The sequence below is a fragment of the Lithobates pipiens genome, unplaced genomic scaffold (genome assembly GCF_037356315.1).
Source record: "Lithobates pipiens isolate NorthernLeopardFrog02 unplaced genomic scaffold, aLitPip1_a1.2 Scaffold_8, whole genome shotgun sequence".
Lineage (NCBI taxonomy): Eukaryota > Metazoa > Chordata > Amphibia > Anura > Ranidae > Lithobates > Lithobates pipiens.
Window position 1 is genome coordinate 656,454,187 of NW_027507903.1, and position 144,179 is coordinate 656,598,365.

At 46.6% G+C, this 144,179-nt stretch overlaps 1 protein-coding gene across 1 annotated transcript; it reads left to right on the forward strand.

The window, feature by feature from the left end:
• The first annotated feature begins 47,197 nt into the window (after positions 1-47,197).
• On the forward strand, positions 47,198-100,493 carry LOC143961737 (asialoglycoprotein receptor 2-like). The gene is made up of 9 exons (XM_077471078.1): positions 47,198-47,269; positions 60,161-60,241; positions 70,074-70,145; positions 70,774-70,845; positions 72,510-72,548; positions 76,874-76,942; positions 85,228-85,379; positions 95,830-95,936; positions 99,589-100,493. The coding sequence occupies exons 2-9, from the start codon at positions 60,193-60,195 to the stop codon at positions 99,734-99,736; spliced, it is 708 nt and encodes a 235-aa protein (XP_077327204.1). The 5' UTR covers positions 47,198-47,269; positions 60,161-60,192; the 3' UTR covers positions 99,737-100,493.
• The last annotated feature ends 43,686 nt before the right edge of the window (positions 100,494-144,179 follow it).

Genomic DNA, 144,179 nt, shown 5'->3' on the forward strand with positions numbered 1-144,179 from the left:
TGCAATACATAAGCTTTACATACAATAGGTTTTTTCTATATTAAATAACAGAAAACATGTGCTTCTATAAATCTATGCAATTTTCAATAAATCAGGTTTAAATATACCTATTTAGAAAGGTTTAGTGTTTATCATAGACATTTGTTCTGACTAATGCAGTATTTTCATGTTCTTATGCACTTTTCACTTGTTTCTGACACATGCTGTTCTAAACTTCTAATTACAGCAAAACTATAGCATAAAATCTGCTGAGACTTTTTCTGCATCTGCTCAAGATGTTTAGGAATCTTTCTATCACAGGTTAATACAGATTAGGAACAATTTAGAGTACATACCTGCAAAGAATCACACAAACAGCATGAGATATGACCACTGACTTTATGGCTGGAAGTAGTTTAATTTCCAGTCACATGGTGTGTGGCCTTATATAGACTCTGTTTGTGTACCTTCTCTGCCATCTACTGGTTATTAATAGAATAGAAGGGATATGTTTAGAAATATAAAAAAAAATGAATATGTACTTTGCTTTGGGGTGTCTGTTTTGTGACCATATAAACCCCAGTCCGTCACATAAGCAGGAATATACAAAGATGTCAGTATGTATTAGCTGTGTGTGTGGATTAACTGCAGAGCGTGCACGGGGGTATGCCTAGCACGCCGGGATGCGGCGCGAGTGTGGCTATAGTGCGCCGTACGGCGGGGATTCCCTGTGCGACATGTGCGTCATTCCATTACGTAGGATAGAGGAGGGAGGGCAGTTATGGGAATGGGGCATGCGCAGTAGCGGCGGATCAATAGGAGCGAGAGTGACTATGGGAACAGAGACAGAGGAAACTCCATAAGAACGGGGCATGCGCGGTAGCGGCAAGGGGGACTTGGTAGACACAGGAGGGAAAGAGAAACATAAACGTAGTCATGACAACAATTAAAAGAGATTAGATAGCATAGATGTGATGGATCAGAACACAATAGTCCAAGTTGGTGAAGTAAAATTAGAAAAATATATACATAAAACTATTTTTCAGCAATATAAATTTGATAATTGGCATGTGTGTATGTATTCACCCCCTTTGTTATGAAGCCCATAAAAAGCTCTGGTGCCACCAATTACCTTCAGAAGTCCCATAATTAGTGAAATGATGTCCACCTGTGTGCAATCTAAAAAGGTTTGCTCTGGTATATGTTCCTTAGTGCAGTGCCCAGCCTCTCCGACCCCCGTGTCAGTTGTTTGACAATCCCTTGCCACCTAGAAAATGGGCAGAACCTTTTATTAGCATTCAGCTTCCATTGACTTCAGTGGGGTTTGGTTCAACACCTGAACTTTAGTCATGTCTGCTGCTGGAACCAAACCCAAGTTCATTTAGGTCATCACTATTCCTGACACCAAGAATGGGATTATAACCTTCACACCTCCCATCCTTGTTTTTGGACAACCAACATCTACCTTCCCATGGTGATTGGTTGGAGGTGTTGGCGCTCCCTGTGTGGAGAGAAATGTTGAGGGATGTTCTTGACACTCATTAGAAGTGACTTGGAGAAGCTATCAGAGGTCTTCCATATTACAGAAGGAGTTCATAGGAATGTGACCGACTACTACTATCTGTACTGATAATAATTCATGTCCCAACACTGCGGCACAACACTGCCTTAAAGTGTCTGTAATGCTCGGGGGCCACAGATCATATTCCATATCAGTGTTACTTCTATTTCTTGCAGTACGCTCTGAACTTCCACAACTGAAGGTGATAGAAATATCATGGCAAATGCCCAGAACTTTGACAACCATCGATGATGGTTGACTGCAGACCCGAGGAAGAGTATAAATAGAGAAAAATAATAAATATTTTGCAATATTATACATTGTGGGAGCCTTTATGAGGACCATCCCTGCACCGAGCCCCCGGGTCTGCACACATTATAAAGGGTTCCCTCCATCCCTGATCAGAGTTCCCATGTCTGCATACCTGCTGTGCACATTATGAAAGACTCAATGAGGATATTTGCCACACAACAGATCGACAGGTAGCGTCAAAACGATTTTTTATTGAAGCATGATTACATCACAGTACTTGTAGTGCAATGTTTCGCAGTCACGCAGGGCCCCTTCATTAGGCATGTGAGGCACATGCTCTCCTGGGTCTTACACCTGTTGTGTCCATTATGAGGGGTTCCCACCATCCCTGTGCTGAGTTCCTGGGTCTGTACACCTGCTGGGCCCATTATGAGGGGTTCCCACCATCCCTGTGCTGAGTTCCTGGGTCTGTACACCTGCTGGGCTCATTATGAGGGGTTCCCACAATCCTTTCATGATTTCTATTTATTTCATACAAAGGTGGGTGAGAACAGAGCTGGGATTATGACTGAGAGATCTCACTGCTGGAGAATTGACCATAAAAGACATAAAAGAAGCCAGCCAGGCTCCACCTGTAATAAAGTCCCATTTTTGGTAGGACTGACCCATTAACCAGTTCCCGTCCGGCGCATGCCGATGTACGTCGGCAGAATGGCATGGGCAGTCTGGTCGCGAGTCCCTCGGACTCGATCGCCGTGGGCATACCCGCGATCATCTCACGGGGCGGCTGAACGAGGAAATGCCGTTGTAAATAGCATCTTCCCGTTCTGCCTAGCAACAAGTGATGCTGATCTCTGCTCCATGTGATTGGAGCAGAGATCAGTGTTCACTAAAAGAAAGCCCAGCCCCCAACAGTTAGTAACACACCCCTATGAACACTTAACCCCTACACTGCCACCCACTGGTTAACCCCTTCACTGCCAGTGTCATTTACACAGGAATCACTGCATTTGTATAGCAGTGATTGCTGTAGAAATGACAATGGTCCCAAAAATGTGCCAAAAATGTCCGCTGTGTCCGCCACAATGTTGCAGTCACAATAAAAATTTCTGATCGCCGCCATTACTAGTAAAAAAAAAATATTAATAAAAATGCCATAAAACTGTCCCCTGTTTTGTAAACACTATAACTTTTGTGCAAACCAATCAATAATTGCTTATTGTGCTTTTTTTACCAAAAATATGTAGAAGAATACGTATCGGCCTAAACTGAGGGGAAAAAATGTTTTTTTATATATATTTTTGGGGGATATTTATTATAACAAAAAGTAAAAAATAATGTGTTTTTTTCAAAATTGTCGCTCTATTGTTGTTTATAGCGCAAAAAATAAAAACCACAGGGGTGATCAAATACCACCAAAAGAAAGCTCTACTTGTGGGAAAAAAAGGACATCAATTTTGTTTGGGAGCCACGTTGCACGACCGCGCAATTGTCAGTTAAAGGGACGGGGTGCCGAAACGCAAAAAGTGGTCTGGTCTTTGGCCAGCAAAATGGTCCGGGGCTGAAGTGGTTAATGAAACCCTTTAGTGCTGACAACATGTTGATTTTTGTTTCTTTGTCAAAATGTTTCTTTCCGCTCTGGTCTGTATTAGTGATGGCCGAACAGTTCGCCAGGCGGTCGTTTCGCGGCGAATTTCGACTGTTCGTAATTCGCCCGATCAGCGGACTATTGCCGCCGTTCGCCCGGCGGACTTCCGTGTTTTCTGTGTAAAAAAACTTTGACCTATGATGACACATCCATCATGGGGTACAGGACAGCCAATTGAGACATGACAGCACATGGACACTTGGACATTCCCCCTAACCTATAAATACACCCGATCCGGCGGCCATTTTACATTCTTTCTTCTGTCACTATAGGGAGAGGTTTCTGTGTGGAGCAGGGAGAGATAAATCGCTAGCTGTTTGGTACACAAAAGTTCTTTTCAGGACTGGTATAGGTGTTAGGTATATATTGGTTTGCTGTGCTACTGATTGTTGCAGCAGCCCGAGTGTCTTTTGTCAGTTTAGAGAAAGGGACAGGACGGTGTGTGCTGCAGGGAGAGTCAGTTTAGTCATCATAATTAGCTGTTACTATCAGGTCCACAAAAGTGCTATTCCAGTTATTGTTCCAGCAGCCTCTGTTTTGTCAGTTTATATAGGGACAGGCAGGAAGCAGTGTGTCAGGCAGTGAGGATCAGTTTAATCAGTAGCTGTTACTATATTAGGTCCACAAAGGTTCTTTTCAGGACTGGTATCAGTGGTATGGTAATAGGCTTGTACACGTATAATATTCTTTCTTCCAAATATAGAAAGAATATTATACTTGACTGCTGCCCTTCTGCTGCAGTTTGCTAATCATTTACAACCCACTTGTTCCACAAACCTCCTTATAAGGACTGTTAACTTGGTCTGTCTAGGGTGCTATAGTACATAGGGTTGAGTGAGGTACAGTCTGCTGCTCTATTAGGACTGGTATAGGTCCACAATACATAGGGTTGAAGTGCACTACTGCTGACCGCTGCCCTATACTGCAGCAGTCCTTCATCGGTATAGGGACTGACATACAGTCTGTTAATCACTCACACACAACCTGCTTGGTCCACAAAAGTCCTTATAAGGCAAGCGCATGCGCGGGGTCTCCTAAGATGGCCGCCGGCATCTAGAGCTCCGCTCCACCGCCGCCCTGATCTATCCACCGGAGCCTTCCGAGCGCCCCCACGCCATACCGGACAGCTAATCCTGGTGGGGGAACACTCAGGGAACCCGCGGATGGCGTCCCCGAGCGCCAGAAAGGACTTATCAGGCCGTATGAAGGCCGAAACCGGCCCTGTCAGTTACGCCAAGATGGCGGCGGCTACACGTTGCCTCCCAGTCACAGCTCCTCAGGAGGAATCCATAGCGGACCAGGACCAGGATCGGATGCCTTTTCAAGGTACAGACTGTGCCCCTCTACCTTCAGTTCACTCTCCCTCCTCCACTGAGTCATTGCTAGGGGGATTGAGTGCAGGATATCCCACTACACCTATGAGGGATCCCCATACAGGCATGCTGCTGGCAGTCAGTGAGGCACAGGAAGATTTCCCTCCCCCCACAGACTTTCCTTCCATGATGACAGCTTTTTCACATATGCTTTCCAAAAGCCTTGCTATTCAGGCTACTCAGATCACTACCTCCATACATGCAGATCTGCAGCAAATAGGTCTGAGACTGGACACTGTGGAACGGAAAACTGACCAGGCTGTATTACGGATCAATCAAAATTCTGCCAGATTGGAGGAGGTTCAGGACCAACTAGAGACTGCGTTTGCAAAAATCGATGACCTCGAAAACAGGTCAAGAAGATACAATTTTAGGGTACGGGGGATACCAGAATCTGAAAAAGAGGTTCACAAGGTGGTGAGATCTCTCATTAAGAATTTGATCCCTGACATCCCAGATCGCCATCTGGAACTGGATAGAGCACACAGGGCTCTCCAGGCCCCCCGCTCTGACGGTTTACCCAGGGACATTATAGTCAAGCCGCACTATTACTCGGTGAAGGAGGAGGTCATGCGAAAATCCAGATATGCAGAAAATCTATCGTTCCAGGGTCACAAGATCCAGCTATTCACTGACCTCTCCCCATACACTATACAGAGGAGAAGGTCGTTTAAACCTTTACTACAAGTTTTGATGGACAAGGAAATCGCATACAGATGGTCGTTCCCTTTGAGGCTGAACTTTTCTTACAAGAACAAAAGCTTTGGATTCTCCTCATTCCAGGAAGGCGAAAAACGTTTGACTCGACTAGGTCTGATACAACTGGAACCCGCAATGGAAACTTCCAGCAAGGGCACCCCAGCTTCAACCAAGAGGCCTCCCCCAGCGAGCCCGCTGCAACAGATCTGGCTGACGCAAAGCTCCAAACGATCCAAAGAAAATCTACCACCTTGAGACTATTTTAGTTTTCCCATATGGGGGCTGAACTCACACTTTTTTGGGGTTCCCATGGTTGAGGCCCGGGCCACGGGACTCGGGGGTCTTACGGGACTCTCTTGGCCCCCTCCTCGACCTAGAGGGTTATGGTTGGGAAGTCTTCCCATGTTCTGAAATGTTCTTTTTGGGGGACTTTTTCCCCTCCCTAAGTTGCCTGATGTTCTGCTCTTTTTTCGCCATGTATCTGTATGGAGGAGGGCTTTGGCACTTTTTGCATTTTTTTACATTTTTGGTATTTTTTATAACTTTTGTTATAAAATTTCTTTTTGCATAATAACTTTGGTCCGGGTTAACAATTTTTTTTTAGTTTCAGGTTGAGGTCTCAGGCCTTGCTATTACGGACTCGAATGACCGGTACAACGAACTCTTCTCATATCAGACGGGCCTGTACAGTATATGCATTATTGGGAAAGTTACTTAACTGTATAAGGTAGCAGGGAATGTTTTCGGGGATATGCTCATTTTCACAATCCTTGTTTTGAAAAGTCCTCTTCGGCCATTAGATACTGGTATGACAAGGGTATGGTCATTTCTCCACCATCTCTAGTTGGGGGGAGGGGGGGTGGGGGAAGATGGGTCTGAATAGGAGATTGGGCCATTATTTTTGCCATAGGTACAGGAGTGTTACTCCATGGTCATAATTTTTGAGGGGCGCTCGGTTTAAATTCTAGATAGGAGCTGGTGACAGCTCCACAGTTTATATATTTAAGGTGGCGGGGCGGTGGTGGATTTAGTGCGCTCCCCCTGGCTCAGAGGTAATGTTTACGCTTCTGGGCCATTTTCGGGGTAACCTTTTCTGGGGTTGTCCCGTTCATTTACGAAGGAGAGTTGATTGGAGGGGTTCCGATCGCTCAGGGGGGAGAAAGGGGACGGGGGTCCCCTGTATGTATTTTTCTGTCAACGCAAAGATGTTACAACATGGTTCTCCTCATGCTGATGTTCTCTCTCTCTATGATGGTTTATTCTTTTTCTTTTTCATCTCTTTCTTTCTCCTTTCTCCTCATGTTTATTGCAGACAAGACAACTTCACATACGACATCCGGCCTGCACTCCTGGACATTTATAGGATCTCTTGGTGGTTCTTACTTCGCACACAGCGTGGCTCTCCTCATGTGAGCGGTGAGTTATTTTTCAGTTGCGTGGGTTCCCCCCCTCTGGTCCATGGCTGACACACCTGCTAAAGTGCCCACCCTTAAACTAGTTTCGCATAACACTCAGGGCCTTAACTCTCCACTAAAACGCAGGAAGATTCTAGAACATTACCGATCCATACATGCAGACATTTTATTGCTACAGGAGACGCACTTCCCTTCCTCTTTCAAACCCACATTTTTACATCAGCACTATCCTCAGTTCTTTTTGGCCTCCGCGGAAAACAAGACTAGAGGTGTGGCAGTGTGTTTCTCCAAACATATAAACCTCTCTCAACCTGAGATTGTTCAGGACCCACAGGGGCGATATATTCTGGTTTCGGGATACATAGACGGAGAACACTACACATTTGTTTCCTACTATGCACCCAATAAGGGCCAAAGCTCCTTTTTTGCATCCATGCTGAGGAAGCTTCAGATCCATCTTCAGGGCACGGTATTTATTGGAGGTGACTCAAATGTTGCATTTGACTTTTCTCTGGATAAATCGGGATCTGGGGGGTCAAAACCCAAGCGTCCGTCAAAACAGAGCAATAGCATAGCTCGCATGCTCCACGCGGATGGTCTGATTGACTCTTGGCGGGAGATGAACCCTCGGGCGAAGGACTATACGCATTTTTCGGCGCTGCACCGCACCTACGCCAGAATAGATCACATATTTACGAAATCTCAGACGGTTCCTCTGCTAGTTAATGCCAGGATTTTGGACTCGTCCTTATCGGACCACTCCATGGTGGTGGTAGTGTCCAGGAGACCTGTGGGCTCCGGGAACCGCCCATGTTGGCGTCTCCGGGAATCCATTCTGAGTGACCCTGCACATAGCGCTGTGTTGGAGGCTGCTATTCGGGAATACTTTGAGCTGAATGATACCGGGGAGGTATCGCCAGTTACTTTGTGGGCTGCACATAAAACTGTAATGAGAGGCAAATTAATCCAGTTATCCTCTAATCTCAAAGCGCAACATCGGGCTGACACCCTTAAACTCACGGAGGAGTTCCGTTCCCTAGCTAAAACACACAAACAGCGTCCTACGGCAGATTCATTAGCCAAACTAGACGAGGTCAAGGCCCGACTGAATATGTCCTTAACTACAGCGGCTGCTCAACATCTTTCCTGGACGGGGGCTAAATTTTATGCACAGAAAGACAGGGTAGGCTCACGCCTAGCAGTAAAACTGACTCCCAAGCCACGATCTCAGTCCTTCCCTAAGATCAGGATTCACTCAGGGGACCTCTCTCAGAATCCTGTTAAAGTCATGGACGCCTTTTTGCAGTTCTACTCGGACTTATACAAGCAGGGGTCTAGTCCCTCCAAAGGTGTTCGGGAGAGGCTCCTGAGTGATCTCCCACTGCCCAAGCTCTCGGAGGATCACAGGGACCTTATGGAGGATCCGTTCACTCAGGCAGAAGTACTTGACACTATTAAAACGCTTTCAAGGGGTTCTGCCCCGGGTCCGGACGGATTCTCCAACGGTTATTATAAGAAGTTTGGCCCTTCTCTGGCTCCTTATCTGGTGAAAATGTTTAACTCTCTCAGGGATGGTACCGCCATGCCTCTGGACATGAACTCGGCATTTATATCGGTGATTCCAAAACCTGGTAAAGATGCCAGCGTGGTAGGCAATTTTAGGCCTATATCGCTTATCAATAATGATATTAAGATAATGACGAAAATACTGGCGAATAGGCTTTCAAGCTTTATCTCCCGGTATATCCACAAAGATCAGGTGGGGTTCATCCCTGGGAGACAAGGACCAGACCAGATTAGACGCGCAGTAGATGTTATTTCACTCCTACAGGCACAATGGGACGGAGGATCCCCGCAACAGGGGTTCCTGCTGTCCATTGACCTTCATAAAGCCTTTGACTCTATTGATTGGCGGTACCTTACGGATATTTTGGAGAGGTGGGGGTGCGGTAAATACTTTCTTAACCTCATATCGGCTCTGTATTCTAATCCGTCGGCTCAGGTGCGTCTGTTGGGCAGATATTCTAACAAGTTTGGTATCGGTAGGGGGACAAGACAGGGGTGCCCATTATCTCCACTTCTTTTTGCCATAGCCATAGAAACTTTAGCCATTGCCTTACGTTCTAACCCCGACATTAGGGGGGTCAGGTGTGGGTCTGGCGAACATAAATGCGCCCTATATGCGGATGACCTTCTTCTTTTTGTTACATCACCTCTGACCTCTATGCCCATCATTAATCGGATTTTATTAGATTTTAGTAAGATCTCGGGACTCCGGGTCAATATGGAGAAATCTTTAGCCCTGAATGTTACGCTCCCTACTGATGTGCTAGCTCAACTTTCGAATAATTTTACCTTCTCCTGGGCACAATCTCAGCTCCCATACTTGGGAATAAAACTCACTTCAGATATACACACTCTATTCAAAGCTAATTATCCCTACATGGCGCAAAAATGCAGAGAGGATTTAGTACGTTGGTCTGGTTGTGGCATCTCCTGGATGGGTAGGATTAATGCGGTGAAAATGACACTTCTACCACGTCTATTGTACTTGTTCCGTTCGCTCCCAATTCCAGTCCCCAAAACATTCCTTGACAAAATGCAATCGGATATAGTGAGGTTTGTCTGGGGGAAGAAAGGCTATAGGTGCTCCTCAGCCACACTCTACCGATTGAAATCTCAAGGAGGGTTGGGCCTTCCCAATTTATGGGGTTATTATCAAGCGGCACAACTGGCCCAGATATCAATGGCTTTCTCGGTTTCTGTAAAACCGGACTGGTTATTGATGGAAAGGCAATCTATTCCTCACCACACAATAGATTTCCTGATGGGATGTTGTCCTAAACGCAGACCAGCGATTCTAGCTCCCACTCTCTCGCATTCATTGGCGCTTTCTTCCAACCTATTCAAACGGGGCTCTTTGATCTCTCCACTGAAACCTCTGACTCACATTTTTCATAATGGGGATTTTCCTCCGGGGGAAAATATAGAAGCTTTTAAATGGTGGACGGATAAGGGGTTATACAGAATCGGTCACTTCTTTTCTCCTTCCGGCCCCCTTTCTTTATCACATTGCCAAAAGAAACTAAATATGCCTGATTCGGAAATGTTCAGATTTACACAAATTTCACACTTTTTGAATTCCATTTGGACTTCAAAACCTCTTCCTCCTTTTATAACGCAATATGAGCAATGGTGTGCGCAGGTCACGGACCAGAGGGGGGGCATTTCCCTGATTTACGCGGCTCTCATGGGGAAGGACAACAAACCTCCCTACGCTCTCGCGTGGGAAGCTGATTTGAACAGCTCCTGGGATCTGAAACAGTGGTTCAGGGCCTCGATGAGAGCTCACAAAGGTATACTTAATATCTCGCTAATAGAGGCAGGTATCAAAGTACTGTTTCGTTGGTACTATGTTCCTTCCAGGCTGGCAAGAATTTTTCCGGGTTCCTCACCAGGGTGTTTCAGAGGATGTGAGCTGGGAGGAGATATGTTTCATATCTGGTGGTCCTGTCCACGCATCCGTTCCTTCTGGAGGAAAGTGTTTCGTACAGTTAGTACAATTACGGGGACCGCTGTACTTCCGCACCCCAGTTTAGCCTTACTTAATCTTTCCATCCCGGCGTTGTCCAAACATTTACAGCAATTAGCGTTTTTTGTTTTCCTTGGGGCTAAAATTACGATAGCTAAGGCCTGGAAGAAACATACAGTTTCGTACAAGATGTTCAGATCCAAGGTAACATGGATTATGGTGCAAGAACAAATAGTGGCCAAGTGGCATGACAAAACGGAAAGATTCCGGTTGATCTGGGAACCTTGGGCGACATTGTGTAATATCTCTCTTATTCCAGGAGTGCAGCCGGGTGCTTTGTCTTCTAGGACAGGTAACATTTGATTAAGCTTTTTACATTGCCTTTCTTTCCCCCCCCCGTTTTTGTTTCCCTTTTTCTCACGTTTTCTCTCTTCTCTTCTTCTCCACCTCCCTTGGTGTTTTGGGATGGGCCCCAATTGGGGTTCTAAGGGAAATGGCAGTGAAGTTGTAGGCCGGTCTTGGCCCGATATATTTTTTTTGGGTATCCCAGGTTTCTGAACTTTGTTGAGATGAGTGGGGGGGTATCCTGGTCTTTGTGGGCGGGCCCAGCCCTTGGATTGCAGCTTGATCCCGTTTGGGGCACCAGGGGGTCTGTGGCTCGTGTGCTTTGATTAGACATAACACCCCACGGGGGCATAATTGCTTAGGATGGGTACAAGATAATACTAATGTTTTTACAATGCACTTCCTGTTGGCTTTATTGTTTAATTTGTCAATATTCTGATCTAGTGACATATATGTCTAGCTCTGCTTAGCCTATGTATGAGTGGATTTAGCTTGTATTGTATTGAGGAGTATTTTCTCTATTTTTTTTTGTTGTTCTGTTCAGATGCAAATCTTCAATAAACATTATTAAATTTAAAATGTGAAAAGTCCTTATAAGGACTGGTAAGGTATAGGGTGCTACAGTACATAGGGTTGAGTGAGGTACAGTCTGCTACTCTATAAGGACTGGTATAGGTCCACAATACATAGGGTTGAGGTGCACTACTGCTGACCTATACTGCAGCAGTCCTTCAGGATCATTTAAAAAATGACAGGCAGAGGAAGAGGCAGGCCCTTCCGCAGGGGTGGTAGGGGTAGGGCAGGAGCAACAGGCTTGAGCCAAAGTGGGAAGTTGCAGAAGGTGCGTTCAATTACTTTAAAGGACACACCAGACTTGGTTGAGTGGCTCGCTCAGCCTTACTCTTCTGCACCCTTCTCATCCTCTCGATCTGCACCCTCTTCTTCACTCTCTGCTATGTGCACCCCTAAAGACACTACCACCAACACCACCACATACCTTCCGCTTGAGTCACAGGAATTATTTTCCGATCCATATGAAGAGGACATTTCTGATGCGCAGCCACTCTTGGTATTGGATCAGGAAGAGGAGGTAGCAACAACCGCTACTCAGCAGTCTGACGACAGTACCCAGATCAGCCCAAGGAGGAGGTTGGTCCCCGGTGTTGCTGCCTACTCCGAGATCTCTACTTATAGTGGTGGGGAAAGTGACGTTGATGATGACGTGTCTAGTGATGTCACGTGGGTGCCCACAAGAGAGGAAGAGGAGGGGAGTTCAGAGGGAGATATGGACCAGCAGATAGGGAGGAGAAGCAGGAATAACTTACTTTGCACAGGAGGGACAAAGCAGACTGCAAATGTATCAGGAGCGAGTCATCGACCATGTACGGTCACATCTGTCGCTCCCAGGACACCGGCACATGGCTCCGCAGTGTGGGCTTTTTTTAACGTGTCCGCTGCTGACAATAGCATTGCCATCTGCAATCTTTGCAGTCAACGCATTAGTCGCGGTAAGTCCAATACTCACCTAGGGACGACCGCCTTAAGAAGGCACATGAGCAGCCATCACCGAGCCCAGTGGGAGCAACGGAACACACAAAGCCACACTCCAGGCTCTCACCGTCCAGCCTCGTCTTCTCCTTCTCCTCTCTCCTCACAATTGTCCTCCACTCCACCTTCCATCACGCCAAGCTCACGTTTTTCTGCAAAAAGGCAGGCTTCCGTGGGCCTAATGTTTGAGCGTAAAAAAATGATGACGCCGGATAACCCTCTTGCCCAACGGTTGACGGCTGGCTTGTCAGAACTCATAGCCCGCCAACTACTGCCATATAAACTGGTGGACTCTGAGGCCTTTCGCAAATTTGTGGCCATTGGAACACCACAATGGAAGGTCCCAGGAAGGAAGTATTTCTCAGAGAAGGGCATCCCAGAGCTATATGGCCATGTTCAGCGGCAAGTGAATGTATCTCTGGCACACAGTGTCAGTGCCAAGATACATCTGACCACAGACACGTGGTCTAGCAAACACGGGCAGGGAAGGTATATCACTTTTACTGCCCACTGGGTGAACCTTCTGACGGCCGTCAAGCATGTAACTCGTGGCACCCGTGTAGATTTGGTTTTACCGCCATGGATTGCATGCAGGGCTGACTCTTCTTCTCCTCCTCCTCCTACTCCATCCTCCTCCCTCTCCTCCTCAGCTGACTCCTCCTTTTCCGCTGCTAGCGTCTCTTCCGCTGTGCCGCCCAAGCTCCCCAGAACCTATTTGACATGCCAGGTGAGACGTTGCCATGCCGTGCTGCGTCTGTTGTGCCTGGAATCCAAGAGCCACACTGGCCCGGCACTCCTTTCAGCTTTGCGTTCACAGGCAGATCAGTGGCTAACACCGCTCAATTTGACAGTTGGTAAAGTAGTGTGTGACAACGGTGCCAATCTGCTTAGTGCATTGAAACAGGGCAAAATCACGCACGTGCCATGCATGGCACACGTCTTAAACTTGGTCGTGCAGCGATTCGTTGTCAAATACCCTGGGGTCCAGGACATCTTGCGGCAGGCAAGGAAAATCTCGGGCCATTTCAGAAGATCTTACACGGCCATGGCTCGCCTTGCTGACATTCAGCGGCGACACAATCTGCCGGTCAGACATCTTATTTGCGATTGCCCGACGCGATGGAACTCAACCTTCTATATGCTTGATAGGCTGCTCCAGCAGAAATGTGCAGTTAATGTCTACCTGTATGAACTCTGCGGCAGAACCGGTTCTGGGGAGCTGGGTTTTTTTTCACCGCGCCAGAGGCTGCTAATGCGCGACGCATGCAGACTTCTGCGCCCATTTGAGGAGATCACCAAACTTTTCAGTCGCAGCCATGGCGCCATCAGTGACATGGTACCTTATGCCTTCTTTATGGAGCGTGCATTGCGTTGTGTAATTGATCAAGCTGTGGAGGAGCAGGAGCGGGAAGATGAGGAAGTCGCAATGCTGGAGGAATTCCCAGGTGGGCTACTCTATCTGAGACAAGTCAACAACAGGAGTCTGAAGAGGAGTCAGAGGAGGGTGTTGCCGGGGCGGATGAGGAGGAGCAAGAAGAGCATGCTTTAAACCTTTCTGGGATCCCTGTTGTGCGTGGATGGGGAGAGGAGAATGAAGAGGACGACATTATCCTGGATGATGAGCAGGAGCCAGGCCACCACACCGCTTCCACTTTAGTGCAAATGGGGGCCTTCATGCTCCAGTGTTTTAATAGGGACCCCCGTATAAAAAGCATAAGGGTCAAGGACCAGTACTGGGTGGCAACGTACTTAGACCCCCCAGTACAAACACAAAATGGCAGAAATGTTACCACCGTCACAGAGGGCTGGCAGAATGGAGCACTTCCAGGCTTTGCTTCGAGAAATGCTGCATTCTGCCTTTGCGTGCGCTAGCAGAGGAGCAATTCCCACTCCCAGAGAAGGAATTGCGGGTACCAATCCAACAGCGCCTGCAAGAAGAGGCCGGTTTGAAGATGTGTTGTGACTTCGGATATGAGGTCATTCTTTCAGCCAACCCATCGACAGGTGTCATCCGGATCCAGCATCAGGGAACGCCTAGACCGACAGGTGTCCGACTACATCGGGTTAACGGCCGATGTGGAGGCTCTGAGGAGTGATGAACCCCTGGACTACTGGATGGGCAGGCTTGACCTCTGGCAAGAGCTTGCCCAATTTGCACTGGAACTGTTGGCTTGCCCCTCATCCAGTGTCCTGTCCGAAAGGACATTCAGCGCAGCAGGGGGGATCGTGACCGATAAGTGCACTCACCTAGCCCACGACAGTGTTGACTACCTCACATTTCAAAAAATGAATGATGCATGGATCTTGGAGGAATTCAACACAAGTGACCAGTAGGCCATGTATATCTCTATAAACGATTAATTTAATCGAGCACACAGACGTTTTTTCTACATTTGGCTAACTTCCTTGTACACAAAAAGCGCACCGTACTATATGCCCGTACCCTCCTGTTTGAAGAGGTTGAGCGGTGTCATATTTCTACTGGGGCTGCTTATTATGAGGGGCTCCCACCATCCCTGTGCTGTGCTGACTTCCTCCTGGGGCTGTACCTCTGCTGTGCATATTTTGAGGTGCTCCCACCATCCCTGTGCTATGCTCATTATGAGGGTCGCCCACCATCCCTGTGCTGTGCTGACTTCCTTCTGGGGCTGCTTATTATGAGGGGCTCCCACCATCCCTGTGCTGTGCTGACTTCCTCCTGGGGCTGCTTATTATGAGGGGCTCCCACCATCCCTGTGCTGTACTGACTTCCTCCTGGGACTGTACCTCTGCTGTGCATATTATGAGGGGCTCCCACCATCCCTGTGCTATGCTGACATCCTCCTGGGGCTGCTTATTATGAGGGGCTCCCACCATCCCTGTGCTATGCTGACATCCTCCTGGGGCTGCTTATTATGAGGGGCTCCCACCATCCCTGTGCTATGCTCATTAATGAGGTGCTCCCACTATCCCTGTGCTATGCTCATTATGAGGGGCTCCCACCATCCCTGTGCTGTGCTGACTTCCTCCTGGGGCTGCTTATTATGAGGGGCTCCCACCATCCCTGTGCTATGCTCATTATGAGGGGCTCCCACCATCCCTGTGCTGTGCTGACTTCCTCCTGGGGCTGCTTATTATGAGGGGCTCCCACCATCCCTGTGCTATGCTGACATCCTCCTGGGGCTGCTTATTATGAGGGGCTCCCACCATCCCTGTACTGTGCTGACTTCCTCCTGGGGCTGCTTATTATGAGGGGCTCCCACCATCCCTGTGCTATGCTGACATCCTCCTGGGGCTGCTTATTATGAGGGGCTCCCACCATCCCTGTGCTATGCTGACATCCTCCTGGGGCTGCTTATTATGAGGGGCTCCCACCATCCCTGTGCTATGCTTACATCCTCCTGGGGCTGCTTATTATGAGGGTCTCCCACCATCCCTGTGCTATGATGACATCCTCCTGGGGCTGCTTATTATAAGGGGCTCCCACCATCCCTGTGCTGACTTCCTCCTGGGGCTGTACCTCTGCTGTGCATATTATGAGGGGCCCCCACTATCCCTGTGCTATGCTGACATCCTCCTGGGGCTGCTTATTATGAGGGGCTACCACCATCCCTGTGCTATGCTCATTATGAGGGGCTCCCACCATCCCTGTGCTATGCTCATTATGAGGGGCTCCACCATCCCTGCGCTATGCTGACTTCCTCCTGGGGCTGCTTATTATGAGGGGCTCTCACCATCCCTGTGCTATGCTGACATCCTCCTGGGGCTGCTTATTATGAGGGACTCCCACCATCCCTGTGCTATGCTGACATCCTCCTGGGGCTGCTTATTATGAGGGTCTCCCACCATCCCTGTGCTATGATGACATCCTCCTGGGGCTGCTTATTATGAGGGGCTCCCACCATCCCTGTGCTGACTTCCTCCTGGGGCTGTACCTCTGCTGTGCATATTATGATGGGCTCCCACTATCCCTGTGCTATGCTGACATCCTCCTGGGGCTGCTTATTATGAGGGGCTCCCCCCATCCCTGTGCTATGCTCATTATGAAGGGTTCCCACCATCCCTGTGCTATGCTGACTTCCTCCTGGGGCTGCTTACGGTGCAGGTGTCAGTGCTGTATATCACGCTGCTGATGTCAGTGCTCTCTATTACGGTGCTGCTGTCAGTGCTGTATATCACGGTGCTGGTGTTAGTGCTTTATGTCACGCTGCTGATGTCAGTGCTCTCTATCACGGTGCTGTTGTCAGATCACTCTATCACAGTGCAGATGTCATTGCTGTATGTCACGCTGCTAGTGATCATCTCCTGCACCCTCTTCTTTGCCTACCCTGATCTTCCCTCTCCTCCATTGCCTTCATGCGCTCCACAGTCCTGAATTGTCACAACAATTTCCCATATAAAAAAAGAATGCTTGTAGTTGTCGATCCCAGATTCACCTCATACATGTATTATGTCATTGGCCATGTGGTGGGACTATGTTTGCACAGCTATTAATTATTTTGTGGCTGCAAATTTGAGCTGTAGGTTTGCGAAGTTTGCCTCCCATTGAAGTCAATGGGGCCCGCCGCGAACGTTATGGTTCGCGAACTATCGGCCACGTTCGCGAAACGTCCCATCGGAAGTTCGTCCATCACTAGTGGGCAATTCAATCTCACCTGCTTTGGCTTAATTCAAACCTCTCCTTCAAATAGAAATACATATACTCTATACTCATATAGCAATATTATACATTTTTAGTGCCTTTATGAGGATCATCTCTACTCTGGGCCCCCAGCTCTGTGCACCTACTGTGCCCATTATGAGGGATTATCACCATCCTTGTGCTTAATTCCGGTGTCTATATATCTGATGTGCCCATTAATAAAGGGATCCTGACACCCCTCTGTTGAGTTCATGGGTCTGTATACCTGTTGTGCTCATTATGAGGGGTTCCCACCATCCCTTTGCTTAGTTCTTGGGTCTGTAAACCTGCTATACCCATTATGGGGGGGTTCCCTCTCTCCCCGTACTTAATGCCTGGGTCTACATATCTGATGTGCCCATTATGAGGGGTTCCTGTCACCCCTGTGTTGAGTTCATGAGTCTATACACCTGCTGTGCCCATTATGAGAGGCTCTGACCATCCCTTTGCTTAGTTCCCAGGTCTGTACACCTGCTGTGCCCTTTATGTGAGGTTCCCATCATCTCTGTACTGAGTTCCCAGGTCTGAACATCTGCTGTGCCGTTTATGTGAGGTTCCCACCATCCCTGTGCTGAGTTCCCAGGTCTGTACACCTGTTGTCCCCTTTATGTGAGGTTCCCATCATCTCTGCCCTGAGTTTCCAGGTCTGTACACCTGCTGTGCCCATTATGAGGGGTTCCTACCATCTCTGTGCTGTGTTCCTGGGTCTGTACACCTGATGTGCCCATAATGAGGAGTTCTCACCATCCTGGTGGAGTTCCTGGGCCTGTACACCAAAATTGTTCTTAATTCCATACAATATGGAAAGTAACAGGTATAGCTGGAACACACAAAGGTGGTGGGGGATATTTAAAACTCCTAGGTGGGTGAAAACAGATCTGGGGATTATTATGAAGAGATATCGCTGCTGGAGGATTGAAGTCAGCCAGACTCCACTTAAAGTCTCACTTTTTAATGGACTGGCCCATTAATGAAATCTTGAAGCACCAATTTCTCCTGTCTATCATGTTTGAAAAGTTGACAGAGCACACGTTTCCACTTATCAGTAAAGAGCACTAAAGGGGAAGGAAGATCTTTAGTAGGGATGGCCGAACTGTTTGCCCAGTGGTCGTTTTTGCGGCTAATTTTGCGTGTTCGCTATTCGCGCGATCGGCGGACTATTGCCGCTGTTCGCCCGGCAGACATATGTGTTTAAAGTGTGAAAGAACTTTGACCCATGATGACACATCCATCACGAGGTACAGGACAGCCAATTGAGACATTTCAGCACATGGACAATTGGACATTCGCCCTACCTTATAAATAGACCTGATCTGGCGGCCATTTTACATTATGTCTTATTTCAGTGTAGGGACAGGACGCTGTGTGGAGCAGGGAGAGACTGTAGTGACACAAATCGCTAGCTATTAGGTCCACAAAAGTCCTTTTAAGGACTGGTATGGTATAGGTGTAGTACAGTATATACGGTTGAGTGGACCTCCGTTCTGGTGATTGCAGCAGCCTGTCGTTTGTCAGTGTAGGGAGGGACAGGATGCTGTGTGCAGCAGGGACAGTAATTTTAATCACTAGCTATTACTATTAGGTCCACAAAGGTCCTTTTAAGGACTGGTATAGGTGTACAGTATATAGGGTTCAGTGCACTGCTGTGTTGGTGATTGCAGCAGCCTGTCTTTTGTCAGTGCAGAGAGGGACAGGACGCTGTGTGCAGCAGGGACAGTCAGGTTAATCACTAGCTAGCTATTACTATTAGGTCCACAAAGGTCCTTTTAAGGACTGGTATAGGTGTACATTATTTAGAGTTGTACACGTATAATATACTTTCTTCCAAATATAGAAAGAATATTATGCTTGACTGCTGCCCTATTCTGCAGCAGTCCTTGATCAGTGTAGGGACTGAGGTACAGTCTGCAAATCACTAGCTACTTGGTCCACAAAGGTCCTTGTAAGTACTGGTATAGGTGTACTATTTGGAGGGTTGTGGTGCACTGCTGCAGATCCCTTCCCTATTCTGCAGCAGCCCTTTATCAGTGTAGGGACTGAGGTACAGTCTAAAAATCACTAGCTACTTGGTCCACAAAGGTCCTTGTAAGGACTGGTATAGGTGTACTATTTGGAGGCTTGTGGTGCACTGCTGAAGATTACTGCCCTATTCTGCAGCAGTCATTTATCAGTGTAGGGACTGAGGTACAGTCTGAAAATCACTAGCTACTTGGTCCACAAAGGTCCTTGTAAGGACTGGTATAGGTGTACTATTTGGTGTGCAGTATATAGGTGTGTAATACATGTATAAAATAGAAAGGAGTGCAGCGCCAGTGTGGAGAACAGCATGGCAACGTCTCACCTGGCATGTCGAATAGGTTCTGGGGAGCTTGGGCGGCGCAGCAGAAGAGACGCTAGCAGCAGAAAAGGAGGAGTCAGCCGAGGAGGAGAGGGAGGAGGATGGAGTAGGAGGAGGAGAAGAAGAGGCAGGCCTGCATGCAATGTGTGGCGGTAAAACCAAATCTACACTGGTGCCACGGGTTACATTCTTGATGGCCTCTGAACTCCCCTCCTCTTCCTCTCTTGTGGGCACCCACGTGACATCACTAGACACGTAATCGATGTCACCTTCCCCACCGCTATAATTAGAGATGTCTGAGTAGGCAGCAACACCGGGGACCAACCTCCTCCTTGGGCTGATCTGGGTACTGTGGTAAGACTGCTGAGTGGTGGTTGTTGCTACCTCCTCTTCCTGATCCAATGCCAAGAGTGGCTGCACATCGGAAATGTATTGATATGGATCGGAAAATAATTCCTGTGACTCAAGCGGAAGGTATGTGGTAGGAGTGGTGGTGGTGGTAGTGTCTTTGGGGGTGCACATAGCAGAGAGTGAAGAGGGTGCAGATCGAGAGGATGAGGAGGGTGCAGAAGAGTAAGGCTGAGTGAGCCACTCAAAAAAAGTCTGGTGCGTCCTTTGATGTAATCGAACGCACCTTCTGCAATTTGCCACTTTGGCTCAAGTCTGTTGCTCCTGCCCTACCCCTACCACCCCTGCGGAAGGGCCCACCTCTTCCTCTGCCTGTCATTTTTTAAATGATCCTGTGACAAATGTCTCTAGAGAAGTGCAGTATGTATGTGGAAGAAGCTATATAATACCCGGCTTCAATCTGTCGTTTTGGGGGCCACTGGTCTATCACACCAGTTAAAATACTTTTTTTTTTATTGCGTTTGTCACTCTTTGTAGTATCGCTGCAGAACCGCTCAGCAGTCACAATGCTGCACAGTGGAAATGCACTATACTATGCTTTCTATATGTGCAAGTAGTTTATACATGTATTACACCCCTATATACTTTACACCAAATATTAAACCTATACCAGGCCTTAAAAGGACCTTTGTGAACCTAGTAGCTAGTGATCTGCAGACTGTCCCTCAGTCCCTACACTGATAAAAGACTGCTGCAGAATCGGTCAGAATTCAAGTATAATAGGCTTTCTATATTTGAAAGAAAGTATATTATACGTGTACAACCCTATATACTGTACACCTATACCAGTCCTTAAAAGGACCTTTGTGGACCTAAAATAGTTATAGCTAGTGATTAAACTGACTGTCCCTGCTCCCCACCGCGTCCTGTCCCTACATTGACAAAAGACAGCTGCAGAATCGGTCAGCAGTGCATTCAGAAAACAGCAGCACAGCAGTCAGCAGGAGTGCACCAGAACCCTATATACTGTACACCTATACCAGTCCTTAAAAAAGGACTTTTGTGGACCTAATAGCTAGTCATTTGTGTCACTACAGTCTGTCCCTGCTCCACACAGCAACCTCTCCCTACACTGACAAAAGACAGAATGTAAAATGGCTGCCAGATCAGGTCTATTTATAAGATAGCGGGAATGTCCAATTGTCCATGTGCTGAAATTTCTCAATTGGCTGTCCTGTACCCCATGATGGATGTGTCATCATGGGTCAAAGTTTATTCACAATGTAAACGCATATGTCTGCTGCACGAACAATGCCAGAAGGTCGCCGGTTTGGCAAATCACGAACACGCAAAATTTGCAGCGAACTGACCGCCGGGCGAACCGCAAGGCCATCCCTACTTCTAAATAAACTCCACTGTCTTGACCTCCAAGATGTTGCTCTCTCCTGGTTCTCATCCTACCTATCAGTGTTAATTATAATTCTGTCTCCTCCTTTCCATTTCCTCTTTCTGTAGGGATCCCCCAAGGCTCTTTACTTGGACCGCTTCTCTTCTCTATTTACTACACCTCCTCCATTGGTCACTTGATAACCTCCCACGGCTTCCAAAACCATTTCTACATTGATAACACCCAAATCTACCTGTCTACTCCTCACCTCACTCCTTCAGTCTCCTCTTGCATTACTGACATATCAGCATGTATGTGACACCACTTCCTCCAACTAAATCTCTCTAAAACCGAGCTGGTAATGTCCCCTCCACCCACCCCAACGTACCCTCCTCCATGACTTTTCCCTAAAGATCAATAATACAGCTATTAGCCCCTCTTCTTACACCAGGGTACTAGATGTAATCCTAGACACTGGCCTGTCCTTTTATCCCCAAATCCAATGGTTGTCAAAAGCTTGAAAACTTCACCTCCTTCACATCTCTAAAATTCTCCCCTTTTTACTTGATGAAACCACCAAGCTACTCATCATTCCTTTGTTATCTCTCGCCTTGACTATTATAACTCCCTTCTCTATGGGCTACCTCTCCGTAGGCTATTCCCTCTTCAGTTCTTCATGAATGCTGCTGGCATACACATCTACCTTACCAACTGCTCAGTGTCCTCCAGCCCTCTCTTCCAATTCCTCCACTGGACTCCATTCAGTGTCCTCCACCCCTCTCTGCCAATTTCTCCACCTGTCTCCATTTATTGTCCTCTGCCCCTCTCTACCAATCCCTCCCCTGGCCTCCATTCAGTGTCCTCCACCCCTCTCTGCCAATCCCTCCACTGGCCTCCATTCAGTGTCCTCCACCCCTTCCTGCCAATCCCTCCACTGGCCTCCATTCAGTGTCCTCTGCCACTCTCTGCCAATCCCTCCACTGGCCTCCATTCAGTGTCCTCCGCCCCTCTCTGCCAATCCCTCCACTGGCCTCCATTCAGTGTCCTCTGCCACTCTCTGCCAATCCCTCCACTGGCCTCCATTCAGTGTCCTCCGCCCCTCTCTGCCAATCCCTCCACTGGCCTCCATTCAGTGTCCTCCGCCCCTCTCTGCCAATAACTTCACTGGCCTCCATTCAGTGTCCTCCGCCCCTCTATGCCAATCCCTCCACTGGCCTCCATTCAGTGTCATCCACCCCTCTCTGTCAATCCCTCCACTGCTCTCCATGCACCCCTCTCTGTCAATCCCTTCACTGGCCTCCATTATGTGTCATCCACCCCTCTCTGTCAATCCCTCCACTGCTCTCCATGCATCCCCCCTCTGCCAATCCCTCCACTGGGCAGAATTCAGTGTCATCCACCCCTCTCTGCCAATCCCTCCACTGGACTGCATTCAGTGTCCTCCACCCCTCTCTGACAATCCCTCCTCTGGCCTGCATCCAGTGTCCTCCACCCCTCTCTGCCAATCCTTCCACTGGCCTGAATTCAGTGTCCTCCACCCTTCTCTGCCAGTCCCTCCACCGATCTCCATCCACCTCTCTCTACCAATCCCTCCTCTGGCCTGCATTCACTGTCCTCCACCCCTCTCTGCCAATCCTTCCACTGGCCTCCATTCAGTGTCCTACGCCCCTCTCTGTCAATCCCTCCACTGGCATCCATTCAGTGTCCTCCGCCCCTCTATGCCAATCCCTCCACTGGTCTCCATTCAGTGTCATCCACCCCTCTCTGTCAATCCCTCCACTGCTCTCCATGCACCCCTCTCTGTAAATCCCTCCACTGGCCTGCATTCAGTGTCCTCCACCCATCTCTGCCAATCCCTCTACTGGCCTCCATCCACCCCTTTCTGCCAATCCCTCCACTGGTCTCCATTCAGTGTCCTCCACCCCCCTCTGCCAATCCCTCCACTGGGCAGAATTCAGTGTCATCCACCCCTCTCTGCCAATCCCTCCACTGGACTGCATTCAGTGTCCTCCACCCCTCTCTGACAATCCCTCCTCTGGCCTGCATCCAGTGTCCTCCACACCTCTCTGCCAATCCTTCCACTGGCCTGAATTCAGTGTCCTCCACCCTTCTCTGCCAGTCCCTCCACTGATCTCCATCCACCCCTCTCTGCCAATCCCTCCACTGGCCATCATTCATTGTCCTCCACCTCTCTCTACCAATCCCTCCTCTGGCCTACATTCACTGTCCTCCACCCCTCTCTGCCAATCCTTCCACTGGCGTGAATTCAGTGTCCTCCACTGGTCTCCATCCACCCCTCTCTGCCAATCCCTCCTCTGGCCTGCATTCATTGTCCTCCACCCCTTTCTGCCAATCCCTCCTCTGGTCTTGCCTTGACTATTATAACTCCCTTCTCAATGGCCTACCTCTCCATAGGCTATCCCCTCTTCAGTTCATCATGAATACTACTGGCAGACTCATCTACCTTACCCTCTCTGCCAATCTCTGCCAGTCTCCATTCAGTGTCCTCCGCCCCTCTCTGCCAATCCCTTCACTGGCCTCCATTCAGTCTTCTCCGCCCCTCTCTGCCAATCCCTCCACGGGCCTCCATTCAGTGTCCTCCACCTCTTTCTGCCAATCCCTCCACTGGCCTCCATTCAGTGTCCTCTACCCCTCTCTGCCAATCCTTCCACTGGCCTGAATTCAGTGTCCTCCACTGGTCTCCATCCACCCCTCTCTGCCAATCCCTCCACTGGCCTGCATTAATTGTCCTCCACCCCTTTCTGCCAATCCCTCCTCTGGTCTTGCCTTTACTGTTATAACTCCCTTCTCAATGGTGCACCTATCCATAGGCTATCCCCTCTTCAGTTCATCATGAATGCTGCTGGTAGACTCATCTACCTTACCAACCGCTCAGTGTTCTCCAATCCTCTCGGCCAATCCCTCCACTGGTCTCCATTCAGTGTCCTCCACCACTCTCTGCCATTCTCTCCACTGGCCTGCATTCAGTGTCCTCCACCCCTCTCAGAAATCCCTCCACTGGCCTGTATTCAGTGTCCTCCACCCCTCTCTGTCAATCCCTCCCTTGGCCTCCATCCACCCCTTTATGCCAGTCCCTCCACTGGTCTCCATCCACCCCTCTCTGCCAATCCCTTCACTGGCCTGCATTCAGTGTCCTCCACTCCTCTCTGCCAATCCCTCCACTGACCTGCATTCAGTGTCCTCCATCCCTCTCTGCCAATCCCTCCACTGGTCTCCATCCACCCCTTTCTGCCAATCCATCTACTGGCCTGCATTCATTGTCCTCCACCCCTCTCTGCCAATCCCTCCAGTGGCCTGCAGTCAGTGTCCACCACCCCCCTCGGACAATCCCTCCACTGGCCTTCATTCAGTGTCCTCCACCCCTCTCTGTCAATCCCTCTACCGGCCTCCATCCACCCCTTTCTGCCAATGCCTCCACTGGTCTCCATTCAGTGTTCTTCATCTCTCTCTGCCAATCACTCCACTGGCCTGCATTCAGTGTTATCCACCCCTCTCTGCCAATCCCTCCACTGGTCTCCATCCACCCCTCTCTGCCAATCCCTACACTGATCTGCATTCAGTGTCCTCCACCCATCTCTGCCAATCCCTGTATAGGCCTCCATCCACTCCCTTCTGCCAATCCCTCCACTGGTCTCCATTCAGTGTCCTCCATCCCTCTCTGCCAATCCCTCCACTGGCCTGCATTCAGTGTCCTCCACCCTTCTCTGTCAATCCCTCCCTTGGCCTCCATCCACCCCTTTATGCCAATCCCTCCACTGGCCTGCTTTCAGTGTTATCCACTCCTCTCTGCCAATCCCTCCACTGGTCTCCATCCACCCCTCTCTGCCAATCCCTACACTGATCTGCATTCAGTGTCCTCCACCCATCTCTGCCAATCCCTGTATAGGCCTCCATCCACTCCCTTCTGCCAATCCCTCCACTGGTCTCCATTCAGTGTCCTCCATCCCTCTCTGCCAATCCCTCCACTGGCCTGCATTCAGTGTCCTCCACCCTTCTCTGTCAATCCCTCCCTTGGCCTCCATCCACCCCTTTATGCCAATCCCTCCACTGGCCTCCATTCAGTCTTCTCCGCCCCTCTCTGCCAATCCCTCCACGGGCCTCCATTCAGTGTCCTCCACCTCTTTCTGCCAATCCCTCCACTGGCCTCCATTCAGTGTCCTCTACCCCTCTCTGCCAATCCTTCCACTGGCCTGAATTCAGTGTCCTCCACTGGTCTCCATCCACCCCTCTCTGCCAATCCCTCCACTGGCCTGCATTAATTGTCCTCCACCCCTTTCTGCCAATCCCTCCTCTGGTCTTGCCTTTACTGTTATAACTCCCTTCTCAATGGTGCACCTATCCATAGGCTATCCCCTCTTCAGTTCATCATGAATGCTGCTGGTAGACTCATCTACCTTACCAACCGCTCAGTGTTCTCCAATCCTCTCGGCCAATCCCTCCACTGGTCTCCATTCAGTGTCCTCCACCACTCTCTGCCATTCTCTCCACTGGCCTGCATTCAGTGTCCTCCACCCCTCTCAGAAATCCCTCCACTGGCCTGTATTCAGTGTCCTCCACCCCTCTCTGTCAATCCCTCCCTTGGCCTCCATCCACCCCTTTATGCCAGTCCCTCCACTGGTCTCCATCCACCCCTCTCTGCCAATCCCTTCACTGGCCTGCATTCAGTGTCCTCCACTCCTCTCTGCCAATCCCTCCACTGACCTGCATTCAGTGTCCTCCATCCCTCTCTGCCAATCCCTCCACTGGTCTCCATCCACCCCTTTCTGCCAATCCATCTACTGGCCTGCATTCATTGTCCTCCACCCCTCTCTGCCAATCCCTCCAGTGGCCTGCAGTCAGTGTCCACCACCCCCCTCGGACAATCCCTCCACTGGCCTTCATTCAGTGTCCTCCACCCCTCTCTGTCAATCCCTCTACCGGCCTCCATCCACCCCTTTCTGCCAATGCCTCCACTGGTCTCCATTCAGTGTTCTTCATCTCTCTCTGCCAATCACTCCACTGGCCTGCATTCAGTGTTATCCACCCCTCTCTGCCAATCCCTCCACTGGTCTCCATCCACCCCTCTCTGCCAATCCCTACACTGATCTGCATTCAGTGTCCTCCACCCATCTCTGCCAATCCCTGTATAGGCCTCCATCCACTCCCTTCTGCCAATCCCTCCACTGGTCTCCATTCAGTGTCCTCCATCCCTCTCTGCCAATCCCTCCACTGGCCTGCATTCAGTGTCCTCCACCCTTCTCTGTCAATCCCTCCCTTGGCCTCCATCCACCCCTTTATGCCAATCCCTCCACTGGCCTGCTTTCAGTGTTATCCACTCCTCTCTGCCAATCCCTCCACTGGTCTCCATCCACCCCTCTCTGCCAATCCCTTCACTGGCCTGCATTCAGTGTCCTCCACTCCTCTCTGCCAATCCCTCCACTGACCTGCATTCAGTGTCCTCCATCCCTCTCTGCCAATCCCTCCACTGGTCTCCATCCACCCCTTTCTGCCAATCCATCTACTGGCCTGCATTCATTGTCCTCCACCCCTCTCTGCCAATCCCTCCAGTGGCCTGCATTCAGTGTCCTCCACCCCCCTCGGACAATCCCTCCACTGGCCTGCATTCAGTGTCCTCCACCCCTCTCTGTCAATCCCTCTACTAGCCTCCATCCACCCCTTTCTGCCAATGCCTCCACTGGTCTCCATTCAGTGTTATTCATCCCTCTCTGCCAATCCCTCCACTGGCCTGCATTCAGTGTTATCCACCCCTCTCTGCCAATCCTTCCACTGGTCTCCATACACCCCTCTCTGCCAATCCCTCCACTGACCTGCATTCAGTGTCCTCCACCCCTCTCTGTCAATCCCTCTACTGGCCTCCATCCACCCCTTTCTGCTAATGCCTCCACTGGTCTCCATTCAGTGTTATTCATCCCTCTCTGCCAATCCCTCCACTGGCCTGCATTCAGTGTTATCCACCCCTCTCTGCCAATCCCTCCACTGGTCTCCATCCACCCCTCTCTGCCAATCCCTCCACTGACCTGCATTCAGTGTCCTCCACCCATCTCTGCCAATCCCTGTACAGGCCTCCATCCACCCCTTTCTGCCAATCCCTCCACTGGTCTCCATTCAGTGTCCTCCATCCCTCTCTGCCTATGCCTCCACTGGCCTGCATTCAGTGTCATCCACCCCTCTCTGCCAATCCCTCCACTGGCCTGCATTCAGTGTCCTCCACCCCTCTTTGCCAATCCCTCCACGGGCCTCCACCCACCCCTTTCTGCCAATCCCTCCACTGGCCTGCATTCATTGTCCTCCACCCCTCTCTGCCAATCCCTCCTCTGGCCTGCATTCACTGTCCTCCACCCCTCTGTGCCAATCCTTCCACTGGCTTTCATTCAGTGTCCTGCACCCTTCTCTGCCAGTCCCTCCACTGGTCTCCATCCTCCCCCCTCTCTGCCAATCCCTCCACTGGCCTGCCTTCATTGTCTTCCACCCCTTTCTGCCAATCCCTCCTCTGGTCTTGCCTTGACTATTATAACTCTCTTCTCAATGGCCTACCTCTCCATAGGTTATCCCCTCTTCAGTTCATCATAAATGCTGCTGGTAGACTCATCTACCTTACTAACTGCTCAGTGTTCTCCAATCCTCTCGGCCAATCCCTCCACTGGTCTCCATTCAGTATCCTCCACCACTCTCTGCCAATCCCTCCACTGGTCTCCATTCAGTGTCCTCCACCCCTCTCTGCCAAAAAGTTATTTCACAATGTAAACACATATGTCCGCTGCGCGAACAGCTCCAGAAGTTTGCCGGTTTGGCGAATTTGCCGCAAACCGACCTCCGGGCGAACCACAAGGCCATCTCCACGTGTAACATGTTCCCAAAGATTAATTTATCCTTTAATCTCAATTGGACAGTCTTTGAAAAATATTTCCCCTGTAACAGTACAGTGTTTGCAGAATCGAGTACATGGAGCTCCTATCCATGCATGTAATATTTTTTTTTTTCTGCTTTCCATCAAATGTTTAATTATTTCTTACATACTCAGCCAAACTTCTCGTATTTATACTGTAGCTTTCACTATTCATGCGTCTGTCTTAATTGAACTTTCAGTGATGTTCCTTTATGAGCAGTATTATTTTCATTAAGTTTCAATCTAAACATCATTTTTTGAAAAAAAAAACATAAAGAATGTTTAAAAAAAAAAATAGTATATTAGTTTAGTCAGCAGTAATAATATACAGAAGTACACACACTTCCTCTTTATTGCGGCATTTTTAAGTTCCTAAAACTGAAATACAGTAAGGGGGGCGAAACCTTCTAATAAGATTCTGAAGAAAACATCAACAGATATTGAGGATGCAGATTACACAACATGTAGAATCGTGTTTGTCCGGAGCAATGAGGGGAGCTAAACATCTGGAGATGGAATGAGATAGGTTGTAGATAATGAATACAGAGGGAGGCAAGAATCCTGACAAAAATCACATCAAAGGGTGCGTAACAGTGGCGGCCGCTCCATTAGGGGCGCGGGGGTGCTGCCCCCCAATCCATGTGCCCGGCCCCTAATCTACATGCAGGGTGAAAAACGCATGGATGTTAATGTTATTTTTTTTTGAAGCACATGATTAGAGCCTGAGGATCTAATTGGCTTCAAAAAAGGGGTCATTTGCTTATTCTCTTGGCCATTCAGGACTGGCCAGGGAGTCTTCGGACTTCCAGCCAATCAGGACTCAGGACCTACTTCCTATACGACCAGGAGGAGAAGCAAAGTGTCACAAAGCAAGGTCCATAAAGACATAGGTGAGCAAGTTTGGCGTGGAGGAACACGAATGGCCAGCACAGAGTCCTGGCCTCAACCCAATAGAACACCTTTGGGATGAATTAGAGAGGATACTGCGAGCCAGGCCTTCTTGTCCACATCAGTGCCTGACCTCAAAAATGCGCTTCTGGAAGAATGGTCAAACATTCCCATAGACACCCTCTTAAACCTTGTGGACGGCTTTCCCAGAAGAGTTGAATCTCTTATAGCTGCAAAGTGTGGGCCAACTAAATGTTGAACCCTACGAACTAAGGCTGGGATGCCATTAAAGTTCATGTGTGTGTAAAGGCAGGTGTCCCAATACTTTTGGTAACATTGTGTATATCAGAAAGTGCAATAACAGGCTTGGATATAACCAATATGCATAGTCCACATCCTCAATATTGTAAGGTAGAGTCTAGAAAATCCCAGACCTGGGCATCAACTATTGCATATATTTCCATGTGCTCTGTATATGTAAGGGTACAAAATGCTGGAAGACTCCACCAGAAGTAACTATTGGTGTCCTAAAGTTATATGAAGAAACATAACTCCTCCATGTGCCAAATTCTAGATGTGTACTTTCCAAAAGGCAGCTGTATAAGCTTTCATCAAAGGTTACTGTAGACATAAAAGTCCATGAGGCACGATGTATACATAGTGGCACCAGCTGAATACCCACACATCAAGTAAATAAAGGTAATATAGCCATCCATAGTAAGTTCAATAAGTTGCAGAGTCACATAGAGTACTTGTAAATGCCATGATATAGGCTCAATCCAATCCGGTTCATGGAAAGTTTGAGGAGGTTCCTTGGAGTGCTGGGGGTCCAACAGATTGGAATGGAATCCTGACTGATTTCGCCGGTCATGACCAGCTGCATCAGAGGATAAACTGGAAGAGACGATCCGTAGCTGAAACTAAATCCTTACAGTGGAAGCAAATCCTCCAATCGTTTTCAACCAAGGAAGCCGCCATCTTGGCCTCTGTTTAATCTACAACTACCCTGATTCTGCACATGTGATCAGTTATGACATCAGCCATTGGCTTGGTTGAGAGCACAATGAATAGAGAAAGAGACGGCGCCCTCTAAAGTGCAGCAATAAAATTACTCAAATTTATTAAAAATGGTTTAAAAACACTGACATTAGATTAGTGGTGTAAAGGCACATCTTAGATACAATGTTTCATCCGTATGTCCATAGGCACAACTCGCAGGGCTGTAGTGCAGGGTTCACAGCATCTGACTTTTTGGCCGATGGTTAGTGGCTTAGTCCATTCCATGGAATTCTTCGGGATGGTCAGAGTGGTCGAGGTAGTGCTGGTCACTGTAGTGCCCTTGATTTAACCTTCGGGGAGTCTGTGTCCTCAGGAGACGGGCTGGGATAAGTGTCACTTTGGAGCATGCATGCTCCTTCATCAGGCTTTGATAATAGTCATATGATGGAGGCAAATTTAAATGCTAAATGGGAGGGGTGTGGGGGGGGGGGGGGGTGGTTGTAACATAAAGTAAGAGGATATATGTCATGTAAGCAGGAATATACAGAGATGTCAGTATGTATGAGCTGTGTGTGTGGATTAAATGCAGAGTGTGCACGGAGGTATGCCTAGCACGCCGAGATGCGGCGAGAGTGTGGCTATAGCGCGCCGTATGGAGGGGGGTTGTCGTGGAAACGAAGCGTGCGCAGTGGCCCGGCGGGGATTCCCTGTGCGGCGCGTGCGTCATTCCATTACGTAGGATAGAGGAGGGAGGGTAGTTATGGGAACGGGGCATGTGCAGTAGCGGCGGATCAATAGGAGCGAGAGTGACTATGGGAACAGAGACAGAGGAAACTCCAAAGGAATGGGGCATGCGCGGGGACTTGGTAAACACAGGAGGGAAAGAGAAACATAAACGTAGTCATGACAACAATTGGGTATTAACCACTTAACAACCGCCCATAGCCGATTAACGGCTTCAGGGCGGTTGTTTAACTCTGAGAGGCCGTTTAATTAACGGCCTCCCAGAATTCTGCTCTTGCGCGCCCCCTGGGGCACGCACACGAGAGCATCCGTGACCACCGGGTCCAGTGGACCCGGCGCATCACGGATCCCTCGTCGCGGCCGTTTACCACGTGATCGCTCCGTCAAATGACGGAGTAATCACTTGTAAACAAACCGGCATCATGTTATGACGCTGGTTCCTCCCTCCCCCTCTCTGTACCGATCGGTACAGCGGAGGGGAAAGAGATCGATGTCAGCAGCGATGTGGGCTGCATCTGCAGTGCCCACATCGCTGCTCACCAAAATTTAACCCCTCAATTCCCTGCCATTACTCTGCAATACCCTGCCATTACTCTGCAGTACCCCCAATACTCTGCAGTACCCCCCAATACTCTGCAGTACCCTGCCATTACTCTGCAATACCCCCCAATACTCTGCAATACCCCCCCAATACTCGGCAATACCCCCCAATACTCGCCAATACCTGCCAATACCCCCCAATACCTGCCAATACCCCGCAATACCCACCAATACTCTGCAATACCCCCCAATACTTTGCAATACCCCCCAATACCCACCAATACTCTGCAATACCCGCCAATACCTGCCAATACTCTGAAATACCCGCCAATACTCTGCAATACCCGCCAATACTCTCCAATACCCGCCAATACCCCGCCAATACTCTGTAATACCCTGCCATAAATTGCCATACCCAGCCATACTTAGAGATACCCTGCAATACCCAGCCATACACGGAGATACCCAGCCATACTCGGAGATACCCAGCCATACTCGGTGATACCCTGCAATACCCAGCCATAGACGCCCCCCACCCCTCACCGCCCTCCAGTGCTTCTACCAACTCGCCAATACAATCAAAGCCAGAATCTTCCCAGCCTAGAGGTGAGATGTGGGGTCTTATTGACCCCCAGATTTCACTGTAAAGAGGACCTGTCATCCCATATTCCTATTACAAGGGATGTTTACATTCCTTGTAATAGGAATAAAAGTGATCAAAAATGTATTTTTGGGGGAAAAAATGTCAAACTAAAATAAATAAAGTAAAATGAACAATAAAAAATTGTCCCCATGTGCTCGCATGCAGAAGCGAACGCATCTGGAAGCCCCGCCCACATATGAAAACGGTGTTCAAACCACACATGTGAGGTATCGCCGTGAACATTAGAGCGAGAGCAATAATTCTAGCCCTAGACCTCCTCTGTAACTCAAAACATGTAACCAGTAAAAAAAAATTAAAGCGTCACCTATGGGGATTTTTAAGTAGCGACATTTGGCGCCATTCCACGGGCATGTGCAATTTTGAAGAGTGACATGTTTGATATCTATTTACTCAGCATAACTTCATCTTTCACTTTATGCAAAAATTGGGCTAACTTTACTGTTTTTTTTTTTTTTTTTTAAGCACAAAACTGTTTTTTTCCCCAAAAAAACGCGTTCGAAAAATTGCTGCGCAAATACCGTGTGAGATAAAAATTTGCAACAACCACCATTGTATTCTCCAGGGTCTTTGCTAAAAAAAATATATAATGTTTTGGAGTTCTATGTAATTTTCTAGCAAATAAATGATGATTTTTACATGTAGGAGAGAAATGTCATAATTGTCCTGGGTGCTCCAGAACGCCTGATGGCGCTCCCTGCATGTTGGGCCTCTGTATGTGGCCACGCTGTGTAAAAATCTCACACATGTGGTATCGCCATACTCGGGAGTAATAGCAGAATGTGTTTTGGGGTGTAATTTGGGGTATGCATATGCTGTGTGTGAGAAATAAACTGATAATATGACAATTTTGTGGAAAAAAAAAAAAAGGAAAAAAAATCTTGATTTTTCAAATAATTGTGGGAAAAAATGACAACTTCAAAGAACTCATCATGCCTCTTACTAAATACCTTGGAATGTCTTCTTTCCAAAAAGGGGTCATTTGGGGGTATTTGTACTTTTCTGGCATGTTAGGGTCTCAAGAATTGAAATAGGCCGTCAATACTTCAGGTGTGATCAATTTTCAGATATTGGCACCATAGCTTGTGGACTCTATAACTTTCACAAAGACCAAATAATATCCACCAATTTGTACTTATTTTTACCAAAGATATGTAGTAGTATAAATTTTGGCCAAAATTTATGAAGAAAAAATTACTAATCTGCTAAATTTTATAACAGAAACGAAGAAAAATTCATTTTTTCACAGAATTCTCGGTCTTTTTTCTTTTATAGCACAAAAAATAAAAAACTGAGAGGTGATTAAATACCACCAAAAGAAAGCTCTATTTGTGTGAAAAAAAGGACAAAAAATTTCATATGGGTACAGTGTTGCATGACCGAGTATTTGTCATTCAAAATGTGAGAGCACCAAAAGCTGAAAATTGGTCTGGTTATTAAGGGTGTTTAAGTGCCCAGTGGTCAAGTGGTTAAAAGAGATTAGATAGCATAGATGGGGAAATAGAGGAAATGAAGAAGATGACACTTACAGAGAAAGAGTAAACAAGGACTGGATGGGCAAAGGTTTATGTATATATGTGTATATAATAAATAATAAAAAAATGAAATGAAAAATAAAAAAATAATAAATAAATAATAAACAGGAAACAATAAATACATAAATAAATAAATAATTAATAAAAAAATAAAAATAAAAATAAAATTTAAATTTAAAAGTAAATAAATAAATAATAGAAAAATAATAAAAAAAATAATAAAGAAAAAATAAATAAATAAAAAAAGGGGGGGGGGGGATGGGCACTGGTGAGGCTACAGATGGGCACTGATCATTCTGCATTGATGGGCAATGGTAAGGCTACAGATGGGCACTGATCAGGCTGCAATGGTAAGGCTACAGATGGGCACTGATCAGGGTGCATTGATGGGCAATAGTAAGGCTACAGATGGGCACTGATCAGGCTGCAACGGTGAGGCTACAGATGGGCACTGATCAGGCTGCAATGGTAAGGCTACAGATGGGCACTGATCAGGGTGCATTGATGGGCAATAGTAAGGCTACAGATGGGCACTGATCAGGCTGCAACGGTGAGGCTACAGATGGGCACTGATCAGGCTGCAATGGTAAGGCTACAGATGGGCACTGATCAGGGTGTATTGATGGGCAATAGTAAGGCTACAGATGGGCACTGATCAAGCTGCAATGGTGAGGCTACAGATGGGCACTGATCAGGGTGCATTGATGGGCAATAGTAAGGCTACAGATGGGCACTGATCAGGCTGCAATGGTGAGGCTACAGATGGGCACTGATCATTCTGCATTGATGGACAATGGTAAGGCTACAGATGGGCACTGATCAGGCTGCATTGATGGGCACTGACCCTTATTTTGATTCAAAGTTCTTATTTAAAATGTAATTTTTTTTTCCTGAAATTTCCTTCTTAAAGTTAAGGTGCGTGTTATCCGCCTTTGTGTGTTATACGCCTTAAATATTTAAATACTTAAGTGACAGTAAAACAATAGCACTGATGCGTTTCAGCAGAAGCCTTAGTCGTAGCTAGTTTAGGACAGAAGATATATATACTAAGCAAACTCCACCTCAAAAAGATTAGCATATTAAATTGGTACAGTTAGTCAATTATATGGCGGTTGCACTAGTAAAAAAGACAGAAGATTGATCAAAACGGGATTGCAAATTGACAAGTGAAAGAAAGCTTCATGACTATACATCAGGCTGGAAATATACTCTATTTATTGGCATATAACACTCACTTTTTCAATTGGGTACAAATAGCGTGTGCATGTTATACGCCAATACTTCAATTTTAGCTGCCTCGGAGAGGACATTTTTTGTCCTCGGAGGGGACAGAGAGGGGGGGGGGGCGGGATGAGCGCCGTCAGATTACATACAGTGAGAATCTCCTGTTTACTTGGCGGCCTTTGTAATAGGAAGTCCCATCTCCTGGGCCGCCATTGGACCACTGTTCTGTCTATCATAGGAGATTCTCACTGTATGTAATCTGTTGGCGCTCGTCCCGCCCCCCCCTCCCCTCCCCCCCCCCCTCCCCTCTAGATGAGCATTGATCCGGCTGCATTGATGGCAATGGTGAGTCTGCAGCATTGAAGGCAATGGTGAGGGTGCTGCATTTATGGCAATGGTGAGGTTTCTGCATTGAAGGCAATGGTGAGGCTGCTGCATTGAAGGCAATGGTGAGGCTGATGCATTGATGACAATGATGAGGCTGATGCATTGATGGCAATGGTAAGGCTGATGCATTGATGGCAATGGTGAGGCTGATGCATTGATGGCAATGGTGAGGCTGATGCATTGATGGCAATGGTGAGGCTGATGCATTGATGGCAATGGTGAGGTTGCTGCATTGATGGCATTTGTGAGGCTGCAGATGGGCACTGACCCTTATTTTGTTTCAAAGTTCCTTATATAAAATGTAAGTTTTTTTCCCTCTTAAAATGAATGTTCGTGTTATACGCCAATAAATACGGTACAGAAGCAAAAAGTATAAAAATGAAATTAAAAATAAATACACAAAAGAGTGATACATATATCTACACACAAAGTACTGAGGTATATCCATCCAAAAGAGAAGGACATAATCATTAATGACTGTAACTTACTGTGTATAGCCCATTGATAGTAACACAGTTACATGTGTGTAAGTGTAAATAAAAACAAATAAGGCCCCACAGCTTTGTACATAGAAAGTATCAAGGAAAATAAAGTAGCATATATGACTCCTATTTGAGAAAATTCATTATCTTGGCGGTTATTTTTTTACTACAGAATAATTACTTTATTTTACATGATACGTTCTATGTACAATGATGTGGGGCCTCTATGGGAGCTAAATTCTCCCCGTTGTTAGCCAATTTGTATATAGGATGGTGGGAGGAGTGCTTCCTCTTCTCACAGCTCAACATCTATGCCCCCTTTATCCATTGGTACGGGCTGTATATACAGTGTCTTGCAAAAGTATTCACCCCCCTTAGCGTTTTACCTATTTTGTCATATTACAGCCTTTAGTTCAATGTTTTTGTTTTGTTTTTTAATCTGAATTATATGTGATGGATCAGAACACAATAGTCTAAGTTGGTGAAGTAAAATTAGAAAAATATATACATAAAACTATTTTTCAGCAATATAAATTTGATAATTGGCATGTGCGTATGTATTCACCCCCTTTGTTATGAAGCCCATAAAAAAGCTCTGGTGCCACCAATTACCTTCAGAAGTCACATAATTAGTGAAATGATGTCCACCTGTGTGCAATCTAAAAAGGTTTGCTCTAGTATATGTTCCTTAGTGCAGTGCCCAGCCTCTCCGACCCCCGTATCAGTTGTTTGACAATCCCTTGCCACCTAGAAAATGGGCAGAACCTTTTATTAGCATTCGGCTTCCATTGACTTCAGTGGGGTTTGGTTCAACACCTGAACTTTAGTCATGTCTGCTGCTGGAACCAAACCCAAGTTCATTTAGGTCATCACTATTCCTGACACCAAGAATGGGATTATAACCTTCACACCTCTCATCCTTGTTTTTGGACAACCAACATCTACCTTCCCATGGTGATTGGTTGGAGGTGTTGGCGCTCCCTGTGTGGATAGAAATGTTGAGGGATGTTCTTGACACTCATTAGAAGTGACTTGGAGAAGCTACCAGAGGTCTTCCATATTACAGAAGGAGTTCATAGGAATGTGACCGACTACTACTATCTGTACTGATAATAATTCATGTCCCAACACTGCGGCACAACACTGCCTTAAAGTGTCTGTAATGCTCGGGGCCACAGATCATATTCCATATCAGTGTTACTTCTATTTCTTGCAGTAAGCTCTGAACTTCCACAATTGAAGATGATAGAAATATCATGGCAAATGCCCAGAACTTTGACAACCACCGATGATGGTTGACTGCAGACCCGAGGAAGAGTATAAATAGAGTAAAATAATAACTATTTTGCAATATTATACATTGTGGGTGCCTTTATGAGGACCATCCCTGCACCGAGCCCCCAGGTCTGCACACATTATAAAGGGTTCCCTCCATCCCTGATCAGAGTTCCCATGTCTGCATACCTGCTGTGCACATTATGAAAGACTCAATGAGGATATTTGCCACACAACAGTTCGACAGGTAGCGTCAAAACGATTTTTTATTGAAGCTTGATTACATCACAGTACTTGTAGTGCAATGTTTCGGAGTCACGCAGGACATGTGAGGCACATGCCTGATGAAGGGGTCCTGCGCTCCAGGGTCTTTGCACCTGTTGTGTCCATTTTGAGGGGTTCCCATATCCTTATGCTGAGTTCCTGGGTCTGTACACCTGCTGTGCCCATTATGAGCAGTTCCCACCATCCTTGTGCTGAGTGTTTAGGTCTGGACACCTGCTGAGCCCATTATGAAGTGTCCCCCTATCCCTGTGCTTATGAGGTGTCCCCTATCCCTGTGCTGAGTTCCTGGGTCTGTACACCTGCTGGGCTCATTATGATGGGTTCCCACAAGCCCTTCATGATTTCTATTTATTTCATACAAAGGTGGGTGAGAACAGAGCTGGGATTATGACTGAGAGATCTCACTGCTGGAGAATTGACCATAAAAGACATAAAAGAAGCCAGCCAGGCTCCACCTGTAATAAAGTCCCATTTTTGGTAGGACTGACCCATTAACCACTTCCCGACCGGCGCACGCCGATGTACGTCGGCAGAATGGCACGGGCAGGCATATTGGAGTACATCTTTAATGTTGCCCTGCCATCACGGGCGCGTTCACATGCTCGCCTGGACCCCCGTGTGTCCATTCGCGGGTCCCTCGGACTTGATCGCCATGGGCATACCCGCGATCGTCTCACGGGGCGGCTGAACGAGGAAATGCCGTTGTAAACAGCATCTCCCCGTTTTGCCTAGCAACAAGTGATGCTGATCTCTCCTCCATGTGATTGGAGCAGATATCAGTGTTCACTAAAAGAAAGCCCAGCCCCCCACAGTTAGTAACACTCCCCTAGGAACACTTAACCTCTACACTGCCACCCACTGGTTAACCCCTTCACTGCCAGTGTCATTTACACAGGAATCACTGCATTTATATAGCAGTGATTGCTGTATAAATTACAATGGTCCCAAAAATGTGTCAAAAATGTCCGATGTGTCCGCCATAATGTCGCAGTCACAATAAAAATTGCTGATCGCCGCCATTACTAGTAAAAAAAATATATTAATATAAATGCCATAAAACGGTCCCCTATTTTGTAAACGCTATAACTTTTGCGCAAACCAATCAATAATCGCTTATTGCAATTTTTTTTGCAAAAATATGTAGAAGAATACGAATCGGCCTAAACTGAGGGAAAAAAATGTTTTTTTTTTAATATATTTTTGGGGGATATTTATTATAACAAAAAGTAAAAAATAATGCATTTTTTTCAAAATTGTCGCTCTATTTTTGTTTATAGCGCAAAAAGTAAAAACCGCAGAGGTGATCAAATACCACCAAAAGAAAGCTCTATTTGTGGGAAAAAAAGGACGTCAATTTTGTTTTGGGAGCCACGTCGCACGACCGCGCAATTGTCAGTTAAAGCGGCGCAGTGCCGAATCGCAAAAAGTGGTCTGGTCTTTGGCCAGCAAAATGGTCCGGGGCTGAAGTGGTTAATGAAACCCTTTAGTGCTGACAACACGTTGATTTTTGCTTCTTCGTCAAAATGTTTCTTTCCGCTCTGGTCTGTGGTTGGAGATCCAGAAATGGCCAGTATGAGGAAATCTTCAGAAGTCTTTATCCGAAAACATCTGACGTATGCGTTCCCTTCTGCACCCAAGCTTGGCGGGTCGGGAAGAGTTTACTTTTTTTTGTTCTTATTTGTTTTACCTTTTTTATTTATTTTTTAGAAAAAAAAATAAAAAAATGGTGTCACTTTTATTTCTATTACAAGGAATGTAAACATCCCTTGTAATAGAAAAAAAAGCATGACAGGACCTCTTAAATATAAGATCTGGAGTCAAAAAGACCTCACATGTCATATTTACACTAAAAGGCAACACAAAATGCAATGCAATAAAAAAAGGCAGGCATGAGACATCAGACATTGGAAAGCAGGCATCGGAGATCAAGCTATAGGCAGCAGGTATCGTGCAGCGAGCATCGGGCAGCAGGCATGGAACATCAGGCACCGGCAGCAGGCATCAGATATCAGGCATGGCACAGCAGGCATCAGATATCAGGCATCAGGCATGGGACATCGGGCATCAGGCATGGCACAGCAGGCATAATACATCAGGCATTGGGCAGCAGGTATCGGACATCAGGCATGGGGCAGCAGGCATCAGAGATCAGGCAATAGGCAGCAGGAATCGGGCAGCGAGCATCGGGCAGCGACTCCTGTGTCTCCTTTCCTCCATCACGGTGACTGTGTGTTACCTCCCCTCCCCCTAAGCATCCAATAGGATCACCTATCTATCCTAGCCACATAGATTAGTCACATGGATTAGCATCCAACCGAATTACTGCCCCAGTGATCCAGGAAACCATAGAGGAACCATATTCATCTTGACTTCATCTCCTTCTGCAATGCCGCTGTAGATGAGTGGCACTTGCAGTGGAGAAAACAGACAGCACCTGCCCACACTTTGATGGGTGGGTGTCATACTAGAGGGGTGGGAATTCCTAGGCAGGCTGTAGTTACATACATCTTTCATTTTGAAGGGATAGTGATAGCACCACTAACCACCCTAGGATCGCCCACAATACTTTTACTGTGGATGGGCAGCATGGGCAGGCTCGGCAACGTATAAATGCATTGCTTTGCACATGTGCACTTCTGTGGCGCCTGGGGCATTCAGTGAACCACTCCAGTACCTACTGTATCCACCGGATTACAGTTCCCTGTACCTGGCCTCTTTGAGCGGCTGGGAGATCCCATGATCCCAATGTATACACAACTGTTATGAATGGGTTTCTTTCGTAACAGCTGTGCTTCCTGTAGAGGTGTTGTGATTGGCCCACAGTTATCACATGGTACCTGGGCCAATCGCAGCACCCTGTACCATGTGATTAGCTGTAGCCAATCACAGCATCTCAACAGAAAGCAAGCTGTCAAGAATGGAAAACCCATTCATAACAGTTCAAATGATTACTGTTACAGTGGTTATCAAAAAATAGATAAATAATCCTGATCCCTCCCCCAGAGTAGTACAATGTCACTATGGGGACATTGTACTACTCTGATGGAAGTATGTATAAAAAAAAGTTAAAAAAATAAAAAAAATGTTGAGAAATTAAATATAAAATTATTATTATTATTATTATTTATTTTTTCACATACAGTAGCCAGTTAGAATCCCCGATCACCGCCAACACCAGTCATATGCTGACACTAAACTGCACTGGTAACAGTATGTAAAAAAGCAGCAACAAAAAAAAATTACTTTTATTTTCCCCAAAACTGTCCCTAAAAAATGACAACTTCAGAAAACTCACCATAGCTCTTATGTAATACTTTTGGCTTTCTAATTTCCAAAAAGGGGTCATTTGGGGGGTATTTGCACCATCCTGACATTTTAAGGCCTCAAAAAAAGAGATAGGGGGCCATGACTAAGCTCTTTGGATGGAGTGAAATGCGTTGGGGCGTGGCCTGGTTGGAGCCCAGGGCTGAGGCTATTATACACCTTCTTATGGGGTTTTGCAGAAATGTGCGACCTTCCGGGACTTTTCCCTTTTCCATTAAATGGCCGGTGTCGTTAAACTCTCTCCCAGTGCTCTGTGACCATTTACCCCTCCTCTCTCCACCCCATCATCCACCATGATCAGTGTCTGCTCTGCTCCTCACCCTGAGAAGATTCTCTCCCCCCTCCCTCACGTGACTGGTATAGGTGATGGTCCACACTTAACCACTTGCCGCTAAATTGGTTGTACCGGAGTGATGATATTCAGCTGCAGGTATCACTCCGATACCATTCTTTAGAGGCCGATGGTCAGATCTCTAGTAATAACAACCAATGAGGTATCACCCCGGTACCATTCTGTCAGGGAAATAGGCGCAATCTCACGAGGTACGTTCGTGTTAGTGCGCGTCAACGCCTACGTAAGCGCAAAGTAGTTTCAAGACGAACGACCGACGCTACGTCTAACCGGGCGGGCATACGCGGTGATGCTACGAATACACAACGTACTCGACGTAGCCGTACGATCGCCCCGACGCGCTCACGACGTGACCCGGTCATCTCGCCTATTTAAACGTTCGCCTGACAGTACCGCATCGCTGGATTATCGTCAGCTCTCCTGTGAACCTGTACCCGTGTTTCCTGTTATCCAACCTCCTGTGTACCGACCCGGCTTGCTTGACCTGCTCCTGTTATTCTCCTGGCTCTGACTCCTGGCTTGTACCCGACGCTCCTGATCTGCTTCCTGCACCCGATCCCGGCCTGTCTTGACCACTCTCTGGACTTCCGCTGCCCACTCTCGGACTTCCTTGCACGGTTGCCCCTAGAGGCTTGCTTACCCGGTACCTGACCTCTGCTGCTGCTACCTGGCAACCTGTGCTACTGTGGGCACTGCACCCCTGTGTCAACTTCAGGGTTGTGCTGCACTCGGCTGCAAGGGGAGCCCTCTCAGCATCTCGGCCTCACTCCTGACCCTGACATATTCTTTAGAGGCCGATGGTCAGATCTCTAGTAATAACAACCAATGCGGTATCACCCCGGTACCATTCTTTAGAGGCCGATGGTCAGCTCTCCAGTAATAATAACCAATGCGGCTAAGCAGCCGCTCGGCTGTTATTATGCAGGATATACCCCCTCCTGCCACCTTCCGCCGCTCACCTGAGCTCTCACATCCCACCGGAAGACTCAAGCAACCAGCCGGCGCGGCTTTGATCGGATCTCGGATGTAGTAACCTGGAAGTGACGTCACAAGGTCACAACGTCACTTCCGGCTTACTGGGGAGCCAACGGCGCCAATTTTCAGAAATTGAAAGCATTCAAAAATGCTGATCTTGATGTTTTGAATACTTTCAAGTGCAAAGGAGGGATTTGGGGTCTTATAGACTCCAGATCTCTCCATAAAGAGTACCTGTCACCACCTATTACATTCCTTCTGACAGCAATAAAAGTGATAAAAAAAAATTAAAGCAACAGTGTAAAAATAATATATATTTTTTAAAATAAATACAATTTTTTTTTTTTTAAGGCGCCCCATCCCTTCGTGCTCGCGCACCAAAGTGAACACATACACAAGTCATACACAAGTCACGCCTGCAAATGTAAACAGCGTTCAAACCACACATGTGAGGTATCACCACGATCATTAGAGTGAGAACAATAATTCTAGCACTAGACCTCCTCTGTAACTCTAAGTAACCACTAACAGGTAACCACTAAATAATTGAAAGTGTCGCCTATGGAACTTTTTAAGTACCACAGTTTGTCGCTACTCCACGAGTGTGCTCAATTTTAAAGCATGTTGGGTATCTATTTACTCGGCATAACATCATCTTTCACATTACAAAAAAAATTGGGCTAACTAAAAATCGGGCGCGACATAAAGTATTGCAATGTCCACCCATTTTATTCCCTAGGGTCTATGCTAAAAATCTATATATAATGTTTGGGGGTTCTAACGTAAACCTTTATGTGCTCGAGGGGCAGTGGATTGTTGTCAGTTACAGGTATGTTTATGATGGTCTGTTCCGCTCATATGTTCAGCAGGCACTGGGCTGGGCGCATCTTTTGGTGGGGGTGGGGTAGGACGTATTTCTTGCAGCACACAAAAACCCGGTTGTTATAAATACACACACTGAACATGGTATGAATTCCTAAGCTAGGCTGTCTGGCCACGTTATGTTTCAGACCTTGTTTTGACACCTTTTAAACGATTGCTGGATCCAGGTGTAGTATTCTTATAGAGGCTTTCTCTGCCTCTGGCGATGCGGACGCTTATGCTAGAGTCTCTACCGCTCTTTCACCTTGATATGCGGATCGTTCATGGTAGTTGGTTTTGTGTTCTGTTTATTCTGCTGGTCAGCCTTGTGAGGTATTTGTAGTTTTCTATGTCCATGTCCCTTTGCTTATAGCGTTTGTCCTTGGCATAGGTGTCTAAACAATCTCACAATACACCTTGTTAGCAGTCTGACCATAGCGCAATGACTCTCGAGATCATATAGTGTTTGACTGTGTGTGTGTCAGTATCCCACCTTGGTTTGGGTGTGTTTGTCAGACAATGGTGTGTTGGGTACATCCTTTCCATCTTTTACCTTGTTTTAACCACTTGAGACCCGCAATACGTCTATTGACGTCATGGAGTTCCGGTGGTTATATCTAAATGATGCCGAGTCCACAGACATCATTCACATATTGCCGTTTTCAGCCGGCGATTCCCTACACCATAAGAACGATCATAGCGGCTGTTCCGCCGCTTGATCGTTCTTACGGGCGGCGGGAGGGGACGACCCCCCCTCCCGCCGCCCTCCGGGGCTTCTACCGACTCACCGTTTCCATCGGTGAATCAGTCACAAGATCCGCCGGCCCCAGCATTTGATCATAGAGATTTCCGGCGGACTAGATTGTCCCCGGAGTCTCTATGATCATTCGGAGGCCGGGCGCGATGTTATGACGTCACGCCCGGCCTCGTTATTCAAATTAACTGCGCCAATCTGGCTAGGAAGCCAGGATCGTTTTTTTTTTTTTTTTTTTATTCTTCCCAGCCTAGAGGTGAGATATGGGGTCTTATTGACCCCATATTTCACTGTAAATAGGTCCGATCGTGCCATATTCCTATTACAAGGGATGTTTACATTCCTTGTAATAGGAATAAAAGTCATCAAATTTTTTATTTATTTTTTTTAAGTGTAAAACTAAAAAAATAAAAATAAAATTAACAATAAAAAAAAAAAAATATTTTTTAAGCGCCCCTGTCCCCGTGAGCTTGCACACAGAAGCGAACGCATACGTAAGTCCCGCCCACATATGAAAACGGTGTTCAAACCACACATGTGAGATATCGCCGCGAACGTTAGAGCAAGAGCAATAATTCTAGCCCTAGACCTCCTCTGTAACCCAAAACATGTAACCAGTAAAAATTTTTAAAGCGTCGCCTATGGGGATTTTTAAATACCAAAGTTTGGCGCCATTCCATGAGCGCGTGCAATTTTGAAGCGTGACATGTTGGGTATCTATTTACTCGGCGTATCCTCCTCTTTCACACTTTGCAAAAAAATTGGGCTAACTTTACTGTTTTTTTTTTTTTTAGCATGAAACTGTTTTTTTTCAAAAAAAAACGCGTTCGAAAAATTGCTGCGCAAATACCGTTCGAGACAAAAAGTTGCAATGACCGCCATTGTATTCTCTAGGGTCTTTGCTAAAAAAACATATATAATGTTTGGGGGTTCTATGTAATTTTCTAGCAAAAAAATTAGGAATTTTACATGTAGGAGAGAAATGTCAGAATTGGCCTGGGTGGTATGTGGTTATGGGCTTAATGATTGGTTATTTGGGTGTCTGTTGTATTTGCTATAGTTTTAGGGGGAGATATAGTTGGGAATCGGCAGACGGATAGGATGTACGCCCTGCTATCTACCGCAGAGCATGTGTGATATATCTGCTCATTCCATATACACTACCTATCTGTGTCTGCCTAAGCGAGTATGGCTATATCACACTGCTGGGCTTAAAGTTCTAACTGGGTCAGGACACAGCAAGGGGATTTATCTGACCATGGTGTATCGAACGTGGAGGTTTGGGTCCTTGAGACTTATTTGCATAGTTCGGGAGTCTGCTTTTAGGATCGCTCTCCAGGTGCCTATGTGGTGTTCATGCCAGCGCGGAGGAGTACCTGTTTGTTCAGTGCGCATGTGGGTACAGAGGTGCCCATCTCCTAAGAGAGCTACAGGTTTTGTTCTTACCTCTGCACGAAGGGTTGTGTATCAATACTGTACCAGAGGGTTGTTATTGTGTTGATTGTTTCCTCGTCGACTTCATGGCGGATGTGTATCGTGGAAAGTTATTGTGCGGATCTTCATGGCATTTGGGGGAGCTGGTTGCGTTGTCTAATCTGTTTTGGCTTTCCTGTGTGCCGGTGATGCTGGGACACTTCCTTCTCCTGGGGACCGGCGGTTAGCCGGAGGAGGCAAGAGACGTGGGGAAAGTCGGCGTCTTCTGGTTGCGGGTAGGTTTTTTCTGTGGGATGCTTCCATTGGTTCCTCTTGTTGTCTGCCTTCACCTCGTGGGTCGTGATTCCAGTCCTGGATTACGACTGTTGGGATCCCTAAATTGTCGCAGAATGCATTAGCTTCCTCTGGGTGATGCAGGAGACAAACTCTGCCGCCTGAGCCCGCTTGCAGGCAGAAAGGAAATTTCCCCCTATAGGGGATGTTCCTGTCTCTTAATACATCCAGGAGCGGACGCAAAGCTCTGCACTTTTGTAAGGTGATTTGGGACAAGTCGTGGTATAATTTAATTTCTGTGCCCCGGTATAAGATGTGTCTCCTGAGTCTTGCTTGCCTCATTATTTCTTCCTTTATTCTGAAGTTGGTTAGACATCCGATAATGTCTCTTGGGGGGTCTGTATCTCTGCCCCTAGGGCGTAATGCACGGTGTAGTTGTTCCATCTCCACCGGTGTGTCGGCTGGGCGGCCTAGCAGATCATTGAAGATGTTTGTCACGGCATGAGGAAGATGATCAGAATCGATCGATTCAGGGAGTCCCTTGATTCTGATGTTTGTGACGGTGACCCCAGTTGTCTAAATCTTCGATATGTCTCTGCATCTCTCGGATTTGTGTGGAGTGGGTGCCTATGCAGTGGTGTGCTGCGATTATCGCCTCCTCACGGCATTCTATGATCTCTTCCACCTCCTCTAAACGCCCTGCAACAGCCTGCAAATCTAGTCTCAGTTCAGCTATTGCAGCTGACAGGGTGTTTTTTATATCAGTGGCCACCGCTCTGAGGTGTTCAATGCTCAGGCTGTGTGCAGCTGGAGGCTGGAGCTCACATGCTGGTATTCCGGGCTGCCTCGTGGGGCTGTGGCTCACCTCCCTGGAGGCCTGCATGGCCGCGGCTGTCTCCCGCGTTCTGGACCTGAAGATCTCTGGTATACTGCCGGAGAGTTGTGTGTCGGGGTCCCGCAGTGAGCGGGATCGGGTGGCGGAGGGATCCCGGTCCGTTTTGCCCATCTTCTGCTTGCTTATTCTGCCGTGGTGCGGATGTAGGGGCCGTTGAGTATCAGACCTGTAGGCTTAGGCTGCCATCTTCAGCCGCATCCAGGCCACTCCCCCATAATATTCAAATGTTAATCACAAGCAAATGAACTAATGAATTAAACTAATAAATTAAATTAACAAATTATTAAATAGTTTAAGTGAGTGCTATTACATCCATAAAGTTGAATAAATAAATAAGTACCCTTGTCCATGTGTGAGTGTTGAGATAAGGCCCTTTGCCACACATGAATCCCATATATATGTATATATATATATATATATATATATATATAAAACGGAAATAACCACTTAATAACCTATCTGTAAATAAAACGGTTATAAACCTCACTACATATCTCATAGTGTGTGTGAATAGACTTATATCGAGACATATGAAGACATATAGAAAGAACTCTTATATTTCTACTAAATAGAAAGTCCTCAAGACTAAGGCGCCAGGTGCTTGCATATTCATGGATGTCACAAAAACCCCAGCGCTCACACATAGTATGCATTAAAGGGGTTAATGTGTGTTGATTCCGTGAGGGTTCCGCTGACCAGCACTGGACAGTATACTCCAGGTGCGGCTGGACCAGAGTCTTGTAGAGCGGTGAGAATTATCGTTTTATCTCTGGAGTTGATCCCCTTTTTAATGCCAATATTCTGTTTGCTTTGTTAGCAGCAGCTTGGCATTGCTGAGCCTATCATCTACTAGGACCCCCAGGTCCTTTTCCATCCTAGATCCCCCCAGAGGTTCTCCCCCAGTGTATAAATTGCATTCAGATTTTTGCCACCCAAATGCATTATTTTAAATTTTTCTACATTAAACCTCATTTGCCATGTAGTTGCCCACCTCATTAATTTGTTCAGATATTTTTGCAAGGTTTCCACATCCTGCGGAGAAGTTATTCCCCTGCTTAGCTTAGTATTGTCCACAAATACAGAGATTGAACTGTTTCCCCCATCCTCCAGAGTAGTAGATTAGTAGTGCAAACAAGTATATTATAAACCAATCATAGTCAATAAATTCCTGCGATTCAATAACAAGTTCATGAGTGGGCACACGTTTCTACAGAATATTACAGAAATACATGCACTTCCTCTTTATTGTGGTATTTCTAAGTTCCTAAAACTGAAATGCAGTATGTGGTAACACCTTATTTTAGGAAGTACCTAACTATAAAATCAACAGGGATCGAAGAGGCAGACCGAGCAGCGCACAGAATCGGGTTTGTCTGCAGAGGGAACCAGGTAGGTTGTAGATGTGATCATTGATTAATATTGAGGGGGGGGGGGGGGTAATAGGAATGGGGTCACTTTGACATAGTTAGCCAGCAAAGGGATTCATTTGATGCATTTGGCGTGTGAGGGATCACTTTGATGTAGTTGACCAGAAAGGGCTCACTTTAACACAGTTGACCAGGAAGGGATAACTTTGATGCAGTTGACCAGAGAGCCGTCATTTTGATGTGGTTGGCCAAGAGAGGGATCATTTTGATTCAGTTGGCCAGGTAGGGATCACTTTGACACTTTTGGCCAGAGAGGGATCACTTTGATGCAGTTTGCCAGAGAAGGATCACTTTAATTCAGATGACCAGAAAGGGATCACTTTGACACAGTTGACCAGAAAGGGATCACTTTGACACATTTGGCCAGAGAGGATCAATTTGATTCAGTTGGCCAGAGAAGGATCACTTTATTCAGTTGGCCAGAGAGAGATCACTTTGACGTAGTAGACCACAGAGGGATCACTTTGATTCAGTTGACCAGAGAGGGGTCACTTTGACATAGTTGGCCAGCAAATGAACTACGTTGATGCTGATGGCCAGAGAGGGATCACTTTGACATAGTAGACCACAGAGGGATCACTTTTATTCAGTTTACCAGAAAGGGGTCACTTTGACGCAGTTGACCAGAGAAAGACCACTTTGATGCTGTCGGCCAGAGAGTTGCGCAGTGTTTGAGCACCATGTTCATGTCGACACGCTGGACCCGTTTTCTCATCTAGAGTTTTTTGGTGCTTTCAGTAATTCCCACCATCTTCTAATTTGCTCCCTATGTGTCCCACCCTTCTTCCAGCCTTGTGCTCCCAGTGTAAGGTGACCAGATTTTCAAAATGAAATCCGGGCACATATTTTTTTTTTCTTTATTGGCAAATGGTAAACTATTTTATAATCATATTTTCCTAAAATGATATATGCAGAGTATGTGGTATGTGTTTATGGAATGACTGCAGGCCCGTATTTGCCATAGGGCAAACCGGGCGATTGCCCGGTGGGCCGCGGCCGCCGGGGCCACCATGCTGTAAGTACATGCGGGGCACAAGGCTCTTTGAGCCCACGCCGCTCAAGCAGCCTCTCCTGCTGCTGCCCGTATAGGTCGGCCATCGGTGGCAGCCTGCCAGGGGGCGTGACTGTGAAGGGGGAGGAGCCAGAGCAGATACCTGCTACTGAGTCCTGGCAGGACGTGAGTCTTGCCCGTGCTCTGCGCTCACCCCCTTATAACCAGGATATGGGGAGCGGTGGGGCGGCTGCATATAGAACAATCATTCTCTAAATCTTCCTCCTGCAGTATCGGAATGCCTGTGAGAGGAAGAGGAGAAGCTGCAGGAGGAAGATGGAGAGAATGATTGTTCTATATGCAGCCGCCCCCACCCCTCCTCCTGTCCTGCTCTCTCTCTGCCACCCCCCCAGTCCAATCCACCTCACCAATGCCTCACCTCACCCATGCCCTCTGCCACCCCCCGTGCGCTCCACCTTCTCCATGCCCTCTGCCACCCCCCCAGTGGAATCCACCTCCCCATGCCCTCTGCCATCCCCCCAGTGTTCTCCACCTCCCCCCATGCCCTCTGCCACCTCCCCCAGTGTGCTCCCCCACCCCCATGCTCTCTGCCACCCCCTCAGTGAGATCCACCTCCCCCATGCTCTCTGCCACCCCCCCAGTGAGATCCACCTCCCCCATGCTCTCTGCCACCCTCCCAGTGCACTCCACCTCCCCCATGCTTTCTGTCACCCCCCCAGTGCAATCCACCTCACCCCCATGCCCTCTGCCACCCCACCCCACCAGTGTGCTCCACCTCCCCCCATGCCCTCTGCCACCTCCCCCAGTGTGCTTCACCACCCCCATGCTCTCTGCCACCCCCCCAGTGCGATCCACCTCACCCATACCCTCTGCCACCCCCCCCCCAGTGTTCTCCACCTCCGCCATGCTCTCTGCCACCCCCATGCGCTCCACCTGCCCTTGCTGTCTGCCACCCCCCAGTGCGCTCCACCTCCCCCATGCTCTTTGCCTCCCCCCAGTGCGCTCCACATCCTTATGCCCTCTGCCACCCCCAGTGCGCTCCAAATCCCCCATGCCCTCTGCCACCCCCACAGTGCGCTCCACCTCCCCATGCCCTCTGCACCCCTCTGTGTGCTCCACCTCCCCCATCCCTTTTGCCACCCCCAGTGCGCTCCACATCCCCCATCCCTTCTGCCACCCCCAGTGCACTCCACCTCCCCCATGCCCTCTGCCACCCCCCCAGTGTGCTCCACCCTCCCAGTGTGCTCCATGTCCCCCATGCTCTCTGCCAACCCCCCAGTGCGCTCCACCTCCCCATGCTCTCCATTACCCTCGCTGTGCCCTCCACCTACCCAATGCTCTCCGCCACACTCCCTGTGCTCTCCACTTCCCCCCATGCTCTCCACCTCCCCCATGCCCTCTGCCACCCCCCCCCCCAGTGTGCTCCACCTTCCCCATGCTCTCTGCCACCCCGCCAGTGCGCTCCACCTCCCCCATGCTCTCTGACACCTCCCCGATTGCGCTCCACATCCCCCATGCCCTCTGTCACCCCCCAGTGCGCTCCAAATCCCCCATGCCCTCTGCCACCCCCACAGTGCGCTCCACCTCCCCCATGCCCTCTGCCACCCCCCCAGTGCGCTCCACCTCCCCCATGCCCTCTGCCAACCTCCCAGTGCGCTCCATCTCCCCCATGCTCTCTGCCACCCCCCAGTGCGCTCCACATCCCCCATGCCCTCTGCCACGCCCCCAGTGCGCTCCACCTCCCCCATGCCCTCTGCCACCCCCCCAGTGCGCTCCACCTCCCCCATGCCCTCTGCCAACCTCCCAGTGCGCTCCATCTCCCCCATGCTCTCTGCCACCCCCCAGTGCGCTCCACATCCCCCATGCCCTCTGCCACGCCCCCAGTGCGCTCCACCTCCCCCATGCTCTCTGCCACCCTATCCAGTGCGCTCCACCTCCCCCATGCTCTCTGCCACCCCCCGTGTGTTCCACCTCCCCCTCCCCCTTGCTCTCTGCCACCCCCAGTGCATTCCACCTCCCCATGCCCTCTGCCACCCCCCAGTGTGCGCCACCCCACCGTGTGCTCCACCTCCCCCATGCTCTCTGAAAACCCCCCAGTGCTCTCCACCTCCCCATGCTTTCCACCACCCTCCCTGTTTTCTCCACCACCCTCCCTGTGCTCTCCACTTACCCAATGCTTTCCGCCGCCCTCCATGTGCTCTCCACCACCCCCCCCCAGTGCGATCCAAATCCCCCATGCCCTCTGCCACCCCCGGTGTGCTCCACCTCCCCATGCTCTCCACCGCCCTCCCTGTGTTCTCCACCACCCTCCCTGTGCTCTCCACCTACCCAATGCTCTCCGCCGCCCTCCCTGTTCTCTCCACCTTTCCCCATGCTCTCCACCACCCCCCAGTGCGATCCAAATCCCCCATGCCCTCTGCCACCCCCCCCGTGTGCGCCACCTGCCGAATAATCTCTGCCACCCCCCAGTGTGCACCACCTTCCCCGTGCTCTCTTCCACCACCCCAGAGCGCTCCACATCCCCTATGCCCTCTGCCACCCCCCGTGCGCTCCACCTCCCCATGCTCTCTGCCACCCCCCAGTACACTTCACCTCCCCCATGCTCCTTGCCACCCCCAGTGCTTGCCACATCCTCCATGCCCTCTGCCACCCTCCAGTGTGCTCCAAATCCCCCATGCCCTCTGCCACCCCCCCAGTGCGCTTCACCTCCCCCATGCCCTCTGCCACCCCCCAGTGCTCTCCACCTCCCCATGCTCTCTGTCACCCCCCCCCAGTGCGCTCCATATGCCCCATTCCCCCGCTACTACCCCAGTGAGCTCCACCTCCCCCATGCCCTCTGCACACCCTAGTGCGCTAAACCTCCCCCATGCCTTCTGCCACCCCCAGTGCGCTCCACCTCCCCCATGCCCTCTGCCAGCCGCCCAGGGTGCTCAACTTCCCCCTTGCTCTCTGCCACCTCCTCCAGTGTGCTCCACCTCCCCCATGCTCTCTGTCACCCCCCCAGTGCGCTCCATATCCCCCATTCCCCCGCCACTCCCCCAGTGAGCTCCACCTCCCCCATGCCCTCTGCACCCCCTAGTGCGCTCCACCTCCCCCATGCCTTCTGCCACCCCCAGTGTGCTACACCTCCCCCATGCCCTCTGCCAGCCCCCCAGGGTGCTCCACCTCCCCCTTGCTCTCTGCCACCTCCTCCAGTGTGCTCCACCTCCCCCATGCACTCTGCCACCCCCCCCAGTGCGCTCCAAATCCCCCATGCCCTCTGCCACCCCCTAGTGCGCTCCACCTCCCCATACCCTCTGCACCCCCTAGTGCGCTCCACCTCCCCCATGCCTTCTGCCACCCCCAGTGTGCTACACCTCCCCCATGCCCTCTGCCAGCCCCCCAGGGTGCTCCACCTCCCCCTTGCTCTCTGCCACCTCCTCCAGTGTGCTCCACCTCCCCCATGCACTCTGCCACCCCCCCCCAGTGCGCTCCAAATCCCCCATGCCCTCTGCCACCCCCTAGTGCGCTCCACCTCCCCATACCCTCTGCACCCACTAGTGAGCTCCACCTTCCCCATGTCTTCTGCCACCCCCCAGTGCTCTCCACCTCCCCAATGCCTTCTGCCACTCCCCAGTGCGCTCCACCTCCCCCATGCCCTCTGCCACCCCCCCCCCCAGTGTTCTCCACCCCCCAGTGCACTCCACCTCCCCCATGCCCTCTGCCAGTACCCCAGTGTGCTCCACCCCCCAGTGTGCTCCACGTCCCCCATGCTCTCTGTCAACGCCTCAGTGCAATCCACCTCCTCCATGCCCTCTGCCACCCCCCCAGTATGCTCCACCCCACACATGCCCTCTGCCACCCCCCCAATGTGCTCCACCTCCCCCATGCCCTCTGCACCCCCTAGAGCGCACCACCTCCCCCATGCCCTATGCACCCCCTAGTGCGCTCCACCTCCCCCATGCCCTCTGCCAGCCCCCCAGGGTGCTCCACCTCCCCCTTGCTCTTTGCCACCTCCTCCAGTGTGCTCCACCTCCCCCATGCTCTCTGTCACCCCCCCAGTGCGCTCCATATCCCCCATTCCCCCGCTACTCCCCCAGTGAGCTCCACCTCCCCCATGCCCTCTGCACACACTAGTGCGCTCCACCTCCCCCATGCCTTCTGCCACCCCCAGTGCGCTCCACCTCCCCCATGCCCTCTGCCAGCCCCCCAGGGTGCTCCACCTCCCCCTTGCTCTCTGCCACCTCCTCCAGTGTGCTCCACCTCCCCCATGCTGTCTGCCGCCCCCCCAGGGCGCTCCACATCCCCCATGCCCGGCCACTCCCCAGTGAGCTCCACCTCCCCCATGCCCTCTGCCACCCCCAGTGCGATCCAAATCCCCCATGCCCTCTGCCACCCCCCCCCCGTGTGCTCCACCTGCCGAATAATCTCTGCCACCCCCCAGTGTGCACCACCTTCCCCGTGCTCCCTCCCTTCACCCCAGAGCGCTCCACATCCCCTATGCCCTCTGCCACCCCCCGTGCGCTCCACCTCCCCATGCTCTCTGCCACCCCCCAGTACACTTCACCTCCCCCATGCTCCTTGCCACCCCCAGTGCTTGCCACATCCTCCATGCCCTCTGCCACCCTCCAGTGTGCTCCAAATCCCCCATGCCCTCTGCCACCCCCCCAGTGCGCTTCACCTCCCCCATGCCCTCTGCCACCCCCCAGTGCTCTCCACCTCCCCATGCTCTCTGTCACCCCCCCCCAGTGCGCTCCATATGCCCCATTCCCCCGCTACTACCCCAGTGAGCTCCACCTCCCCCATGCCCTCTGCACACCCTAGTGCGCTAAACCTCCCCCATGCCTTCTGCCACCCCCAGTGCGCTCCACCTCCCCCATGCCCTCTGCCAGCCGCCCAGGGTGCTCTACTTCCCCCTTGCTCTCTGCCACCTCCTCCAGTGTGCTCCACCTCCCCCATGCTCTCTGTCACCCCCCCAGTGCGCTCCATATCCCCCATTCCCCCGCCACTCCCCCAGTGAGCTCCACCTCCCCCATGCCCTCTGCACCCCCTAGTGCGCTCCACCTCCCCCATGCCTTCTGCCACCCCCAGTGTGCTACACCTCCCCCATGCCCTCTGCCAGCCCCCCAGGGTGCTCCACCTCCCCCTTGCTCTCTGCCACCTCCTCCAGTGTGCTCCACCTCCCCCATGCACTCTGCCACCCCCCCCAGTGCGCTCCAAATCCCCCATGCCCTCTGCCACCCCCTAGTGCGCTCCACCTCCCCATACCCTCTGCACCCCCTAGTGCGCTCCACCTCCCCCATGCCTTCTGCCACCCCCAGTGTGCTACACCTCCCCCATGCCCTCTGCCAGCCCCCCAGGGTGCTCCACCTCCCCCTTGCTCTCTGCCACCTCCTCCAGTGTGCTCCACCTCCCCCATGCACTCTGCCACCCCCCCCAGTGCGCTCCAAATCCCCCATGCCCTCTGCCACCCCCTAGTGCGCTCCACCTCCCCATACCCTCTGCACCCACTAGTGAGCTCCACCTTCCCCATGTCTTCTGCCACCCCCCAGTGCTCTCCACCTCCCCAATGCCTTCTGCCACTCCCCAGTGCGCTCCACCTCCCCCATGCCCTCTGCCACCCCCCCCCCAGTGTTCTCCACCCCCCAGTGCACTCCACCTCCCCCATGCCCTCTGCCAGTACCCCAGTGTGCTCCACCCCCCAGTGTGCTCCACGTCCCCCATGCTCTCTGTCAACGCCTCAGTGCAATCCACCTCCTCCATGCCCTCTGCCACCCCCCCAGTATGCTCCACCCCACCCATGCCCTCTGCCACCCCCCCAATGTGCTCCACCTCCCCCATGCCCTCTGCACCCCCTAGAGCGCACCACCTCCCCCATGCCCTATGCACCCCCTAGTGCGCTCCACCTCCCCCATGCCCTCTGCCAGCCCCCCAGGGTGCTCCACCTCCCCCTTGCTCTTTGCCACCTCCTCCAGTGTGCTCCACCTCCCCCATGCTCTCTGTCACCCCCCCAGTGCGCTCCATATCCCCCATTCCCCCGCTACTCCCCCAGTGAGCTCCACCTCCCCCATGCCCTCTGCACACACTAGTGCGCTCCACCTCCCCCATGCCCTCTGCCAGCCCCCCAGGGTGCTCCACCTCCCCCTTGCTCTCTGCCACCTCCTCCAGTGTGCTCCACCTCCCCCATGCTGTCTGCCGCCCCCCCAGGGCGCTCCACATCCCCCATGCCCGGCCACTCCCCAGTGAGCTCCACCTCCCCCATGCCCTCTGCCACCCCCAGTGCGCTCCACCTCCCCCATGCCTTCTGCCACCCCCAGTGTGCTCCACCTCCCCCATGCCCTCTGCCAGCCCCCCAGGGTGCTCCACCTCCCCCTTGCTCTCTGCCACCTCCTCCAGTGTGCTCCACCTCCCCCATGCTGTCTGCCGCCCCCCCAGGGCGCTCCACATCCCCCATGCCCGGCCACTCCCCAGTGAGCTCCACCTCCCCCATGCCCTCTGCCACCCCCAGTGTGCTACACCTCCCCCATATCCTCTGCCAGCCCCCCAGGGTGCTCCACCTCCCCCTTGCTCTCTGCCACCTCCTCCAGTGTGCTCCACCTCCCCCATGCTCTCTGCCACCCCCCAGTGCGCTCCACCTCCCCATACCCTCTGCACCCACTAGTGAGCTCCACCTTCCCCATGTCTTCTGCCACCCCCCAGTGCTCTCCACCTCCCCAATGCCTTCTGCCACTCCCCAGTGCGCTCCACCTTCCCCATGCCCTCTGCCACTCCCCAGTGCGCTCCACCTTCCCCATGCCCTCTACACCCCCCAGTGCGCCCCACCTCCCCCATGCCTTCCGCCACCCCCAGAGCGCTCCACCTCCCCCATGCCCTCTGCCCCCCCCAGTGCGCTCCACTTCTCCCATGCCCTCGTCCACCCCCTAGTGCGCTCCACCTCCCCCATGCTCTCTGCCACCTCCCCAGTGCGCTCCACCTCCCTCCCCCATGCTCTCTGCCACCCCCCAAGTGCGCTCCACCTCCCCCATGCTCTCTGCAACCCGACAGTGTGCTCCACTTCCGCCATGCTCTGTGTCACCCTCCCCCCAGTGCACTCCAGCTCCCCCATACCCTCTGCCACCCACCCAGTGTGCTCCACCTCCCCATGCTCTCCACCACCCTCCCTCTGCTCTCCACCTACCCAATGCTCTCCACCTCCCCCATGCTTTCCACCACCCCCATGCCCTCTGCCACCCCCCCAGTGTGCCCCGCCACTCCGCAGTGAGCTCCACCTCCCCCGTGCTCTCTGTCACCCCCAGTGTGCTCCACCTCCCCATGCCCTCTGCCAACCCCCAGTGTGCGCCACCTCCCCCATGCTCTCTGCCACCCCCCCTTGTGCTCCACCTCCCCCATGCCCTCTGCCACACCCCCAGTGTGCTCCACCCCCCAGTGCACTCCACCTCCCCATGCCCTCTGCCACCCCCCCAGTGTGCTCCACGTCTCCCATGCTCTCTGCCAACCCCCCCAGTGTGCCCCGCCACTCCGCAGTGAGCTCCACCTCCCCCGTGCTCTCTGTCACCCCCAGTGTGCTCCACCTCCCCATGCCCTCTGCCAACCCCCAGTGTGCGCCACCTCCCCCATGCTCTCTGCCACCCCCCCTTGTGCTCCACCTCCCCCATGCCCTCTGCCACACCCCCAGTGTGCTCCACCCCCCAGTGCACTCCACCTCCCCATGCCCTCTGCCACCCCCCCAGTGTGCTCCACGTCTCCCATGCTCTCTGCCAACCCCCCATTGCGCTCCACCTCCCCATGCTCTCTACACCCCCCAGTGCGCCCCACCTCCCCCATACCTTCCGCCACCCCCCAGAGCGCTCCACCTCCCCCATGCCCTCTGCCCCCCCAGTGCCCTCCACCTCTCCCATGCCCTCGTCCACCCGCCAGTGCGCTCCACCTCCGCCATGCTCTCTGACACCCACCAGTGCGCTCCACCTCCCTCCACCATGCTTTCTGCCACCCCCCAGTGCACTCCACCTCCCCCATGCTCTCTGCCACCCGACAGTGTGCTCCACTTCCCCCATGCTCTGTCACCCCCCAGTGCACTCCAGCTCCCCCATACCCTCTGCCACCCACCCAGTGTGCTCCACCCCCCAATGTGCTCCACATCCCCCATGCTCTCTGCCAACCCCACAGTGCGCTCCACCTCCCCATGCCCTCTGCCAACCCCCAGTGCGTGCCACCTCCCCCATGCTCTCTGCTACCCCCCCTTGCTCTCCACCTCCCCCATGCCCTCTGCCACCCCCCCAGTGTGCTCCACCCCCCCAGTGCACTCCACCTCCCCCATACCCTCTGTCACCCCCCAGTGTGCTCCACCTCCCCATGCTCTCTACACCCCCCAGTGCGCCCCACCTCCCCCATGCCTTCCGCCACCCCCCAGAGCACTCCACCTCCCCCATGCCATCTGCCCCCCCCAGTGCCCTGCACCTCTCCCATGCCCTCGTCCACCTCCCCCATGCTCTCTGACACCCCCCCAGTGCACTCCACCTCCCTCCCCCATGCTCTCTGCCACCCCCAGTGCGCTCCACCTCCCCCATGCTCTCTGCCACCCGACAGTGTGCTCCACTTCCCCCATGCTCTCTGTCACCCCCCCAGTGCACTCCAGCTCCCCCATACCCTCTGCCACCCACCCAGTGTGCTCCACCCCCCAATGTGCTCCACATCCCCCATGCTCTCTGCCAACCCCCCAGTGCGCTCCACCTCCCCATGCTCTCCACCAACCTCCCTGTGTTCTCCATCACCCTCCCTGTGCTCTCCACCTACCCAATGCTCTCCGCCAACCTCCCTGTGCTCTCCACCTCCCCCCATGCTTTCCACCACCCCCTGTGCGCTCCACCTCTCCCATGCTCTCTGACACCTCCCCCAGTGTGCTCCACCTCCCCCATGCTCTCTGCCACCCCCCAGTGCGCACCACATCCCCATGCCCTCTGCCACGCCCCCAGTGCGCGCCACCCCACAGTGTGCTCCACCCCCCCAGTGCCACCCCCCAGTGTGCTCCACATCTCCCATGCTCTCTGCCAACCCCCCAGTGCGCTCCACTTCCCTATGCTCTCCACCACCCTCCCTGTTTCTCCACCACCCTCCCTATGCTCTCCACTTACCCAATGCTCTCCACCACCCTCCCTGTGCTCTCCAACCACCCCCATGCTCTCCACCACCTCCCCCATGCTCTCCACCACCTCCCCCATGCCCTCTGCCACCCGACAGTGTGCTCCACCTCCCCCATGCCTTCTGCCACCCCCCAGTGCGCTCCACCTCCCCGATGCTCTCTGCCAACCCCCCTGTGCGATCCACCTCACCCATGCCCTCTGCCACCCCCCCAGTGTTCTCCACCTCCCCCATGCTCTCTGCCACCCCCCTGTGCGCTTCACCTCCCCATGCTCTCTGCCACCCCATCCAGTGCGCTCCACCTCCCCCATTCTCTTTGCCACCCCCCAGTGTGCCCCACATCCCTCATGCCCCCTGCCACCCTCCCAGTGCGCTCCAAATCCCCCATGCCCTTTGCCACACCCCCAGTGCGCTCCGCCTCCCCCATGCCCTCTACACCCCCCAGTGCGCCCCACCTCCCCCATGCCTTCCGCCACCCCCTAGTGCGCTCCACCTCCCCCATGCTCTCTGCCACCCCCAGTGCGCTCCACTTGTCCCATGCCCTCGTCCACCCCCTAGTGCGCTCCACCTCCCCCATGCTCTCTGCCACCTCCCCAGTGCGCTCCACCTCCCTCCCCCATGCTCTCTGCCACCCCCCAGTGCACTGCACCTCCCCCATGCTCTCTGCAACCCGACAGTGTGCTCCATTTCCGCCATGCTCTCTGTCACCCTCCCCCCAGTGCACTCCAGCTCCCCCATACACTCTGCCACCCACCCAGTGTGCTCCACCCCCCAGTGCGCTCCACCTCCCAATGCTCTCTGCCAACCCCACAGTGCGCTCCACCTCCCCATGCTCTCCACCACCCTCCCTCTGCTCTCCACCTACCCAATGCTCTCCGCCACCCTCCCTGTGCTCTCCACCTCCCCCCATGCTTTCCACCACCCCCATGCCCTCTGCCACCCGCCCAGTGTGCTCTACCTCCCTCATGCTCTCTGCCAACCCCCCAGTGTGCTCCACCTCCCCATGCTCTCCACCGCCCTCCCTGTGTTCTCCACCACTTATAGGTGGCAATGGTGGGCACTGATCAGGCAGCTGTGGCTCTCTGTGTGAGGGAATGATGTCCCTCTGACATAAGTCAATGATCTGCTTTTTTCCCCCTCACTCTGACAGTGTGAGGGGAAAAAAATACAGATTATAAATCTTTTGTTTACATCGCATGCTCAACTGTCATTGGCTGACAGCTGATCACGTGGCAAGGGATCGTTATCACAGAGTACGCCCCACGCAACCTACAGGGGCATGCAGGCAGCTCATGCACGGGAGGATGTCCATGGATGTCCTTCCAGCAATTAAGGTCCGTGCTTTAGCTGTCTTTTGGCTATAGCGTGGTAGCGTAGTAGTTAAAAGTCAGAGAGAACACTTTCTCCCAGTCTCCAAGGGCCATATTTTTACCTAGCTCCCATTCTCAGGCATACAAGGGGCGGTCAGGAAATGTGTGCGATAATAAAATACCATATGTTATAGATAAAGCATGGGGGCATTTTGAGTCAGAGAGGCACAACTCCTCAAACTAAGTTAAGTCCCTGCAAAGACTTGACCTACTCAGCTCTTTATAAAAATTGTGTCGTTGAAAATATTGAAGCCACTCACTCAGCCTTGGTTTCCCAGTGTGTACCAGCCTGCTTCCAGCCTTGTGTTCCCAGCGTGTACCAGCCTGCTTCCAGCCTTGTGTTCCCAGCGTGTACCAGCCTGCTTCCAGTTTTTTGTTTCCAATGCATTCCAGCCTTCTTTCAGCCTTGTGCTCCCAATGTGTCCCATCCTGCTTCAAGCCTTGTGTCCCCAGTGTGCCCCATCCTGCTTCAAGCCTTGTGTCCCCAGTGTGCCCCAGCCTGCTTCCAGTCTTGTGCTCCCATTGTGTTACAGTCTAGTATTCCCAGTGTGTCCCAATCTTCTTCCAGCCTTGTATTCAGAGTCTCCCTACCTGATTGGAACCTAGCATTCCCAGTGTGTTCTAGCATGCTTTCCACATTGTGTTCCCAGTGTGTCCTTATCAGCTTCCAGCTGCTTGATCCATCATCCCAGTGAGTCCCTAACTGCATTTAGCCATGTGTTCCCAGTATGCTTTAGTAAGCCTTGCTATTTCCTTCAGCCTTATCTGCTGCCTTGTGATACCTGTGCTCCTCCAACACTGCCAGGGAGTTGTGGCAGTGCAGTTGTGATCTGCTTGGGTGAGACAGAGGACCACAGCCTGAGTATCACCTGTAGAACGATCTCTCGGCCTCTAGATGGACCTTTTCAGGGCTCTCGCTGTAGCGAAAGAAGCAGATTCTCCAAACATTCTGTGTCAGCTCTGTGACTTTGGCCCATCTGCACCGCTGCCTCAACCAGTCCTGGTCATCTACTCCGACCCTCGTGGAAGATGAGTCTTAAGTCGTGATAGTAATAATGCAATTAAATTCTAATGATCCCAAGGTTTTTCTGTTAAATGCTTAAAATGCTTAATTATACATTGTTATGTAAGTCGATATATTATAGAATTTATCATTGGCGTCAGTAACTTTTACAATTCTCCAAGAATAAATTCCCGATAGGTCACAATAAATGTCAATAGCATCATATTTCAGAAAAGCTCCATCTCTTATTGATAAAATGCTGTGTAGAGCGCCACTATATGTGAATTACATTACCTGAAAATCCTCCCTGGTATCTACAATATGTATATTAAGGTCTGTGTTCTTCTTCAGGGCGCTTTTATGAGAAAAATACATATACCAATATGGGTGATCTTCATTTAAAAAAGATGAAGAATGCATCAACAGCCGAAGGTAAGTTATTATAATGTGGGGGTATCCTTTTAATCTATGATGGACAGCTGAGGACCCGCGTCTTCATTTATAGGACACGTGTCTACTAATACTAATACTGCTATAATGGCTCTACCAATCAGAAATCACCTTTTACTATATCTGTATTGAGGTAATAAAAAACAGAACCTCATTGGTTGCCCTGATTTAGTATACATTTTATACTTAAATACGATATACATGGTGATATACAATATATCTACATATTTTGTGTGAAATTAACTCAAGTGTAGAGATCATAAGGACTCTTCTTATAAGGCTTCTTCCTGACCACCATTATTAAAAACACAGATGTTACCCTGGTAGGGGGTATTGGGAATTGTTCAGCAAACAAACAATTATTAGCAGCTTCCTGGTTTGTTTTTGCAGATCTGTTGCTCTGGCCTCAAACATAGACTTTTATCTGTTCCTCCAGACAGTACCCTCTAAAACTGGACACGTGTTTCTAGCTGCCCCCTTGCAGTCATATGGACTCCTTAGGGAAGGCCAGTCTCTCCCAAAACAAAATAGGATTGCACAAGCTGGTTGCTCAAAACACACGTAGCCGAGATTGGAGAGTTCATCCCTCATAAGTCTCTACAAAGTCTTCTGGGCTCCAGGACCCAAAGAGGGTTTTTCTAAACTCAGAGGAAACTGAAAATCCAGTTTCCTCCATATGACCTAAACCCCTTCGGAGCGCCTCAACCTGCCTGGGCAAGAACCCTGGGTGAGAAAAAGTCTGTGATAGAGTGTTGTAGTAATGTCACTACATATATATATATATATATATATATATATATATATATATATATATATATATATATATATATATATATATATATATATATATAACACTGACCCCTGAAGGAGCTGCTGGTTTAATTTGGGCTTACCGTTACCTCACCTGCTTCCTGGCCTAAAAATGTTGAAACTGACACCGAATCCTCTTTTGGATTATTTATTTAGAAAAAAGACGGGGGGCGTGGCTAGCCTTGGACGAAGATGGCCGCTTAACTCCTCAGCTCCGTCCGGCCTGTGCCCTAAACTCACATTACAGGGGACTATTAGCGGTGTTTCGTTAACGGAACATGGGCACGTCTTCCCGCAGCCGCTCAACATCGCGTTCCCGTTCTCCGAGGGACGCTGATATCCGTGCTCCTCTAACGATCCCGGAGCTCTTCAGAAGTCAGGGACCTAATATGGCGGCTAATTCTCCCGCCCGCGGCCATATCGGAATAACGCTGACTCCTACGGAGCAACAAACAGCACCAGAGGTCCTCGTTCAGCCCCACCACCAACACCCAAGCCTCCAGGACCTGCGAGCAGTGGCGACCGATATAAAGGACACACTCACTGCCGCCATTGCTGACCTCCGCAGAGAGCTGCAAGTGATCTCAGGCCGTGTACAGGCGGTAGAAAATCAAGCAGTACAACAGCAACAAGCTCTTCAAAGAACCGATCGGCGGGTGGACACTCACACAATGCAGCTCCGTGACATCCAGCGACACGTTGAGGACATTGATAACCGGGGCCGCAGGCATAATCTCAGAGTGCGCGGCCTACCGGAATCAATAGAACAGGACCAACTTGTTCCGGCAGTCATAGCCATCTTTAATCGCCTGCTATAGAGACCCCCGCAAACTGCCATCACAATGGACCGCATACACAGAGCTCTTCGCCCAAAGGGTAAGGAAGCAGACCCGCCGAGAGATGTAGTGTGCTTTGTAAATGACTTTTCACTGAAGGAAGACATCCTAAAGAAAGCCCGTGAACGACCGCAACTACTACATGAAGAACACCAAATCCAAATCTTTCAGGATTTGTCGGCAATCACTCTACGGCACAGAAGAGACCTCCGTCCATTGTTGGAAGTTCTCAAACGAAGAGAGATCAGATATCGTTGGAGGTTCCCATTTGCCCTCCAAGCCACACATCTGGGCCGAATAGCTACCTTGAGAGTCCCTGAAGAACTGGACCTCTTTTGCCGCACTCTGGACATACCATATGTGGACTTACCGAACTGGTATGCCGATTTCCACATCCCTCTCCGCAGCTATTCGGGCTTGGATTCTGACCTAATGGAGACCCAAACAACTCATTATCGGCGCCGCAGATCACCATCCACAGGCAGACCAGGAGGGGGACCTCAAGCTAGACTCCCACCTGCGAGCCCGACGGCGGCACCACTACCGCGGAGAGCCCGCAGAGACCGCTGAAGTGGTGAGCATTACTATGAGATGTATGCCCAGGTTTTCTTTTTTTTTGTTCTCTCTCTGGTTTTTGTTGACTGTTTTTTTTACTATTTTCGCTATACGAGCACGGCCGACGCCGCGCTTTGATAAGTTTATTGACTTGGCTCTGAGTTGTGACCCCCCCTTAAGTTTACTCTGCACCTCAGATGACAACAGCCCGGTCAGAATGCTAAATGCCTGGATGCTATGACACCGAATTACAAACGAGGTATTACTTCTTATAGCGACCCGCTGACTATCCTATTAGAATGACATCTGATATTGATGTGCATACGATACTGGAACTTTACAGTCTGCTGATCTCTATGGGTTGTTACCTGATTTTCCTATGCTACATAGCTGCACAAGAAGACCCGCCATTTTGAGGATCAGTCTTCGTTGTCTCGACAATACCACACGGCGATAGATATTAGTTCTGCCTCCCTGCTTGAGAGACACATATCTCTCTACTTGTCATCACCGCAAACCGTGACTGCCATGCACCTGGTTAAGACACTCAGAATGTTATCCTTAATATAACATGGACACCTGGATGAGCTGTGGATGGATAATACCTCGTCTTTTCTATAATCCCTAATTTTGTCTTTTTTTTTTACAGCAGTAAAAGGGAGCTTTCCATTACATTATGGTGGACGGTATGTAAAGAGTCTAATAGATGCAAAAGCTAGTATAACGGAAAATCTTCGTTAGCTTAACTCAAGATCAGACAGATATCACGAGGGGAGGTTTAGGCTTTAGTATAACTATGTTCGCCTTAACATCCTGTGAGAAACAACGAATAGCGGGGGGGGAGGGGGGTGGGTGAGGGCCTCCTGTGGGGCGGGGGGGGGGGGGATAGCGTATCCTCTGCTGGTGCTGTTAGTTCTGACAACGGATGAGATATGAGGATTCGATGTGCCCACAGACTTTTCCCGTCACGGGGGGGGCCTCTTCCAGCATTCACCACCAGCACAGCCACTTCTCTAAGATCGTGACTTACATGTATTTAGAGTGAGATAAGAGGCTATGCACTGATTATAGACTATAGCTATGATCCAGCTTTTTCACTGGGGTGCCTCCCATTTTAGTTGGGAGTGAGAGACATAAAAATTGCTAGCAGGGGGGAGAGTCAGATGTTTATTACTGTTTAACGTTTCATGTCTGCCATGGAGCATTTATATATGCTGGTATGCTACATCAGCTTACAGTTCCGGTTGTAATTTTTATAGTTAAATTCTCTACATAGTGAATGGCTTTAACCAATGATTTCACATTTTTACAGTATTTTTTATTCTACCGCTGATGTACTAACCTTCTATGGGGGAAATCCCCCCTATATACCGAACGTTGTCATTTACATTACTATCATAATGCTTGATTTAAGCCAGGCACCCTGACTTCTACATGCAATAAATCCAATAATTATTCACCCGATACTGCCCTCCCCTAACCATACTCCTTAACATTATGATGATTATGGTTTGGGTCATGGGCCGGATGGACGGCACTTATTTGTGACTCTTTAATTGTTAGGGTTTGGTCCTTGGACCTCCATAGTGCACAGGTGGAGGCCTTTTGACCCTACTCCTGATACCTGCCTCCAAATATTTGTTTACACCAATTCGCATCCTTATCTTCGTCCAATACTGAGCCAACCCCACAACGGTGGCACATTGCTATCACACTGCATACAAGCCTTTTTTTTTTGTTGTGACGCCACTGGCTATTCAAGGCAATTGTACATTTGTAGTTCCCTGGATCCTTGGAAGATCCTAGAGAACCCCTTGCCATTTATTGTTTAGTTCCCCGATAGTAACTAGTCGACATTACTTTTAGTTGGGGACAGACGCAGATTTCTGAACGCTTGCAGACCTCAAACTTCAGTACCAGTTTTGCCTTGCTACGAACACTAGCCTTTAGATTGCTAAGCCTTACTCTCCTCACTAACACACACACTTCTTACAGACGCTTATTATACGTTTAACTCATAGTTTAACAATGCCTACTCGCACGAATGACTCACTTCCTCTTAGAGTTAAAATTGTTTCGCTTAATGTGAAAGGATTAAATGTTCCAGAGAAGCGATCCAAGCTTCTTCTTACAATGCACAGAAATTCGGCTGATATCATCTTTTTGCAAGAAACCCACTTCAAGACCAATTCCGTCCCAAAACTTTGTGATCATAGGTACAGCATAGTGTTTCATGCAACTTCCCCGCTTACGAAATCTAAAGGAGTGTCTATCCTCTTCCACAAAAATTGCCCATTTCTACTTACTGACCAAATTATAGATCCCAATGGTAGGTTCATTTTTCTGAAAGGAACATACGCTGGCACCACTATCACCCTGGTAAATGTATATGCCCCCAATACCCAGCAAGTTACTTTTTTTAGAGAAATAACATCTTCTCTGATCTCTTTTCAAGAAGGGATAGTCATTTTTGGGGGGGACTTCAATGTTCCCCTTAACCCCGTTCTCGACACATCCTCAGGCACTTCCTCAATTCCCTACAGAGCTTTGAAATCCATTAACTCTTCGCTGACGACCGTCTTACTACACGACACATGGCGAACATTATTTCCTGACTGTAAGGACTTTACGTACTATTCAGCCCCCCATGACCGATACTCCCGTATCGACTTCTTCTTCCTTTCGCAGAAAGATCTCCCAATGTTACAATCCGCCTCTATTGACCCAATGGTTATTTCGGATCACCATCAGATTTCAGTGACACTGCAATTCCCAACAACTAAATCAGCAGCTCCTATATGGAGACTAGACCCTTCGTTGCTCACGGACCCTGTCATGTTAACAGAAATCTCTACCCAGTTAAAAAATTACTTTAAGGAAAATCATGAGTCAGACACCTCCCCACTTAACAATTGGGCGGCTCATAAATGTGTGATACGGGGAACCCTTATAGCCTTAGCAGCCAAACGGAAACGGGAAAAAAAGAAAATATACGTTGATCTCCTAGCTACCATTAAGAAACTAGAGTTAGTCCACAAACGCACACAAGCACTAGCTACGCTCCAGGACCTCACGAAAGCACGTGTACAACTTTTGGAAATATTAGATAGACAGGTCAAACGTAGATACATTCTGTCCAAAAAAACATTTTACGAATATGGCAATAAATCCAGCAAAATGTTGGCCAAAGCGCTCCAAGCCAAAAGGGCATCCACTACCATCCACTCAATAACAGATCCTACAGGAAGACGGCTTCATAAATCTACCGATATAGCCAATCATTTTGTTCAATACTACACCAAACTCTATAACCTTTCCCCAACGGACCCGCCCTTAAGCTCACCGTCAAAACTAGACCGCATCAAAGATTTCTTACACCAATATAGTCCTACCCCCATCTCAGACGATACGGCTCGAGACCTGGATTCTCCCCTGACGATAGAAGAAATAGCGAAAGCTTTAAAGCAACTTAAACCAGGCAAGAGTCCAGGCCCCGACGGCCTCACTGTAGTTTATTACAAGACCTTTGCAGACATTTTACAGCCTCATTTTCTTTCGGCCTTTCAATCCCTCTCGGAACCGATATCCCCTCCTGCTGATTTATTGCAAGCTCACATAACGGTAATTCCAAAACCAGGCAAAGATCCCTCTGTTGTGACCAATTATAGACCTATCTCCCTTTTAAATGTTGACCTAAAATGGTATGCAAAAACTTTGGCCAATAGAATATTACCGCTTCTCCCGCAACTTATCGGCCTAGACCAAGTAGGATTTGTCCCAGGTAGGGAAGCTAGGGACAACACCCTGAAAGCAATAAACATTAATCACTGGATAACTACATCTCAGCAGCCTGGGTTTATGCTGTCGTTGGACGCGGAGAAGGCATTCGACAGGGTGGCATGGGACTACATGTCAGAAGTCCTCAAGGCGATACATCTACCCCCAAGAATGCTAAATCTAATACAAGCCCTCTATTCAAACCCTACGGCAAAGGTTAGGGTAAACGGTCACCTGTCGGATGCCTTCTCCGTGTCGAACGGTACGCGACAGGGATGCCCTTTGTCCCCTCTTATATTTATTTTGACCCTAGAACCTCTCTTGCGAAGACTTAGAGCTAACCCCGACATTCGAGGAATAGACGTAAAAGGCCACACGTATAAGGTAGCTGCATTTGCAGACGACATTCTCCTATTTCTCTCCACCCCACTTACCACCATCCCCAATCTTTTACAGGACTTTGCCCATTTCAAGACCATATCTAACTTGCAGATCAACTTCAATAAATCTAGTGCCTTGAATATCTCCCTACCTGAATCTGTATGTGCCCTCTGTCGTACTAATTTTCCTTTTCTATGGAAATCTAAATCCATCACTTACTTAGGCATCCAACTTCCTGCCTCCCTGACAGACCTCTATACTCTTAACTACACTCCCCTGTTGAAGAAGATAATCTCTGACTTTCTGAAGTGGTCCCCAGAACGCTTCTCTTGGTTTGGACGGATTGCCATAATCAAGATGAACATTCTTCCACGTATCCTCTACTTACTCCAGACGATCCCGATAAAACTTCCCCCAAACTTTTTTTCCACGTTTCGAACCCTATGCACACGTTTTATCTGGAACAAGGGCCGTCCCCGTCTTAGTTTCACAAAATTGACTTCTCCAAAGCCTAGGGGCGGTGTAGGTCTACCCGACATTCGCAAATATCAGGTTGCCTGCCAACTTACCAGACTGATTGATTGGCACAATCACGCACCGCTTAAAGATTGGGTCAATCTTGAACAAGCCTTCTCTCCCATTCCTTTGACTTCCCTTCCGTGGATTGACTACAAACTCCAATTTAAAATGCATAAAACTCATCCTTTGATAGCCCCTACATTAAACGCCATGCAATGGGCGAGTGTCCAATACGGCATCTCCTCAGCTAATGGACCCCTGACCCCCCTTAGGGGTAACCCAGATTTCAATCCCGGGATACACTCTTCATTTCTAGAACCAGACTGGCCTCACACCACAGTCCGAGCAATGCACTTCATTCGCAATGATACAATTTGTTCTAGAAGCGACTTAGCAAACATGATAGAGCGGGATACTTTCCCATTTTGGACTTACATACAGATCCGACATTTTTTACTTAATAAACGTCCCAACCCACAATGGTCCAGAACATTGACCCCATTCGAAGATTTATGCTATGTCACAGAACCCCGCCGCCATTTGATCGCACTGACTTATTCCCTTCTCTTTAAAGAATGTGATAAATCAGATATACGAATAAGGCAGAAATGGGCCTCCGATCTACAGATACAAATTCCTGAGACAGACTGGGAAGATATTTTCAGATTTGTCCATAAGGGCTCCATAAATGCACATACACAGGAAAATGCTTTTAAAATCGCATCCAGGTGGTACAACACACCTTATAAATTACATATTATAAACCCGACTAATTCACAGATGTGTTGGAGATGCAAGACGGAAATTGGTACATTTATTCACATCTGGTGGACATGTCCACACATTGTGCCGTTCTGGACAGAGGTTCACAAGCTGATAACCGATATCTCCACTTTTCGACTAGACATTTCCCCTGCTCAATTCCTGCTACATTATTCCAACAAACCCTCACGTTCTTATTTTCAATCTTTGGCTATGCACATGGTCAACGCTGCTAGATTGTGCATTCCTTGCAAATGGCACACGCCCAACCCTCCATCACTGATTGACTGGTTCCATCGAATTGATATGATCATGTCAATGGAGGACCTTATACACCAAGCACGTGATACTCCTACAAAATTCACGACTATTTGGACATGTTGGATTCATTTTAAAACAACAGACCAATACAAAAGTATTATTCAGAATAATCCTACATGACCACTAGTAGGTACTACTTTGATTCTCATCTTCCTTTTCATGACGCTATCTTACTATATGGTGAGAAGCGCTTTACTATATAGGTGTTTCCCGACTCTATACTATATATTCTTTAGACGGGGGTTTTTTTTTTTTTTTTTTTTTTTTTTCGTCATAACACTATATTACCTTATTGATATCTCGCTTAGCTATAGAGGCTACTGTTATAACTATACAAGAGGACTTACCCGCACTGACTGATTCAAAACGCCATGGAAAACTCCGAGTGTTCTAGCAACCTACAGGCATATCTACAGATGTTTTTACGGAAATTGATAGGTGACAGGATACCATCAATTACAAAGGAGGAGAGGCGAGGAAACCCACACACTGAGGTTTAGGCTGCGTTATATGTTATCCTAATAGGAGACAATTTGATCTGTCTGTATACTACGGGGCCGTACGGACCCTGTTCCTTCTGTTCTTTACATATGTTCACTGAATTATTAGCTTTCATATGTTTGCACACTGCAATATTTGTCTACCCCACAGCGGCTGCGTCCGCTGATATACTATGGTATTTTTTTGGTTTTGAACTGATCATCTGCTGTTAACGTATTAGTTGTTTAACCTACTTGTACTGACTTATATTCCTCAATAAATATTGTTTTAAAAAAAAAAAAAAAAAAAAAGAAAAAAGACAAAGTCTCTTAATAAAGGGTAGAGGGTTAGGGGTGAGTTCAGGCACTTCAATTGCAGGGTGAAGGTATTAGAAGAATCCAGAGGATAAAACTGTTCCACAAACTGGATTCAACAACCCCTGGATAGATGTCTCTCACTAGACCTAGCAGCCGGTGGGATGCTCAGTAAAGTCTGCCACAGACTTGTAAGTTACACTTGAGCATTACTGAGGGATTGGGATGAATTTAAAGAACTGACATACAGTACCAGCTTCTCTTAGCCGATGCCAAAGGAGTGTAGATTCAGGTTGCATCCTTCAACTAAGCCTCCAGGCTCCTTCAGAGAAACCAGCCTTGCGCATGGTCTCCTCCCGAAAGAGTCCTCCCCTGGGGTTCTTCAGTTGAGGGGCCTCTCCCTTCAGATGAGATGGCACCGGACCATCCTTGGATCAGTAGGCTCCGAAATTCGCTCGGGCCTATCCCTTCAGTTGCGTCGCCTCGGGCCAGCCAGCCCCAGAGACACAGAATGCATAGTTTTGCACCCCAGACCAGGAGGGCCACAAGGCTGGGTCAGGAGGACCACCAGAACCAAACAGACAGAAAATAATCCCCCCTAACATGGCGTTGGTACCTTAAATACCACCCCCCAGAATGCACAACAGGAAAACACTCACACTGGGCTGGATCCGAGGGATATCAGTGGCATTCAATACACCCAGCTAGACTGCACTTCAAACCTTGCCGGCGGTGACAGCGACACCTGTGGCCAAGGAGAACCCAGTGCAACCCAGCTGGATTGGTACCGAAACCAGAAATTTAACAAATTAGTCCCAAAACAAATTAGTCCCAAAACCCAACTGTGGTTTCAGGAAATGTAACTTTGAAAAAAAACCTGCTCGTCAGGAGCCAGCGCTACATACAGTTATAATAGAAGATTACAGATTTGTATGCAGGGAACGAGCACACAGATGATCCGAGATGAATTTAAAATGTCTTTACATGAGATAAGAATTCTGTAGGATTATTATACCGCCTGATACACGCAGGATTATTCACTATCCTCTCTGTCTTTAGAGATTCCGGCTGCCAAGAATACACCTCACCGGGTGATACTGATCTTGGGGATCCTCCTAATGTTCATTTCCTGTGAGTATCTCTAATATATTACAATATTACAATACTTTACCCAAATGAATTTTATATACTTTTTTTCATACACAGGATAATACGTCCCCTTCACAGACTCAGGCGGTATATATAAAATAATACAAAAGGATCCATAGCGTGATACTGATTTTAATAAGCATACGCTTCCTGAGGACGTTAACAACCTTATCTTACCTTAGGAAGGAGGCAGATCAGGCAGACATGGATCCGGGCTGAAGCTCCTCGCTCTATTGCTTCTACTTCAGGCCGGACAGGAAATTAGTCCCGACTGAGACCCGATTGGCCAGGGAGTCCTAAGATTCCCTGACCAATCGTGTCTCAGGAACTGTTTCCTGATTGGTTGATATCTATTCTAGGGTGGGAAAGTCAATGTTATACTGTGAAACAGGTGATTTTTTATTGCCTCTACATTGTGGATTCTGTAAATAGGCCGGGTGTGGCTCTCATGAGCTCTACTTTTACATTTTTTTGTGAATGCATTTGTATCATTTTATTAGCGGTTAACTGTATATTATCAGGCACCTATGAAGTTGTGTGATGTTCTGTGGGTATATTGGGGTGTAGATCCGCAGTAATCTGAGACGAGCCACCATTGTTATCATTACAGGTTCTCATTCCAATGAAGTTCAGAGCATCCGGAGAGCTGTGAGGAACCTGGAGGAAGTCCAGACAGCAAGCAGTAAGATTATCTTATTCCAATCACTGGAACACTTACCCATCAAACCACCTTTCACCACAGTGTACAAACGGGATCTAGATATCACAAAGCCTCTCTCTGTCTGTTTGTAGAATGATGTATCCAGATATCAAACAAATTAGGTGAATTTTAATAACAAAAAAACTGACATTACAGGTCCATGACATGATGGGTCCTCTTCTGTCCTCTGCAGTGGGTGGTTCGTGAGTCCTGACATCATGGCTCTGTGACATTACAGTTTCTCTTCTGTCATCAGCAGTAGGGGAGTCCTGACCTCATTGGTCCTTTTCTGTCCTCAGCAGTGGGGGAGTCCTGACCTCAGTGGTCCTCTTCTGTCCTCAGCAGATAGTGGGTCCTGACATCATGGGTCTATGACATTACAGTTCCTTCCTCTTCTGTAATCAGCATTGGGGGAGTCCTGACCTCATGGGTCTTCTTCTGACCTCAGTAGTGGGTGGATCCTGATGTGATGGATCTGTGACATGATGGGTCATTTTCTGCCTTCAACAGTAGGTGGGGGCTGACCTTGTGGGTTCTCTTCTGTCATCAGAAGTGGGTCCTGACATCATGGTTCCTATTCTGTCCTCAGCAGTGGGTGGGTTCATTACATGGTGGGTCCTCTTCTGTCCTTAGCAGTGGCTGGGCCCTGACCTCATGTGTTCTCTTTTGTCCTTAGCAGTGGGTGAGTCCTAACCTCATGGGTTCTCTTCTATCCTCCGCAGAGAGTAGGCTCTGATCTTACGGCTCCTCTTTTGTCCTCAGCAGAAAGTGGGCTCTAAGCTCATGGTTCCTCTTCATTCCTCAGCATTGGGTGGTTCCTGAACTCATGGCTTCTCTTCTGTCCTCAGAAGTAGGTGGGTCCCGATGTCACATACCCATGACATGATGGATCCAATTCAATTCTCAGCAGTGGGTAGGTCCTGACGTCATGGTTCCTCTTCTGTCCTCAGCAGAGGGTAGGTTCTAACCTCTTGGTTCCTCTTCTGTCCTCAGCAGAGGGTAGGTTCTAACCTTTTGGTTCCTCTTCTGTCCTCAGCAGAGGGTGGGTTCTGACCTCATGGTTCCTAGTCTGTCCTCTGGGTGAATCTTGAATGCTGCAGAGAGCAGACCTTACAATGACAAGGTGTTGCCCTCAGCAGCATGCTCCTGTGAACCCATGGATGGCATACCCACGAAGGGGTAGGACTTTGACACCCTTAGTTCACAGGAAGTGGGTTAAGCGACACTGGACATCATTCAATCTGGAAAACTGTTAAACTATAATTATTACTGCAAGGGAAATATCCAGAGATGCTTTTTATTTTATTTTATTTTTTATATTAAACTAGAGTTGGGCTTGAAAGCAGACCTTTTATCAAATAGGATTTCTACTGCCTGGTCCACCATGTTCCATAAATGGTAACAGTCCTGAAACATTGTATTACGTGTAGAAACCGCTTCTCCAGAATCCCAATATGGTCACATGACTAAATGCCTAGGATCAAAGTTCAAACTGGTGGATTTTTCTCTTTAGCAGAAACCAGGTGAAGCCAAAAGAGATGGGCAATGTAGTGGGTGCATCTTAAACGAATGTATGTAGAGTAAGAGAGGCGTATAATGATAAACCTGATCATACTAATTGATGTTGGTTTTCCTCTCTTTCTCAGATTGTGACGAGAATCCTAATTTACCATATGAAGTCATGGGTAATTATTTCATGCTCAATGTACTGTATATTAGAATGGATAGATAGATACAATTTATTATTATTATACAGGATTTATATAGCCAGCAGCAATAGAAAAATCACAAGCTTTGATATAATCAGTAAGGATGAGCCGAACATCCTCCAGGTTCGGTTCGCACCAGAATTTGCTAACAGGCAAAAAATTTGGACGAACACCATTAAAGTCTATAGGACACGCACATGTAAAAACAAAAGTGCTAATTTTAAAGGCTTATATGCAAGTTATTGTCATAAAAAGTGTTTGGGGACCTGGGTCCTGCCCCAGGGGACATGGATCAATGCAAAAAAAGTTTTAAAAACAGCCGTTTTTTTTGGAAGCAGTGAGTTTAATAATGCTTAAAGTGAAACAATAAAAATGAAATATTCCTTTAAATATTGTGCCTGGGGGGTGTCTATAGTGTGTCTGTAAAGTGCCACATTTTTTCCATGTTTAGAACAGTCCCACAGCAAAATTACATTTCTAAAGGAAAAATTGTCATTTAAAACTGATTGCGGCTGTAATTAATTTTTGGGACTCGGCAATATAGATAACATTTATTGAAAAAAATGGCATGGGTCCCCCCCCCAGTCCATTACCAGGCCCTTCAAGTCTGGTATGAATATTAAGGGGAACTCTGCGCCAAATAAATAAACAAAGGAGTAGGGGACCCCCCCAAAATCCATACCACACAATTATCCGAGCACGCAACCTGACAGGCCACAGGAAAAGAGGGGGGAAGGAGAGAGCGCCCCTCCTGAACCATACCAGGCCACATGCCCTCAACATAGGGCGGTGCTTTGGAGTCACCCCCAAAGCACCTTGTCCCCATGACGATGGGGACAGGGGCTTCCTCCCCAAAACCCTTGCCCAGTGGTTGTGGGGGTCTGTGGGTGGGGGGCTTATCAGAATCTGGAAGCTCCCCTTTAACAAGGGGACCCCCAGATCCCACCCCCCCATGTGAATTGGTAACGGGTAGATTGTACTCCTACCATTTCACAAAAAAAGTGTCAAAAGTAGTAAAAATGACAAGAGCCACTTTGGGACAAAAAATCTAAAAAATCAAAATGTCCCGCTATATAAATCCATTTCACGCCACCCGAAAAAAGAAAAAAAAACTGCAACAGCTCCACCTCCATGAGAGTCTCCCACACACTGCACGCTTCTTATCGATGATAGCTCTTATAAAGCTGAGGTGGGGCCACCCGGTGACATAAACAGGTGACCCCGCCCCCCCTGATGCCACGTGACATCAGAGGAAGGTGGGGTCACCCATTTATGTCACCGGATGGCCCCGCCCTCAGCTATATAACAGCTGTTATGGAGAAGAAGCTGCACTCAGCGGGAGCCTCCCATGGAGGCAGAGGTGTTGAGTTTTTTTTTTCTTTTTTCGGTCCGTCGGGTGGGGTGAGATGGGTTTATATTGCATGACATTTTTATTTTTGGGTTTTTTTAATAAAAAAACCCACAGACCCCCACAACCACCAGGCAAAGGTTGTGGGGATGAGGCCAGGGGAGCTGTTGCAGTTTTTTTTTTTTTTTGTTTGGCTTGTCGGGCAGCGTGAGATGGATTTACATTGTGGGACATTTTTATTTATTTCTTTTTTTAATAATTACAACAGGGGGACCCTTGTTGGGGGTCTGGTATGTATATATATATTTTTTTTGGTGCAGGGTTCCCCTTAATATCCATACCAGACCTGAAGGGCCTGGTAATGGACTGGGGGAGGAACCATTTTTCAATGAGTTTTATATATATTGCCAAGACCTGGCAATTCATTACAGCTGCGATCAGTTTTAAATGACATTTTTTCCTTTAGAAATGTCATTTTGCTGTGGTATTGTTCTAATCACGGGAAAAATGCACCACTTTACAGGCATACTATAGACACCCCCAGACAGATATTTAAAGGAATATTTAATTTTGATTGTTTCACGTTAAGCATTAAAAACATCACTGCTCCTGAAAAAAACTGAAGTTTTTAAAACTTTTTTTGCATTAATTCATATCCCTTGGGGCAGGACCCGGGTCCCCAAACACTTTTTATGACAATAACTTGTATATAAGCTTTTAAAATGAGTGCTTTTGGTTTTTCATGCTCGTGTCCCATAGACATTAATGGGGTTCCGCGGCTTTCAAATTTGCCGTGAACACAGCACAATCTTCGCTGTTCAATGATCAGGTTCATCCCTAATAATCAAAGAAATGTCAAATGGCAGGTAGGTTAGGGATGCAGATCATGTCTGACTATCCATGGAGTGATCTGCATCCCTAACCTACCTGCCATTTGGATGACACTTCTCTGATTATATCAAGGCTTGTGATTTTTCTCTTGCTGGTGAGTTTGAACCTCTAGGGGGTGAGTGACCCACGTGGTGAAGATCTTGGTGTACGGTGCACGCTTGTTTATTATCAACTAGGATCAACATCTACTCTCTGAACTTTAACCATCTTATGCCCTTCAAATGTTTCTCATATGTAACATATGAATACCGGTCAAGCTATGGATTGACAGGAGTGCTACTGTAGTATTGAAAGGTGCTTTTTTTCAATGCTTCTGGACTAGATACTATTAGTTTATTAGGCTTTATACGTTATTTTAGTGGCTGTTTTTTATGTTAACGATCATTTTGATTGATTGTTGGTTATTTGCCTGTTTTAACTCAATAGTAACAGAGAACTGAGTTGGTGTAAGTAGGTCCATAGATACACTCAGTTTATTACTAGGATTTATATAGCGCCAACAGTTTAGGCAACCATTTACCACGTGAGGGCAGACAGTACAGTTACAATACATTTCAATACAGGAGGAATCAGAGGGCCCTGCTCATTAGAGCTTACAATCTAGGAGGGAGAGTCAAGTGATACAAAAAGGTAATAACTGTGGGGGATGAACAGACGGAGAAAATAAAAGTACAATTGTTAGGTGTGGGAAGGATAGGCTTCTGTAAAGAGGAAGGTTTTCAGAGATTGTCTAAAAGTAAACAGAATAAGAGATAATCGGACAGATTGGAGTCGGGAGTTCCATAGAATAGGATGCTTTGGAAAAGTCCTGGGGATGAGCGCATGGGAGGAGGTGATGGGGCAGCTTGAGAGCAGGAGGTCTTGGGAGGAATGAAGAGAACGATTAGGTTGGTATTTTGAGACTAGGTTAGTGATGTACTTGGGGGCAGAGTTGTGGATGGCTTTGTAAGTTGTTGTTAGTATTTTAAATTTAATTTGTTGGGTGAGCGGGAGTCAGTAGAGGGATTGACAGAGAGGAGTAGCGAACACAGAGTGGTTGGCAGGTTAGATTTGCAGTAGTCGAGGCAAGAGATGACCAGGGAGGGAAATAGGAGCTTATTAAAGGGGGCTCCCGGATTCCGAAAAGCCCCCCACCCGCAGACCTTAACAACCAACGGCCAGGGTTGTGGGAAAGAGGCCCTTGTCCTCATCAACATGGGGACAGGGTGATTTGGGGTGGGGGGCCACAGGGCTCCCCCTTCCACAAAGCACCCACCCCCATGTTGAGGGCATGCGGCCTGGTACAGTTCAGGAAGGGGGGGCGCTCGCTTGTCCCCACCCCCTTTCCTAACCAGCCGGGGCTGCGTGCTCAGATAAGGGTCTGGTATGGACTTTGAGGGGACCCCACACTTTGGGGGCCCCATGCCCTTTTCCAGTATAGGGGGTTCCCCTTAAAATCCATACCAGGCGACGGGGCTCACAAGGTGTCAACCTCGCTGATGAAAGCAACGAGATTGACTTCCTTCTCTAGTCCCGTCGTACCTGGAGTCACGTTCAAAATGAATGGACTTTAGTCCGTGTGTGAGCAAATCTGTTTATTTTGAAAGTCCGTCGGAACTCTGCCGGAAGTCCGCCGGAAGTCCATCGGAACTCCGCCGGAAGTCCATCGGAACTCCGCCGGAAGTCCGTCAGACCTAGTCCGCAGGGCCAAGTTTGCTGGAAAGTCCGGTCGTGTGTACGCTGCATAACCTCACACACTTACAGGGTGGCTGGGAGCCTGAGAGCCCGGGAGTGCGGATGTAGCAGGTCTATGGAGGAACAAAGGTCCTCCTGTAAATGCTGGGGCAAGCACTTTATTCTTTGTTAGGACACTAGCAGCCCTAGCAACCAATGACTGTATACTGACAATGTAACCGGAGGAACCTGCACTGGGGACCAGGAAGGGTGAATGTTGCGTAGAAATAAAGACTGTAGGAATGTGAGGGACCGCTAACCCCTAGATACAATCTTGTAGTAGCTTGTAGTTTGGAGACCTCTGGTATAAAAGGAGGCCAGCTCTCTCCTGACATTTTGTGTATTTCAGCTTCTTTTTCCAGCGAGATTCAGAGGATTTTGGGATTTATGGGGAAAATGGCAGAAGAGCTCTATAAAAGTAAGTTTATCTTAAATTATTTCATCCAAAAATATTCCAAGGGTCCACAATACATCTACTGACCTCAACCTTTGTAAGTCCAGATAAAGATTAAAACCTCAATAATTTATACTAGAGTTATAATTGTACGTTTTACATCACAAAAAGGATCAGAAAAAAATTCCAAAAATATTTCACCTCAAAATGATATGTGGAGCCCTGTATCAGGGGGGTTGTGTGGGGTGATCCTCACCTTGGAACAAGTCCATCCCAATGCTGTAACTCCAGTGTAAAGGGAAGCTAAGCCTCCTCTAAGTGGGAGTTCCAGTTACTTTCCTGGGTTCTTTTTTAATTTTTTTTATTTTTTTTTTTTTTGCCACATCAGCGAATCCTCAAGGAGACGAGAATCAACTTTACGTTCATCGCTGTCTCTTATTTATTTTCACATCATTGTAGCAGGTTTCTTTACTCCCACTTTTTTTTTTTTTTTTTTTTGTAAGTTGGGATAAATCTCTTTTATAACTTTATTTCTTTATCGTTTAAAATATAACATATATTACGTCACCCCTCCTATTTTCTAATAATCTACCCTCTACCCAACTCGCCCCTCCCCCTCCCGCCCCGCGATGTCAGTAGTATTCCTCTTCTAAGCATCCTCCTCTAAATCCTATCTTTTTGGTCTTAGCTGTACTGCGTAGCTCCAGTTCTGTTTAAACTTTTTCCATCCTTTCCATTTTTTTGCAAATGCTATTCTTTCATCTTCATCATTCATGCCTATACTTTCACAATTAAATATTCCCTCCACCGCGTCTACCCATTCCCATATCGTTGGGCATTCGACCTCATACCATTTCCTGGGAATCAGTTTTTTTGCGGCATTTAGAAGATGTGGAATAATTGTATCCTGATATTGTTTAACTCCCCCCTCAGTCCCGTGAAAAAGCACTATCCAGGGGTCCAGTTTTATAGTTGTTTGGGTTATTTCCTTTATCCTTTGAAGGATCTCCTCCCAATATGTCTTAATTTTTGCGCAACCCCACCATATGTGTGTCATTGTTCCTATGGCTTTACACCCCCGCCAGCACTCCGCCGTTCTTCCTTGTTGGTATTTCACCATTTTATCTGGTGTGTTGTACCACCGCGAGATGAGTTTGTAATTCATCTCGGCGGTCTTGTTGTCTATTGCCGAGCTATGTGTTATTTTCAGTATTTTATTTATCATCTCTTGATTTATTTGTGACCCTAATTCGTGCTCCCATTTTTTTATGTAAGGCGGTATCTCCCTCTGGCTGGCCAATATCAACAGTTTGTATTGCCTTGATATTATACCTTTACTCTGAACTGCCTTACAGAGTTTCTCTAACCCCGTAAATTCATTTTCCACTCTAGGTGGCTGGGGCAATCTTTGTATAAAGTGAGCCAGTTGGAGATATCGCCATCTATCATTCACCATAAATCCGGTGCGTACTAATTCTTCGAGTGAAATTAATTTCCCGTTTCTGATTATATCATTTAATAGTGCCCCTTCTTTTTTTATCCAGTTCCCCGCTATCTCTCTTTTACCTGGGGGAAAATACTCATTCTCCCTTAAAACTATCATCGGTGAGTTATAGTGTCCATTTAATCTTTTATATGCCCCATCCCACGTCTTAAGTGCCATCCGTGTCAACTCATTTGTAGCTATATCCAGTGCCCTATATTTTGGGGGACTCCACACTATCTCCCCGAGTCGTGCCTTGCTATATATACATTCAAGATTCACCCACCTTTTTTCATACCTTTTCCCCCTTACCCATTTGACTATTCTAGACAATAAGATTGCTTGGTAATAGTGGTACAAATCCGGAACTGCCAGCCCCCCTTTCCTTTTCTCCTGTTTTAATACCCTGTGGGAGATCCTAGGTTTTTTATTATTCCATATATATTTGCTCATTAGCGAATTTAATCTTAAAAAATAACTGGAGGGTATATTGATTGGCAACATCTGAAATGTATATAATATTTTGGGGAGGATGAACATTTTAAATACATTTATTCGGCCAAGCCAGGAAATGGATCCATTAGCTACCTTCCTAAGTTCCGCTTTAATTTCATGTAATAATGGGATGTAATTCAAGTGGAACATCTTATCCAGCGTTCGTGCTAGTTTTATTCCAGTTCTTTTGCCCACTTAAATCTACATTTTCCCTGAATTATTTGTTCTTCCTGTTTGCTAACGTTTATATTAAGGATTTCCGATTTTGTTTGATTTATCTTAAAATTTGATATTTTACCATATTCGTCAAGGGCCTCTATAACTTTTATTAATGAACTTTGGGGGTTGCTGATGTAAAATAGCACATCATCTGCATATGCAGCAAGTTTGTGCTCCTCCTGTCCCGCCATAATTCCCGTTATTTCTGGGTTATTTCTGATCGTCGAGAGTAGAGGTTCCAATGAGAGCACGAAAAGAAGGGGCGAGAGCGGACAGCCCTGTCTAGTTCCATTTTCCATCTCAAAGGGAGGGGAGGGCAACCCATTGATGTTTACAGTCGCAGTGGGATGTTGATACAAGGTTTTAATCCACTTGACCATCCTTGGGCCAATACCCATTTTTCCTATTGTCTGAAACATAAATCCCCAGTCCACCCTATCGAAAGCTTTTTGGGCATCTGTTGACAATAGTAAAGCCGGGGGTTCCGTCTTCTCCCTTTGAGATAGCAATAATAAGGTTCTAACCCCATTATCTTTTCCCTCGCGGCCGGGCACAAACCCCACCTGGTCAGGGTGTACCAGGAAGTTCATTACTGTCTTCATTCTATTTGCTAGTACCTTTGCAAATAGTTTAGTATCTACATTTAAGAGTGAGATTGGTCTATAACTGGCACACTTGGTCTTGTCTTTCCCTTCCTTTAATATGACAGTAATAGAAGCAGACAATGCCTCTCTACTTATATCATATTTTTCTCCAATTCCATTCATATACCGACAAAGTTCCGGTACCAGAATTTCCTTGAACCTTTTATAATAGTAGATTGTTAATCCGTCAGGTCCTGGGCTCTTCCCTAATGCTGACTCTGCCAGTGCGTTATTTATTTCAGCAACCGTTATGGGGCTTTCTAACTTCTCTTGATCTATTTCCCCTATCTGGGGGAGTCTCGCGTTATTAAGGTATCTGTCTATTTTGTTTATATCCCCCCCTTTTTCGGGCTTCTTGTTTTTTATAGCGTATAATCTCGCATAATATTTTTTGAATGTTTCTCCGACCTCCTTTGACGTATGCACCAAGTCCCCATGCTCTGTTTGAATTTTCTCTATATAGTTAATAGCTTTTTTCTTTTGGAGTCTATTAGCCAGGTATTTTGTGGGTTTGTTCCCGTCTTGGTAACTTATTTTCCTTAGTTGATTAAAGTATTTTTTTGTTTCTTGTTCTCTTAGCCCTTGTAGTTCTTCCCTTTTAGTTAGTAATTTTTGGTATACCTTCTTATCCGCGATCCCGAGTTTGTGTTGTTGTTCTATCTTGCGAATTTCCTCACTTAGTTTATTGGTTCTTTCAGCCCGTTCTTTTTTTTTCTGTGTGCCTCTAGCGATCAGAATCCCACGGATATAAGCCTTGTGGGCATCCCAGAGGGCTTGCCCCGAGATGCCCTCGGTATCGTTTATGGAAAAATACTTTACTAATTCTCTTCCTACTACTTCACCACCTTCTTTATCTCGGATTAATTCGTCATTTAACCGCCACCTGGTGGCTGGTTTACTATACCCAGGGATCTGTATCTTCATTTTTATTGGAGCGTGGTCTGATTGTGTTATTATTTCTATGCTTGTTTCCAAAACTGTTTCAAGGACTCGATGTTCCACCAGGATATAATCAATCCTGGAGTACGTCCCATGCACAGGAGAAAAGAACGTATAATCCAATTTTTTAGGATGTTGTGCTCTCCAAACATCCACTAGTTGATTCTTATTCAAATCTTGAATAATCTTTTTCAATTGGACCTTGCTCCCTCCCCGTGCATGGGACGTACTGTCCATTTCAGGGTTCAAACAGAAATTCAGGTCTCCCATCAACACCACATATCCACATTTGAATTCCTGTAATTTAGCTAAAGTTCTTCTCAAATATGTTATGGGGTTTTTATTTGGGGAGTAAATATTGGCCAATGTATAGGTTGTATTGCCCAGTTTTCCTTTCAAAAATAGATATCTTCCTTCTGGGTCTGTTTCTCTTCCCTCAACTAAAAAACTGGTATTTTTCCCGAACCCTATTGCAACTCCCCTCGCTCTGTTAGTAATCGTATCCCCATAATACCAGCTTGGATAGTCTTTAGAATGGAGCCTGATCTTAGACGTTATGTGGAATGTGTGTCTCTTGCAAAAAGATCACATCCGCCTGATAGTGTGTCAGTTCCGCCAAAAATTTGTGCCTCTTTTTTGCAGTGTTGAGCCCCTTAACGTTGTAAGACATAAAATTTAAATCCTTTTTTTTGTTATCCATATCTTATCTTTTTGACTGGATTACTTTCTTTTTCCTGGAGGATTTTACTACTGACATGTCCCCTTACCCCCTTCATCCCCCTTAATCCCGCCCCACCACCCTCCCCCCCTCCCCCCCCTCCTTTTAGCCACTGATCGCCCCTTGACTTGTCAATAGGCCTACGTTCTTTGGCCATTTCCAAGTCTTTGATGTTCTAAGGTGGGATTCTACCTATGGCCTCAACATCCGCCCTCTTTAGGTGTATTCCCAAAGAAAGAGGGGGGATATTGGACCCGTCCTCCATCGAGCCATTACACCCAGACAATCTCCCCCCCCACCCCCCCCCCCCCACCCCTCCTTGTATTACGACTGTGCTCTCATAGTATTACATCCATCTCATCCAGCCAACCTGGAAGGGTTGGAGTTTGAATTTCCATTTTTTCACAAAAATCCCCTAATTCCACTGGGAAACTCAGTTTAGCAGTTCTTCCATCTTTAAATGCTAACAGACATGCTGGGAACCCCCAGCTGTATCTGATGTTCTGTGCTCTCAACTGTTCCAGCAGTGGTTTTAAAAGGCGCTTTCTAGCCAAAGTCTCAGGCGCTAGGTCTGGGAAAATTTGTATTTCTTTTTCAGCGTATTTTAGTGGGGTTTTCCCCCTTAATTTTCTCCAGATCTCTGCCTTGTCTTCATAGTGTTCAAATCTAACAATAATGTCCCGCCACCTTCCTATCTCGTCTGGTCTTTTCTTTCCAACCCGGTGCGCCCTCTCAATCTTGGGGAATGCTTCTTGTCCTCTATCTATTATTGGTCGGAATATATCTTCTATGATCTCCTTTAGCTCTTCTCTCTTATTTTCTGGGACAGATCTTACTCTCAAATTTTGTCTTCTGATTCTATTCTCTTGGTCTTCGAGTCGATAAAGAATTCTCCTCTGATTTCGACGTGTGACTTTGGCTTGTTCCTGCGCTTTGTTAAGCTCCTGGGCTTGTATATTGATTTTTTCTTCTACGGCCTCGACTCTTATCAATAAATGTCCCAGGTCGCTTCGTAACATACTTATCTCTGATTTTATGGCATTCTCCACTTTTGAGAGCATCTCCCTCATCACTTCTTTTGTTAACCCGTTGTCATCCGGTCTTTGGTCTTCCCATTTACTTAATTCTAGTTCGCTCTCGGTTGTCAATTCCTCTCTAGATTGATCTGAAGTTCCCTCTGTTTTTTTATCCATCCCGCTGCTCTCCTCCGGGTTAGAGGTCTGCTTATCCTTCCCTTCGCCCTTCGGGCTAGCTCCTTGGTTCATATATTGTTTTATAGTGCTTTCAGTACGTTTATTTTTTGGGGTCTTAGAGCCGCCTCCCTTAATGGTTTGTTTTGCGGTTCTGCTCATGGTGTTTTTTTTTTTTTATCTCCCGTGGTCGTCTCCCCAGTTTGATAGTTATCCCGTTCGTACTGTTCCCTGCGTTTTGCAATTGTATTAACCTTCCAGTGATATTATGTAGTTCCTACCTAGGTAGGTAGAGCCTTCAGGGCCGGCACCAAACGAGGCTATTCCTGCGTTACCGCACTACGTTTCCTGATACTGTCCAACCTATAGTCTGCGTTAAGCATCCGCTGTGGTGGAGTTATCAGATCTAGGTGTTGTTCCTCTTATTCCAGGTGACCTCTTATATAAGTCCACCGTAATGCCCTATAACAGAGTCGCACCATAGAATTTCTAGACGATTATGTCATATGTAATGATTACAGCCAGTTATTTCCTCAGACAAGTCAGTCAGTTAGGTATACTTTATCATACTCTAAAATATCAGCAGAAGGGATTTTCCCCTCTATTGCACCATGCCTAATACCCCCAGCCGCTCATAACCATTGTACAATTAGTCATGCTTCTTCTGGAGTTTGATGTCGAGTTTGATGTCAGGTGCGTTTATGCTGGCGATCTCTGTAGATGATCTATTGCTTACTACTGAGAAAAAAAAAAGAATTTCCAAGCTGTTCTATCATTTGTATGGTTCCTTTTCTGTTACTGTCGTATCAGCAGACCATTGGATAAATTAAATAATTCATGTATATTTATAATTCATGTAGTGATGGTTCTTATATCAGCTAATGAAAATTGCACAGACACTACTACACGTGTCTGTTTCCTCAGTATATCAAAATTACTTCAGCCTAGTAGCCTCTTTTTAAACATCTCTATAGTGACTGTTTACAGGCAACTAGGAAGGAGAAGAAGGTTTTCACAGCCAATAGGAGGGTTTCACAGCTAGTTTCTCATGCTCCCCTTCCCCTTCCTTAGCCTGTAACCACTCAAATAGCTTTGACCATCAGTGGCATGTGCTACTTTGCAGACAATTAGGGTAGTACAGAACAACTTTCAAACGAGAAATCCCTCTGCGGCTGCCAATCTCACCAGCCCAGTGACTACAAATAAACAGTCACATTTAAAAGTCCATCTGTAAAGCCTTCTTAGTGATGTTCCAGGCTATTATACTTCAAACCGTCTCCTTCCTTTACTTTTGAACGGCACTAAATTAATAAATCACAGTCTGACAGTCTGCCGGAGACCTAAACAGATTAACCAGAGTGAGCTACGAGATATCAGCTGGACTTATCTGAGTGTGAGCGTTGTTCCTCTGTGTGCTGGATTGTTTTCTGCCTCAATGTTCCGTGCTTGTCACATATATCCTTCCAGCATTCCACTGAGATCCTGTGCGGAGGAGGTATAATGGGAGGGGGGGAGAGCGGGGGTGAAGAGCGAGAGACAGAAGGTCCTCGTCGGCAATGCCTGTTCGCTTGGCCAGCTGGTGGACGGGTGCCGGAGAGGTCTCGAACGATGTTTTTAGCAATAAATACTTCAGTTCAGCGGGTCTGCCAAAGCCTCTCACCCTCCGGCTGTCCCGCAATTTCACTTCCGCACGCCCTCTCCGGCAGCCTCCTCAGAGCCCCTCCCCCTTGCAGAACGTCCCTACGTCATCCCCTCTGTCTTTCCTGGGTTCTTAAAGAGACCCTGTTATCAATTTAAAAAATGCAGGTAAAAAACTCACAAAAAAAAGCATTGTAAATATTTTGTTGCAGTGTTTTTCTTTTCCACAAACATTTTTTTATTTACTGGTCCCCCACAGCCCCCTGACTTCTTGTATGGTACAGGCAGAGGTAGAGAAACGAGGTTGACGTGTTTCACACATATTAAGTGCTTTGTCAAAACCAAAATCATGTGAAACGTCTCAACCTCGTTCCTCTAACCATCCAGTGGTATTATGATGCTTTAATAAACTGATTGAACCAATGCATTTGTGTGGAGCCTATCCAATTCTTTTGGTCTACATGGTGCGCGGCTCACATCGTCTCTCTCTCTCTCTCTCTCTCTCTCTCTCTCTCTCTCTCTCACCCTCTCTCTTTTGCTCAGCCCCCCTCTCTCTCATGAATTTCCATGTTGGCACTTTGCAAAACAAAACCAATTTTATTATTTCAGTTTGGGCACTCGGGCTCAAAAAAAGGTTCACCGTCACTGATCTAGGACGTTTCCAAAGTAATATTTTATGCCGTACTTATATGTTTTTAAATCTTTGTATGATGTTGTACTAATAAACATATTACATCATTTTAAATCAATGTGTTGCGATAATAAGTGTCCTTTTAAATCCCATTAAGGGAAATGTACATTTTTTTTCAGTGATAAAGGGATGTTGGCATGTAGTAGAGTACCCCCATTGCCCCCACAAAATGTATGTCTGCATGCTGTGCCTGATTCCCTTTTATTATAATTTTACCGTCTTGGCTAAACTGTACGGCTATAACCATAACAATCCAGCGTCACCCACCCAATCCTCTTTCCCGCTCCCTCAGGCTCTTCTAATCCATTATGCAGTGAAGGATGGAGCCACTATGGACTCAGCTGTTACTACGTTTCTTCCCGCGCAATACCATGGTACGCCTCCAAGAAAGACTGCGAGAGCAATGGGGCCCACCTGGTGGTCATTAACAGCGAGGAAGAGATGGTATGCGCAGATATACACTTCCTATTGTATTAGTCCCATTGTCTGATCACATCACTGCCAGCAGTATATGATTATTATGCTCCCAGCCTCACCCTGGGAAGAGATTGTCCAGTTTAGACATGTGCAATTCTTTTAGTTCCAAATTCGTTTTTTAACAAATTTTGACAAATTCATTAATTCAGAATTTGCAAATTTCCGAATTTTTCAATTTCTGAAATTTCTGAATTTCCGGATTTCAAAATTTACGAAATTTACGAATTTCCGAAATAACGAATTTAGGAAATTACGAAATTTAGAATTTCTGAATTTCCAAATTTCCAATTTTCGCATTTCGGAATTTTGAATTTTCAGATTTCCGAATTTTCGATTTTCAGATTTTCAGATTTCCGAATTTAGAATTTTTGGATTTCTGAATTTTGGATTTCGGAATTTCGGATTTTCGCATTTCCGAATTTCCGAATTTCCGAATTTCTGTTTTTCTGATTTCCGAGCTTTCAAATTTACGAATTTTGGATTTCTAAGTTTCGGATTTTCGGAATTCTGAATTTTCGGAAATTTGGAAATTTGGAAATTCAAAAATCTGTTTAATTCTAAATAATAACTATTAAATTATAGGTATTGGAATTCCCTTTCAAATTTTTCTGTTAGTGAATGTAACAAATACGAATTTATCCGAAGTTACGAATTAAATTATCTGAAAATGTTCATACATACTTGTTGTGTTTGAACACTAGGGATGAGCCGAACACCCCCCCCAGTTCGGTTGGCACCAGAACCTGCGAACAGACCTAAAATTTGTGTGAACTTTAGAACCCTATTAAAGTCTATGGGACTCTGAACGTTCAAATCAAAAGTGCTAAATTTAAAGACTAACATGCAAGTTATTGTCCTAAAAAGGGTTTGGGGACCTGGGTCCTATCAATGCAAAAAAAAAAAAAAACTTTTAAAAATTGCAGTTTTTTCAGGAGCAGTGATTTTAATAATGATTAAAGTGAAACAATAAAAGTGTAATATTCCTTAAAATTTTGTACCTGGGGGAGGGTGTATAGTGTGTCTGTGAAGGGGCGCATGTTTGCCATGCTTAGAACTGTCCCTGCACAAAGTGTCATTTCTGCAGGAAAAAAAGTAATTTAAAATCACTCGCGGCTATAATGAATTGTCGGCTCCCCGTAATACAGAAAACAGTCATTGAAAGTCATTGAAAAAAAAACAAACATGCGTGGGGGTCCCCCCAAATTCAATTACCAGGCCCTTCAGGTCTGGTATGGATTTTAAGGGGAACTCCACGGCAATTTTTTTTTTTTAAATGGCGTGGAGTTCTCCCCAAAAATCCATACCAGACCCTTTATCCGAGCACGCAACCTGGCAGGTCGCAGAAAAGGGGGGGGGACGAGAGAGCGCCCCCCCCCCCCTGAACCGTACCAGGCCACATGCCCTCAACATTGGGAAGATGCTTTGGGGGTTACAGATCCCTCAAAGCACCTTGTCCCCATGTTGATGAGGACAAGGGACTCATCCCCACAACCCTGGCTGGTGGTTGTGGGGGTCTGAGGGCGGGGGACCCGCAGAATCTGGAAGCTCCCTTTAACAAGGGGACGCCCATTTCCGGGACCCCCCCAGTTTGAAATGGTAAGGGGTACAAAATTACCCCTACCATTTCACAAAGAAAAATTACAAGAATGTCCCCAAACACTTTTTTAGGACAGTAACTTGCATATTAGCCTTTAAAATTAGCACTTTAGATTCTGAACGTTCGAGTCCCATAGACTTTAATAGGGTTCTAAAGTTCACACGAAGTTTAGGTCTGGTGCGAACCGAAACAGGGGGGTGTTCGGCTCATCCTTAGTGATGCAGTAGATCTCCACTACACACAGGGTTCGTTCTGACGAACGTACGTTGATCCTGTGTGCGTATACGTGAACCTCAGGAAGCCACAGTGCAGAGGTCAAACACATTTTGATACTTCCATTTTATATGGGAAAAAACGCACGAAAAAAACAATACATTGATGTTCATAAACGATTTATTGTTCGAAAATCATTACTTGATGACCTGATGGTGTGATCGTTTGCTCCCACGAATGTATGTTCGTTTTTCGAATGCCCACCCGGCCGATTTTTCGTATTGTATATGGCCAGCATTAGTCCGTAGTTCAATATTAAATTGGCAAACCCTTTGCAGCTCCAATTCTTCTGGGAAGGCTGTCCACAAGGTTTAGAAGTGTGAGGTCATTTGTGAGGTCAGGCACTGATGTTGGATGAGAAAGCTTGACTTGCAGTCTCCGATGTCCAGAAGGTTTTGTATGGAGTTCTAGCCAGGCCACTGGCATGTTTAGGAGGTCAGCAAGGAAAACCTCCATTCTTCTCTAATTATAGGATTCCTTTAGGGAAAAAAAAACAACATTCTTATGGATATCCTTCTGGCTTCATGGTTCAAGTATTACCAATTAGGGATGAGCTTCGTGTTCGAGTCGAACATACGTTCGACTTGAACATCGGCTGTTCGCCCATTCGGCGAATTCCGAACATTATGGGCTGTTCGCGCCAAATTCGTGTGGTGCTCACGGCCCACAATGCACTGCGATGGCGCAGTGCATTGCTGGCTCATGAATGGCCAAGCATGCACTGTGACCCCGCATGCTTGGCCAATCACAGCACCAGCAGCGAGGAGAGCCATGATTGGCCACAGGAAGGATGCCTGTGGCCAATCATAGCTCAGGCTGTGTAGTGCACACTATATAAGGCCGCCAGCACGGCGGCCTTGTGTAGTGTGTTGGCGTCTGAAGCAGTTAGTGGGTGTTCTGTGTACCTTCAACACAGTATACACCGATCATTATCGACCGATTTTCGATCTTCCTCTTCTGTAGTGGTTGTTGTCTGCGTGCCCTGACCGCAGTATACACCGCTATATTCACCTCACCTATATAGCTAGTGATCTATCTTTTATAATAGAGCTTGCAGTCAGTAGTGTTAGGAGCTTGTGCGTGCTGTCTGCGTGCTCTGTACCCAGTACACACCGCTATATCCACCTACATAGATCTTCTCTATTTGAGCCCACTTGCCATCTGCAGGAGTTATTGAAAGTTGTGTGTGCCTCCAGCACAGCACAGTATACATCTGTACATACCCCTTTATCTCTGGCGTTCTATAATAAAGGCATCTGCAGGAGTTAGTGGGTGTTTTGTGCCTCCAGCACAATATACACCTGTATCTACCCTTTATTGCTGTTCTCTAATAGAGCCACCTGCAGGGCTTAGTGGGTGTTGTGTGACTCCATTACAGTATACCCCTTTATCTCTGGTGTTCTATAATAAAGGCATCTGCACGAGTTAGTGGGTGTTGTGTGCCTCCAGCACAATATACACTACCCAACTGCTGTTTTACCCAACTCCCTTCAGGCCATTACCATGTCTGGAAGGCCAGCAAGGAGAGGCAGACAGGCGCGAGTCGATAAAAGAGGGCTAGCAGGCTCTGTGTCTAGAGACAACAGTCCTGGTCGTGGACGCGGGGCATTGTCATCAGCACGTGGCCATGGGACACGCTTGTCCTTCTTTTCAGCAGCTGGACATGTTGAGCCGCAACATGCCAACGACTTGGTAGAGTGGATGACCAAGCCCTCTTCATCCTCCTCATCCTCTCTCACCCAGTCTCAGGGTACTAGCAAAGCACCTGCCAACGCATCGTCTTCCCTCGTCTCATTGTCATCATCAGTGACTCCTTCCCTAGACCCACCATGTCCTCCTAAGGAGTCTCCTGAACTCTTTGAGCACAGTGTTGGGTACATGCTCCAGGAGGATGCCCAGTGTTTTGTAGGCTATGATGATGACACTCAGCTAGAGGAAGGCAGTAGCGTGAATGCAGAGAGAGGGGATGCTCAAGAAGGACAGCAATCTGGCAGTCATGTTCCACAAGCTGCAGCATGCTGCCAGGTTTGCTACAGCGATGAAGAGGGAGGGGATGATGAGGGCACTGACTCCACGTGGGTGCCTTGTAGGAGAGAGGAGGAGGAGGAGGAGGAGGAGGAGGAGGAGGCACATGTCCAACGAGGCAGGATGCCCTTCAGGGGCCAGCTTAGGGGCAGCACACCGACTGAATCACACCGCAGAGCTCCGCCTGTGCAGGGCGCTGCCTCTCCACGTTATTCTAAAAGTTCTTTGGTGTGGGCCTTTTTTGAGACGAGTGCATCAGATCGCACCGCTGCTATTTGCAACATATGTCTCAAGCGTATCCAAAACATCAGCCGCTTGGGCACCACATGCTTGACCAGACATATGTTGACCTGCCATGCAGCTAGTTGGCAAGCGTACCTCAAAGACCCACACCAAAGAACAAAGCGGACCTCTCCTTGCTCCTCATCAGCTGGCATCTCCAACCCCACTAGACCTTCAGTCCTCTCTGAAACCTGCTCTGAGAGGAATGAAGGTGTAGAATTAGGTGTGTCACAGCCAAGTGCTTCCGGGCACTCTGCTAGCAGTACACCCACGTCCGATTATAGCAGGCAAATGTCCCTGCCCCAGCTGCTGGAGCGGCGAAAGAAGTTCACTCCCAGCCATCCACATGACCAGCGGTTGAATGCTAGCTTGGCTAAATTGCTAGCACTTCAACTGCTGCCTTTTCAGTTGGTAGACTCGGCCCCCTTCCGTGAGTTTGTACAATGTGCGGTTCCTCAGTGACAGGTCCCCAAACGCCACTTTTTCTCACGGAAGACGATTCCCGGCTCTCTACCGGCATGTGGAAGGCACTTTCCTTGCCTCGCTGGACAGGGCAGTCAGCGGTAAGGTGCATATTACCGCTGACTCATGGTCCAGCAGGCATGGACAGGGGCGTTACCTGTCTTTCATGGTCCATTGGTTCACTCTTCTGGCAGCTGGGAAGGATGCAGGACAAGGTGCAGTAGTGTTGGAGGTTGTTCCACCACCACGCCTCCAAAATGCTACTATTGGTTGTGACACACCTCTCTCCTCCACCCCCTCCTCTTCTTCTTCCTCCATGGCCTCTTCCAGTGCTCTGGCCTCAGAACCAGCGGTGCTCCGTAGGCATTCCAGGGTCTACGCAAGTACGCAGGCAAAACGATGCCATGCCGTGCTTGCGCTGGTTTGTTTGGGGGACAGGAGCCACACTGGGGCGGATGTTTTGTCAGCTCTGCGGGGGCAGGCCGAGAGGTGGTTGACGCCATGCCAGCTTAAGCCAGGAATGGTGGTTTGCGACAATGGCACCAACCTCCTCTCCGCCCTCCGACAGGCACAACTGACCCATGTGCCCTGTGTAGCTCACATCCTTAACCTGGTGGTGCAGCGGTTCTTGGGCAGGTACCCGGGCTTACAGGATGTCCTGAAGCAGGCCAGGAAAGTCTGTGTGCATTTCCGCCGATCATTTAATGCCTGTGCTTGGCTGGCTGAGCTCCAAAAGGAGTTCAACCTGCCCAAGAACCGCCTTATATGTGACATGCCCACCAGGTGGAACTCAACGTTGGCCATGCTGCAGCGGCTGCACACGCAGCAGAGGGCCATCAATGAGTACCTGTGCGACTACGGCACCAGGACAGGGTCAGGGGAGCTCAGTTTTTTCTCACCACGCCAGTGGGGCATGATCAGGGATGCATGCACTGTCCTGTCACCGTTTGAGGAGGCCACAAGGATGGTGAACAGTGACAGTGCATGCATCAGTGACACTGTACCTCTTGTCCACCTCTTGGAGCATATGCTGCGTGGAATAATGGACAGGGCACTTGAGGCAGAACAGAGGCAGGAAGAGGAGGACTTCCTTGCCTCTCAAGGCCCCCTTTATCCAGACAGTGTTCCTGCTGTGCCACCCATCACACAGGAAGAGGATGAGGAGGAGGAGGATGATTGTGTCAGCATGGAGGTGGAGGCTGGCACTCAGCATCAGCAGCAGCAGCAGCAGTCTTGTAGGGATGATTTACAGTCCCAAGAAACACGTGGACTTGTACGTGGCTGGGAGGAGGTAGCTGCGGATCATGTTGTCCTTAGTGACCCAGAGGACTCCGGACCGAATGCCTCAGCTAACCTACGCTGCATGGCCTCCCTGATCCTGCAAAGCCTGCGGAAGGATCCTCGTATTCTTTGGATCAAGGAGAGGGACCATTAATGGCTGGCCACTCTCCTTGATCCACGGTACAAGGGTAAGGTTGCCGACCTTATCTTGCCATCGCAGAGGGAGCAGAGGATGAGACATCTCCGGGAGGCCTTGCAGAAAGGTCTGTGAAACGCGTTCCCAGAGACTGGGAGATTACAAACTCCTGGTCTTGGACAACGTGTTGCTGAGGCATCGGTCAGAAGGAGCGGTGGAGAAGGTGGCCATCTGACTGATGCTTTCAGACAATTTTTTAGTCCGCAGCCCCAAGGTATGATCGGTTCCAGCAACCATCGCCAGCGTCTGATTTACATGGTGCAGGAATACCTAGGGGCAAGGTCAGACTTGGACACCTTTCCCACCGAAAATCCTCTGGCTTACTGGGTCTTGAGGATGGATCACTGGCCAGAGCTTGCACAGCATACAATTGAGCTACTGGCCTGTCCTGCATCCAGTGTTCTTTCGGAACGTACCTTCGGTGCTGCTGGTGGCTTTGTTACCAATCACAGGGTGCGCCTGTCCACCGAATCAGTTGATCGACTGACCTTCATCAAGATGAATCAGTCTTGGATAACCCACAGCTACCAAGCACCTGAAGCTGATGTAACCGAATAATTTTTTTTTTAAATATCACATCCCTTCAAGACTGCCTATGCTGATGCTGAGTGACTGTCCTGTTATGTTGATTGTCTATCCTCTTCCTCCTCCGCTGATATGTTGGAAGAACATTTCTGGTTCTGGGTGATGCCATCAGCCCAATTTTTCTGCCCCTGTTTAACAGGGGCGTTTAATTAAAATTTTTGATGCAATGCTTTGCAGCAGGGCTAATTCCTGCAATAAAACAAGAGAATATGGGAGAGGTTGCAGTGTCGTGGCACCAGCACCAGTGCCTAAGGCCCAATTTTTCTGCCCGTTTAACAGGGGCGTTTAAGTACAATGTTTGATGCAATGCTTTGCAGCAGGGCTAATTCCTGCAATAAAACAAGAGTATATGGGAGAGGTTGCAGTGTGGTGGCACCAGCACCAGTGCCTAAGGCCCAATTTTTCTGCCCCTGTTTAACAGGGGCGTTTAAATACAATTTTTGATGCAATGCTTTGCAGCAGGGCTAATTCCTGCAATAAAACTAGAGTATATGGAAGAGGTTGCAGTGTGGTGGCACCAGCACCAGTGCCTAAGGCCCAATTTTTCTGCCCCTGTTTAACAGGGACATGTAATTACAATTCTTGATATAATATTTCACAGGAGGGCCCCTTCCTGTGCCCACCCAGAGTAACGGTGAGGACTTATAGTGTTGTGGCACCAGCACCACAACCACCAAAGGTAAATTTTTCTACCACTGTTGAACAATGGCATGTAATTACAATTCTTGATATAATCATTCACAGCAGGGCGCTCCAGCACCCACCAAGAGTCACTTTGAGGGCTTACAATGTTGTGGCAAAACCAACACCTTGTTCCGCCATTTCTGCAGAGCATATAGGGCAGGCCCCTACTTTCAAACATCCAACTTACAAACATCTCCTACTTGCAACCGGAAGGAGACAACAGCAAGTGAGATGAAAAAAGATGGACGACAAAACAAATTATACAGGGGTGATAACCCTTCCCTATGTTTTCCAAAAAGCTTAAAAATAGTTTTTTTGACTGGAGCTACACTTTAAAAATGTACCAGTTGAAAATTACAAACAGATTAAACTTAAAGCGGAGGTCCACCCTAAAATGGACCTTCCGCTCATCGGAATCCTCCCCCCCCTCCGGCGCCACAATTGGCACCTTTCAGGGGGGAGGGGGGTGCAGTTACCTGGATAATCCAGGTAACTGCACCCACTTCCGGGATAGCTCTCTGCGGAAAGGGGCGTAGATTACGCCCCTTTCCGCAAGTGCCTGCCCCCTTCCGCAAGTGCCCCGCTGCCTGCTGGGAAACACAGATCCCAGAGGCAGCGGGGACCGTCCTTATTGCGCAGCGCGGCTCGCGCATGCGCAGTAGGGAACCGGAAAATGAAGCCGAAACCCAAGATGGCGGCGGCAGCACCCGAGTGACGATCTAGAGATCGGCTTCGGGTGCCGTCATCGCGGGTGCGCTGGACAGGTAAGTGTCACTATTTTAAAAGTCAGCAGCTGCAGTATTTGTAGCTGCTGACTTTAAAAAAAAAAAAAAAACGCGGAGTCCCGGCGGACTCCCGCTTTAACACAACAAACCTACACAGTCCCTGTCTTGTTTGCACCGGCTGTATACTGCTGTTCTGAGTATATAGGGCCTGGGGGCCACACGCATTTCCTTTTTTTAATATGGGTACGGGGTTCCCCTTAATATGCGTACAAGACCCAAAGGGGCTGGTAATGGGCAGGGAGGGCTACCCATGCCATTTTTCTCAATGATTTTCAACCATATTGCAGGAACCAGATATAACATTAAAACCGCAAGCAGTTTTAAATTATGTTATTTCCGTTTAATGTCATTTTGTGCAGGGACTGTTCTAAACACGGGAAACACGTGGAACTTTACAGGCATACTACAGACACCCCCCAGGAACCATATTTAAAGGAATATTTCACTTTTTTTCACTTTAATAGTCATTAAAATCAGTGCTCCCGCCAACACGGCCATTTTTAAAAACATTTTAGGCATTGACTCATGTCCCCTGGGGCAGGAGCCAGGTCCCCAAACCCTTTTTAGGACAGTATCTTGCATATTAGCCGTTAAAATTAGCACTTTTAATTTCGAACGTTCGAGTCCCATAGACTTCAATGGGGTTCTAAAGTTCGTACGAATTTGGGGTCCGTTCGAAAGTTCTGGTGCGAACCAAACCGGGGGGTGTTCGGCTCATCCCTATTACCAATACACCTGAGTAATAAAAAAAAAACCTCTTTATTCTATGAATGGGAAATGATCTCTGAATGGAGGATAAGTGGATGATCGTTAGGTCTGCCCCATCCATTCATAGTTGGTGTTCCATTCATAGAAGCTGTAGTATAGCTTCTATCAATAGATGAATGGAGCAGCTGGGTGGAAAAGGAGGCCATAATCAATGAATGCCTTTAATTGTGTTAACGCCTACCATGGGGGGCGGGGGGCATGAATGGTGGAGGTCGCACAAGGTGGAGGAAGTTGGTGGCACAGCATTGAAACTTTCACTACCGTGGCGCGTTTGTGACTCTTGGACTCACTTGTTTATATTATTTATTTACTGTTTATTTCATTTAATTGCAACAAACTTGTTCACCTGATTGTAAGTTTCAAGCAGATGCAGATAACAGAGAACAGGACAAATCACAGAACACTGTAGATGAGACAGCACTGATCCTGCGTGCTGATCCAGCTTAAATAGCCCATTTGGCACCCTTATCTGTCCCAAGATGCTCCGTGCACATGTGTGCACGCACGCACATATTTGTTGAAATTCCAGACATGCACATATACGTTCGTGCATTACCACACACTAAATGCGCCTCTTCTTCCAGAAATTCGGGGGAACAGGGATTTGTCTACTGCTATTATTCTGTTTTCTGGCAGAGCCTTCTTGACAGCTCCCAAACTGAACCACAGCTCCGTGTGTCCATTCAGACATGGAGCCGTGGCCCAGCACTACCCCTCTCTCTCCTCATTGGCTGGCTGACTGACTTTAATTGACAGCAGAGGGAGCCAATGGTGCTGCGCTGCTGTCTCAGCCAATGAGGAGGGGAGTCTCGGGCAGCAGAGACACTCTTGCATCATCGTTGCATAGAATGCACCTTCTGCCTTTACAATCACTGATTTTATTATCAAATTCCTTAAAACCATAGTACCATCATTAAAATTAAGTCAACAGAATAAACTGGTCACATCAAACAGGTAGCAATTGTAAAATACTGTACAAAGAAGCATATAGAACCGACGCGTTTCACAAAAAATTGCTTCCTCTGGGGTTCACCATTGATGATGACCTGCTGAGATATATGAAAAACACTCAACACCACAATATGAATGCAATATACTCATTGGGGGGAGAACCTCTGGGGGAATCTAGGATGGAGAAGGACCTGGGGATCCTAGTAGATGATATGCTCAGCAATGGCATGCAATGTCAAGCTGCTGCTAACAAAGCAAACAGAATATTGGCATGCATTAAAAAGGGGATCAACTCCAGAGATAAAACAATAATTCTCCCACTCCCACCATGTCTTTGCCTCCAGGGGGGAGATTATATTTGTGTTGGGGTGTGACGTATTCTCATCATTTTAGTGGATTTCCTCCTGGTTCCCCAGTTTCCTACATAAACCCTAAAATATAAAGGTAGCCCAACTGTCATGTGACCTAATCAGCCTTTGTGTGTATAATTCATCTTCTAACAACTTCAATATTTTGTCTTTTTTTAAGAATTTTCTACGTGGGATTGCAAACAAACAAACCTTGTGGATCGGTCTAACAGATGCGGATGGAATCTGGAGATGGGTGGATGGAACGTCTTATGACATAACTCCAAAGTAAGACATAGAAACCTCAAATATCGGAATTCTTCTCACATATCCCTAAGATCTGGCAAAATGATCTGAAAAGGCGGCACACCGATGGATCCTTGAGCACATTGTTAAGACTTTAATTCACTCCACCCAGTGCTGTACAATACTTTGCCACCCAGAAAACAATAATGAAATGGAGTGATAAGACTCAGGGGTAGATGTGTTTTTTTAGTAAAGTCCATGACAGTTTTAAGGGCCTGGTAGCCCACTTTAATAAAAACAGATTAATGTAAAGTCCATAAACTTTCCCAGCTCACAGCATAAACAGGCAAAAAATATCAAGCCACCTGGCTCTTTCTTCAGCAGTACTTCTGCTCTTAGTAATGTGTCCCTCAGACCAACGTCTCTTCAATGTAGACATGTGCATTTCGTTTCATTCCGATTTGAAATTCAGATGAATTTTCATTATTCGGACATTCGGATGCATCCGAATTACAATGCTTACGAATCCAACAGAATTCTGTCGAAATTCGACTCAATACCGGATTCGAAATGATTTGAACATGATTCGAAATTATTTCAACAGCATTCGAAATGGTTTCAACACGATTCGACATTATTTCAACCGCATTTAAAATGGTTTCAACATGATTCAAAATGATTTGAACATGATTCGACATTATTTCAACAGCATTCGAAATGATTTGAACATGATTCGACATTATTTCAACTGCATTCGAAATGGTTTCAACATGATTCGACATTATTTCAACAGCATTCAAAATGATTTCAACATGATTCGACATTATTTCAACCGCATTTGAAATGATTTCAACATGATTCGAAATTATTTCAACCGCATTCGAAATTATTTCAACGTGTTTCGACATTATTTCAACAGCATTCAAAAATATTTTGTGACCCGACTTTAGGGCCATGTATCTCGGGGTCACTTGATGTTAGAAACTCCAAATTTGAATATGTTGTAGTGCTAGTACTATTGTGTTTACATTCCAAATTTGGTGTTTCTAGCTATAAGTGACCCCGAGATACATGGCCCCAAATTCGGGTCGTAAAATGTCATTCTCTGCTGCAGAAAAGTGCTTGACATTTTGTGACCCGGATTTGGGGCCACGTATCTCGGGATCACTTATAGCTAGAAACCCCAAATTTGATATGCAAACACAATAGTACTAGCACTACAACATATCCAAATTTGGGGTTTCTAGCACTAAGTGACCCCGAGATACATGGCCCTAAAATTGGGTCACAAAATATTTTTGAATGCGGTTGAAATCATTTCGAATCATGTTGAAATCATTTCGAATCCGGTAGAAATATTTTCGAATTTGGTTGAAATATTTTTGAATGTGGCCGATTTTTCGAATTCGGTAGAAAACTAAACGAAATCCGAAAACGAATTTAAGAAAGTTAACGAATATAACTAAATGAAATGAATGAATTAACTAATTAAAACGAAACAAAACTAAACACATTTTTTTCTTTTGCACATGTCTACTTCAATGCGCATATCTTCAATCCCATCAATGCACCCAGCTCCTCATTAAGGCACACAGCTCCTCATTACGGCACACAGCTCCTCATTACGGCACACAGAGATACTGGCTCACACCTGTCTCCTAAGGTGAAGTCTCCAAAATGGGAGCGCACCTCCCTCCTGGCTGGAGCCCTGAAATGTTCTCAGTCCTTCACACACACCCTGCTGGACTCCAACAAAACCCGGACACTGGGTTGGAGATTTCTTCTCTCCCAAGGCACTTTGACATCTCCAAACGTTCAGGAATACCAAAATCCCGGGAAAGCTCTAAAAATCGTTTTCTCAGCTCAACATCCATACTCCAAAGTCCCACACTCTGCACATGTGTGAACCCTGTGCTGTTTTTCAACCATTTTTCCAGTGGCAGGGCCTCAGTACATGTTTAATAATAATCTATGAGTCAGTCTTTATGAGCAAGCCCTTTTGAGCAGAACATACCAGTGGGGGGCTGGGTAGAGGGACTGACTCTGTAATAAAAGGTTCCAGCGGGGTGTTGCCTCTTTTCCTGATCGATGTACTTGATTTTCACCCTCTTGCCTCTTTGTGTGAGTGAAAGGTGAGCATCATAAAACCTGTGGATCCTATTGGAAATGCTTTCATGTCCTTAAAGTCATACTAAAGTCTCAGTTTTTTTCTTTAAAAATAACATGTCATACTTACCTGCCCTGTTAAATGGTTTTGCACAGAGCAGCTCAGGATCCTCCTCTTCACGGGTCCCCTATCAATGTTCCCGGCCCCTTCCTTTTGTTGAGTGCACCCACAAGGGGGCAGACACGGAGGCATTGTTTATCCCCACCCCTCTCTCTCCTCATTGGCTGACTGACTGATTGACATCAGCAGGAGCCAATGGCATCATACTTCTGTCTCAGCCAATGATGAAGGAGAGTCCCAGGCAGCCAAAACACTCCTACAACATCACTGGTTGGAGATGGGGCTCAGGTAAGTATTAGGGTGGCTGAGGGAGGCTGCTGCACACAGAAGGCTTTTTATCTTAATTAGCGATGGGCGGAACGCCCCTCGGTTCAATTTTTTCTCTCCTTCTTGAGCCATGCTAGACCACATGATCTTAACTTGGAGGGATGCCATGCCAGGGAGGACCCTCTGGAAAAGCACCTAATCCTCATGTTGATGAAGATCAGCGTCTGTTCCCCATGACCATTGCCAATGGTTGTGGGGGTCTGTGTGGGGAGCATATCAGAATTTGTAAGCCTGTTAAAAATATGGGGGCCTACATATTTCACCTCCCCTCAGTTTTACTCATAAATAAAGACACCCTAATAAAAATTAAAATACCCAAAAAAGAGCCTCTCCTTGTAAATCCATCATCAATCATGATGCCCTATGCCTGCTGGCTAGTCAGAATGAAAAACTGGGTTGACCTGATGTACATGACTAATCCCAATGGTACTGCTTGCTGAATGACAGTTCCCTGAGCTGTCATCAGATATAAAAGGGAAGGGAAGGGCAAAATAGTGACATCATTGAAAAAATATGGCCAGTGACAGTTGCTGTTACCCATGTGAGTAATATGCCAGAGATGTTTGCTAGGGACGCAGCGGGCACCAGCACTTGCCGCTTCTTTAGGAACCACTGACAGCAGGAAGCTGTTATATATAGAAGCTGTAGAAATACCACTTCTATAGATGATGCTCAGCTCCCAGGGCAGAGGGGACCAAACGTTTGCCCATTCTTCCAAACACCCTAACAGCCTAGGTTTAAGCCAAACCATTGGCTCATCCCTACTCCTCACATAGCCAATGTAGGAAAGAGATGAGGGAAAGATCTTCTCACATAGACCAATAGGTAAAGGAGTGAAGGGGAAGAATTTCTCACATAAAGGACCTGGAGGAGAAAACTCTTCACATATTCAATCAGGGAAAGAGGTGGGAGGAAGAACACATCACATAGCTAGGGGCTATGTATGTATCGGGTTGGCCACCACTGATCTAACCTTAGTAGATTGTACCATTGAGTTGTAGTGTGTGGTCAGTTCTCTTGCAGCCAATCACAGTTTTTGGGCTCACACCTTTTAAATCTCATTTTATAGCATTTCTGAGGTCCCAGTTCTGCTCAGTTCTTGTATTGATCTAAAACCTTATTGTCACTTCTGTCCTTCAGGTTCTGGAAGAAGGATCAGCCCGATGATTGGCAGGGTCATGATTTCGGAGGAGGAGAAGACTGTGCTGCGTTAAGTGATGGATATGAATGGAATGATGGTCACTGTTCTGAAACATTAAAGTACATCTGTGAGAAGAAGATCTTCTGATATGGACTGAAGTACACCAGAGGACACCTTATATCTTTATCTTCTGTACCTTTGTTGCTCCGCCATCATACTTCAGCCATATAGAATATCCTACTGTATAATAAAATGCTGCAGGATATGCTGAGACTTGTTGTTCTTCTAGAATTGACGGATCTCAGAGCGTCCAATCTGCTGTTTTCCAACCTTTTCTTTAGTCTTGCACAGTTGTATAGGGTCTTGTATTTCACCACATGCTATGAGCGTCTCCCAATGTGCATTAGAAGCTACAAAGAGTCAGATAGAGCCCCACCTGATTTCTTGGCTGGAGGAGGTCCAGTGTCACCTAGGTCTCTTCTCTCCAGCCTGAGTGTCCCTGTCCCACCACAAGTCATTCACTGAATTTCAGGTCTTTCAAACATGGAGGGTCAGCATCACATGTGGGTGTTATCTAGGGTGATCTGCATGCAAATCAGTGAGTCACCCTCCTTCTTGAGACGTACCATTTCACATGTTGTCAACATGGGGGGGACTTAACTTGCCAGAGGGGACAAGGTCTTTAACCAATTTGATACTGGGCACTTTCACCCCTTTCCTGCTCAGGCTGATTTTCAGCTTTCAGCGCTCTCTCATTTTCAATGACAATTGTGCGGTCATGCCATGCTGTATCTAAATGACATTTTTATCATTTTTTTTCACATAAATAAAGCTTTCTTTTGGGGGTATTTTATCCCCACTGCATTTTCTATTTTTGTCTAAATAAACAAAAAAAGATGGAAAATTCTGGAAAATAATGTGTTTTTCTTCATTGCTGTTATAAAACTTTGCAAATAAATAATTGTTTTTCATAAATTTAGGCCAAAATTTATTCCGCTCCATTTCTTTGGTGAAAATAACATAAATCAGTGTATATTATTTAGTCCATAGGAAAGTTATAGAGTTCACAATCACAAACTATGGCCCATATATCTGAAAATCGATCAATCCTGATGTACTGACGGCCAATCTCGTTTCTTTAGGCCCGAAGACATCAGGACAGTACAAATACCCCCCAAATGACCCCTTTTTGAAAATTAGATAGTCCAAGGTATTTAGTAAAAGGCATGGAAAGTTTTTTGAAGTTGTAATTTATGAAAATTGTTTTGGAAAATGAAGAAATAAAAAAAAAATTCACATTTTTTTATTTTTACATACTACATAGAATTTTTTTGTGACCAGAACAACCCAGTGTTACCATAGTAACACTATAGCACTCTGGGAGGTGATCGGAATTTTTTATTTTTTTTACACACTATAATTGCTTATAACAGTGAATATCACTGTTATAAACAACCATTTTTTGTAAATGAAATCTATTTATTCAGTGTTTACTATTGTGAACCAAAGTAAATGTAAGCAGGTGCAGCAGTCTATTTTCTCCTCTGCAGGTGGCGCTCCCCCCCCCCCCCCCCGCAGTGGCATTGCAGCTAGAGAGGAAGTCAAGAGGGACATGATTCCTCTATGGTATCCTGGGTCACTGGGGAAGCTATCCGATTGGATGCTGCTGCCCCATGTGACTCCAGCAGCCATCATGGGTCAGGCAGAGCCTATTTTAGGCTCTGACTCCCAGGTTTGGCATGCATTTGAGAGTGGATAGCGTTGGGACAGGTTAGGGGCAGAACTAGCAGCAGGGAAAAGTTCCAGGTGAGGAGGGAAAGTGTAGGGCTCGCAACTTCTCTGGACATCTTCCCACTTGGGCACGAGGCTCTGCCCCTCCTAACAGGTTCTGTTAGTAAGGCTGTAACCTACTCTCTACAAGCTGTTGGGACCCATGACTGTTCCCGGTTGGGCCATCTTCCCACCGGGTTTATTGTGAACTGTCTCTGCATTGTCTCAATACAAATTCTTTTCATTGCACTTAAGACTGTGTGTGTTATTACCATGGCACCACGCTGCACCCCATATACATACAGATAAAGATAACAAATTTAGTAATATTGGAAAATGTAACAAGAATACTTAATTATAGATGGTTTATCACCACTGAGTCCCCCATCTTCACAACATGGCATGATGATCAAACTAGACACGTGCTCACCCCAGTTAAAAGGCTCACTGGGATTGATTTACTAAAACTCTGCAAAATCTGCAAAATCTGATGTATCTCTGCTTCTAGGTTTTATTGTCAAAGCTTAATTGAACAAGCCAACATTAGAAGCTGATGGGCTATCATGCACAGCTGCACCAGATTTAAAGAGGAGTTTATGTAACGCCTTTCTAAACTCTGGTAGGTTACAGTCTCATGAAAAAAGATAGTTTTGAGGCTTCTGTTGGTCAAGAGAGGAGCGGTAGAGAAGGGGACCGCCTCAGTGATGCATTTCAATTTTTTTAGTCCTCAAAATGCAGGGCTGTGAGCTTCCACATCCCATCGGCAACGTCTGCATCATATGGTGGGAGATTATTTAGGGTCAAAAAACAGACATGGAGAGCTTTCCAGTTGATGATCCTCTGGGTTACTGGGTCATGAGAATAGCCCACTGGTCAGAACGTGCCCAGTATGCTGCTAGGCTAGGCCCTGCATCAAGCGTGCTTTCCAAATTGGCATTCAGTGCTGCTGGAGGCTTTGTGACAGGTAATAGAGCTCGTCTGTCCACAGACTCCGTGGTCCAGCTGACATTTATCAAAATGAATCAGTCCTGTATTAGCAGCAGCTAGTAAACCTCTGATGCTGATTTCCCTGATTAAGTGCTTTCTGAATCTGGAATCTCTGAAAGACTGCCTAGGCTGCCTAGCTTTGTGGGTGTTAATGCCATCTGGAAGAATTTTGGTGTAGGTTTTATGGGCACAATTAACACCCAAGGACCAATTTTTCCACACCTGTTTGATAGGTGCATGCCATTTAAATTTTTGACAGCAAGGCCAATTATTCATCAAGAGTACCTCTGTAGGGTTACTGTGTGAAGGCACCACCAACACACCCATTGTTCCCTACCTGTTACTTCTATCCAAAGTCAGCAAAAGAGACACCAGACTTAATCCAAAAAATCTCTAATCTTGTTCCGAGTGCACCACATTGGGGCCTCATCATACAGACTGGCTCCCCAAGCCATTTCTTATAAAATAAAGAAAGCTGGCAGCTAAAATGTAATTTTTTTGTCTTTATAAATGTCATTATTGATGCAGCAGGTTCTATACACGGTACAGATGTGCCACTTTACAGGCAGACTAAGGGGACTCCCCAGACACTATATTTAAAGGAATTTTTAATTTTTATTGATATTTCTCATTTTTGTGGTTTCACTTTAAGACATAGTAAATCACTGCTCTTTTAAAAATTATGTTTTTTTACAAACTTTGTGTTCATTGATACATGTCCCTCAGGACTTCAATGGGGTTCAGTATCCTGTTCCAAACTTTTTCAATTTTAGAAAGTTCTGCCGTAAACCAAACCGGGGGTCGTTCAGCCCATGTCTATACTGTGTTAAACATGCAAAAATGCACTGAAATTTACTGCAGTAAACCTACAATAACACACTCATATGAACTGCAGTAAACGTACTATATATATATATATATATATATATATATATATATATATATATATATATATAGCAGAGACCCTAAAGAATAAAATGGTGGTTGTTGTAATTTGTTATGTCGCATAGTGTTTGCGCAGCAATTTTTCAATCGCAATTAAAAAAAACCACTTTAAATGCAATAAAAACACAATATTACTATTGTTATTATTATTATTATTATTATTATTATTATTATTATACAGGAGTGTAGCCAATATGTAAACCAATTTTTGGTAAAATATAAAAGATGATGTGACGCTGAGTAAATAGATACCTAACATGTCACACTCGTGGTATGGTGACAAACTACAGTACTTAAAAATCCCCACAGGCTATGGTTTACAATTTCTTACAGGTTACATGTTTCGCATTACAGAGGAGGTCTAGTGGTAGCATTATTGCTCTCAATCTAAAGTTCATGGCAATACCTCACATATGTTACATCCCTTGTAATATGAATAAGGCGGGACATATTCTCTTTATGGAGAAGTAGCAACATACTGTAACATGTGTTTGTGATGCCAGATTTCTGGTGAGTTTTACCCCAAAGGGACAAGTTTCTTCTGATGCGGTGACAAGCCTGGGTGTGTGGTGCACAAATATAAGGAACTTTTATCACCTATAAGGAATTTGATTCACTCACATAAACTACTTCATTGGACTTTTTTCACTTATATGAGGAATTATATAAACGCGTGTTATATGTTGATGGATTGACATGAGCGCTACCCATTTTAGTATGACATTGTTCCCCTGTAGAACCAAAATAAAAAAAGAGAAATATTACCAATAAAAAGGGGACGGAATTACCAGAAAGGTCTCATATCCTCTATATACAAGATCCTCCATGACTCATCACCACCCACGTTAGAATCTCATCTCTACATGCGGAGGTGGGCCAAGACTTTACCCACTCCTTTATCTCTTCCTCAATGGAAGGAGATCTGGACTTCCATTTCTAAAGCCTCTAGGTGCGTGGAGCAGAGAGAGACAGGCTACAAGGTTTTGATGTTTTGGTACAAAACCCCTGAAGTTTTGCATAAATATGACTCCTCGCTATCCCGATTATGCGGGAGGTGTTTGCGCGATGTGGGTACGCATTACCATATCTTTTGGGGTTGTCCATTAATTATACCTTTCTGGTCCTCGGTTCAATCCCTGCTCCAATCAGTGTTGGAGATAGATATTCCGTTGAACCCAGCACACTACTTATTGGGCCTCTCGGTCCCGGGTATACCTAAACATGCCAAGAAACTGATGCCATTTATTCTTTTAGCTGCCAAGAGAGTAATATCTACCCACAGGCTGTCTCCTGCTCCTCCTGCGCAAACCCAATTAGTCTCAACCATTGCACAGATACGCAGGATGGAGCATATGACGGCAGTGGTCCAGTACTCCTTGCCCCAATTCTCTAAGATATGGGACTCCTGGGACAACTCCTCATTTAAAGCGCAATCCATATCCTGTTACATTGCCAAATGCCCCTAGGGCATTGATGGCGAACTTTGGCACCCCAGATGTTTTGAAACTACATTCCCCATGATTTTCATGCACTCTGCAGTGTAGATGAGCATCATGGGAAATGTAGTTCCAAAACATCTGTGGTGCCAAGGTTCGCCATCACTGCCCTAGGGCAATTTCCTGCGGTTGCGCCTCAGTATTTATATCACCTACCTCCTTTGCATGTTTTATCACTATGCAGTTACTGTATCCAGATCCGTGGTGTACCCCCCCCCCCCCCTTCCCGTTATTGTTATCTTTATGTGCCTTTCTTTTCCTTTGGTTACATGAAGCCCACTCAAGGATGATTCCTATGCTGTGATTATGATGACAATAATGATTGTTTGTAACGTATTTGTTATCTTTATGTCTTGCAAAAACTTTTTCAATATACACACATTTAAATAAAATAAAAAAAGGGGAAGGAAAGAGGGAAGAAATCATATTCTATATCAGTGTCACATGTTGTTATATTTGTCAGAATTCTATTTCTTGCGGTAATCTCTGAACTTCCACAACTGAAGGTTTTAGAAGTATCACAGCAAAGTGCCAGAACTCTGACATAACTGCCAAGGATGGTTAACCGCAGACCCAAGAAAGAGATGTGGCTTCTGCTGACAGATGTCTACAGATGGGCTGGGTTTCCATAATGGAAATCAATCATTGGCTGTTATTGGAAAGAATAATATAAGATCCTAATACATTACTATCGTAATTAACTATTTACTGTATGTGCTGGAGATTCAGGCTTATCTGCTTTGACTTGATGGAAACTTCTCCCAAAATGGATAATAATTATATAGCAATATTAGACATTGTGTTCCCGGGTCTGTACACCTGTTGTGCCCATTATGAGAGTCCCCATCATCCCTGTGCTGAGTTTCTGGGCCTGTAAATCCGTTGTGCCCATTATGAGGGGTTCATTTTGTTTATTGAAAAATCTTACAAATAACAACTTATATACAATAAAACCATAATAAATAAATAAAACAAATTTACAAAATACTGTACAAAACAAAAAAACAAAAAAACAAAAACAAGAATGTAATAAATGGTGCAAACCAAATTGCGTACAACATAATCCCTACGGGAGAGCCAGACTAAGGAACATCACCGTCACCATGCATGTAGCCTTTCATCAACAATATATTTGATCTGAAAATCTAGGAGAGTGAAACTAGAATAGAAAGAAAGTCCACACACCCCGAGATCAACAGGTAGCAGCTACAGAGTCCTGATATTCCTCAACGCCCTTATCCAGGCCTCCTGCTGCCACCTGTCTTTCTCAGGACCCTGAATCTTCCCAACCTCACCTAGAATGTCCTGCATCACCACTTCGACAGGGAGGATTTTACTCCGTAAGGATACCTGACACTGTGCACTCCACGTGAAATAACTGACTACTAGACTAACTAAAGAAAGTGTTTCCAAATCATAATCCTGACAAGTCTGGAATGCCCCATACACCCACTCTGCATAACTCTCCACCCTCTTGTACACCTCTATATTTAAAGGGCACTGAAGTAGAAACTAATGCATGGACTCCACCACTCCTCCACACTCCACTCTCGGGCAGCCCCGATCACTCATGGAAAGAAACTTCAAGTTACTCTCAGAAACCATCAAACTGAGAAAGAAGTACAGTTAAATCACACTTGTTTAATAATAATAATAAAAAAAGGTAAATAGAGTAAAAGTAGTATGGGCAGCACAGTGGTGTAGTGGTTAGCACTCTCACCTAGCAGCAAGAGGAGTCGCTGGCTCAAATCTCAACCACGACACTACCTGCCTGGAGTTTGCATGTTCTCCCTGTGCCTGCGTGGGTTTCCTCCGGGTACTCCGGTTTCCTTCCACACTCCAAAGACATGCAGGTAGGTTAAGTGGCTTCTGTCCAAAATTGGCCCTAGTATATGAATGGGGACATAGGATTGTGGGCTCCTTGAGGGTAGGGACCGATGTGAGTGTACAATGTACAGGGTTAGGGACAATTTTAGACACTCACTCAGGTTGAACTGGATGGACTGGTGTCCTTATTCAACCTTACTAACTATGTAACTATGTAAAACATAGCCAGAGTTCAGGAACCGGAACGGATAGTCAGACAAGCAAAAACATCAGGGAGCCAGAGATAAGCATAGTAGAACAGCATACAGGATCTGGAGCTAGAAGGAATGTCAGCCAAGCAAGTCTTTAACAGGAACACAGGAGAGCGTCTCTAGAGATGTGACCAGGGCAAAGGCAGAGATCATCTGGACTGGACGACTTGAGTAGGCAGGACTGACAAGCAGGATATCATCAACAGGTCAGTCAGTGTGGAGAGATAGGAGCTGGCAATTAGCCAACAGCTGAGTGGCCGGCTTTGAGGAGGAAGGGCTGAGCCCAGCCCTGACAGTACCCCCTCCTCAATGACCTCTCCCCCTCGGAGGACCACTAGGCTTGAGGGGAAAACGTCTATGAAAATCATGTAGGAGGACAGGGGCATGTACGTCTGAGGATGAGACCCAAGAGCGTTCCTCCGGACCCTAACCTTTCCAATGCACCAGGTACTGCATGTATCCACGGAACCTACGAAACTCAACAATGGACCGTACTTCATAATCCTCATGGTTCTCAACCTGTACAGGGTGAGGACTAGGCACTGAGGTGGTAAAGCAGTTGCAGACCAAAGGTTTTAATAAGGAGACATGAAATTTTTTTAGAAATATGCATATTAGAAGGAAGGTCTAATGCGTAACCATTGGGTTAATCCTGCGAAGAATATGGAAAGGCCCAATAAACCGAGGTGCGAATTTCAGTGAGGGAACACAAAGTCGGAGGTTGCGAGATGACAGCCAGACCCTGTCCCCAACCTGGTAGGAAGGCGCAGGCAGGCGTCTGTGGTCAGCATGGAGTCTGTACCTATCATTAGCATGTTGCAAAGCCTCCTGAACTTGTGCCCAAGTGGAATGAAGACCATGGAGATGCATGGACCAAATGAGTCAGGCAATATGGAAGGTTGGAAACCATGGTTCACCATAAACGGGAACAATCGGGAACCAGAATTCAAGGCACTATTGTGAGAAAACTCCGCCCATGCTAAGAGGTCTGACCAGTTGTTATGATGGTCAGAAATGTAGCAAGGTAGGAATTGCTTCAAGGACTGATTGGCTTGTACTGCGGCCCCATTAGACTGTGGGTGATACGCAGAGGAGAAAGCAAGCTGAATTCCCAACTGTGAACAAAAGGCTCACCAGAACCTGGACACAAACTGACTATTCCTCTCCGAGACAATCACCTTGGGTAGCCCATGTAAGCGAAAGATCTCCAGAGCAAAAATGGAAGCCAGTTCCTTTTTTTGTTTCACAAAGGAGCAACTTCTTAAGTGGAATACAATGGGACATTTTCGAGAACCCGTCACCCACCATAAGGATAACTGTGTTGCCCTGGGAGTTGGATAACTCCACAATGAAATCCATAGACAGATGGGTCCAGGGTCTCTCTCCATCGTGTATGAGTTGTAGGAGGCCCACTGAAAGGTGTTGTGCAGTCTTACTCTGAGCACTACAGGCAGCTAGGAAGGCAGTGACATCAGCACGTAGACTAGGCCACCAAAATTGATGGGACATGGCCCAAAAGAGTTGATTCTTCCCAGGGTGACCAGAAACCTTGGAAGAATGGTAGGTCTGAAGCACGGCAGTACGGGGACTCTCTGGGACAAAGCAGCGGTCCTAAGGTTTCTCAGGAGGAGCATGGACCTGAGCAACATGAAGTGAGACTGATGCGAACCATAACCAGAATACGATTAGGAGGAATCACAGGAATGGGTACCCACTCCATCTTGGAAGTGGAGGAAAATTGTTGTGACAAATCATCAGCCCTTATATTCTTAGTACCAGGTAAGAATGAGACAATGTAATTTAAACTAGACAAGAAAAGAGCCCATCGTTCCATTCTGGGAGATTCTGGGTCAATAAGAATGAGAACCAACACAGTGGTACCTTTGAGCAGATGTCTCCATTCTTTCAGGGCTAAAATGATCACTAACAGCTCTCCATCACCAATCTCCTAATTACACTCCGCAGCTGACAATTTCTTGGAAAAGTAGCCACAAGGATGCATAGCGCTCTCAGAGGTAGGCAGTTGAGACAGAAGGGCGCCAACTCCAATCTCAGAAGCCTCAAGGATAAAAGTAGGATCAGTATGTGCCAAGACAGGAGCAGAAACAAAGGCAGCCTTGAGACTCTCAAAGGCCTTAAAGGACTCCGGAGACCAACTCTGTGGGTTACCGGCCTTTCTGGTCATATCAGTAAGGGGCTTGACCAGTGACAAGATGTTACAAATAAACTTCCAATAATAGTTGGCAAAGATAAGAAAAACGCTGCAGAGGACGTAAACCCATGGGTTGGGGCCACTGTTGGACTGCTGAAAGTTTCACTGGGTCCACTGAAAAACCATCAGTGCAAATGACATAACCCAGGAATTTAACCTGTTCATGATGGAATTCACACTTCTCCAATTTGCAATAGAGATTGTTCTCTCAGTTTCTGAAGACAGACATCTGTGTGGTGGCAAGGGACTTGGAAAATATGAGGATATCGTTGAGATAAACCACCACACAAAACTGCAACAAATCTCGGGGGGCATTGTTAATAAATTCCTGGAAAACTGACCGGGCGTTACAAAAGCCCTAAAGTCATAACGAGGTACTCATAATGGCCTGTTCTGGTATTAAATGCAGTTTTCCACTCGTAATCCTCACGAGATTGTATGCCCCTCTCAAATCAAGCTTTGTGAAAACCATTGCTTCCTTGAGGCGATCAAATAACTCCGTAATCAATAGAATCGGATTAGCATTCTTAAATGTGAAATGATTGAGACCCCTATAATCAATACAAGGTCTCAGTTCACCACTCCTCTTGTTCACAAAGAAGAATCCAGCACCAGCAGGAGACGAGGATTTGCGCACGAAACCTTGAGAAAGTGCATTTGCAACATACTCCTCCATGGCCTTATCCTCCAAAACCGACAAAGGGTAAACCTGGCCATGAGGAGGTATGGCACCAGGTTGAAGGTCAATTGTGCAAACATACGACCAGTGTGGAGGCAAACGACCGGCTTGACCTTTGTCAAAGACATCGCTAACATTGCGGTAGTCCTCCAGCAGGGAGGAGAGTGAAGAGGTGCTCAGGACCTTGGTTCGCTTCTTGAAGTATGTCTTACTGCATCGTGGTGACCAGAAGAGAACCAATGAAAAGAGGGATTGTGCCTCTGTAACCAAGGATAACCAATAACCAGCAGAAACTTAGGTGAGGAAATAACTTGGAATTAGATTATGTCATGCTGAATGGACAATGGAACCGTCTCATGAGTCACATGGGCAGGCTGTAGAGGTCTTCCATCAAGAACCTCAATGGCAAGTGGAGTGTCACGCAGCTGCAGCAGAATTGAGTGCTTCAATACAAAGGCAGTATCAATGAACATGCCTTGGGCCCCAGAGTTGATTAAAGCCTGTATCTCGACGGATGACTCAGCCCGGATGGGTAGGACAAGACTTCAAAAAGTGACCTGCCTAGTCACAATAAAGACACAATGTTTCCCTCCTCCTAAGGGTTCTCTTATCCGCAGAGAGACACATGAAGCCCAAATGCATTGGTTCATCTTCACAGACCGACTCTGTACCAGGAGGCATGGGAGGTGAGGGAGGCAAGGGTGGGACCGCAAAGTTCAGAAACAAATGTGCAGGAAGCTTCCGCAAGTGTCCTTAAAAGGGAGTCTTTCTCTGAGTCTGGAGTCAATGAGGATGGCAAACGTGATCAACCTCTTCAGCTCAGTGGGTATATCTCAGTCTGCTATCTCATCCTTGATGGTATCCGAGAGACCTTGAGAAAAAGCAGCCACAAGAGTCTCATTGTTCCAAGCAACCTCTGCTGCCAGAGTATGGAATTCAATGGTGTAATCAGCAACCGTTCTCATACTCTGATGGACATGAGGCACTTGGAAGCAGAAGCGGAGCATGTGGGAATGTCAAATACCCTTTTAAAAGAAGTCACAAACTCAGAGTAACTCAAGACAACAGGTTTTTGCGTCTCCCACAGAGGGTTTGCCCAGGCCAAGGCTCTCTCAGAAAGCAAAGATATTATGAAACCTACTTTGCTTCTATCCGTGAGAAACACCTGGGGAACCATCTAAAAATATATCTCAACCTGGTTGAGAATCCCTCATTGGACTGGATCATCCCCAAATCTCTGGGGGGAGCGGAGCTGAATCCGTCATACCTCTTATAGAGGTAATACTCGAGGCGGGAGCCTGCACAGAGACTGGAGCAGCAGCAGGGATGACCTGCAACTCAGATTGTACCAGAGCAGCCATAGTGGAAGATTCCAGGTGAGCCGCACAACTCAGGAGTGTTTGTAATGCCATGGCAAAGTTAACTGATCCATGCAGTGATCCTGCTCATCCAATCTGGAAAAAATATTACCAACAAGTGGATTGACTGAATTTTCTGAATTAATGGCCTTTGCCTAGCATCAGAAGCCATGAATCAGATTGAGACAGAAGTACAATTAAATCACACTCGTTTAATAATAATAAAAAAAGGTAAACAGAGTAAACATAGTCAAAAGATAGCCAGAGTTCAAGAACCAGAATGGATAGTTAGACAAGCCAACATGTCAGGGAGCCAGAGATGAGCATAATTGAAAAGCGAGCAGGATCTGGAGCCAAAAGGAATGTCAGCCAAGCAAGCCTTTAACAGGAACACAGGAAAGCGTTTCTAGAGACTTTGAGCCTGACTCCTCCTGTTCTCACTTTCAGGGGATTCTGGAACATAGGGAAGCCCTCTCTCTATTGGCCTGCAGCACCAAGAACGTGATACCCACACTGCACTCCATAGGCTGAAAAAATGACAAACTACCGGTCACATGACCCACACTGCGCTCCATAGGTAGAAAATATGACAGTACACTGGTCACAAAACAGTAACACCCAAGATCAGAGCAGATTAACAGCCAAACATCATATAAATAAACAAATTATACTAAAAGATAAAGCGAATATATTCACCAGAAACAGCTTCATGAGTGTTTAGCTATAATTAAAGAACAGTTATAAACAATGAATTGTTTGAAGACAGCGCCATCTTCTGGGGATATTGCAGACTGTAGAAAAATCAACTTTCCACCCGCATGTATCATTCAGTACATATAATTGCATTAAAAACAGGAAGTTCATTAGAAACCACAAATTACATAAATAATAACTAATAACATTAAAAAAACACATAAAAGAAAAAAGAAAAGAATAGGAAAGAAGGAAAAATATATACGTTTATTACTCATTGTTCAGGAAACAGTTCACGTCTTATTCGATATTCATGCCAACTGGGACATAAGTTTTGAGGTCATAAATCCAGCAGCTTTCCAGCCTCCAACTTTCCTACCTGACATGACTCCCTCTCCAATGTGGAGAAAATGTATCTATCCTCAAAAAAGGGAGCACCCAGGAATCTTGCAACTGTGCATAATCCTTCCATTCAGCCACTGCTAACCAATGCTCACAAGCAGAAACGGCTACATTGGGCAGAAAAATACATGAAGACTAATTTTCAAACAGTCCTGTTCACTGATGAGTGCCGTGCAACCCTGGATGGTCCATATGGATGTTGTAGTGGATGATTGGTGGATGGCCACCCCGTTTCAACAAGGCTGTGACGTCAGCAAGGCGGTGGTGCAGTCATATTTTGGCCCAGAATCATGGGAAGAGAGCTGGTCGACCCCGTTAGGGTCTCAGAAGGTATAAAGATCACCTGTGCAAAGTATGTGGAGTTCCTGACTGACCACTTCCTTCCATGGTACAGAAGGAAGAACTATGCTTTCCATAATGAAATCATCTTCATGCATGACAATGCTCCATATCATGCTGCAAAGAATACCTCTGCATCAATGGCTGCTATGGGGTTAAAAGGAGAGAAAGTCATGGTGTGGCCTCCATCCTCCCCTGACCTCAATCCTATTGAGAACCTTTGGAGCATCCTCAAGCAAAATATCTATGAGGGTGGGAGACGTTGTTTACATCAATTATTTAGGTAAATGAGAAAAATATAATTTGCATAATAATTTGGAACAGGGTGTATACTTCAATACCTACGGTATAATTCTATACCTATCATATATACAGTTCCTATTAGCGCTACAAACTATTAGTCATGTGCATTGGCATGTACAACCTGAAAAATATAAAGTAAACTAAGTTCCTGTGCGGCTACCAACCACTGGAAAAATGGATATCAGGATACAGAAAACAAAATGCAGCGCACAATGAAAATCACATGAAAACGTATTAGTCTTTAGATAAGTAACCTGATGAGTTTATTGCACTAAGCGTCAAATATAAAAAGTTGCAGCAACATATAAAAATATAAGTTCATCATGTTACTTATTTAAAGACTAATACGTTTTCATGCTATTTCCATCATGTGCTGCTTTTTGTTTTCTAATTCCATACCTATAACTAGGGATGAGCTTGGTGTTTGAGTCAAACCTATTTTTCGACTTGAACATCGTCTGTTTGCGAATACCGAATGTTATGGGCTGTTCGCGCCAAATTCATGTAGCTCTCACAGCCCACAATGCACATGCGCCATCGCAGTGCATTGCTGGCTCATGATTGGCCTAGCATGCACTGTGAACCTGCATGCTTGGCCAATCACAGTGCCAGCAGCGAAGAGAGCCATTATTGCCCACAGGCAGGATGCCTGTGGCCAATTATAGCTCAGGGGGTTTAGTATACACCCCACACTATATAAGGCCGCCAGCGCGGAGGCCTTGTGTAGTGTGTTCTGGTGTGCAGGGAAAGAGCTAGATAGGCAGGGACAGTGTGTTCTTTGCTCAGGCATCTGCAGGAGTTAACCACTTCCCACCCAGCCAATGCACATATACGGCCGGGTGGGAGCCGTCTACTTCTGATAGGACGTTCAGGAACGTCCTTCAGAAGGAGTGGGATCGTGCGAGCGTGCCCCGCGCAGCGGCGCGATCCCGATGTGCTCGTGTCACCCGGACACGGCGCATCTCAGATCGGCAGGAGGGCTCTGTGATTGGCCCTCCTGATCACATGACGGCCGTATCCAATCACGGCCGTCATGTGATGTAAACAAACAGCCGGTTGCTAGGCAATCGGCTCCTCCTCTCCTCACACAGAAGTCATCGCTGAGGAGAGGAGAGCAGATCGCTGCAGCCGGCTGATGATCAGTGAGTATGAGCTGTTTTTTACAGCTTTTTACTCACTGATCATCAGTCTAGTGTAAACACACAACACACCTCCAGCACAGTATACACCTGTATCTACCCTTTATTGCTGGTGCTCTATAATAAAGGCATCTGCAAGAGTTAGTGGGTGTTGTGTGCCTCCAGCACAGCACAGTATACACCTGTATCTACCCTTCATTGCTGGTGTTCTATAATATAGGCATCTGCAGGAGTTAGTGGCTGTTGTGTGCCTCCAGCACAGCACAGTATAACCTGTATCTACCCTTTATTGCTGTTTTTTTCTAATGCAGCCATCTGCAGGAGTTAGTGGGTGTTGTGGGCCTCCAGCACAGTATACACCTGTATTTACCCTTTATTGCTAGTGTTCTATAATAAAGGCATCTGCAGGAGTTAGTGGGTGTTGTGTGCCTCTAGCACAGCACAGTATACACCTCTATCTACCCTGTATTGCTGGTGTTCTCTAATACAGCCATCTGCAGGAGTTAGTGGGTATTGTGTGCCTCCAGCACAGTATACACCTGTATCTACCCTTTATTGCTGGTGTTCTATAATAAAGGCATCTGCAGGAGTTAGTGGGCGTTTTGTGCCTCCAGCACAGCACAATATACGCCTGTATCTACCCATTATTGCTGGTGTTCTCTCATACAGGCATCTGCAGTAGTTAGTGGGTGTTGTGTGCTTCCAGCACAGTATATACCTGTATCTACCCTTTATTGCTGGTGTTCTATCATACCGGCATCTGCAGGAGTTAGTGGGTGTTGTGTGCCTCCAGCACAATATACACTACCCAATTGCTGGTTTTGTGCCTCCAGCACAATATACACTACCCCATTGCTGGTTTTCCCATCTCCCTGTAGGCCATTACTATGTGTGGAAGGCCAACAAGGAAAGGCAGACAGTCACGAGCCAATAAAAGACAGCAAGCAGGTTCTGTGTCTAGAGACAACAGTGCTGGTTGTGGATGCAGTGCATCGTCATCAGCACATGGCCATGGGACACGCTTGCCCTTATTTTCGACAGCTGGACCTGTTGAGCCGGAACATGCCAAATACTTGACAGAGTGGATGACCAAGCCCTCCTCATCCTCCCCATGATCTCTCATGCAGGCTCAGGGTACTGTCAAAGCAGCTGCCAACACGGCCTCTTCCCTTGTCTCAATGGCATCAGTCACTCCTTCCCTAGACCCACCATGTCCTCCTGAGGATTCCCCCAAACTGTTCGAGCACAGTGTTGGATACATGCTGCAGGAGGATGCCCTAGCATTTTGAAGGTGTTGATGATGATACCCAGCTAGAGGAAGGAAGTAGCGTGAGCCCAGAGAGAGGATATGTCTAAGAAGGACAGCAATCTGAGGGAAGGGAGGTTGAGGTCACTGACTCCATGTGGGTGACTGATAGGAGAGAGGAGGAGGAGGAGGAGGCACATCTCCAATGAGGCAGGATGCCCTCCGGGGCCAGCTTAGGGGCAGCACACTGACTGAATCACACTGCAGAGCTCCGCCTGTGCAGGGCGTTGCCTCTGCACGTTATTCCTAAAGTTCTTTGGTGTAGGCCTTTTTTGAGACGAGTGCATCAGATCACACCACTGCTATTTGCAACATATGTCTCAAGCGTATCTCGCGTGGCCAAAACATCAGCCACTTGGGCACCACATGCTTGACCAGACATATGTTTACCTGCCATGCAACTCATTGGCAAGCGTACCTTAAAGACCCACACCAAAGAACAAAGTGGTCCTCTCCTTGCTCCTCTTTAGATGGGATCTCCAACCCCACTAGACCTTCAGTCCTCTCTGAAACCTGCACTTAGAGGAATGAAGGTGTAGAATTAGGTGTGTCACAGCCGAATACTTGCAGGCACTCTGTTAGCAGTACACCCACGTCCGATTGTAGCAGGCAAATTTCCCTGCCCCAGCTGCTGGACTGCCCAGCTTTTGAATGCTAGCTTGGGTGACTGCTAGCATTTCAACTGCTGCCTTTTCAGTTGGTAGACTCAGCCCCCTTCTGTGAGTTTGTACAATGTGCGGTTCCTCAGTGGCAGGTCCCCAAACGCCACTTTTTTTCCCGGAAGGCGATTCCGGCTCTCTACCGGCATGTGGAATGCAATGTCCTTGCCTGGCTGGACAGGGTGGTCAGCGGTAAGGTGCATATTACCGCTGACTCATGGTCCAGCAGGCATGGACAGGGATGTTACCTGTCTTTCACGGCCCATTGGGTCACTCTTCTGGCAGCTGGGAAGGATGCAGGACAAGGTGCAGTAGTGTTGGAGGTTTTTCCGCCACCATGCCTCCAAAATGCTACTACTGGTTGCGACACAGCTCTCTCCTCCAGCCCCTCCTCTTCTTCTTCCTCCATGGCCTCTTCCAGTGCTCTGTCCTTGGAACCAGTGGTGCTCCATAGGTGTTCAAGGGGCTACGCAAGTACACAGGCAAAAAGATGCCATGCCACGCTTGCGCTGGTTTGTTTGGGGGACAGGAGCCACACTGGGGACAATATTTGGTCAGCTCTGCAGGGGCAGGCCGAGAGGTGGTTGACGTCATGCCAGCTTAAGCCAGGAATGGTGGTTTGCGACAATGGCACCAACCTCCTCTCCGCCCTCCGAAAGGGACAACTGAACCATGTGCCCTGTGTGGCTCACATCCTTAACCTGGTGGTGCAGCAGTTCTTGGGCAGGTACCCGGGCTTACAGGATGTCCTAAAGCAGGCCAGGTAAGTCTGTGTGCATTTCCACGGATCATTTAATGCCAGTGCTTGGCTGGCTGAGCTCCAAAAGGAGTTCAACCTGCCCAAGAACGCCTTATTTGTGACATGCCCACCAGTTGGAACTTAACGTTGACCATGCTGCAGCAACTGCACATGCAGCAGAGGGCCATCAATGAGTACCTGTGTGACTATGGCACCAGGACAGGGTAAGGGGAGCTTGGTTTTTTCTCACTACGTCAGTGGGGCATGATCATGGATGCATGCACTGTTCTGTCACCATTTGAGGAGACCACAAGGATGGTGAGCAGTGACAGTGCATGCATCAGTGACACTATACCTCTTGTCCACCTGTTGGAGCATACGCTGCATGGAATAATGGACAGGGCACTTGAGGAAGAACAGAGGCACGAAGAAGAGGACTTCCTTGCCTCTCAAGGCCCCCTTTATCCAGACAGTGTTAGTGCTGTCCCACCCATCACACAGGAAGAGGACGAGGAGGAGGGGGAGGATTGTGTCAGCATGGAGGTGGAGCCTAGCACTCAGCATCAGCAGCAGCAGTCTTTTAGGGATGATTTACAGTCCCAAGAAACCCGTGGACTTCTAAGTGGCTGGGAGGAGGTAGTTGTGGATCATGTTGTCCTTAGTGACCCAGAGGACTCCGTACCAAATGCCTCAACTAACTTATGCTGCATGGCCTCCCTGATCCTGCAAAGCCTGCGGAAGGATCCTCGTATTCTTCGGATCAAGCAGAGGGACCATTACTGACTGGCCACTCTCCTTGATCCACGGTACAAGGGTAAGATTGCAGACCTTATATTTTCATCGCAGGGGGAGCAGAGGATGATATATTTCCAGGAGGCCTTGCAGAAAGGTCTGTGCAACACATTCCCAGAGACTGGGAGGTTCCAAACTCCTGGTCTTGGACAACATGTTGCTGAGGCTTCGGTCAGTCACAGAAGGAGCGGTGGAGAAGGTGGCCATCTGACCGATGCGTCCAGACAATTTTTTAGTCTGCAGCCCCAAGGTATGATCGGATCCAGCAACCATCGCCAGTGCCTGATTTACACGGTGCAGGAATACCTAGGGGCAAGGTCAGACTTGGACACCTTCCCCACCGAAAATCCTCTGGTTTACTGGGTCTTGAGGATGGATCACTGGCCAGAGCTTGCACAGTATGCAATTGAGCTACTGGCCTGTCCTGCATCCAGTGTTCTTTTGGAACGCACCTTCAGTGCTGCTGGTGGCTTTGTTACCAATCACAAGGTGCGCCTGTCCACCGACTCAGTTGATCGACTGACCTTCATCAAGATAAATCAGTCTTGGATCACCCACAGCTACCAAGCACCTGAAGCTGATGTAACCGAATAATTTTTTTTTGAAATATCACATCCCTTCAAGACTGCCTATGCTGATGCTGAGTGACTGTCCTGTTATGTTGATTGTCTATCCTCTTCCTCCTCCGCTGATATGTTGGAAGAACATTTTTGGTTCTGGGTGATGCCACCAGCCCAATTTTTCAGCCCCTGTTTAACAGGGGCGTTTAATTACAATTTTTGATGCAATGCTTTGCAGCCGGGCTCATTCCTGCACCACAACTAGAGTATATGGGAGAGGTTGCAGTGTCATGGCACCAGCACCAGTGCCTAAGGCCCAATTTTTCAGCCCTTGCTAAACAGGGGCATTTAATTACAATTTTTGATGCAATGCTTTGTAGCAAGGCTCATTCCTGCACCACAACTAGAGTATATGGGAGAGGTTGCAGTGTCGTGGCACCAGCACCAGTGCCTAAGGCCCAATTTTTCAGCCCTTGCTTAACAGGGGCATTTAATTACAATTTTTGATGCAATGCTTTGTAGCAAGGCTCATTCCTGCACCACAACTAGAGTATATGGGAGAGGTTGCAGTGTCGTGGCACCAGCACCAGTGCCTAAGGCCCAATTTTTCAGCCCTTGTTTAACAGGGGCGTTTAATTACAATTTTTGACGCAATGCTTTGTAGCAAGGCTCATTCCTGCACCACTACTAGAGTATATGGGAGAGGTTGCAGTGTCCTGGCACCAGCACCAGTGCCTAAGGCCCAATTTTTCAGCCCCTGTTTAACAGGGGCATGTAATGACAATTCTTGATATAATATTTCACAGCAGGGCCCGTTCCTGTGCCCACTGAGAGTAACTGTGAGGACTTATAGTGTTGTGGCACCAGCACCAGCACCACAACCACCAAAGGCCCAATTTTTCTACCACTGCTCAACAATGGCATGTAATTACAATTCTTGATATAATCGTTCACAGCAGGGCGCTCCAGCGCCCACCAAGAGTCACTTTGAGGGCTTACAATGTTGTGGCAACACCAACACCTTGTTCCGCCATTTCTGCACAGCATATAGAACAGGCCCCTACTTTCAAACATCCAGCTTACAAACGTCTCCTACTTGCAAATTGGAGGAGACAACAGGAAGTGAGATGAAAAAAGATGGACGGCAAAACAAATTATACAGGGGTGCTAACCCTTCCCTATGTTTTCCAAAAAGCTTAAAAATAGATTTTTTGACTGGAGCTACACTTTAAAAATGTACCAGTTGAAAATTACAAACAGATTCTACTTAACACAACAAACCTACACAGTCCCTGTCTTGTTTGCACTGCTTGTATACTGCTGTTCTGAGTATATAGGGCCTGGGGGCCACACGTATTTCCTTTTTTTAAAATGGGTACGGGGTTCCCCTTAATATCCTTACAAAACCCAAAGGGGCTGGTAATGGGCAGGGGGGGCTACCCATGCCATTTTTCTCAATGATTTTCATCCATATTGCCGGAACCAGATATAACATTAAAACCGCAAGCAGTTTTAAATGACGTTATTTCCGTTAAATGTCATTTTGTGCAGGGACTGTTCTAAACAAGGGAAACACGTGGCACTTCACAGGCATACTATAGACACCCCCCAGGCATGATATTTAAAGGAATATTTCCCTTTTTTTCACTTTAATCGTCATTAAAATCAGTGCTCCCGCCAAAATGGCCATTTTTAAAAACATTTTAGGCATTGACCCATGTCCCCTGGGTACCCTTTTTAGGACAGTATCTTGCATATTAAAATTAGCACTTTTAATTTCGAACGTTCGAGTCCCATAGACTTCCATGGGATTCTAAAGTTCGTACAAATTTTGGGTCCGTTCGAAAATTCTGGTGCGAACCAAACCGGGGGGTATTCGGCGCATCCCTACACACTGTTGTGACTATTGACCGGTGACCGGTTGGGCTGTCTTCCCATTGGGTTTATTGTGAACTGTTCCTGCATTGTCCAAATAAAAATGCAATACAATACAAAACACACAAGTGTGTGTTCTTACTGAGGCACCATGCTGCACCCCATCTACATACAGATAAAGATAGCAAATTTAGCAATATTGGAAAATGTAACAAGAATACTTAGTTATAGATGTTTTTTTCACCACTGAGTCCCCCGTCTTTATGGCAGGCACAATGATCAAACTAGGCACATGCTCACCCTAGTATGAGGTTCACTGGGATTAATTTGCTAAAACCGATGAGCAAAATCTGATGTATCTCTGCTTCTAGGTTTTATTGCCAAAGCTTAATGAACAAGCTGAAGTTAGAAGCTGATTGTCTACCATGCACAGCTGCACCAGATTTAAAGAGGAGTTTATGTAACCCTTTTCCAGACTCTGGTAGGTTACAGTCTTGTGGAAAACATAGTTTTGAGGCTTCTGTTGGTCAAGAGTGGAGCGGTAGAGAAGGGGGCCTCCTCAGTGATGCATTCAAATTTTTTTAATCCTCCACACCCAGGGCTGTGAGCTTCCACATCCCATCAGCAGTGCTTGCATCATATGGTGGGAGATTATTTAGGGGCAAAAACAGACATGGAGAGCTTTCCAGTTGATGATCCACTGGGCTACTGGGTTATGAGAATAGACCACTGGCCAGAATGTGCCCAGTATGTAACTGAACTGTTGGACTTCCCTGCCTCCAGTGTGCTTTCAAAACAGGCTTTCATTGCTGCTGGAAGTTTTGTGACAGGTAAGAGAGCACATCTGTCCACAGACTCCGTGGTCCGGCTCACGTTTATCAAACTGAAACAGTCCTGGATTAGCAGCAGCTATTAAACCCTTGATGCGGGTGTGACCGATTACGTGCTTTTTGGATCTGGAATCTCTTAAAGACTGTCTAGGCTGCTTAGCTGTGTGGGTGTTGTCATCTTGAAGAAATTTTTTGGTGTAGGTTTTATGGGTACAATTAACATCCAAGGACCAATTTTTCCAAACCTGTTTGACAGGTGCATGTCATTTAAATTTTTGACTGCAAGGCCAATTCTTGCTTTCATCAAAAGTACCTCTATAGGGTTACTGTGTGAAAGCACCACCAACATACCCATTTTTCATTGTTACTTCTATCCAAAGTTAGTGAAAGAGACACCAGACTTTATCCAAAAAATATCTAATTTTGTTACAAGTGTGCTACATTGTGACCTCCTCATACAAACTGGCTCCCTAAAATAAAGAAAGCTGGCAGGGAAAATTTTATTTTTTTGGCTTTATAAATGTCATTATTGCTGCAGCAGGTTTTATACATGGTACCGATGTGCCACTTTACAGACAGACTAAGGGGAATCCCCAGACACTATATTTAAAGGAATTTTTCATTTTTATTAATATTTCTCATTTTTGTGGTTTCACTTTAAGCCATAGTAAATCACTGCTCATTTAAACATTATGTTTTTTACAAAACTTTGTGTTCATTGATACGTCTCCCAGGGCAGTACCTGGACCCTTATAACCATTGTATGCCCAATTACTTGCATATAAGCCTTCAAAATGGGCATGTTTGATTTTTTTTCAGTTTGAGTCCCATAGACTTCAATGGTGTTCATTATTCTGTTCTGAACTTTTTCAAAGTTCGAAAGTTCTGCCGCAAACCGAACTGGGGGTCATTCAGCCCATGTCTATACTGTGTTAAATGTGCAATAACACTGCAATATAAGGCGGTAAATGTGCAGCAACACATTGCAATATAGTGTGGTAAACGTGCAGCAACACACTGTAATATACTGCAGTAAATGTGCAGCAACACACTGCAATATACTGCGGTAAACGTGCAGCAACACACTGCAATATACTGCTGTAAATGTGCAGCAACACACTGCAATATATTTCAGCAAATGTGCACTAGCAAACGGAAATATACTACAGTAAACATGCAGCAACGCACTGCAATATACTGTGGTAAACGTGCACTAACACACTGAAATATACTGCAATAAACATGCCTGTTCTATCTCTCTCTGTGCCAATATCACACTACAAATTGCCACTATGGAAACAATACTTTTATAGTGTGGGGTGGGACTAAAAGCAATGAGCCATGATTGGATAGAGTCATCATGACAGTGTCCAATCATGGTTCTGACAATGCAAAGCTTTCATGGCTTCAGCCTATCAGGGCTTCCAATGCAATGTGCAGTGGGTGATGGTCATGGAGGCCCGAAACAAACTATCGAATGCCCTGATAATTCAGGTGTTCATTGAACGGGCGAATAGCCAATGTGCGGCCCAAACTCATGCTCGGGCCGAACCATTCAGACAACTATATGTCCCATAGACTGTGCCAGTCTACAAACTATATATTGTCCAGTAATGTAACTGAAACATACAAAGGTGGGTGAAAACAGAGTTGTGGATTTTGACTGGGAGGATGTCTCATCGATGGAGAACTGAAGACATAAAAGAAGCCAGCCAGGCTACACCTGTAATAAAATCCAATTTTGGATGAAATGTTTATTTTTGTTTCTTGGTGAAATGTTACTTCCTGTCTGTTATGTTTGTTCCCGCTCTGGTTTGTGGTTGGAGATCCAGAGATGGTCACTAGACATGTGCATTCGTTTTCGTCCGAATGCATTTTCATCCGAATTTCAGCTATCTTTGTTTTCGTTTTGACAAACGATAACGAAAGCACAGAATCCGAAAAACTAAAGATCCGACAAAAATAAATGCTTTATTTTCGTTTTCATTGTTACAACAGTTCGATATAGAATAGGAGATTCGATGTGACTCTGACAATAATCTGTGTCTATAGAACCTGTGGTCGAATGTGCCTAACCTTACCTCTATTAGTCCAAGATTATATAGAGAAAATATTCGACTGAGAAAAAAGATTTGACAGAGAGAAAAGATTCTGCAAGTTACTGTCCTAAAAAGTGTTTGGGGACCCGGGTCCTGCCCCAGGGGACATGTATCAATGCAAAAAAAAGTTGTAAAAACGGCCGTTTTTTCGGGAGCAGTGATTTTAATAATGATTAAAGTGAAACAATAAAAGTGTAATATTCCTTTAAATTTCGTAGGGGGGTGTCTATAGTATGCCTATGAAGGGGCTCATGTTTCTGGTGCTTATAACTGTCCCTGCACAAAGTGTCATTTATGCAGGAAAAAAAGTCCTTTAAAATCACTCGCAGCTATTATGAATTGTCGGCTCCGTAATACAGAGAACACTCATTGAAAGTCATTGATAAAAAAAAAAAAAAAAAAATAAATAAAAAAGTGTGGGGGTCCCCCAAATTCAATTACCAGGCCCTTTAGGTCTGGTATGGATATTAAGGGGAACCCTGCCTCAAATTTAAGAAAAAATTTGACGTGGGGTTCCCCCTAAATATCCATAACCAGACCCTTCAGGTTGCCCCGCCCTCCGTATATAAGAAACGTCAGGCCGCCAGAATCCCTGCAGTGTCTCCTCCATGGAGACAGAAGAAGGATGGATTCGCTGCGCTGGATGAGATGAGCCATCGCTGGAGAGATGACCGTCCATCGCTGGTGGCAAGAATGGAATACCACCGCTGGAATCTTTTTTAAATTTTTTTTTTTTTTTTAATAAAGGAATTTTTCAAAAGTGTGTGTTGTCTTATTTAACTATTTTTTACACTTTCTTTGTAAAATGGTAGGGGTACTTGTGTACCCCCTTACCATTTCAAACAGGGGGGGCCGGGATCTGGGGGTCCCCTTGTTAAAGGGGGCTTCCAGATTCTGATAAGCCCCACGCCCGCAGACCCTCACAACCACCGGCCAGGGTTGTGAGGATGAGGCCCTTGTCCTCATCAACATGGGGACAAGGTGCTTTGAGGGGTCACAGACCCCCAAAGCATCCTCCCAATGTTGAGGGTATGTGGTCTGGTACAGTTCAGGAGGGAGGGGGGGCCGCTCTCTCGTCCCCCCCTCTTTTCCTGCGGCCTGCCAGGTTGCGTGCTCGGACAAAGGGTCTGGTATGGATTTTTAGGGGACTCCCACGTCATTTTTTTTTTTAATTTGACGCAGAGTTCCCCTTAATATCCATACCAGACCTGAAGGGTCTGGTTATGGATATTTAGGGGGAACCCCACGTCAAATTGTTTCTTAAGTTTGAAGCAGGGTTCCCCTTAATATCCATACCAGACCTGAAGGGCCTGGTAATTGAATTTGGGGGACCCCCACGCTTTTTTTTTTTTTTTTTTAATCAATGACTTTCAATGAGTGTTCTCTGTATTACGGAGCCGACAATTCATAATAGCTGCGAGTGATTTTAAAGGACTTTTTTTCCTGCATAAATGACACTTTGTGCAGGGACAGTTCTAAGCACCAGAAACATGCGCCCCTTCACAGCCATACTATAGACAACCCCCCTACGAAATTTATTGTTTCACTTTAATCATTATTAAAATCACTGCTCCCGAAAAAAACGGCCGTTTTTAAAACTTTTTTTTTGCATTGATACATGTCCCCTGGGGCAGGACCCGGGTCCCCAAACACTTTTTAGGACAGTAACTTGCAAATTAGTCTTTACAATTAGCACTTTGGATTTTGAACGTTGGAGTCCCATAGACATTAATAGGGTTCTAAAGTATGCTATATACTAGCTCCATCAAATCTTCTTTATACATTCGACAGACACCATAAGCCTTCAAAGACAGATTCGATCGTAATTCATGTGGATTTTCGGACGAATGCAATTTTTGAACGAAAAACGAAATAAATAAAAACGAATTTCGGGAGTAACTAAATAAATTAAGTTTTCGGACGAAAACGAAATTCCGAAACAAAATATTTTACTCTGCACATGTCTAATGGTCACTATGAGGAAATCTCTCATATCAGAAAACATTTCCGGTTCTCATATAGTGAACAGCACAGAGCACACTTATCAACGGAGAGCAATGAAGAGGAACAAAGAGATTGAGATGATGTCAGGTAATCTAGATATAATAATCATTGTACTGGGACCAGTACCAACATCACATGATACGTCACCTGAGACTGGGAGGAAGTTGGGAGTTTTGGTTTCAGTTTAATTCTTAGTTTTATCTTGTAAAGGTGACATTTAATTTGCTTATATTTTGCCCTTTCTCTTCTCATTACATTTCTTATTTTATCCTCAGTGATATCACCATTGATTCTCTGTGCTCCTCTATGCATTGCTGGAAGGACATGGCTGGTGGGAGGGGATGGCAGGGCTGTACATAGCTATTCATTTATTGAATGAGTTAATTTATTTACGATGTTGGCACTTTTATTGCAGATTGTTATTTATGCACAGGAGACTTGATATTTTTTTTTAATTATTTCCCACCCGGGTCAATTCTGGCATTTCTCACCTGCATGTAAAAATGTATTTTGTGTGTTTTTCTTTTTTTTGCTATAAAATTACTCAGAACCCCTAAACATTCTATCTATCTATCTATCTATCTATCTATCTATCTATCTATCTATCTATCTATCTATCTATCTATCTATCTATATTGTAGGGGATCAGAGGGGTGAAGAGCTGGCTCAGAGGCAGTCCAGTAAAATAAAATTGACTTTTATTCAGCAAAACAGCAAAATAAAACATAAGTCCAGACAGACTTGTCTTATCACATGGATGTGCACACAGGTACAGCTCACAGTTCATCAGCCCCCAGGCTTAGAGGTAACAGTTCATGTCTCCAAATACAGCTAAAGTCTTTTTGTGGTTTAAGCTCACCCAGCAGGTACACCTTTCAGCAATGGACATTTCCACACAGCCTGCTGCCTGTGCCTCTCTCTCCTACTCACCAACTCCACACTGACACTTTCAGCACACCTGATAATAAGCAGGCCTGAAGGGGAAGTACCTGCCTTCTTCAATTAAACCCCTCTTAACCCTGCCCTATACTGACCCTCTACAATATATATATATATATATATATATATATATATATATATATATATATATATATATATATATATATATATATATATATATATATATATATATATATATATATATATATATATATATATATATATATATATATATATATATATATATATATGATGTTTTTACCTATTAATGCTTTACAATGTAGTGGCCAAATCAGTAAATGGACTTGAATTATTTTTTCCTTTTCTATAGCGCTAGAAAGTGAACAGGAAGTGATTGTTGTTTACATTTTTATTATGACCTATATACCCAGAATACCAGGTGAGTTACCCATGATTCTTCTGGACTGAACTGCATGCTGGGTAAGGACTTGTGAGGAGGTCTCCAGAGAGCGCGACCTACAGCCACTGCAGAGTGAAACAATTACACACTCTGCCATTCACCTGATCGCTAGAGAGACTGAGTGACCGGATCGGGAAGGATCCAGAGACACCTTTCAGAGCCATCAGAGGGACCCGGTTCATCTTGTAGAGCGGAGCGGTGTGACGGAGCCGGCCGGCTAGAAGCAAGACTGAGTGCACCGGAGCAGAGCTGTTCCACTGTTCAGACCCTTTTTGGTGAAAGGGCTGTTGTCCACAGTTTCTTATGCACTTTCATACACCTAGACTTTAATGCAGTGTTTCTGGGACCTGCATACCTCCCAACTTTTTGAGATGGGAATAAGGGACACCCATCAGCAAAAGTATGCAGGCATAGGACACACCCCTTCCCACGCCTCCTAAAGGAGAATTATACAAAAAAAACAAGATTGGTTGAACCCACAAGTGCTTTTTTTACCACTACTATTCCTTTATATTGGCTTTTGGAATTTACAATGCAGCAATTTAGAAATCAGATGAAAGGTTTAGTGCTGGAAAACACTTTTTAACAGATAAAAAGTGCATTTTACATACATCTGTAGTGCCGCCACCTGATGAGCATGCCCTATGTGTTTTGAAATTTAACGTTACACCTGAACTGCAGTTTGGTTTGGGTATAATTATTCAAAATTTTGACCTCAGCGTTAGTCTGACTGGACTATAGGGTGTTCGGCCTGGCAATAGGGGGCGCTGTCTCTTCTGGCAGGCATGGAAATACAGTCTGGTTGGGTGCTTTAAGGTTACTTTCTCTCAGAGCCTGCCCAGTGGGAGTGTCACTCTTGCTGTGCTTTCTGGGAGAGGGTACATAAGATGCAGATGTCACGTGGTTCGGGGTTCCTGTCTAGAAGTATGTTCTGACTACATGGTCTTGGTCCTCCTGACCAGCCCCCAGGAGACGAGGAAACTAAGGAAAGTATTCGGAGGTGGTTCAGTGCCATCTCAGGTTGTGGAGAGGCCAAGTTATCCAGGGGAGGACTCTTCAGGAGAAGGCCACGCAAGGATTGACTTTTCAGCAAGAGCCTGGAAATGCTGAAGGACCTAAGTGAATCCTATCTCGTGCGGTATCGCCGGACTGGCTGTAAGATACTGATACCACATAAGTGTTCTACAAGTTTTCTAGTTTCCTTGTTCATGTTCTACAAAAAAGTCTGGCAGAGACTTATTTTTGACTCAAACACCCTGTTGGCTGCTAGGCCTTGTGAGAGAGGGACTATACAACTAGAGTGAACATCCAGCTGTGAATGGCTATTCTCTGGATTTATCCAAAGTAAGAAAGTTCTTTATTATTGACTTTGACACTAAGCCCCTGTACACACGGTCGGAGATTTCCACAACCAAATCCGTCGGATTTTGCCCGTCGGATTTTGCCCGTCGGATTTTGTCCGTCGGATCTTGTCCGAAACTGTTGCATACACACGGTCGGACAAAGTTGGCGAAAAATCCGATCTTTCAGAACGTGATGACGTAATTTCGTTACGATGGGACTGCATTCAGGCTAGTAGCCAATAGCTTTGATGTAGGAATTTGATCTGAGCATGCGTTGTCCCATCAAAATTCTCTACACATGATCGGAGTATGTCCGACCGACCCAGTTGGTCGGGAAATATTTCCAACATGACGGAATCAGTCCGATGCATACCACACACAGTCGGATTATCGAAAGACATGGTCAGATAGGACACATTCCTACGGATTCTCCGACCGTGTGTACAAGGGCTAAGAGTACCTGGACTTTTCTCCTAACCCTCTGATCCTATACTGAGAGACTGTTCGTTAACTATGTTTTTTCAAATAAAAATCCCTTTAAGCGGATCTGTCGTCAGTCTCTAAAGTTTCTGGGCCATCTACCATGGGAAAACCCTAGACGCAAATCAAGGAGAAGAAGGTAACGGTTTGCCCATTAAAACCAGCTGCTCCTTCTGGGGTAAGTGCTACATATCTATGTAGATCAGACCAAAATGAGGGACAAATGAGGGAGAATGAGGGACAGAGGGACATTGCTCCAAATCAGGGACAGTCCCTCAAAATCAGGGATAGTTGGGAGCTATGGGGACCTGTAGTCCCATGGAAGAGAACTTAACAAAGAAACTGAGTTAAGGAATTTACGGATTTAGGAATTTAAGAATTTCTGGATTACAAATTAACGGATTTACGAATTTACAGATTTACGAATTTACAGATTTAAGAATTTAAGAATTTACAAATTTACGGATTTCTGGATTTACAAATTTACGGATTTAGGAATTTAAGAATTTACAAATTTACGGATTTGTGAATTTACAGATTTATGAATTTACGGATTTAGGAATTTAAGAGTTTCCAAATTTACGGACTTATGAATTTACGGATTTACAGACTTACGAATTCACGAATTTACCGATTTATGGATTTACAAATTTATGGATTTACGGATTTACGAATTTACAAATTTACGGATTTATGGATTAACAGATTTATGAATTTATGAATTTAGAGATTTATGAATTTATGAATTTACAGATTTATGGATTTACGGATTTATGAATTTACAGATTTACGAATTTAGGAATTTTAGAATTTATGAATTTACATATTTACAGATTTACAAATTTAAGGATTTAGAAATTTACGGATTTATGGATTTACGAATTTACAAATTTATGGATTTACGGATTTAGGAATTTACAGATTTAGGAATTTACAGATTTAGGAATTTAAGAATTTACAAATTTACGGATTCATGTATTTACAAATTACAAATGTACGGATTTAATAATTTACGGCTTTACAGATTTACAGATTTACAAATTTACAAATTTACAAGTTTACGGATTTACGGATTTTGGAATTGACATCTTTATGGATTTAGGAATTTACAGATTTACGGATTTAGGAATTTACAGATTTGCGAATTTACTGATTTAGGAATTTGCGTAATTCCGAATTTACGGATTTAGGAATTTAAGAATTTACGAATTTATGGATTTACAAATTTATGGATTTAGAAATTTACAGATTTACGGATTTACAAATTTATGGACTTACGAATTTACAAATTTATGGATTTACAAATTTACGGATTTATGGATTTACGGATTTAGGAATTTAAGAATTTACGGATTTGCAAATTTACAGATTTACGGATTTGCGAATTTAGGGATTTGCAAGTTACAGATTTATGGATTTGCGAATTTTTGGATTTACGAATTTGCGTATTTACAAATATACGAATTTATGGATTTAGGAATTTACAGATTTAGGAATTTAAGAATTTACGAATTTATGAATTTACAAATGAATGGATTTAGGAATTTACAGATTTACGGATTTACGGATTTATGGATTTACGAATTTATGAATTTACAAATGAATAGATTTAGGAATTTACAGATTTACGGATTTACGGATTTATGGATTTACGAATTTATGAATTTACAAATGAATAGATTTAGGAATTTACAGATTTACGGATTTACGGATTTATATACTTACGAATTTATATACTTACGAATTTACAAATTTATGGATTTACAAATTTCCGGATTTATGGATTTACAAATTTACTGATTTCCAGATTTAGGAATTTAAGAATTTACGGATTTGCAAATTTACAGATTTACGTATTTGCGAATTTACGGATTTAGGAATTTGTGGATTTATGGATTTAGGAATTTATGCATTTAGGAATTGAAGAATTTCCGAATTTATGGATTTACAAATTTACAGATTTAGGAATTTACAGATTTACGGATTTACGGATTTATGGATTTATGAATTTATGAATTTACAAATGAATAGATTTAGGAATTTACAGATTTACGGATTTACGGATTTATATACTTACGAATTTATATACTTACGAATTTACAAATTTATGGATTTACAAATTTACGGATTTATGGATTTACAAATTTACGGATTTATGGATTTACAAATTTACTGATTTTCAGATTTAGGAATTTAAGAATTTACGGATTTGCAAATTTACAGATTTACGTATTTGCGAATTTACGGATTTAGGAATTTGTGGATTTATGGATTTAGGAATTTATGCATTTAGGAATTTAAGAATTTCCGAATTTATGGATTTACAAATTTACAGATTTAGGAATTTACAGATTTACGGATTTACGGATTTATGGATTTACGGATTTATGGATTTACGAATTTATGAATTTACAAATGAATAGATTTAGGAATTTACAGATTTACGGATTTACGGATTTATATACTTACGAATTTATATACTTACGAATTTACAAATTTATGGATTTACAAATTTACGGATTTATGGATTTACTGATTTCCAGATTTAGGAATTTAAGAATTTACGTATTTGCAAATTTACAGATTTACGTATTTGCGAATTTACGGATTTAGGAATTTGTGGATTTATGGATTTAGGAATTTATGCATTTAGGAATTGAAGAATTTCCGAATTTATGGATTTACAAATTTACAGATTTAGGAATTTACAGATTTACGGATTTACGGATTTATGGATTTATGAATTTATGAATTTACAAATGAATAGATTTAGGAATTTACAGATTTACGGATTTACGGATTTATATACTTACGAATTTATATACTTACGAATTTACAAATTTATGGATTTACAAATTTACGGATTTATGGATTTACAAATTTACGGATTTATGGATTTACAAATTTACTGATTTTCAGATTTAGGAATTTAAGAATTTACGGATTTGCAAATTTACAGATTTACGTATTTGCGAATTTACGGATTTAGGAATTTGTGGATTTATGGATTTAGGAATTTATGCATTTAGGAATTTAAGAATTTCCGAATTTATGGATTTACAAATTTACAGATTTAGGAATTTACAGATTTACGGATTTACGGATTTATGGATTTACGGATTTATGGATTTACGAATTTATGAATTTACAAATGAATAGATTTAGGAATTTACAGATTTACGGATTTACGGATTTATATACTTACGAATTTATATACTTACGAATTTACAAATTTATGGATTTACAAATTTACGGATTTATGGATTTACTGATTTCCAGATTTAGGAATTTAAGAATTTACGTATTTGCAAATTTACAGATTTACGTATTTGCGAATTTACGGATTTAGGAATTTGTGGATTTATGGATTTAGGAATTTATGCATTTAGGAATTTAAGAATTTCCGAATTTATGGATTTACAAATTTACAGATTTAGGAATTTACAGATTTACGAATTTACAGATTTATGGATTTAGGAATTGACAGACTTACAAATATACGGATTTATGGATTTAGGAATTTATGAATTTACTAATTTATGGATTTGCGATATTACAGATTTACAAATTTATAGATTTATGGATTTAAGAATTTACGAATTTACAGATTTAGGAATTTACGGATTTATGGATTTAGGAATTTACAAATTTACAAATTTAGGAATTTACGGATTTAGGAATTTACGGATTTGCAAATTTACGGATTTACTAATTTATGGATTTATGGATTAAGGAATTTACGGATTTATGGATTTAGGAATTTACAAATTTACAGATTTACTAATTTACAGATTTACGAATTTACAGATTTACGAATTTACGAATTTACAGATATACAAATTTACGGATTTACTAATTTAATTCACACAATTCGCGGAATTAGGAATTTACGGATTTATGGATTTAGGAATTTACAGATTTAGGAATTTAAGAATTTCTGAATTTATGGATTTACAAATTTACAGATTTAGGAATTTACAGATTTACAAATTTACTTATTTACGGATTTATGGATTTATGAATTTATGGATTTACAAATTTACGGATTTACAGATTTAGGAATTAAAAATTTATGAATTTACGGATTTGCGCAATTTACAGATTTACGAATTTACGGATTTATGGATTTAAGAATTTACAAATTTACAGATTTAGGAATTTACGGATTTAGGAATTTACAAATTTACGGATTTAGGAATTTACAAATTTACAGTTTTTCGAATTTACGGATTTAGGAATTTACGGATTTAGGAATTTACAGATTTAGGAATTTAAGAACTTACTGATTTATAGATTCATGTATTTACAAATTACAAATTTATGGATTTACGGATTTAATAATTTATGGATTTACGGATTTAGGAATTTACAGATTTAAGGATTTAGGAATTTAAGAATTTACGAATTTACGGATTTGCAAATTTACTGAATTAGGATTTTGCGGATTTACGAATTTACGGATTTATGGATTTAGGAATTTATGGATTTAGGAATTTAAGAATTTACGAATTTATGTATTTACATCTTTACTGATTTAGGAATTTACAGATTTACAAATTTACGGATTTATGGATTTACAGATTTATGGACTTACAAATTTACAAATTTATGGATTTAGGGATTTAGAAATTTATGGATTTAGGAATTTAGGAATTTACGAATTTACAGATTTGCAAATTTATGGATTTATGAATTTAGGGATTTACGGATTTACAGATTTAGGAATCAACGAATTTACCAATTTAGGAATTTAAGAATTTCCGAATTTCCGGATTTACAGATTTACGAAATTACGGATTTACGAGTTTACAGATTTAAGAATTTAGGAATTAAAAAAATTTAAGAATTTTGAAATTTACAAATTTTCAAAAAGATTTGTTGAACGGGTTTTCGCTAATTTGAATATTTCTGAATTAGCAAATTTGTTGAATTTCAACGAAAAACGAATTCAGAAAGAAACAAATTGCACATTTCTAGTTTTAAAATGCACATATATAGTTGGAATTCCACATATAAATAATACATAAAAACATCCAAATGTCCTCTCACCTGCTTCAAAGCCCTCTAACTTTATGCTAACATCCAGAAATAGGGCAATGTACTCAACACTTCGAAAACAAGGTGAAAAATGCACACTTACCAAACAGTAAGTCCTATGGTCCTATCACTGGAGTCCTGACAGCGATAGTAGACACATGCACATGTCAATAAATTTGAATTGTTTGACATTAGCCCTTAATTCGTATTCGTGTCCGGAATTAAATTTGGAGTCATACAAAATACGACTTTTCATTAGGTTTGTTAACTTTTCATAACAATTACGAACGTTCGTTATGATGAATTTATCATTATGAGGGGCTCCCACCATCCCTGTGCTGTGCTCATTATGAGGGGCTCCCACCATCCCTGTGCTGTGCTCATTAGGAGGAGCTCCCACCATCCCCATGCTGTGCTCATTATGAGGGGCTCCCACCATCCCTGTGCTGTGCTCATTATGAGGGGCCCCACCATCCCTGTGCTGTGATGACTTCCTGGGTTTTTAACTTCATCATAACGAATAATCGTAATTAATGAAAATTATTATTTTGTCCGATTCTGAATCTCCCATCGATTACCAGTACCAGTCTCCCACTCCCATATTAAAAAAGGTCATTTTCCCAACCCTCACTCAGAGCCCGGAGGGCCAGAGTCAGAGTTCCAGCCCAGAATGCCAGAGCCATAGTTCCAGTCCGGAGTGCCAGAGCCAGCGTTCCAGCCTGGAGAGCGTGAGCCAGCGTTCCAGCCTGGAGAGCCAGAGCCAACGTTCCAGCCCGGATTGCCGGAGCCAGCATTCCAGGGGGAAGTCCCATCCTGGAGTGCCAGATCCAGAGTTCCAGCCCAGAGTGCCAGAGCCAGCGCTCCAGCCTGGAGAGCGAGAGCCAGAGTTCCAGCCCGGAGAGCCAGAGCAAGCACTTCAGCCCGGAGAGCCAGAGCCAGCGTTCCAGCCCGGAGTGCCAGCCTGGAGTGCCAGAGAGAGAGTTCCAGCCTGGAGTGCCAGAGCCAGAGTTCCAGCCTGGAGTGCCAGAGCATGCTGCCCAGCTTGAAGTGCCCTTGCCTGCTTCCGAGCTTGAAGTGCCTGCTTCCCAACCTGATGTGCCTGCTGCCCAGCTTGAAGTGCCTGTGCCTGCTGCCCAGCTTGAAGTGCCTGCTGCCCAGCTTGATGTGCCTGTGCCTGCTTCCCAGCTTGGAGTGTCTGCTTCCCAACCTGATGTGCCCATACCTGCTTCCCAACCTGATGTGCCCGTGTCCGCTGCCCAGCTTGATGTGCCCGCTGCCCAGCTTGAAGTTTCCATGCCTGCTGCCCAGCTTGATGTGCCTGCTGCCCAGCTTGAAGTGCCTGCTTCCCAACCTGATGTGCCTGTGCCCACTGCCCAGCTTGATGTGCCCACTGCCCAGCTTGATGTGCCTGCTGCTTGGCTTGATTTTCCTGCTGCCCAGTTTGATGTACCCATGCCTGCTGCCCAGCTTGATTTGCCTGCTGCTCTGCTTGATGTGCCGACTGCCCGCTTGATGTGCCCATGCTGGCTGCCCAGCTTAATGTGCCTGTTGCCCAGTTCGATGTGCCTGCCGCTCAGCTCAATGTGCCTGCTACTCAGCTTGAGGTTCCTGTGCCTGCTATTCAGCTTGACATACTTATTGTCCAACCTGATGTTACTTTGCTCATGGTCTGGCTTGACGCAATGGACTTTCCCCAGCAACCGCTAGTTGGAGCATCTTGAGGTCGCTCCTTCGAGGGGGGTACCGTCAAGAAAGGTTCCCTCCACCGGTAATATCGATCATTTGGCATGCAATACTGAGATCCACCAGCAGGTGTCTCCTGGCAGTTTGGAGCTGTCAGAAGAGCTTTTCCCTGCTGGAATTATGTCATCTTTGGGCCTCAGTACTGGCGTCCACCAGCGGAGGGATCCTGGCAGTGTGGAGCAGGTATTACCTTCTGCAATCAGGCGTCACATGACTGATAGCAGCCATTGTATAAATACCCAGCAAGTTCACACACACCTTGCCCTGGTATTGTCCTTGTGCCCTGACCTTCAGCCTGTTTATCTGTTACCTGATCCTGAACCTTGATTCCTGCCTCCTGAACCTGTTGTACCTGATCCTGTCTATTCCTACCTCCCTGGAACCTTGTCCTGCAACCTGATCCCTGGAACCTTGTCCCACCATCTGCTGACCTCCTGTTTATGACCCTGGCCAGGCTTGACTACGGTTCTGGTACTCCCTTTTGCTACATATGCTGGTTATGTCTGGTTCACTCTGTCGCAGTCGCACAGTTCTGGTCACATCTAGTTTATGACACCTTATTAAAACATTTGGTCTGCAACCGCTTTACCACTTTGGTAAAGCGGTTGTTTTACCGAGGTGGCTACATCAGCATGCCTTGGGAGAATGGTAAGTCTGGAGCACGGCAGTACGGAGACTCTTTGCAGCGGTCACAAGGTTTATCAAGAGGAGCATGGACCTGAGCCGCAAGAATTTTGATACCCAAAGGAGAAGAGCGAAGGAGTAGCCAGAGTTCAGGAACCAGAACGAATAGTCAGACAAGCCAAATGCCAGGGAGTGTAGTAAAACAGCAAGCAGGATCTGGAGCCAGAAGGGATGTCAGCTAAGCAAGTCTTTTAACAGGAATGCAGGAGAGTGTCTCTGTGATATTGACTAAGGAGAAGGCAGAGATCTTCTGGGCTGGATGGCTTAGTATCAAAGTTAATCAATCAGAGTCCAGAACCCACTGTGATTATATATCTTGTTCATTAGTAGGCACACTTTACTCAGCTTTAATAATATACAGAAATACACACACTTCCTCTTTTTTTCTGCATTTTTAAGGCCCTAAAAGTTAAATACAGTAAGGGGTTGAAATCTTCTAAGAAGATTCTGAAGATAACGACAAAAGATATTAAGGACGCAGATTACACAACATGTAGAATCGTGTTTGTCCGCAGCAATGAGGGGAGCTAAACATCTGGAGATGGAACGAGGTTGTAGATAATGAATACAGAGGGAGGGAAGAATCCTGACAAAATAACAATAAAGGGTATGTAACAGTGGCGACCGCTCCATTAGGGGCGCAGGGGTGCTGCCCCCCTGATTCATGTGCCCAGCCCCTAATCTACATGCAGAGTGCCAAACACATGGATTTCAATGTTTTGTTTTTTTTAAGCACATGATTAGAGCCCAAGGATCAAATTGGCTTCAAAAAAGGGGGGCCATTGCTTCTCCTCTTGGCCATTCAGGAAGCGGGTCCTGAGACCTGATTGTCCAGGGAGTCTTAGGACTTCCAGCCAATCGGGTCTCAGGACACACTTCTTATTCGACCATTAGGAGAAGCAAAATGTCACAAAGCAAGGTCCATAAAGACATGGATGAGCAAGTTTGGGATGGAGGAACTAATTTTAAAGGCTAATATGCAAGTTACTTTACTAAAAAGTGTTTGGGGACCTGGGTCCTGCCCTAGGGGACATGTATCAATGTAAAAAAAAGTTAAAAAAACTGCAGTTTTTTCAGGAGCAGTGATTTTAATAATGATTAAAGTAAAAAATAAAAGTGTAATATTCCTTTAAATTTCCTACCTGGGGGGGTGTCTATAGTATGCCTGTGAAGGGGCGCATGTTTCCCTTGCTTAGAACTTTCCCTGCACAAAGTGTCATTTCTGCAGAAAAAAAAATTCATTTAAAATCACTCGCGGCTATAATGAATTATCGGCTCCTGTAATACAGAAAACACTCATTGAAAGTCATTGATAAAAAAAAAAGCATGATGTTCCCCCAAATTCAATTATCAGGTCTGGTATGGATATTAAGGGGAACCCCGTGTCAAAAAAAAAAAAAACTGACGTGGGGTCCCCCTAAAAATCCATACCAGATGCTTTATCCGAGCATGCAACCTGGCAGGTTGCAGGAAAAGAGGGGGGACAAGAGAGCGGCCCCCCTCCTGAATCGTACCCTAATGAGGAGCAAGGAGAGGTCCGCTTTGTTCTTTGGTGTGGGTCTTTAAGGTACACTTGCCAACGAGCTGCATGGCAGGTCAACATATGTCTGGCCAAGCATGTGATACAATGTACCCCTACCCATTCACCTGGAAAAAATGTACAAAAAAAACACACCACACAAGGGTTGAACGAATGAATGAATGAATGAAATACTTGTATAGCGCACAATGCGAACTGAATTGCACAGATCCAGGGGCCTTCCGTCTTCGGGGGTCTTCCGGCCGGACTCCTCCGCTGTCTGCGGGTGGGGGGCTTATCGGAATCTGGGAGCCCCCTTTAATAAGGGGGCCCCCAGATCCAGGCCCCCCACCCTAGGTGAATGAGTATGGGGTACAATATACCCCTACCCTAGCCTGTCTCACTAAACCATCCAGCAGCTGCTCCACCTCACGAGGGGATGGATACATCTGGTTATGGAGCTCAGAGTCCCGCAGCCCCTTCTGACTCTCTGGCACAGGCTGTAGCTGCTTTGCTCTTACCTACCCTCACGGCAGCAGTGGACAAAGCGCTGGCAGAGGGCATAGTGCAGCTCTGCCAGGAGCTGGGGGAGCAAACCAAACAAATTAACAGAGCGGAACAGCGCATCTCCTCTCTGGAGGACGATCAATATTCTGTGAATGCCGCGATTGAAAAATTTGTGTAAGATCAGCAACACCTGCACGATCGTATGGATTCGCTGTTAACCCTGTGTACCACCACCATACCGACAGCCCTCGGCCTTAATAGATATTGCACGGTGAAAAGGGCTCATCGCATCGGGGAGCCATCCTCCGATCACAAACTTCTGCGGCAGGTAATTGCCAAATATCTAAATTACTTTGACCGCACGGACATTTTCCAATGCTTCCGCAAAGCACGCACCCTGGTTGTGGAGGGGCATAAACTGCTGTTGTTTGCTGACTACTCGGCAGAGGTCTCGCGCAAATGCAAAGAGTTCCAGCCAATCTGCGCAAAACTGTTCAAACGCAACATTCGCTTCACCTTGGCCTATCCTGCAACTCTCCGGCTTCAAGCCCCGGACGGGGAACAGCTTGCCTTCCAGTTGCCATCCAAAGCACATGCTTTTCTCCGCACGCTTCCATATCAGCACCTTCCTCCTGATTCCTATGCAGATAAGGTGAGACAAGGACCGCGAGAGCAACGCAGCCCCAGGAAGGACCCACCCAAGCGCCTGAAATCTACCTCTCCCACCGACCAACCGGACTTTCGCTGAGCCCGTCACCTCCAAGGTCGGGAATGTCTCAAGGTATAGGTAGGGAGTGTTTCAGCGGATTGACTGTCCCTTTGCTTGTTAGTGCAGGCATGTCATTTTGACGGCTAAAGGGGCAGTATGTGTGGACTTTCCCTACACCGAACTACTACACAATTGCATGACGGCGGTTCACTGGCTAACACTGTATATCCTTTGTTGAACCAGCCACGTTTCTAGCCGCTGTTAGCATTTATGCATTGTTGGTTTGTAGCTGTTTTTATAAATTTTTTTCATTTTCACTAGATCCATATGCAACTCCCTCGCACAGGATCATCCCCCGCTCCCATTCCTCGTCTAGGTTTTAGGAGATCAGTTTTCTCTAAGTTTAATCGGCTGAGCTACTGGGATGAGCTCGTCCCCTGCCCTACCCCCCTCCCTCTCCCTTCTTTCTCCTCACAAGCCCCCGTATGCCATGGGCTGGCGTATCTCTGGGTGTTGGAGTTGCATAAGGAAAAAAGAGAAGTCTCTGTTGGTTACCTCTTAGAATTTTCTACCCACTCCTATTGCCCCACCCTTCCCTCCGCGCTCTGTCATGGAACGTAAAGGGCCTGAGATCTCCGGGCAAACGATCAATAATTTTGAGACACCTAAAGAGGCTCAGGGCTGATATTGCACTACTCCAGGAGACACATCTGGAAGAGCAAGACTTCCCACGCATGCAAAAGCTTTGGGTGGGCAGGTACTAGGCTCAGCATTCCAAAACCAAAAAGCTGGTGTCCTCATTCTCCTTCACAGGCACCTGACATGTGAGCTGTTATCCATTGATCATGATGCAGATGGCAGATACGTCTCCATTAGGGATGAGCCGAACACCCCCCGGTTCGGTTCGCACCAGAACTTTCGAACGGACCCCAAATTCGTACGAACGTTAGAACCCCATTGAAGTCTATGGGACTCGAACGTTTGAAATTAAAAGTGCTAATTTTAATGGCTAATATGCAAGATACTGTCCTAAAAAGGGTTTGGGGACCTGGCTCCTGCCCCAGGGGACATGGGTCAATGCCTAAAATGTTTTTAAAAATGGCAGTTTTGGCGGAAGCACTGATTTTAATGACGATTAAAGTGAAAAAAAAGTGAAATATTCCTTTAAATATGGTGCCTGGGGGGTGTCTGTAGTATGCCTGTGAAGTGCCACGTGTTTCCCATGTTTAGAACAGTCCCTGCACAAAATGACATTAAACGGAAATAACACCATTTAAAACTGCTTGCGGTTTTAATGTTATATCTGGTTCCTGCAATATGGTTGAAAATCATTGAGAAAAATGGCATGGGTAGCCCTCCCTGCCCATTACCAGCCTATTTGGGTCTTGTACGCATATTAAGGGGAACCCTGTACCCATATTTAAAAAAGGAAATGCGTGTGGACCCCAGGCCCTATATACTCAGAACAGCAGTATACAGGCGGTGCAAACAAGACAGGGACTGTGTAGGTTTGTTGTGTTAAGTTGAATCTGTTTGTAATTTTCAACTGGTACATTTTTAAAGTGTAGCTCCAGTCAAAAAAACTATTTTTAAGCTTTTTGGAAAACATAGGGAAGGGTTATCACCCCTGTATAATTTGTTTTGTCGTCCATCTTTTTTCATCTCACTTGCTGTTGTCTCCTTCCGTTTGCAAGTAGGAGATGTTTGTAAGTTGGATGTTTGAAAGTAGGGGCCTGCCCTATATGCTCTGCAGAAATGGCGGAACGAGGTGTTGGTTTTGCCACAACATTGTAAGCCCTCAAAGTAACTCTTGGTGGGCGCTGGAGCGCCCTGCTGTGAACGATTATATCAAGAATTGTAATTACATGCCATTGTTGAACAGTGGTAGAAAAATTGACCTTTGGTGGTTGTGGTGCTGGTGCCACAACACTATAAGTCCTCACCGTTACTCTGGGTAGGCACAGGAAGGGGCCCTCCTGTGAAATATTATATCAAGAATTGTAATTACATGTCCCTGTTAAACAGGGGCAGAAAAAATTGGCCTTAGGCACTGGTGCTGGTGCCACCACACTGCAACCTCTTCCATATACTCTAGTTTTATTGCAGGAATTAGCCCTGCTGCAAAGCATTGCATCAAAAATTTTAATTAAACGCCCCTGTTAAACAGGGGCAGAAAAATTGGGCCTTAGGCACTGGTGCTGGTGCCACGACACTGCAACCTCTCCCATATACTCTTGTTTGATTGCAGGAATTAGCCCTGCTGCAAAGCATTGCATCAAAAATTGTACTTAAACGCCCCTGTTAAACAGGGGCAGAAAAATTGGGCTGATGGCATCACCCAGAACCAGAAATGTTCTTCCAACATATCAGCGGAGGAGGAAGAGGATAGACAATCAACATAACAGGACAGTCACTCAGCATCAGCATAGGCAGTCTTGAAGGGATGTGATATTTCAAAACAAATTATTCTTATTCTATATCAGCTTCAGGTGCTTGGTAGCTGTGGGTGATCCAAGACTGATTCATCTTGATGAAGGTCAGTCGATCAACTGATTCAGTGGACAGGTGCACCCTGTGATCGGTAACAAAGCCACCAGCAGCACTGAAGGTGCGTTCCGAAAGAACGCTGGATGCAGGACAGGCCAGTGCTCAATTGCATACTGTGCAAGCTCTGGCCAGTGATCCATCCTCAAGACCCAGTAAGCCAGAGGATTTTCGGTGGGAAAGGTGTCCAAGTCTGACCTTGCCCCTAGGTATTCCTGCACCATGTAAATCAGACGCTGGCGATGGGTGCTAGAACCGATCATACCTTGGGGCTGCGGACTAAAAAATTGTCTGAAAGCATCAGTCAGACGGCCACCTTCTCCACCGCTCCTTCTGACCGATGCCTCAGCAACACGTTGTCCAGGACCAGGAGTTTGTAACCTCCCAGTCTCTGGGAACGCGTTGCACAGACCTTTCTGCAAGGCCTCCCGGAGATGTCTCATCCTCTGCTCCCTCTGCCATGGCAAGATAAGGTCGGCAACCTTACCCTTGTACCGTGGATCAAGGAGAGTGGCCAGCCAGTAATGGTCCCTCTCCTTGATCCGAAGAATACGAGGATCCTTCCGCAGGCTTTGCAGGATCAGGGAGGCCATGCAGCGTAGGTTAGCTGAGGCATTCGGTCCGGAGTCCTCTGGGTCACTAAGGACAACATGATCCGCAGCTACCTCCTCCCAGCCACGTACAAGTCCACGTGTTTCTTGGGACTGTAAATCATCCCTACAAGACTGCTGCTGCTGCTGATGCTGAGTGCCAGCCTCCACCTCCATGCTGACACAATCATCCTCCTTCTCCTCTTCCTCCTCCTCATCCTCTTCCTGTGTGATGGGTGGCACAGCAGGAACACTGTCTGGATAAAGGGGGCCTTGAGAGGCAAGGAAGTCCTCCTCTTCCTGCCTCTGTTCTGCCTCAAGTGCCCTGTCCATTATTCCACGCAGCGTATGCTCCAAGAGGTGGACAAGAGGTACAGTGTCACTGATGCATGCACTGTCACTGCTCACCATCCTTGTGGCCTCCTCAAACGGTGACAGGACAGTGCATGCATCCCTGATCATGCCCCACTGGCGTGGTGAGAAAAAACCGAGCTCTCCTGACCCTGTCCTGGTGCCGTCGTCACACAGGTACTCATTGATGGCCCTCTGCTGCGTGTGCAGCCGCTGCAGCATGGCCAACGTTGAGTTCCACCTGGTGGGCATGTCACATATAAGGCGGTTCTTGGGCAGGTTCAACTCCTTTTGGAGCTCAGCCAGCCAAGCACAGGCACTAAATGATTGGCAGAAATGCACACAGACTTTCCTGGCCTGCTTCAGGACATCCTGTAAGCCGGGGTACCTGCCCAAGAACCGCTGCACCACCAGGTTAAGGACGTGAGCTACACAGGGCACATGGGTCAGTTGTCCCTGTCGGAGGGCGGAGAGGAGGTTGGTGCCATTGTCACAAACCACCATTCCTGGCTTAAGCTGGCGTGGCGTCAACCACCTCTCGGCCTGCCCCTGCAGAGCTGACAAAACATCTGCCCCAGTGTGGCTCCTGTCCCCCAAACAAACCAGCGCAAGCACGGCATGGCATCGTTTTGCCTGCGTACTTGCGTAGCCCCTGGAACGCCTACGAAGCACCGCTGGCTCTGAGGACAGAGCACTGGAAGAGGCCATGGAGGAAGAAGAAGAGGAGGGGGTGGAGGAGAGAGGTGTGTCACAACCAATAGTAGCATTTTGGAGGCGTGGTGGCGGAACAACCTCCAACACTACTGCACCTTGTCCTGCATCCTTCCCAGCTGCCAGAAGAGTGACCCAATGGGCCGTGAAAGACAGGTAACATCCCTGTCCATGCCTGCTGGACCATGAGTCAGCGGTAATATGCACCTTACCGCTGACCGCCCTGTCCAGCGAGGCAAGGACATTGCCTTCCACATGCCGGTAGAGAGACGGAATCGCCTTCCGTGAGAAAAAGTGGCGTTTGGGGACCTGCCACTGAGGAACCGCACATTGTACAAACTCACGGAAGGGGGCCGAGTCTACCAACTGAAAAGGCAGCAGTTGAAGTGCTAGCAATTTAGCCAAGCTAGCATTCAACCGCTGGGCATGTGGATGGCTGGGAGTGAACTTCTTTCGCTGGTCCAGCAGCTGGGGCAGGGGCATTTGCCTGCTATAATCAGACGTGGGTGTACCGCTAGCAGAGTTCCCGGAAGCACTTGACTGTGACACACCTAATTCTACACCTTCATTCCTCTCAGAGCAGGTTTCAGAGAGGACTGAAGGTCTAGTGGGGTTGGAAATGCCAGCTGATGAGGAGCAAGGAGAGGTCCGCTTTGTTATTTGGTGTGGGTCTTTGAGGTACGCTTGCCAACGAGCTGCATGGCAGGTCAACATATGTCTGGTCAAGCATGTGGTGCCCAAGCAGCTGATGTTTTGGCCACGCGAGATACGCTTGAGACATATGTTGCAAATAGCAGCGGTGCGATCTGATGCACTCGTCTCAAAAAAGGCCTACACCAAAGAACTTTTAGAATAACGCGCAGAGGCAGCGCCCTGCACAGGCGGAGCTCTGCGGTATGATTCAGTCGGTGTGCTGCCCCTAAGCTGGCCCCCGGAGGACATCCTGCCTCATTGGACATGTGCCTCCTCCTCCTCCTCCTCCTCTCTCCTTCCAGGCACCCACGTGGAGTCAGTGCCCTCATCATCCCCTCCCTCTTCATCACTGTAGCAAACCTGGCAGTATGCTGCAGCTTGTGGAACATGACTGCCAGATTGCTGTCCTTCTTGAGCATCCCCTCTCTCTGCGCTCACGCTACTGCCTTCCTCTAGCTGAGTGTCATCATCAGAGCCCACAAAACACTGGGCATCCTCCTGGAGCATGTACCCAACACTGTGCTCAAAGAGTTCAGGAGACTCCTCAGGAGGACGTGGTGGGTCTAGGGAAGGAGTCACTGATGATGACATTGAGAGGAGGGAAGACGATGCGTTGGCAGCTGCTTTGCTAGTACCCTGAGACTGGGTGAGAGAGGATGAGGAGGATGAAGAGGGCTTGGTCATCCACTCTACCAAGTCGTTGGCATGTTGCGGCTCAACATGTCCAGCTGCCGAAAAGAAGGACAAGAGTGTCCCATGGCCACGTGCTGATGACAATGCACCGCGTCCACGACCAGCACTGTTGTCTCTAGACACAGAGCCTGCTTGCCCTCTTTTATCGGCTCACGCCTGTCTGCCTCTCCTTGCTGGCCTTCCAGACATGGTAATGGCCTGAAGGGAGTTGGGTAAAAAAGCAGTTGGGTAGTGTATATTGTGCTAGAGGCAGACAACACCCACTAACTCCTGCAGATGCCTTTATTATAGAACACCAGAGATAAAGGGGTATATACAGATGTATACTGTGCTGTGCTGGAGGCACACACAACTTCCAATA

Coding starts and splice junctions, on each gene's coding strand:
- LOC143961737 (XM_077471078.1), top strand. CDS start 60,193: ATGGGTGATCTTCATTTAAAAAAGATGAAGAATGCATCAACAGCCGAA. Junction 70,846..72,509: donor GGAAGTCCAGACAGCAAGCA/GTAAGATTATCT, acceptor TCTCTTTCTCAG/ATTGTGACGAGAATCCTAAT. Junction 76,943..85,227: donor GGCAGAAGAGCTCTATAAAA/GTAAGTTTATCT, acceptor CCGCTCCCTCAG/GCTCTTCTAATCCATTATGC.